Source organism: Nerophis lumbriciformis, linkage group LG02, assembly GCF_033978685.3.
Source record: "Nerophis lumbriciformis linkage group LG02, RoL_Nlum_v2.1, whole genome shotgun sequence".
Taxonomy (NCBI): domain Eukaryota; kingdom Metazoa; phylum Chordata; class Actinopteri; order Syngnathiformes; family Syngnathidae; genus Nerophis; species Nerophis lumbriciformis.
Window position 1 is genome coordinate 41,452,344 of NC_084549.2, and position 144,179 is coordinate 41,596,522.

Genomic DNA, 144,179 nt, shown 5'->3' on the forward strand with positions numbered 1-144,179 from the left:
TCTGCAGAGACTCCTCCCACCCCCACCAAGGACTGTTTTCACCGCTGGACTCTAGAAAGAGGTTCCGCAGCCTCCGTAGCAGAACCTCCAGGTTCTGTAACAGCTTCTTCCCTCAGGCTGTAAGACTCTTGAACGCATCATAATAATCCCCTCAATTCCCCCCAAAAATGGATTAACTGGCTGGAATATAAAGACAATATAACATACATCCATAAACGTGAATGCATATGAAAAAGTGCTATATATTTATCTGTACAGTAATCTATTTATTTATATCTGCACCTTATTGCTCTTTTATCCTGCACTACCATGAGCAAATGCAACAAAATTTCGTTCTTATCTGTACTGTAAAGTTCAAATTTGAATGACAATAAAAAGTAAGTCTAAGTCTAAGTCTAAGACCCACAAATACTGGCTGAGTAACAACAATATGAACGTTGCATGGAAATTTCTCTGCCAGTTTCTGCATCCCACAGGGATTCTTCTTTTGTGTTTCTGCACCTGCGGTTCCCACACAAGGTTGCAACATTGTTTGTCAACACTGTCTGCTCTCATTTTCCCACACATTTGACCCTCTGATGTTCTGTGTACCTACACTCTGTCCTCCCCCTGCCTAGGCCTGCTGTGTGTGTGTGTGTGTGTGTGTGTGTGTGTGTGTGTGTGTGTGTGTGTGTGTGTGTGTGTGTGTGTGGTACATAGAACATCAATTTCCACACTTCTATTAGCCCCGGGTCCAGTGGACCCGGACATCTTATATGTAATAGCAGTGACGTGCGGTGAGGTTGATGGCTGGTGAGGCACTGACTTCATCACAGTCAGATTTACAAACATATGAACCCTAAAGAGTATCTTATTCACCATTTGATTGGCAGCAGTTAACGGGTTATGTTTAAAAGCTCATACCAGCATTCTTCCCTGCTTGGCACTCAGCATCAAGGGTTGGAATTGGGGGTTAAATCACCAAAAATGATTCCCGGGTGCGGCGCCGCTGCTGCCCACTGCTCCCCTCACCTCCCAGGGGGTGAACAAGGGGATGGGTCAAATGCAGAGGACAAATTTCACCACACCTAGTGTGTGTGTGACTATCATTGGTACTTTAACTTAACTTTAACTTTACACATACAAACTGTAGCACACAAAAAAGCACATTTAATAAAAAAAACGTTATTATGGTCTTACCTTTACTTGCAAGATTGAATCTATTTAAAAAAGTGTAACCGAGGGTTTATAAATGTCGCCTATACTGTAGGAAACTACAAAATAACAAACACGGAGGCTCCAGTTTACACGAGGACCACTTTATTTACCTTCTTTCAAAAACTTCCGCTCAACTGTGTCATCACTTCCGCTCTTAGCGCCTTCAAAATAAGAGCTCAAGGCATATACTGTATAACAGCGCATAACAGGAACTTAACATCACAAAGAGGAAAGCCCATAAAAATAGGTTACAAAAGTTATTTAATAAGAAGCCAAAAAGTGCAAAAACAATAATGTTCGTGATGGAGGAGTTGTGAATTAGGTACACCTGCAGTCTGCAGGTGTATCTAATGTTGTGTCCCTGCAGTCATTCACAGCTCCTCCAACACCAACATTATTGTTTTTGCACTTTTTGGCTTCTTATGAAATAACTTTTTTAAATAGATTCAATCTTGCACGTGGAAAGTTTAAGTGTGGGCTTTAGTTGATATAACAATTCTACGGCGGGGGTGCAGGAGGCGGGGCTACTCGAGCCTCAGCCAGTGCGTCTTTTGCAGCCGTTTTATGATCGCTCAGCACAAGAAATACGTTACACACATACAGTTGTTGACAAAATACACTGTACATTATATACCACAGCTAACTAAACTATGGAAATGTATAATATAATTCATACAGCAATACGGTCTCACTGCACAGCAGGCCAGCAGTTAGCCGAGTCCGTCCATGTTGAGGCACTGAGTGACGTGCCTCAACTGGCTGCTGTTCACCGCACCGTCTCTTCTCAGTATTTGAACGGCAAATGTGAAAATTCAGCGATTTTGAATAAAAATAATCTAAAACTGGTGAAGTTAAATGGAAAATAACTTTATAGTATAATCACTGCATACATATAACAATTTAATTTTTTTTTTTTCTTTTTACATTTTTTTTCTTTCCATGATGACAGGTGAGGCGAGGCCTCACCTGCCTCTAGTGACTGCACGTCACTGTGTAATAGAAATGTGTAGGGGTGGTGTATGGTGTGTGTTCATAAAATATGTATTCTGATATATGTTCTTCACAGAAAATGAGTCAAAGCCAGTGAGTCTGTTTGAAAAATTAATTAATTGTATAATTTTTCTTTTAATAAAAATCAAAAACGGGTCCCACAAACCCGAACACTACACAAGGGTTAAAGGTTTTCAGGCGATGGACAGAAATTTGGAAATTAACACAGGTTTTGCTAAAAATGAGCAAGTGTTCAACAACTGTGGAAATTGCAATCATTCAATAGAAGTCCACTTCCAGTTCATTTGTACACGCAGAGCAAGATGTCGACACTTAAAGCTGGTAAATACAATTACTACATGAGTTCACAGTATGTGATGTTTTCCGAGGTTAACTTCACATAAACTCTAGGAGTTAGAGGGGTCATGATTTTTATTCTACATTTAAAACATTTTCTTGTGGTCTACATAACATGTAATGGTGGTTCTTTGGTGAAAAATGTGCATAGATTGTTTTACAGACCTATTTATAAGCCACTTTTTTGCTCTCTTTTAAAATGGTTCATTTTGAGAGGTAGAGTTGGTAGATGCTCCTTACACGGAAATGTTTTGTAGTTTTTTAATCTCTCTCGCTTTTTCATGTGCACTATGGACTTTGGTGACCGCCTCCAGCCATCTGTTTTGAGTGACTTTCAGGAAGGAGGCCAAGATGTTGGCGGACGAGAGAGAGGAACGAAATCCGGCTCACGTCCAGGTTGGATCAATACGCTGGCTAAGGTTAAACTTCTACTGAGTCCGTAACTTTGTGATGCTATTGGACGTGTGCATGTGTATATTGACAATGAAAGGCTTTTCTGTTTTATATAATGTAAATATTTCTGCTGCACAGATGTTTTCAAGTTGCAATCAATACAGGTTGATTGATTGATTGAAACTTGTATTAGCAGATTGCACAGTGAAGTACATATTCCGTACAATTGACCACTAAATGGTAACACCCGAATAAGTTTTTCAACTTGTTTAAGTCGGGGTCCACTTAAATCGATTCATGATACAGATATATACTATCATCATAATACAGTCATCACACAAGATAATCATCAGAGTATATACATTGAATTATTTACATTATTTACAATCCGGAGTGCGGAGGAGGGTTAGGTTTGGTTGTTATCAGTCACCAACAATTGCATCATCAGAGAAATGGACATTGGAACAGTGTAGAACTGACTTGGTAGGATATGTACAGCAAGTAGTGGACATAGAGAGAGAGATCAGAAAGCATAAGAATAAGTATCTACATTTGATTATTTACATTTGATTATTTACAATCCGGGGAGGTAGGATGTGGAAGGGAGGGTGTTAGTTTAGGGTTGAAGTTGCCTGGAGGTGTTCTTTTAGTGCGGTTTTGAAGGAGGATAGAGATGCCCTTTCTTTTACACCTGTTGGGAGTGCATTCCAAACTGATGTGGCATAGTAAGAGAATGAGTTAAGACCTTTATTAGATCGGAATCTGGGTTTAACGTGGTTAGTGGAGCTCCCCCTGGTGTTGTGGTTATGGCGGTCATTTACGTTAAGGAAGTAGTTTGACATGTACTTCGGTATCAGGGAGGTGTAGCGGATTTTATAGACTAGGCTCAGTGCAAGTTGTTTTACTCTGTTCTCCACCCTGAGCCAGCCCACTTCAGGTTCAATACCAGCTATGGAGTAAGTTAAGCTAGGAGCTACTTAGCGAACGTAATACCGGCTTGTATTACTAACTTGTTCGTTGCCAAACACAGCAGGCAGTGATCTAATTGAAAGTAGTTTTTAAGAAAATATTTTTTTATTTTGCCGCAGGACGGTGATGTTATTGTATTACATTAGAGAGCTAAGCTAGCTACACAATAACTTGAGACAACAGTGCGAAGGCATCTTTCACACATTTGAGCTTGACGGAGAGAGCCCCCAAACCTGCAGTGATCAAATGCCAAGACTCCACCACCTAATGTTTTCCTCAGCGGGTTCAGCACATCTTTCAGCGGTTCCCCACCTCACCTGGCCCCCACCATACATGAGAAGCTAGTGACATCCATCCTTGACCGAGTAAACGCACATAAAGCCTAGCTAAGAGGAAGGGTGCTAAAAACGTTGCTCCACTCAGCTAAGTGGGCCTCTCACCAAGCTTTTCCAGTGGTTAGTGGACTCTGAATGTGCACCTGACTACTGGAAAGAATCAAACATTATCCCGATTCCAAAAAAGACGTGCAAATCACCTGAATGATTTTATACCTGTTCTTTTAACATATGCACTCTGTAAATGCCGGGAGATGGTTGTTTGCCCATCTCTCCAACATGGTGCAGAGAGGCTGGAGCTATTTCAGTTTGCCAATAAGGCCAAATGTGGAGTGGAGAATGCATGCTTGTGTCTTTTGAATAATGTTGGTAAGCAGCTGGACTCCGCACACCCTCACACCAGGATTTTATTTACGGACTTTTCCTCAGCTTTTAACAGTGTCCATACAAGCATTTCAATGAACTGACTGGTAGAACTCCATGTGCATCAATTTTATGGATTTGGAGATTAGCAAATGTTTGTAAATGTCTCTAAATCCAGAGTGTTTTTAAAGACTGGACTTTCCCAGAATGTGTTTTATCCCTCATTGTCTTGTCTGTATGCACCAACATCATCAGGTGCAGCAGAGACGGAATGACTATTTTTAAAATATGCAGATGATATGGCTCTGGTAGCACATGTGACTGACACTACTGCAATGTCTGACCACCAGCAGGCAGTCAACAACCTTTAAGGAAAGCTCCCTGGTGCTCAATGTCAAGAAGACCAAAGAGCTGTGCTGTGGTACCAGAAGAACGCTTGTCTCACTGCAGTTTCCACTTTTCCAGCCCATCAGCATTAATGGTCAGCTGGTAGAGGTGCAGTTCTTAGCGCTTCCACCAGCTAAAGAAACTCCGGTCTTTCAGCATCAGTAAGGACGCTCTGGCCCTGGTCTACATAGTGGTACAACTCACTTACCATTAAACTTAAAACAAAACTTTCCCTCATAATAAAACAGACCAGTCAAATATTTGGATTCCCCAGATCTCCCTAACAGATCTCTACACTCTGGGAAAGCCACCTCCATCATTCAGGACTCATCATTCTGGTTGCTTCTATCAGGCCGCCTCTTTAAACTTGCATTCCTATTGCCACCATCATTTTAGACAAAAATAGATCTGCACTGTCGCATCATCTTTTATATTTTACAATTTGTGTCTGTTTTATGGTTTTGTTTTTCATCTCTTGTAAGTTTGTCTTAGAGCCTGTTAAAGATGAATAAGACAATAAAGGTTTATCTATCTAACTTGTTTTTACTTACTGTTTCATTGTCTCCTCCATTGCTAGAAATAGTAGTCACCAACTCCGCCATTAAAATAAGCTTCAGGGAAAATCCATCTTTATACTGCTGCAGGTTCATGAAGCAGGAATCTTCCAAGTGTTTTGCACACACGTAGAGACTTCTTCATTCTTCACATTTGAAGGCATGAAACAAATGTAAGCCGACATTTCTTACTTCTTTAATTGAGACTGGAGGTTTCATCAGTGTCCTGAGTTAGTAAAACAACCAATAACAGCATTTTCGTTTTTCGAGTGGTATCTTAGGCATTTTGTCGTCTAAACCAGTGGTCCCCAACCACTGGGCCGCGGCCCAGTACCGGTCCGTGGATCGATTGGTACCGGGCCGCACAAGAAATTCAATTTTTTTTTTTTTTTTTAAACCTTATTTTTCTTTTCTTTTTTTTATTAAATCAACATAAAATACACAAGATGCACTTACAATTAGTGCACCAACCCAAATAACTTCCCTCCCTCATTTACACTTATTCACACTCATTCGCAAAAAAGGGTTGTTTCTTTCTGTTAGTAATATTCTGGTTCCTACATTATATATCAATATAGCTCAATACAGTCCGCCGGGATACAGTCCGTAAAGTTAAAAAGTTAAAGTTAAAGTACCAATGATTGTCACACACACACTAGGTGTGGCGAAATTATTCTCTGCATTTGACCCATCACCCTTGATCACCCCCTGGGAGGTGAGGGGAGCAGTGGGCAGCAGCGGTGGCTGCGCCCGGGAATCATTTTGGTGATTTAACCCCCAATTCCAACCCTTGATGCTGAGTGCCAAGCAGGGAGGTAATGGGTCCCATTTTTTTATAGTCTTTGGTATGACTCGGCCGGGATTTGAACTCCCAACCTACCGATCTCAGGACGGACACTCTAACCACTAGGCCACTGAGTAGGCTAAGTAGCACACATGATTGTATTTCTTTATGACAAAAACAATTAAATAAAAATAAAAATACTATACCCCCCCCCCCCCCCCCCAAAAAAATAAATGTATTTGTAAATGTTATATCCAAACCTAAATGTTAATTTTTAATTTAATGTTAAATCTAAACATAAATGTTTAATTTACATCCATCCATCCATCCATTTTCTACCGCTTATTCCCTTTTGGGGTCGCGGGGGGCGCTGGAGCCTATCTCAGCTACAATCGGGCGGAAGGCGGGGTACACCCTGGACAAGTCGCCACCTCATCGCAGGGCCAATTAATTTACATGTAAATGTTAATTGTAAATGTTAAATCTAAACCTAAATAATACATTTAAATATAAATCTTAAATCTAAATGTTAAATGCAAATTTAAATACAAATCTAAATGTTGAATCTAACTCTAAACCTCAAATCTAAATCTTAAATCTAAATGTTGAATCTAAACCTAAATGTTAAATCTACTTGTCAAACGCGAAAGTGAAGCTATTCAGTGTTTGAGCATCTCGTCTTTATGCAACACACCATGCACACTCACAAGTTTGGAGTTAACATTTTTAACAATATGCTACTTTATTGGCTTTATTTGTCATTAATCATCTGTCATGTTTCCCTCTTCCGCAGTACGAAAGATGTCGGCGTGCCGTGCACTGAGGCAGAGATGTGGGCGTGGCTTTGTAGCTTAGAGGCCTTGGATTGGTGTAAAATTGACATTATTTATCTTTACACTTGGTGAGAGATTTACCGCTCGCATGTAGATTTTAGATTTAGATTCAACAGTTAGGTTTAGAATTATTATTTAAATTTAGATTTGCCATTTAGGTTTAGATTTTACATTTAACACTCAGATTTAGATTTAACATTTAGGTTTAGGTTAAACATTCAGATATAGATTTAACATTTAGATTGCCATATTTATTATTGAAGTCACAAAGTGCATTATTTTTATTAACATGCCTCAAAACAGCAGCTTGGAATTTGGGACATGCTCTCCCTGAGAGCATGAGGAGGTTGAGGTGGGCGGGGTTGAGGTGGGGGCGGGGGGCAGGGGGTGGCGGGGGGTGTATATTGTAGCGTCCCGGAAGAGTTAGTGCTGCAAGGGGTTCTGGGTATTTGTTCTGCTGTGTTTATGTTGTGTTACGATGTTCTCCTACGATGTTTTCCCGAAATGTGTTTGTCATTCTTGTTTGGTGTGGGTTCACAGTGTGGCGCATATTTGTAACAGTGTTCATCAATCAATCAATCAATGTTTATTTATATAGCCCTAAATCACAAGTGTCTCAAAGGGCTGCACAAGCCACAACGACATATTTGTAACAGTGTTAAAGTTGTTTATACGGCCACCCTCAGTGTGACATGTATGGCTGTTGATCAAGTATGCCTTGCATTCCACTTGTGTGTGTGAAAAGCCGTAGATATTATGTGATTGGGCCGGCACGCAAAGGCAGTGCCTTTAAGGCACGCCCCCAATATTGTTGTCTGGGTGGAAATCGGGAGAAATTTGGGAGAATGGTTGCCCTGGGAGATTTTCGGGAGGGACACTGAAATTCGGGAGTCTCCCGGGAAAATCGGGAGGGTTGGCCAGTATGACTGGGAGACGCAACTGCTCTGTACTTCTCCCTACGTCCGTGTACCCCTCCGTACAGCGGCGTTTTAAAAAGTCATACATTTTACTTTTTGAAACCGATACCGATTATTTCCGATATTACATTTTAAAGCATTTATCGGCCGATAATATCGGCAGTCCGATATTATCGGACATCTCTATCTTCAACTATTTCCTGCATGTTCTAAGATTACTCGATTGGTAGTTACTATGACCTGGCTTATCTTGCACGTTTAATGTCCACATCTGGGAAACGACTAAATAAGAATACATGTTTAATTAGGAGCACAATTCTGACAGTGGCCTAGTGGTTAGAGTGTCCGCCCTGAGGTCGGTAGGTCGTGAGTTCAAAACCCCGGCCGAGTCATACCAAAGACTATAAAAATGGGACCCATTAACTCCCTGCTTGGCACTCAGCATCAAGGGTTGGAATTGGGGGTTAAATCACCAAATGATTCCTGCGCGTGGCCACTGCTGCTGCTCACTGCTCCCCTGTGGGTATGGGTCAAATGCAAAGGATAATTTCACCGCACCTATAGTGTGTGTGTGTAACAATCATTGGTACTTTAACTTTACTTTAACACAAGGCTGCAACAGTAAAAAGCCGTTTGATTAGCAGTAATTTTAAGTTATAATTACAATTTAGTGTATAATATGATGGATGGATGGTGTAACATTCAGTTTTTTGGGGTGGATAACCAAATAAGTTATAAAATTAAAGCCCCTGTGACATCATTACAGGGCTTTAAGATAGGGTCAAGTTGTTGGGGCCACTTGTCATAATCAAACCTGACCTTTATGATATCGAGCAATGTAAGCTTTACCGTGACCAATATGGACATACTGATGGTTCAACATTTTAATCGAAAAAAGCCCTGTGAGGCTGAATCTATTTTTAGGTGCCTGCGGTCACATACCTGCAGCAAATATTGCGTGCCATCTTTGGCTGTCTTGCTTAAGTCAATGCAGTATATGATGAAGTCATATACATGGCTTGACTTAAAAATGATTACCAATTCCTGATTAGATGTGTGACAGTCCAGCGGTCACATAAACTGCCCAAATCCTTACAGTACTGCACTGTACTCAAGAACAAACAATACAAGAAATTAAAAATGGATCCCTTGATATCCGATCCATTTGGACTTGAATGTTTAGTGGACTGTGTTTTCACAGCGATGTACTTTGCACAACCATCTAACTTGAATGACTTTATACACCAGTACGTATCAGAGCTGACGGACTCCATAGGATGTCACAAAGAAGGGAATGCCCAATACATTTTTAATCACTTCCAAGAACAATGGGGTAAGATATATGTAATATGTATTTTTCAGCTTCTTTAAGTAATACGTGTAAGTCAATTACTTCATTCAGGCAACTTCAACTACAGTATTTCTAATAACAATGGGAAAAAATGCAGTATGTATTTTGTTCAAGGTCATACCAATACAGATAATTAACTGGTTCTTAACACCGATACCAATGACCACTAAGCTATTATACCCACTTTTTTTTAAATATAGATTTACAGTAGGAAAGGGATTCATATGGCCCAATCCTAGCTGGATCTCACGTGAGATAAGAGGGGGTAATCATTTTGCAATGCAGTCTGCTGAAAATGATGGAAAGTGCCACTCTACATAACAACTGATGCTATGCTCAAAGTTGGAATTGCCACAAAAACACAATTTTAGATATTCAACATTCTGCCATCTGGCGACTAAAGTGGATCGTGCACGCCCCCATTTGTCACATTTCATGTGTCAGGTAAACCGTGCCGAATGGGTCCGTATGAATCCCTTTCCTACTGTAACTAATTTGTCTACACCAGGGGTGTCAAACTCATTTTAGATCGGTGGCCACATGGAGGGCCGGGCTGGTAAAATCCCGGCACGATAACTTAAAAATAAAGACAACTTCAGCTTGTTTTCTTTGCTGAAATATCGAACAAGCACATTCTGAAAATGTACAACTCATAATGTTGTTAAGGTTTTTTTTACACTTACATTAATAATAACGGTTAATAGTATTTTATCTTTATTTGTCGTTATTTATACTTTCTGAATAGGTTATGTGATAATGTTCATCAGTCAACTCATTGGTGTTCATTTTCAATCTATCAAAATGAAATTACAGGATGTTATTTATGTAGTTTGCTCATTTTCCTCGACTGGTGCACTAACGTGGTTTATTTATTTTTTTACATATCTACAATTGCTATTGCGACATCTAGTGGACACTTTTAGAACAGCAATTTCTTTCATTCAAAAATTTCCGCTAATTTTTATACTTGGCAAACTCATCCTGCGGGCCGGATAAAACCTGCCGTACGTGGGGCAGTATAGCTCGGTTGGTAGATTGGCCGTGCCAGCAACTTGAGGGTTCCAGGTTTGATCCCCGCTTCCGCCATCCTAATCACTGCCGTTGTGTCGTTGGGCAAGACACTTTACCCACCTGCTCACAGTGCCACCCACACTGGTGTAAATGTAACTAAGATATTGGGTTTCACTATGTAAACGCGCTTTGAGTCACTAGAGAAAAGCGCTATATAAATATAATTCACTTCACATTTGACACCCCTGGTCTACATCTTTCTTTGCGGCAGCTTCTTTAACAGCTCATGCATCTTTGTAGGCTTTCAAAACTCTGTCGTAGCAATGCTGACGTTTCGTGTGGCTGCTCAGGTTTGATGTGTTGGAAGCACAATGTTTTTGCCCCTCCCCGCAGAATGTTTGGAAATGCTTTGGTGCAAATAGCATGCAAAATATCTTCCTCTGTGAAGAACAACAGTGAAGAAGTCCCACACGTTCGGCGCCATGTTTGTTTACAGCAAACTCAGGAAGTTTACGACAGGCCACAGTAGGGAAGGGATTCATATTCATATGGGTGATTATCCCGTGACGGGGAGAGGCGGGGTTCATCATTTGGCGATGCAGTCTGCCGAAAATGATGGAAAGTGCCACTACATAGCAACTGATGCTGTAGTCAAAGTTGTAATTGCCACAAAACACATTTTAAGATATTTAACACTCTACTGCCGTCTGGCGGCTAAAGAGGATAGTGCACGCCTGAATGCCTCATGTTTCATGTGTCAGGTAAACCACGATGAATGTGGCCATATGAATCCCCTTCCTTTTGTAAACGACCCGAGGCAGGGTAGGAGAGCTTGATTTGCGCAACCTAACCTATCCGCAGCACAGTACGGGTAGTCCAGTCTCATTGGGCCGATTTTGTTTTTAACTGAGATATTTTCTAATGTTATCAGATTTATCACAATGACATCACATTCAGGGATGGGCACTGTAACCTAAACCTAGTTCCATAATGTCAACAGTGCCAACGTAAACAGTACTCTAAACTCACTGAAAAAAGGAGCTTTCTTTCGGTGCCTTAGTTATCATTTAATCAATGTCAGTGATTCTCAATCTGTTGGCTCCATCGAGCGGTACGCCAAATAGCGTATTTTTCGGACTATAAATCGCAGTTTTTTTCATAGTTTGGCCGGGGGTGCGACTAATACTCAGGAGCGACTTATGTGTGAAATTATTAACACATTACCGTAAAATATCAAATAATATTATTTAGCTCATTCACATAAGAGACTAGACGTATAAGATTTCATGGGATTTAGCGATTAGGAGTGACAGATTGTTTGGTAAAGGTATAGCATGTTCTATATGTTATAGTTATTTGAATGACTCTTACCATAATATGTTACGTTAACATACCAGGCACGTTCTCAGTTGGTTATTTATGCGTCATATAACGTACACTTATTCAGCCTGTTGTTCACTATTCTTTATTTATTTTAAATTGCCTTTCAAATGTCTATTCTTGGTGTTGGGTTTTATCAAATACATTTCCCCAAAAAATGCGACTTATATATGTTTTTTTCCTTCTTTATTATGCATTTTCGGCCGGTGCGACTTATACTCCGGAGCAACTTATAGTCCGAAAAATACGATAATCTTTTGATTAAAGTACAGTGTTTTATTTTTTTATATTCAAACCAAGTGTTACTGTTCACGCTGTGTGTTATGTAACAGTGGTCGGAAATATTAAATATACTTGTTGAGTAACACCTCTGCCTTGTTTTTAATAAATACTTAGGCCTACTGCGCTACTGTATTTTAATGTTGGTCATTATGGTGGTACTTGGAGAGCCAAGTGTTTTCGGAAGTGGTACTTTGTGAAAAAAGTTTGAAAATCACTGATAAATAAAATATTCAAATTACTAGTTTGTTCACCTTAAATGTCATAAAAGTCCATAAAAATACAAAGGCATTGTTGTTTTTGCAAAAAAGTTATACAATGTTTTTAAGTACAGCTTTTGGCACCGTGCAAGCACTGGCTTGTATTATAACCGATAATAGTATCTGTTCAATGCCTATCTTAAGTTACAATTCGTCATATCGGCCTGAAAATTATCTGTCCCGACATGTATCGTGCACCCCTAGTTCTGTAGTAGGGATGTGACAATATGAACATTTAATATCACGGTTATCATCATTATTGCAGTATTGTTGAATGTGGTCAAAAAGTAATTTTTACACACACCAAAAATAATTTTACCAAGTTATTTAAAAAAATTAAATAAATAGACACACAGTATTTTGCATGTTTTGTGTTTCTAATGCTCCACTGACAATGTTTTAGTCTTAGTATTTTATCTGTTGTAATAGCTTTACTTTTGTTGTTTTAATTATTGGTTTGTAATGTATTACTTTAAGATGTATTTGAATGAAAAGTGCCTAATAAATAATATCTAGTAATATTACTAATTCTAGAGGGCAATGTGTCCTACTTTGTGCAGCAGTCCTTGAACAATGCGTAAAAACACTGTGTCTCTTCCTTTGGGTAAAGATCACTTGAGAGACACTCAGAGAAAACTGCTTTTATGTTCAGTGTGCACAATTTAATTTCTTAGTTGCTCAGACAGTAATGTGTTCATACAAGTTTAGATCATGGGGTATAGGTATTGTTTTTTTTTAGTGGGGAAAGACATTAATGTCTCTTGTTTTCATGTTTGTATTTAAACTAGTGAGCTGGCGCCAGTCAGTCTGTGAGTTTATCAAATTGCAGTTATCAGTCACGGTTTTCCGATCATTTTCATTTAAAACAATAATACGGGAATTTTACAGTGGTTATCATTACTGACGTTTACATTCCTATACTGTACAGTAATAGTATAGAACATATATTTATTACATACTTTGAATCACTGCTTGATTGCCATAGAGTAAATGTATTGCAATGTTAGACAAAATGATATTTTTAAATATATGCTTGTTTATCTCTTTTTGTCTATGGTTCTCTACAGAGACAAACTTTCTGGATAATAAAGACAGCCAAACATGGATTTCCAGCCCAAGCATGGACTTTGTCCCATCATTGCAAAACATATCTGAGGAAGACATAGAAGGCCTTTTACGCAGGCTCTACAAGGATTTGGCTTTGGCAAATGCTTTACCAAAAGAAGTGATACATAAACGAAGACGGAAGCGCAGAACAACTCATGCGCATTTACCACAACGGTGCTTCTGCGACGCCAGCACAGAGACAGACCTATTGTCGTTAGAATGGATTTTAAGTGAAGATGAGAGTTTCGGACTGAGTGATGACAGTGAGACAATGACAGATATAAGCCAGGGCTTTTTGCCACCATTACTGGTTGAGACAATGCCAGATATAAAAGAGTACTCTTTTCCAACAGTTCCAGTTCACCCAATGCCAGACATGAGTCAGTGCTTTTTGCCACCAATCCCAGTTATTCCAGAAACACCTTTAGATATTAAATCGGCAACAGACAATGCTGATGTTACTCAGGCACAAGTTTCACAAAAGATTGTTCTCCCACCAAATCCAACAAAGAATGTCGAGAGTGATCAAGTAAATACTGATGAAAGACAAGTTATTCCACTTCAACATGCAAGCAAAACAGAGAAGGCAGGCAGCAAGGCTCCAAAGCAAACCCCCCTGCTGAACAAACACGATAAAAAACCTGGTCCAGAGAAGGCCAAGTCTATGAGCAGAACAACACTACTAGTGCCTGATAAACCGGGGGCAACGCCATTTACACCAAAGAAAGCCGCCCCCAAAAACCGTCTTAAACCAATTGAGTCCAAGAACCCTCGGGTTGCCCAACGTCAAAAACCTGGAATACCTGAACTACAGCCCTCTCAAAAAACACAGGAACCCAAAAAACCAAGGGTGAGTCCTTACCAGGTATCTACATCTAAAAGACCTGAAAAAACAGAAGCGCAAAATAGGCTAACAATTTTGGAGCCCAACAGTGTGTCACCTGGGATCACATCAGGACCAAAGAGGCCAAAAACATTGGGAATCACGTCGACGTTACCTGAGGTGAGGAGGACATGGTTGAGTCTTCGTCGCATATATGGACACGACAAGCCAAAAGTCCCGGCGACAAGCGTCAAACCAAAACAGCCTTGGAGAAATCCTCTCAGCGATCCTCCAAGAAGGGAAGGACCACCTCGCGTGTACTGGATAGAGAGGGAAAGAGCAAGGCCTGTGCAAAACAGACCAAGTTGGAAAGTTCCTGGCAAACTCTTGCTTTGACACAAAATACAGCAGACGGCGTTATCAGTCACACAAACCCAACTTTTGTATCATCAACATGCCACACAACAGAAGAATGTTTTAATCCTTTGTTGATTACATGCCTATTTGTATAGTATTTTTCACTTTGTACACGTTGAGCAGTTTGTAATATTACATGCTTTTGAGTTGGAATGGTGGTTTAGTGACTGGCTGGCGACTGATTAGAACCCACTACTAACACCTATGTCAGTTGTCATCTCAACCCACGGACAAGGCGATGACGGACTGAAGCTCCATAGTGTTGCAACAAGATACAGAGGCAGCGACACGGTGAACCGCTCTGCCTAGCCGTGTAAGATCCCCACAGGGGAATTAGTAACGCTGGCAGCAGGATGTGTCTTAAGAGCTCTTTTTTGTGCACGGTCTGGCTGCTAGTTATGTTCTTGTGCCTACAGGAATTCCAGTGTCGAGATGGCTACTACCAGAGGGTTGGACAGGCTGGAAGTCTGCGGACACAAGACCTGCTGCAATGACTGCCCACAAGGAATGATGGCGGACTCCTCACCATTCTCCTTATTTTGATCAATGATAAAACTATTTTATGGACTCTTTGTCTGCTTGGAACCGTTATTTTAATAGTCGCGCTAAAATTATTTTTTTAAATTAAAACATTAATTTTCATAATGTGGAAATAATTTTCCCGCCACTAATATTGTAGTCTTTATAAATAAACTGCTCTTGTGCTCAACTACCAACACCCAAAGACATCCAAGGCTTTGGAGACACTTTCTCACATGCAATTTTAATTAAGGCTCCTTAGAAGTAGGTCTTTTGGGAGTTGTTGGCCAAATCTGGTTTCCACTGAGAAATGAAAAGAAAATGATTTCCGTCTACATTTAATGTTTTCCACTACTCCACAAAGTTTAATTGGAATTGGTTGTGCAGTTTTTGCATAATCCCGCTGGAATCACGAACCAGCAATCAGCAGAAAATGCTGTATCCCATGCCTTTGCATGTGTACCTAAAGTACACCCAGGCTGCCAAAGATAAAGGACCAGGGGAGCAAGAATGGAATATATCAGAAACATAAATGACAAAAGGTAAAAAATTGGGCTTGGCGCAGTTATACCATGCAAGGGTATTAGAACTCCTAAAAAATTGTTACTAAACATCTAAGCTTTTGATTCTCTACAGATGCTCTGGCTTCTGGCATTAAGATTTTACTTGTACTTTGTTTAGAATTACATTGCGTGTGAGCTGTGAGTCTTTGTGTGGAATTTGCATGTTCTCCCCATGACTGAGTGGGTTCTCTCTGGGTACTAATCTCACCTCCAAAGACATGCACCTGGGGATAGGCTGACAAAATGGATGGATATCCATCCATCCATAAGCAGTTTGCGTTGGTATCTGGATCAACAATCATGCATTGAGACAGCTGGATGTTGTATACATACTGTAATATGTTGCTCGAGGACATTTAACCACCAATCAGCACTTTACATTCCATTCTTCTTATTCATCAGCCACATAGCTCTCGACCGAGTAAGTTGTCAAGTTGTCAGATATCAACACCAGGTGTCACCTGCTCTTAGCAGGTTTGCGAACATGAGCCTCCACTTCTCGAGATCTTGAGCCACTGATGCGTTTCTAATATTTCTGTTGGGTCCAGTCTTTGATGTTGTCAGTGTACGTTGTTGTTGGTCTACCTCTCCCATATGTACCATTCAACTTTCCCTCTCGTAAGTTTCTGAAGGTTTGTTTCCTCTAGATGGGCAGTAACAAGCTACATTACATTTTCCAGTAGCTTGGCTTAGCTACTTTTAGACCCACGTAGCTAGGTAGCTTACATCAAAGCTACAAGCTGCAAGGAGAGAAAATGGACAGTTAATCCAGGCCCCCAAAAAATATGGAGAAAAAACAAAGACTTGAATGAATGACAACATCCATAAATACGGAGAAAAATCATGATGATTGATTGGTGTTCGTATGATGATTCACAATTGGCTAAGTTTAGGGCGAAACATTACGAACTGGCCAATCAGGCAAGATAAGGCGGGCCATCGAAACTTGTAAGCAAAATCATAACAAACACGTACTCATGTGCAGTGTTGGGTTAGTTACTGAACATCAGTAACTAGTTAGTTACTTTATTTCAAAAGTAACTCAGTTACTAACTCAGTTACTTACACCAAAAAGTAATGCGTTACTGTGAAAAGTAACTATTTTGTTACTTTTTTTTCCTTTTCTTTTTTAAGGCCCCCATTAATGCCCTTTTAGCCTTCATCTCAGTACTGTTATTGCACTGGAGAATAATACAATCTGTTGATCAACTTGACATGCATTCGCATCACTGAACTCTGCTAAGCAATGTGGTCTACATACAACACACAAAGACAAAAATATGTTTCAAAGGGCTAATTTATTTCAGGCCAGAACAAATTGACAAAACTATTTTAAATAGCTGCAACATAACATACATAAGTAACAAACAGCATAATAACAACATGTCACAACATAGCTGTAAACCTGGAACCCAAGGAAGGCACACATGACATACAAGAAATTCTGAAATAAAATCATGTCTGAAGCCCAGAACACTCTACACATTTCCCCAGTTTTCGTTTAGAGAAAAGGAAAGATTGGCCAGGCCCACTAGGATCCCTTTTTATGTTTGTGAACTTTATAGTCTATACATTTAGAGTGATGTGAAGTCTAGAATGAAAGTATTTAAGAGAATTGACAGTGTGTGTGTACATTCAGTGCTGAATGATGAACAGAGGCAGAGTTTAGAGTGTTTTCTTTAGCTTGCTTTCCATGTTTATGTACTCACTGTCCACTGTCCAGGTACGTGGAAAATGTTTTCCGTGCCATTTGCTGTTTGACGTCGGTATCATGCTAATTAGCTGCCTGAAAGCGGGCGACTCCACTGTAGAAATAGCCTGCGTGTCTTCTAGCACATATGCTGCAATGGCTCTATCAATGTTGTCCTGGCTAGCAGTCCCTCCGTTAAAATCCTTAAATGGTGGTGGTGGAGGTGAAGTGGCATCGGAGTCTGTGTCTCTCTTTACTAGCTTCGTCGAAGCATGTTGCTTTTGTAGCTGTCTCAGCAGATTTTAATTGCTGTTTTGGGCAGTAGATAGGATCTTTGATCCAAGACACAACTTACATTGAACTAAAATGTTATTTTCTTTGTGCTCGACAAAAGAAAAGTAGTGAGAATATCTCCATGTTAAGAAACTCGACTGCAGCTCCACCATGATGTCTTGTTAGTAAACACTAGGGGTGCAACGGATCAAAAAACTCACGGTTCGGATCGTTTTTCGGATCAGAGTCACGGATCGGATAATTTTTCGGATGAGCAAAAAGAACAAAAAGACAAGACAAATAAACAGAAATGTTGTCTTTTTGTTTAGTAACACCTTTAAATTATTAAATTAAAATATATAAAATCAACTTAAAGTGCACAAGGCATAATATCTTCTTTTAAACATAATTAATGAAAAACAGTGCAACATAAAAAGGCATTTCTCCTTTCTTTAAACTTGGACCAATGACCATTAATAAAAAACAACTTAGTGCAAGTGCAACATAACAAGGCACATCATCTTCCTTGAAACAGGTAGTGAAAGCCTGACAACTGGAGTGATGCTGCTGTCTACCACACTTGGAGCCATGGATTGTAGAATCCTTGTTTTCAGAGGCAGGATCATTGACACAGATGGTGAAATTTCAGTGCTCAGTGGAGATGTAACAGTTTTGAGGGGTTTAAGCACCTGGAGGACCTCCTCTGCCACTCTCACATCATCATCAGACAGGGTGATGATGTCTTTGACATTTGTCTTCAGGGTCTTGTGGGTCATTGCAGAGTATATACCGTATTTTTCGGACTATAAGTCGCAGTTTTTTTCATAGTTTGGCCGGGGGTGTGACTTATACTCAGGAGCGACTTATGTGTGAAATTATTAACACATTACCGTAAAATATCAAATAATATTATTTAGCTCATTCACGTAAGAGACTAGACGTATAAGATTTCATCGGATTTAGCGATTAGGAGTGACAGATTGTTTGGTAAACGTATAGCATGTTCTATATGTTATAGTTATTTGAATGACTCTTACCATAATGTTACGTTAACATACCAGGCACGTTCTCAGATGGTTATTTATGTGTCATATAACGTTCACTTATACAGCCTGTTCACTATTCTTTATTTATTTTAAATTGCCTTTCAAATGTCTATTCTTGGTGTTGGGTTTTATCAAATAAATTTCCCCAAAAAATGCGGCTTAGCGTCAGTGCGACTTATATATGTTTTTTTCCTTCTTTATTATGCATTTTCGGCCGGTGCGACTTATACTCCGGAGCGACTTATACTCCGAAAAATACGGTAGCTGCCTGCTGCTCCAACATATCATAAGTGGAGTTCCACCTCGTTGGGACATCATGTATGAGCTTATGAGTAGGCAGCTTTAGCATTTCTTGCTTTGTCTTTAGCACATGAGCAGCTATTGTGCTTGGGTGGAAGTAGGAAACCTCCTTCCTGATCCTCCCAAGGAGGCGCTCCATCCTATTGACTGAGATGTGATGCCAAATTCACTACATGTGCAAAGCACCTATCTGTGGTCCCAGTCCTGCCTCATTTACTGCAATTATTAGATTTGTGACATTATCACTTGTGACTGGGATATATTTAACTTCCATTCCTACACTGCTTGTGTCAGTACCTATGCAAGGTGACTCTCGTGGAGGGGGCGTGTCTTCTCATCTCCCAGTCTGCTGTGATGAAGTGAGCGCTTATCGTCACACAGTTCCCCTGGACGTCCACCCGTCTGTCGTGAGCGCAACAGATGATGCTCAGGATAATTCATCCACAACTTTTTTCTTCTCCTGGCACAATCTTATCGCTGAAGTGGATGTGCGACTTTCAGCATGTGTTTAAAAACTTTGTTTTGTACACCCGAGTCTGCACCTATAAACACACCGATTAAATGGCGCAGGGCGTTCAAGCTCCTCCGTTACTGCGCTCGCCATGACCATGCTGTGTGTGGACTGAACGTGCAAACAACTTTTTTTTTTTCATATATCAAACCGCGGATGCCGAACCGAAGATATTGATCCGATCGGATCACGGATCAATGTTGATCCGTTACACCACTAGTAAACACAGACCCCCCCCCCCCCCCCCCCCCCCCCTGTCCCCACACCCACACCCAGACACAGAGAGAACGCGCCTCTTTTCTTCTCTCCCTTGTGACGCAAGAAGATTCAGAAGGACAACACTGCAACTCGCCAATAAAACACACTCAGATCTTCTGTTTCTAGCCGATAGTACATACAAAATAACGTATAATAACGCAGTAACGCATCATGTAGTAACGGTAACTGAGTTACTGAATATAAAAAAGAATGCGTTAGACTACTAGTTACTAGTTGTAACGCGTTAGTCCCAACACTGCTCATGTCACATGACGACGAAGGAGTCAGAGACAGAGGGACGCTTCAAGCTGACAACTTAAAAAAACAACATAAAAATATACTTGAAAAAGGCAGAGGAATTCTCTCCCGCAGATTAGATTTTCCCTTTAGTGATGAAGGTGACGTGCAGGAAACCCATATTTGGCCATATTTAGACAAATGTATGCGTTTGGAGAAAACAATGCCCAAAACCTTAGATTTTTACTCTGTAAACCAAAATAATAACTGCTCTCTTCATCTAAGACGTCAAACACAATTTAAAGGGGAACATTATCACAATTTCAGAAGGGTTAAAACCATTAAAAATCAGTTCCCAGTGGCTTATTTTATTTTTTGATTTTTTTTTTTAAATTTTACCCATCACGCAATATCCCTAAAAAAAGCTTCAAAGTGCCTGATTGTAACCATCGTTATATACACCCGTCCGTTTTCCTGTGACGTCACATAGTGATGCCGATACAAACAAACATGGCGGATAAAACAGCAAGTTTATAGCGACATTAGCTCGGATTCAGACTCGGATTTCAGCGGCTTAAGCGATTCAACAGATTACGAATGTATTGAAACGGATGGTTGTAGTGTGGAGGCAGGTAGCGAAAACGAAATTGAAGAAGAAACTGAAGCTATTGAGCCATATCGGTTTGAACCGTATGCAAGCAAAACCGACGAAAACGACACGACAGCCAGCGACACGGGAGAAAGCGAGGACGAATTCGGCAATCGCCTTCTAACCAACGATTGGTATGTGTTTGTTTGGCATTAAAGGAAACTAACAACTATGAACTAGGTTTACAGCATATGAAATACATTTGGCAACAACATGCACTTTGAGAGTGCAGACAGCCCAGTTTTCATCAATTAATATATTCTGTAGACATACCCTCATCCGCACTCTTTTCCTGGGGGTCTGGCGGCAGATTTCTTTGACTTTGTCGTTGGAAATGCATCTGCTTTGAGTGTCGCAGGATATCCACACATTCTTGCCATCTCTGTCTTAGCATAGCTTTCATCGGTAAAGTGTGCGGAACAAACGTCCAATTTCTTGCCACTTTCGCATCTTTGGGCCACTGGTGCAACTTGAATCCGTCCCTGTTCGTGTTGTTACACCCTCCGACAACACACCGACGAGGCATGATGTCTCCAAGGTACGGAAAACAGTCGAAAAAATGGAAAATAACAGAACTGATTTGACTCGGTGTTTGTAATGTGTTTGAGAAAATGGCGGATTGCTTCCCGATGTGACGTCACGTGACGTCATCGCTCCGAGAGCGAATAATAGAAAGGCGCTTAATTTCGCCAAAATTCACCCATTTAGAGTTCGGAAATCGGTTAAAAAAATATACGGTCTTTTTTCTGCATCATCAAGGTATATATTGACGCTTACATAGGTCTGGTGATAATGTTCCCCTTTAAGGAACACACATTAAGGTGAGTTGAGTTCATGAAAAGTTTTACTGCACAAAACCATTGCTGACTGTTCCCAAACAACACGCAAGTCATTTTTTTTTTTTTGTCAAGATATAGGTAGATGCTGGCTTTTTACTGTATGTAGAGAAAATGAATAACATTATAGGAGTGGGCCTAAGAAAAGGCAAACTAAATAAATACATACAGTGAGGTGCGGGGACCCCTGGAGGTAGTTGTAGGGTGTTCCCAGCTAAATGACAGATAGTTAATTGTAATGGACACATATTGGGTCTATTTGTACACTCTCAGTTACATTAATATTGATATTATACATGTGGGCCCATAGATATAAATGCTGTTAAATGTAGCAAGCTACTTTTGCTGTGTATCTTGTAGTGTAGCTTGTTACAATTCTCCGGGGATAGCTTCCCCTGTAGTTTAGCTACATTTAATCGAGAGTAACTTGTAGTTTAGCTTACTCCATGTTCTAAGTAGCTTGCCCATCAATGACACTTAACAATATGACTAAATAAGGCGTACTTTCTTCTCTTTATAATGACAAGTAGTAGTCTCAAGATGTTTAAGTTTTTTTTAGAAAATCTTAATTTCTTCATGAAATTCTTAACATTCTTCTGTAAATCCACACTTCAAATGCCTCTAACCTGACCTTTGTTACCTTTGTAAGTGTCCATGTTTCTGCACCACATAGTAGTGTTGACTATGCATAGCATTTCATAATGCGTTATCTCAAACTGATGTTAATGTTTCTTGGTGTTAAGATTTGAATACATGTTTTGGAAATACCGATTCTTTTTATTTTTGTGTCACATTTTCCATCTTCTGTTGTCATGTATGCCAAATATATTATGATGTTGGTTTGATGTATTGTGCTCTATTTTATATTAATGTTCATATTTGGTAGTGGAATTTTCCTGTTCACTACCGTTCCTTTTGTTTTTATTATGTTTATTTACATTACGTATAGTTTTCATTTCTCATTTACTGCTGTTACTACGTCTTGTAGGTCCGAATTGTTTCCTGTGATCAAAATTGCATCATCAGCATATCTTAGATTATTTATGTTTCCCCCGATATTCACATCTTTCATATCTTCGATTTCTACGAAAATCCTTCCTGTGTATAAATTGGATTAATTAGGTGACAGAACAAAGCTTTGACATACTGATTTTTTAATCTGGGATTCTGTTGTTACTCCATGCTGGGTTCCTACTGCAACTGTCTGTTCCCAGTATAACTTAAGTTTGTATTTGAAGATCTTTATTGTCCGTTAAATGCTTTGGTGTAATAAATAAAACGGATATAAGCGTCTTTTTGTACTTTTATTATTATTATTATTATTATTTTGTACTATTCATTAGTTTTGTAATGTGGCTCATTAGGCTTATCGCTCTGAAATCTATACAATGCTGGGCTTTAGGGGTTCTTTGGAAGAGTTACACTAAATGACTGCTTTATCTCTACTGGTATTATTCCACTGTTGTCAGACATCATATGAGGATAATCTAAATAGAAGTACAATATTTAAGGTTTGGTGTCCCACATCGACCAGCACTTTTCAGAGTAACTTCCACAACATAGAGGACTGCACATGGTGGGTGAGTTTTATTTTTCCGCCACAAGAGGGCAGTCCTGCTTTAGTCTTATACAAAACCCTAACTCAAGCACATCCACTTACTACATTGTACCTCAAGCAGTAATAAATACACATACTGTACACATTCAACTTTTCATTAAGACTTGTTTCAGTCAAAATTATTTGGGAAAACATCCTGAAAACGTTTGCTGATAATGAAGAAGGATTGCTCCTTTGTTTTTTTTTGTTTTTTTAAAGATTCTTAACTGATACATTTATTTCATCCAGGAACTCTCAACCGTGTCACCCCGGTCACCACATTTTGAATTTTTTTTAAGATTTCAACTCACTTTCACGAAATTCAAATAAAGCAATTATTGTTTTGTTTTTTATAGCCAATGCCATCATTTTAATTATATGCATTAAAAGAATGAATAAAGTAAAAATAAATATCAAAATTGAACTAATAAAGGACAACCAATCTGATATTTGACTTTGACTTATATATCAGTGCAATAACAATAGCAATAACTTAAAATACTACTTTAGCCAAAATCCAAAGGGGAAGAAAAATAAATAAGTCATCAGCATGTTATGATCCGTTGCCCGGATCATAGTTTATTTACGTTTTCAGCACATCTGTTTTGTGTCTCCTTGGTTGCTATGGTTTTCCATTGTGTTCACCTGCCTTTGATTAGCGTTCTGGACGCTCACCTGTTCCAGGGCACTAATCAGAGAGCTATTTAGTCCTGCCTTTTCGCCTCAATCAGTCTGGTGCTTTTGTTTGCTTTCAAGCAACGAGTTACAACGTCTACCCTTTGTTTTCCTGAGCTAAGCTTCGCCCTGTTCTTGTGCTTAGCTTTTCCTGTTGGCTATCCCGTTAGCTTCCCGTGCTATACGCATGCTTGTTTTGTTTATTTTGTATTTTGTATGTTTTCAAGAAGAATAAATGATTCTTCTTACCGGCAAGCTGCTTCCTGGAAAGACGACCTCCGGCATCAACATGCCTCGACGCCGTTACACAGCATTAAACAATAAATACGACTTTTTGTACAATGTCAATTTTTTTTCTGATACTAACACTTCCTGGCAGTGTTCTGGCTCCATAAGGCTCCTCCAGTAAGTCTTTAATGGTCATAAATGATTTTGCTTGTTTTGTTCTTTAAACCACCTTGTGTCTTTTGCATTTATTCCTAGCCAACAAATAGTTTGTGCTCGTTTCTTACATTTCTCTATGCCAAAGTGCCCCTCATGAAGTTGTTTAAGCATTTCTAACCTCAGTGACTGTGGGATAACAACTTGATTCCTCTGGAGCAAGAGTCCATTGATTGAATGTTGTAGAATTGCTGGCAATCACCCCTTGGCCATCTTTCTTTGATATTCCTGATGACTCTTTGTAAACAAAGGTCTCTCTCTGTTTCAGCTGCGATATGCCTGGACGTTATATTTGATACAAGTACAGATACATTCATAGATGAGGTTTACATGCAGATTTACATCAGTCTCTGTAGAGCGTATGCTAGGAGCATCACTATATTTTCTAGCCCCTGACAGAGCATCTGCCAGGACAATGTGCTTACCAGGTGTGTAGATGAGGTCGTAATCATAGCGTTTTAGCTTCATCATAAGTCTTTTGATTCTTTGAGACATTTCGCTGAGATGTTTCTTGATTATTGCAATCTATGGTTTGTGGTCTGTGTCTGCCACAAATGTAGGAAGGCCATAGACGTAACTGGCCATACATTTTGATTTGTTCATATTGACACTCCGCTGCCGTCATTGTTCTTGATGTATACGCGACTGGTCGCCAACCTTCACCTTCTGACTGCAACAACACCACTCCAAATCCATCCTTTTAGGAGTCAGTGGATATTTTCATCTTTTTTGATGGATCAAAGTATTCAATCACTGGCTCTGTCGTTAATGCTGTTTTTAGCTGAGTCCATTTCTTTTCATGATATTCTGGCCACTTGAAATCACATCTGTCCAGCAATAGTTGTTTCAGGTGCATAGTTTTTGAAGACAGATTTGGAATTAATTTCCCAATTCAGTTTATCATTCCTAAAACCCTCAAGACTCCTTTTTTATCTTTTGGTCTGGGTATTTCTTGTATTAATCTTATTTATTTCCTTGTCTGGTTCCACTCCAGCAGCTGTGAGCTTGTCTCCAAGGAACGTGATTGCAGTGACACCAAACTGACACTTTGCTTTATTGAGCTTCAATCCATACGTTTGTGTGCTTTGCAATACTTTGAACAGTCTTTCATTATTTTGATCAAGTGTAGAGCCCCAGACAACAATGTCATCCACATAAACTAGGACAATTCCCTCTCTAATATGCTCCATTGCTCTATGAAAGACCTCAGATTCCAAAAGGCATCCTCAAAAAGCCATAACGGCCAAATGGAGTATTAAATGTGCAGTATTTTGTGCTTTCTTCAAGTAGTGTAATTTGCCAAAATCCTTGAGATGCATCCAGTCTACTGAAGAATTTCGCACCTGCCATTTCACTTATAATTTCCTCTCCAGTCGGAATCTGATAATACTCTCTTTTAATGTTGGCATTTAAGTCTTTAGGATCAATGCACACACCACGATCACTATTGAGTTCACCCATTCTGTGGGTTCTATTGGTTTTATAACTCCTAATTAGGGATGTCCGATAATGGCTTTTTGCCGATATCCGATATTCCGATATTGTCCAACTCTTTAATTACCAATATCAACCGATTCCGATATCAACCGATATATACAGTCATGGAATTAACACATTATTATGCCTAATTTGGACAACCAGGTATGGTGAAGATAAGGTACTTTTTAAAAAAAATTATAAAATAAAATAAGATAAATAAATTAAAAACATTTTCTTGAATAAAAAAGAAAGTAAAACAATATAAAAACAGTTACATAGAAACTAGTAATTAATGAAAATGAGTCAAATTAACTGTTAAAGGTTAGTACTATTAGTGGACCAGCAGCACGCACAATCATGTGTGCTTACGGACTGTATCCCTTGCAGACTGTATTGATATATATTGATATATAATGTAGGAACCAGAATATTAATAACAGAAAGAAACAACCCTTTTGTGTGAATGAGTGTAAATGGGGGAGGAAGGTTTTTTGTGTTGGTGCACTAATTGTAAGTGTATCTTGTATTTTTTATGTTGATTTAATAAAAAAAATAAAAAATAAAAATAAAAAAATAAAAATGATACCGATAATAAAAAAACTGATACCGATAATTTCCATTTTAACGCATTTATCGGCCAATAATATCGGCATGCCGATATTATCGGACATCTCTACTCCTAATGATGTCATCTGATCTAGTTCCTGTTTCAGCTTTTCTCTTAACGGTACTGGAACTCGTCGTGGCGGATGAATAACAGGTTGCGCATTCTTTTTTAGTTAAAACTTATAAATTAATGTTAACACACCAAACTCTTTAAATATGCCAGGGTACTGGTTCACAATCACTTTCACGTGGTAAGATGTATTTCTGTTAATGTTATACACCCTCTTCAGCAGGCCTAGTTTTTCACACACTTGGTCTCTTAGTAAGGATTCATGCCTCTCTAGAACTACAGCAAACATGAGGTATTGCACCTTTCCTTTTACTTCAATTTTGAGCTTGCTTCTCCTCAGAGTCTTTATGAGTTGACCTTTGTAAGCCTTCAGTAGTTAATGATTGGGTTACATTTGTGGTTTTATTTTCCATTCACTTGGATTGGCTCCATCCACTTATCTTGCTCAACTACGTTCACACTGTGTTTGTCTTGTTCCTTTATTCCCAGAATGATCTTCTGTCCCCATACCCACAAAGAATGTGTCACTCTTCCACTGCTTGTTCACATTCGCCTGTCATTTTCACCTTTGAAAAACATTGTTTTGCAAAATGATGTTGTCCTTTACACTTTTTGCAGATTTGTCCATAGGCTTGACACTGCCTCTGAGCATGTTTTGTTCCACATCTTTTGCAGTTAAATGCTCCTGAATTATTTTGGTATTTCATGAAAGGGACAAGCGGTAGAAAATGGATGGATATTGTTTTGCTGTATTGTGCGCCTAGACATCGCTGCAACTGCTGCACTTTCTTTATCCAGGTCGCTCCCGCACACGATTTCACCAAAGGTTCTGACGTGCTGCAGGGCTAATTCATTAGCCTGGCAAATTTTGACTGTCGCTGGTAACTTTAGTTCTGCTTCCGCAGCAGCCTCTTCCTCACCTTCTTGTCCGTAACTCCAAAAACAATTTGGTCACGGATCATCGATTCTTGCAGCTCTCCAAAATTACAGGTTTTTTAGCTTTCAGTTTTACATCAGTCACAAAAGCCTCAAAACTTTCAGCTGCTTGCTGTATACGTGAGCGGAACGCATATCTTTCAAAAGTTGAAGTTTTCTTCGGCGAGCAATGTTCATCAAATTTTCGGATGATGGTGTCAAATGCATTCCTACCTTTGCCGTCAGCAAACACAAAGGTATTGTATACCTCCACAGCCTGATGTCCAGCCACGGTGAGCAGCAGTGGTATTTTCCTTGCCTTAGGTTTGTCATCCAGTCCAGCCGCTTGTAAATACAGCATGAAGCGCTGTTTAAAGGTGCGCCACTCACAGTCAACGTTACCAGTCTAATTTACAGCGTCAGGCGGCTTTACACTTTCCATGACTTCAAGTAGTTCACTCCTGGTACCATGTTATGTTTCCCGTGAAAACATATGTAGGACAACGATCTGATTATTCACAAAACGTCTTTAATGCCGTCAGGTAGGACATCAGCTAATGGCAGACATCTGGTGGTTTGTTCTTCGCTATATTTGTACTAAAACAGTCACCCACACACATAATCCTAGCATGTGGCTCCATTGTGTACAACAATTATCACCACAGTGGCGACTTGTCCAGGGTGTACCCCGCCTTCCGCCCGAGTGCAGCTGGGATAGGCTCCAGCACCCCCTGTCATCCCGAAATGGACTAGCGGTAGAAAATTGACGGATGGCTAGTGGATGGCTAGACTTTATCAAATTGATTTATTTAATGTTTGGCGCAGCCAGACCAGAGCAGGAGGGGATAGAAAGAAGTAAAATTAAAGAAGACAGATGGCAAAATTGCGATTGGATAAGACAGAGAGACGACAACAACAAAGAACCAAAAAAAACAGAACAACATCAGCAAATACAATATGTACAAATATAAATTATAGGAAAGAACCAATAAATGAAGTAGATAGTAATAATACAGAAATGACGATGACCATTGTATCATTACAAATGGAGCACTAAAAACATTGATAGAAATAACACTATTGATAATGAATAATAATAATAATGACCTCTGTTATCAACATTACAATCGCTTAAAATGCAACAATAAATAAATGTAATGAATGAACTTCAATTACCAAAGAAAGCAGATAAAGAAGGGGACAATAAAGCATAGCTAACTAAATATGTTTGTAGAGTGAATGTGCATGTGGATGTACCGTGTGTGTGTATGTACAGTACATGTGTATAAATGCGCGTATATATGAATGAATGGATGTCTGTATGTATGTTTGTGTCATGTCTGTGATCATGTTTTGCTTGGTTTTTGGACACTTTTTAGTTCCTGGTTTCACTCCCTTGCTTTGTCACCATAGCAACCATTAGTTTCACCTGGTTCACATCCTCATGTCACACACCTGTCTCACGTTTTCACATTTTGAGTCACGCATCTGCTGTCACTAATCATGTCACTATTATTTAAGCTTCCAGTTGCCAGGCTGTCTTTCTGGCGACATCACTCTCTACACACCCTTGCTGATGATCCATGCTGCTCTTTTTCATGCTCTTTTCTTGTTACAAGTAAGTTTTCTTTATTCAGGCCATTGTTTGCAAGTTTTGTTTTATGTTCATAGTTCTGCCTTCGTGCGAGTGTTTTATTTTCATAGCCACGTTTTGTACCTCCGCTGTGAGCGCCTTTTGTTTGTTCCTTTTGAGTGTTAAAATTAAAAGATGTCACTACCTTCACGCCTTGCCCGCGCCAACTTTCCTTTGCGTTCCGGGAAAACAAACCCCAAGATCTACGTATTGACAGAATGTCACCAGCAAAAACGTTTTTCGGCAAGAAGGTTGGACGAAGTGGACAAGTGTGACGAGGGAGCGTGGGAGGTCCTGCGCGCGATGGAGGAAGAGACACTGCGTTATTACTCCATGGAGCGCAGAGACCTGATGTGGGGGCCAGATGGTAAACTGCCATTGAGCTCCATTTGATCCGAGGACGACGCTGCGTCACCGCAGTCCCGGAAGCGCCGCTCCAGACCAAGGACGTCAGGGAAGGCGCGCGGACAGCACGCGGCACTCCCGCAGGCTCCTCCCGCTCCGGGCGGAAGCAGGCTGCTGCCAGCCCCGCAGCTCAAGGATGACATCACAGATCAAGGTTTGTTTTTTTTAACTCTTTTTCTTTTGATCACCTGCCCCCAGCAAAAGACTCTAATCCCATGACCATGATAAAGCATTATCAAAACATGTTCCTGAACATTAGATCCTGTCAATCCAAGCCACCCAAGTTTCATGCCCCGCCCCCCAGGACTCAAGCCACGCCCAAGTCACAATTTTTTTTTTTCACCCACTCAATCCCAGGTAGAAAAAATACATTTTGGACAATTTAATGGGGAGGATTCTGCCCCCCTCCTGACATCCCTCCACCCAGGCCAAAAGACAGTTACAGACTGCGGGGAGCGCGTCTGGTATCCGCTCCTTGAGGGGGGAGCTAGGGCTGGGAGCTGTTCAGGTGGGGTCGCACAGCGTCATGCCAAGCCACAGCCTCTAGCACGGCCGCCACCACCAATTCTTCGGCCTGCCAAGCCACAGCCGCCAGCCCGGCCGCCGCCACCGGTCTTTCGGCCTGCTAAGCCGCAACCTCCGGTCCGGCCACCACCACCAGTCTTTCGGCCTGCCAAGCCACAACCCCGAGCTAGGCCACCTCCACCTGCACCACGGATAGCTGCACCACGGCTAGCACCTGTCGCTGCTCCAAGGCTAGCACCACGGCTAGCACCAGCGCCAAGGCTAACACCTACGCCACGGCTCGCTCCACGCCCTGCTCCAAGGTTAGCAACATGCCTAGCAGCACCACGCCAAGCTCCACCATGCCAAGTTCCTCCAGTAGCAGCTCCACGGCAAGTGCCTCCAGTCGCAGCTCCACGACGCCAAGTGCCGCCAGTCGCAGCTCCACGACGCCAAGTGCCGCCAGTCGCAGCTCCACGACGCCAAGTGCCGCCAGTCGCAGCTCCACGACGCCAAGTGCCGCCAGTCGCAGCTCCATGCCAAGATCAAGACCCTCCATGCCAAGACCAAGACCCGCCATGCCAAGACCAAGACCCGCCATGCCAAGACCAAGACCAAGACCCGCCACGCCAAGCTTTGCCGCCTGACGCGCCACGCCAAGCTTCACCATGCCACAACCCATCACGCCAAGCTTCGCCGCCTGCCACGACGACGACAACGCCCCCACCTCCTCGTCGGCCATGGATGTGGCCCTTCCCGGGTCGCCCACCTCGTCAAGTACAGCGGTGGTCTACGCGTCGCCGCCACCTGATTCTGCCCCGGTGGATTCGGGGACACGTGGTCTGGCGACCCACCGCCAAGTCCCCCTCCCACCCTCCCATGACTCTTGATCATTGTTTTTTTTTGTTGGGTGTTTTTGGACATTTGGGATCTGTCCGTAAGGGGGGTTAAATCTGTCATGTCTGTGATCATGTTTTGTTTAGTTATGTTTTTCTTGGTTTTTGGACACTTTTTAGTTCCTGGTTTCACTCCCTTGCTTTGTCACCATAGCAACCATTAGTTTCACCTGGTTCACATCCTCATGTCACGCACCTGTCCCACGTTTTCACATTTTGAGTCACGCACCTGCTGTCACTAATCATGTCACTATTATTTAAGCTTCCAGTTGCCAGGCAGTCTTTCTGGCGACATCACTCTCTACACACCCTTGTTGATGATCCATGCTGCTCTTTTTCATGCTCTTTTCTTGTTCCAAGTAAGTTTTCTTTATTCAGGCCATAGTTTGCAAGTTTTGTTTTATGTTCATAGTTCTGCCTTCGTGCAAGTGTTTTATTTTCATAGCCACGTTCTGTACCTCCGCTGTGAGCGCCTTTTGTTTGTTCCTTTTGAGTGTTAAAATTAAAAGATGTCACTACCTTCACGCCATGTCCGGTCCAAGTTCAATTGCATCTCGGGAAAACAACCACTCCATAGTCCAAGTCTTGACAGTTTGCATGTACAATATGTTTGTCTCCCAGTATGTGCGGGCGCCAAAGTATGGCCCCAGCCACCCAGAAAGCCCAACCAAAGGAAGAGAAGCGATCAACTCATTTGCCAAGCAACTTCTTGCAAACAGCTGATTCACGGATTCACAAAAGGACCACAACTGTTCTATTAAGCATGGAACCACAAAACACTGGCAAGTCACAGGAGCATACAGCTTCCTGTCTAGACCCATCATGTATGAAGAGCTCTCCACTGCCATCAGACAACTGAAGAGTGGGAAAGCCCAGGTGCCACACAACAGGTGCCCTAATCATCTCTGGCCCGCCTAGACCCAATAATTGACCGCCAACTATCCAATCAACAAGCAGGTTTCCGCCCGTGGATGCAGCACCTTCCACCAGATTGTGAAGCTGACCAATGACATCAAAGGTTTTGAAAAACGCCAAACAGAGAGCGTCGTAATGGTGGACCTCACCAAGGCCTATGACGGTCTGGCATCTGAAGCTTCTTCAGACTATCCAGATCACCATCAAATATGGTTCCTATGCACCATTCTCTTGAACCGCATCTTCATTTAAAGACAAGCGACGAAAAGGCCAGCCGACCAAGTTTCAGTATTTGCCACCATGCTCTTTAACCACTAGATCAGCGACCTGACGTACACGACAGCAAAGCAACACAAATACGCAGATGATCTCGCCCTCCTACAACCGGTCAGAAGCTTGATGACTGTAGAAGAGACACTAACCTCAGACACGGCACAAATGGATGCGTATCCAAGAACCTGGAGTCTAAAATTGGCTCCAACGCCTGCCTTACCATTGCCCATTTTCTTGCCACTCAGCATCTCTCGTAGACTCCAACTTCAATGCCCCAAGCATGGAGAACCAACTGACAGAAGCCTCCTCGACCTGCCCAATTCTCAATTAAACAAAACACACATTTACAACCAGAAGCAGACCTCTCTGGCAAGGATTGGGCATCATTGAATTTGCTATGTACAGGGGTTGGCCGCTTCAAAGCCAACATGCATTGCTAGGGCCTGCGCCCCTCTGCCCATGTGGTGCTGTGAAACAAGCTGCTCACTATATCATGCATTTTTCTCGCCCCACTGACATGGACCTCGAAAACCCGAACCCGACACCATGGACTGGCTTCAGCAGCTTGGCGACACTATTTGTTTAGCCGTCTCATACAGAAGGTGTTATTTATAGAATCAGTTCACATACACTTACAGCACATGTTGGTACAGCATCCTCACACCATTATTGCCACCTGAAGTTTATGCATATTGCTTTTTTGTATTGACGCTTTAAGTGGGCTGTATAAATATAGAAGAAGAAGTAGATTTCTATTGTCACATGTACATTTGTATAATACAATTTCCTTTAAAAACAGATTTTTAACGGGTACTGAACACTTAGACACTTACAATTTACAAACAAGCATGTTGGCTAGTGCATATTGCATACAATGCTTCCTGTAAAATGTCTCTAGCATCTGACACGTCAGACGACATGTAGTAACTATTTAAACTTGTCACCATCTTTGGGGATGTTGCCTGACAAAGATTTGTGAGAGAAAATTTTCTGTCATCTCTACTCCTGACAATCATGATATCACTCTTTTTTGCATTAAACAGTATTTGATGTTACTGTCTTACATGTAATATATTAGTATATATACTCTATTTTTATTCCTCAGCTTCGGCCGTCCTAGAAACATCCGTGGTGTCCTTGAGCAAGACACTGTCATGAGCCGTGGTCGGATCATGTTTTGTCTTATCGGTTTGTTTTGGACTCCTTTTAGTTCCTGGTTATGCACTCTCTGAGTTTAGTCACCATGGTTACTTATGATTTTCACCTGCTTGTTCGCGCACCTTTTGCTCATCAGAGACTACTATTTAAGCCTGTCATTTTCAGTTGGTCGTCCTGGCGACATTGCTTCTGTTACCCTTGCTTCCCATGTTACCTGATGATACATCTGAAATCCATGCCATAGTTCCCTGCATTCCAAGTAAGTTTTTGTTTATTGTCCATAGTTTTGCCTTTGTGGTAGTTTTGTTTCTTAGCCAAGTTTATCTCCACCTTGAGCGCGCCTTGTGTTTGTACCCCTTTTGTAATTTAGTGTTAAAATAAATAATGTCCTTACTTTCACGCCATGTCCGATCCAACCTTTCTTGCATCTCGGGAAGACAAACCCCCCCAAAGTCCACGCCATGACAGAATGTCGCCAGCAGAAAGAAGTTTTCCAGCAAGGAAGTTGGACGAGGGAGGAAATGCTGCGCTATTCCTCCGTGGAGCGCAGAAATCTAATGTGGGGGCCAAATGGAAAATGTATTCCATTAAACTCCGTGTGGCCCCACGACGTTGGCGCGTCGCTCCATTCCCGGAAGCGCCGGCAAAAGCGAAAGCCATCAGGAAGGGCTTCTCCGAGCCGGCAGGACTCTGATGTTCTGTGTACCAACACTCTGTCCTCCTCCTGTCTAGGCCTGTAGTGTGTGTGTGTGTGTGTGTGTGTGTGTGTGTGTGGTACACAGAACATCAATTTCCACACTTCTATTAGCCCCGGGTCCAGTGGACCCGGACATCTTATATGTAATAGAAATGTGTAGGGGGGGTGTATGGTGTGTGGTCATTAAATATGTATTCTGATATATGTTCTTCACAGAAAATGAGCCAAAGTCAGTGAGTCTCAGTTTGAAAAATTAATTAATTGTATTATTTTTATTTTAACAGACCCGAAAACCACACAAGGGTCCGTCCACTTCTCGTATCTTTGCGTGTCGAAATGAAGTTTGTAAAAGTATTAAACATTAATAAACTAGATATAGTATAAAGATTACGGCAGAGCAAAAACACTGTAAAATAGTACTACTGATCAATGTTCTGCAGCACAAAGATGGCTCACAAAAGTTCCTGCAGGTCGAAAGTTCCTTATGTTTTTATTTCTCTCAGTTGTCGAGTTTATTGTAATAGAAATACACATGAAATAAGAAATAAACAGGTCATCCTCGCATACTTCGTAATGGCGGTCGTGTGTTTGACAAATACGTTTTAGGAATGCTCCCAACTGTGTTCAACCAATTAGCGTTCCAGGAACCTTCCAAAAGTCTCTCTTGGTTCTTGGCAAAGGCGGTCGCACTCCCTCCCCTCTCCGTGTCTGCCTTGCTTGTCTCTTTGTCTCGTCCTGTCTTGTTTAAAGGGGAACTTTACTTTTTGGGGAATTTGGCCTATCATTCACAATCATTATGAAAGACATGACGACGGATGGATTTTTTTTTTTTTTATGCATTCTAAATATTAAATGAATTTGATTAAATGTCCGCTTACAGAGGAACCTATGGAAGCTGTTCAATTCTGCCTATAGAGCCCCTAAAAAAACATTCAAACACCCCCATTAAGGTTTTAGATACATGATGTAAGTATATATGTAATGTAATAACGGGTACATTTAGAATAACATTTGATATTTACGTATTTTGATCATTTTAAGCATTAATTTCAACAGCGCATCACAACATTTACTTTTTTCCCTTTCTTCATCAATGATTTCTGCTCACTGCAGACTTTATGAGAGCCAACAAACATAATAAAACATCACTTAGTGTACAAGGTCTGCTGTCAATAGGATTCTGACTGCCGGGATGTTCATATATTGCCATTTAGGTGAAGAATGTCTCATAATCCTCGCGAAGAAACAAGGTTGGTGAACAAGCGCTTTTCGTGTTCTCACCAGTTCCAGGTCCTAAATGGCGGTCATTGTGTCCCAATTTGTCGGAATATATTCCCACCCATTTACTTTCCAGGTAAGAGGCGTGATTTATGATTTACAATAAACTTACAGGGAGCAAAGAAGCAAGGAAACAGCAGACCACTCGATGATGTAAACATAGGGACACACGGAGGTGATCACTGCGCCGCTAAAAATAGTTTGTCTGTGTTAGTGCTTAAAATAACAATATCAGCAAATCACTGAATGTAAATTGAGTATTGTTGGCGCTTTTTGAATGGTTATTTATCTGATTTTTTTGGACGGAATAGAGGAGCTCCCATTGGCTCCGCTGTAAGCAGACTTTTATTTACGTTTGTTTAATATTTAGAATTTAATTTTTTTTTAAACATTTGTCACCATGTCTTTCATAATGATTGTGAACGATAGGCAAAATTCCCAAAAAAGTGTCAATACTTTCTTGTTGCCACTTTTTGCAATGCTCTCCAAAATATAAACAATGGAATTTATCAACTTGCCACTCAACAAATTTGACAAGATCTCGAGTTCAGGGAAACCTGTCGGTCCTGTCGGAACGGTTATTGATGTACACACGACGGACTCTTAGGAGAAGAGGAGTGCCGCGTGCCTGGCGACCCCTTCAGTCGAGGACGTTGACAATATCTGCCTATTTGGAACCAGGATAACAGGACATCTGCTGATTGGAGTAAGCGTTGCCCTGATGTATTGACAAATTGGAAGATGCTGGCAGCCATTCAAATTACCCCAACGCTGCCACAAATGATTGGAGGATGTGGGCAGAATTGGGGACACTCAGACTTTTTGTGATTTTAGATAACATCGGACTGTCTGCCCTGCAGTAGAATTTGAGGACCAGAAATAAACAATTAAGATTTAAAAGTTTAAATCTATTTTTCTTGCTCAAACACAACCATTCTAATCTTGATTGTTTTCTCTGGCTGCGATCTGGCAAGGTCGTTGTTTCAAGATTCCCCTCGAGGACAGTGCAACGAAAATGAAACAAACTGTCAACAACACCTGGAAAGATAAACTCTGTTCCTCCCCTAGCCCCACCCCACGCATTTTCCACCGCTTCAACCCATGTGGTATGTCGGACAACAGAGCAGCGTCCCTTGTGGCTGGCAGCTTTGGGCCGGATGCCTGCCTCCTCCCTACCTGTTGCAAGTCTTGTGGTTTTTGTGTCAACATTTGTATATGGGCATATCGGCTATCATGTTTTTTCTCGGCACCAGTCTGTGCCCCCTACCCCATAGAAGCCCAGACTGAGATCAACTGTTTTTCACTCATCCTCCCCCAGTGTCTACCTTTTTCCCACATTTTACAGGGTGCCGTAAGTGGCGACCCATCACCTTTCCTGTTCTGTTCCTGTACAAAGTTTGTCTAACTTTGGCACCTTCACTTCACTTGCTGTAGCGAATCTGTGCTTCCCGCCAGGCAGAGTTTTCGTCAAATAGGATAACAAGTTATCCTGTAGCTGGGATCACAATCTGTGGTCAGGAAAAATTCAGTTATTAGTCAAAACTGTGGTACCAAGAGCAGAGCTCTTCATTGATTGCGTCCTCTCCCAGAAACAGGAAGTCATCACTTTCTAACACTGCTGTGACCAGGACAGAAGGTGAAAATAGGGAAAATATGTCCTGGGAAAACAGGGCGTTTGGTTACCTTACCCAATACGCGAAATGCCTCTGTCTGTGTCATGACACACCTGGTTACATTGCGTTTTTTGTATTTTACTGATGTTTTGTATGTTTGCAATGTGATAGTGGTGTTAATGGTGGATTCAGTTGGTTAAGTCCTCACTGAAGGTCTGGGTACAAAGTGCACGGCCCACTACTGTTCATGTTTAATACAAGAACACCCTTTTTTACGGACATGATGGCAGGCCGTCGTCACGTTGGGACATTGCTGGTAACACAATCAGAGGCGCATCTTAGGCAATGCACACATACAGATAACTTACAAGCAGACACAGTGTGGAGACAGAAGAGAGAGAATGGACGCATTTTGTCTGAAAAGCTAACAATAAATGTGAAACTATAAACACTAGAGCGCCTCTTGCAAATGAATGTCCATTTGCAGTCGGCTGTGTTTTAGCTAGTTCTAAATCATTAATTGTCTTTTCTCTGTTGCGACAAATAAACTATGTTTACTGCAAGTATCTTTCCTCCAGGGGGAGGAACAGCTAAACATACTTTATTACACACCGTAAGAGGATAAAATAACTAACCGCGGAAGCTCTCCTGAATGTGAACAAATGCCACGGGTGGATCTACACAGACTTCGACTGTAAAGATACCAAGTCCAAGAGCCGTATGGAGTCAATAATACAATGATTACATCCATATTTTTTATTATGACAAAACCTTTTGTCATTATTTATTGTTTAGAAATCCAGGAAATATGTCACTGGACACAGAAGGACTTTAATCATGACCAACGTATGCCCTGTAACTACTTGGTATTGGATTGATACCAAAATGTGTTGTATCATCCAAAACTTATGTAAAGTATCCAAACAACAGCAGAATAAGTGATTATTAAATTTGACTAGAAGTGTAGAAATAACATATTAAACATGAAAACGACGAGATGTTAACAATAAATGAATAACTAGATTAATAATCAGTTTTCTACTGCTTGTCCCTCATAACTTTGACAAAATAATATGACAAAATGTTATGTTACTCGTAAGGTCAGCAGCCAAATTAAGAGCCTGTACCTGCTTACTTACTTATTACTAAAAGAGAAGTTGTTGTTGTTCAGTATGTTATTTAATGCCAACTTTGTTCTTTGATTGCAATAAGTAACATATTTTAATGAATCATAATATTGTCTGTTAAAATAAAGCCAATAATTACATTTTTGTGGTCTCCTTTATTTTGAAAAGTATCGAAGGGTATCAAAATATATATTGGTACCGGTAACGGTACCAAAATATTGGTATTGAGACAATCCTAGTCTACAGCACCAAGAAGGCTTTGGACATGACCCTGAATTAAGTGAACCCATGTGACTCTGATGGAGAAGACATAGCCATTAAGCTGAGTTCAGACTCTGAAATTTCTTCTGGTAAGATTTCCTCAACATCCTATTTTCATTTGCTGATTATAGCAGTTGTGTTTAGGGACAAGATTAACACAATCCTAAATCAATACAAATGAGACATACTTGATATTTTGTTTTAAATAATTCAAATGATATATTTTGCACAGATTTTAAAACTTGTTAGATATTTTCATTGCTGTCATCATTTGGATATTTCACTGCTCATTTCTCAAAAATATGATCGCCTGCCAGAAAAAGAGACTTCACCACCACCAGACAAGAGAGATCAATGAGAGACACACAAAGCCAACGGAGAAGGCAAAAGACGTCACAGTGTGGTGTGAAGAACAGGTCTGGAAGCCTCTCCATCACAGCCCAATTATATCTTACATCACAGATGGAGAGCCAACTGCTTTGGTCAGAAGAACCGTGTCGAGTTGCTTAGAGACATTCCTTGGTTTCGTCACTCTTGTCATGCTTCGAAAACATTGAGGAGTGGACTGTTCAGCATGGACGCCAGACACAGCATGACAATTGGTCCATGGCTCTCCCTGAACTAATATAATTTATTGCCATCCACATTCTGCGGGGGGTGGTCAAACTTCTATCGCTGTGTGACCCATGGTCTGCAAAACTGGGACAGCCACTGATCATTAGCATTATGGCCCGAAACCGCTTCAAAGACATCATGCGACACCTACGCTTCGATGACAAGGACAGGCGCAGTGAACGAATTGAGACTGACAGGTTTGGTGCAGTCTCTGATGGTTGGGGGTCTTTTGTTAATAAATGCATCGCATCCTACAAACCAGGCAGGCACATCACCGTTGACGAGCAACTTTTTCCAAGAAAGACTCGCTGCTGTTTGCTGCAGTCCATTGCGATGAAACAAGTTCTGTGTGCAATATCGTACCATATCATGGCAAAAACCCCAGTCGTCCCACAAGGGATAGACTGTCAAAAATGTGATGATAAAGCTTATGGAACCATTCATGGACAAAGGAAGAACCGTTACCACAGTTAACTTATTTACATCATTGTCACTTGCGCAACGATTGGAAGTTGGGAAGACCACCCTCCTTGGCACAGTCAACAAAATTTGCCAGGAGCTTCCAGAATCTGCGAAAGAGACTTTGAACTGCAAGTAATTCAGCACTCAGATGTTTTCAACTTCTGGTACCACACTGACGGTTTATGGGCCCAAACTGAGGAAGACCAATCTGCATCTTCAGCAGTATGTATAGCGTGCTGGAGACTGAGCATACCTGGGAAAAAAAGCCAAACACAGTCACTGACTAGAGCAGCAGGAAGTGCGGTGTGGATGTAATGGAAACAATTCAATTGACAATGCAGCGCTGAATGCACATGTGCTTTCTTAGGGATCCACTTGGGTCAAAGAGAGACGGGTGGACTTCCGGATGAAGCTTGCCAACGAGCTTGTTCAGTCATATGTGGGAGCCAAGAAGGCAAACAAGAGCAACTTTCTTAAGCAACAACCTCCCACATCTGGCCAAGCGAAAAGGGCAAAGTGCCAGGTGAACTGTCGGTGCAAGAACAATCACGCCACTGTGCGCTGTGTTGATTGCTACAAATACACATGTGGCAAATGCAGAAAGGAGATGGCGTGGCACTACAAAGTCTCTTCAGAAAACGTAGAGCACAGGTGTCAAACTTAAGGCCTGGGAGCCACATCTAGCACGCCACATCATTTCATGAGACCCGCGAAAGCCTGGAACTAATATGTGTCAATAAAGTATCTTATCTTTTGTCAATGTATTCGTTCTTTCCATTTTGACAGAAAAAAAGACATCTACTGCATGCAAGTGCATATTTTTTTAACTGTAGTATTATATAATAATGCAACAAATATTATGAAATCATACAATTAAATGATAAATAAATAAATGGGTTGTACTTGTATAGCGCTTTTCTACCTTCAAGGTACTCAAAGCGCTTTGACACTACTTCCACATTTACCCATTCACACACACATTCACACACTGATGGAGGGAGCTGCCATGCAAGGCGCTAACCAGCACCCATCAGGAGCAAGGGTGAAGTGTCTTGCTCAGGACACAACGGACATGACGAGGTTGGTACTAGGTGGGGATTGAACCAGCGACCCTCGGGTCGCGCACGGCCATTCTTCCACTGCGCCACGCCGTCCCAATTAAAAAAAATTTAATATAAAATAAATACTAAATATTGCCTAACTTAAGATTTTGGAAAAAGCTGTTTATCAAATTGTACACTGAAAAAATTAAAAAAAGATTTCACAGTAAAAATAATTGGCAGCTCAGTTGCCAGAATTTAATTGTAAAAACACAGTGGTACCGTTTTTCCATTTACAGTAATGTGCTGTAAAAAACATTGTAAACTTCACAGTAAAATTCTGCCGATTGAGCTGTCAGTTTCTTTTTTTACCACAAATTCTACAAAGTTTTTTTTTATGGTGTATGTAAAAAAAAAACCAAATGATTAGGCAACAGTGTAATAATATATAATATCATGAACAATCCTTTACAGTAAAATGTGATTTACCGTTACAAGTGGCCCTTCTAGGGCAGCCATAACTGCGAAGTGGCCCCTCAATGAAAACGAGTTTCACACCACTGGTGTAGAGGGTTGAATGTCGAATGTGGTGATCTGAACAAGTGAGCTAAATGTAAGAAATACATCTGCTAGAAAAGCGTGACTGAACTTTTACATTCGGCACTCCATACACAAACAGATGGAAACAATGCTCCAAGACAGTGACACATACAAAGTATTGACAAAAGACCCCACAGAGGAAAAGAAAAGGACTTTGAAGACATTACTCAAGCCACTGCTAGAATCCAACAATATAACACAGGGAAACTACAACCATTTAATACCCATAGCCAACGTCCCCGTTCCCCCCGTGTATATGGAACTCTAACCCTAACCCAAGAAAAACACACCATTATGACCAATAGTTGACAGCATAGGATCACCCACATACAACTTAACAAAAGCTGTGGTTGAAATCATCAGCCCACTCCTCTGTAACACAAAACACCACTGCAAAAACTCCCTACAGCTGGCACAGGAATTAAAAAAAGATAACTCTTAAAAAGAATGAAACATTCATATCTCATGATGTCACCTCATTATTCACACAAAACCCTGAAGATGTAACCCTTTATATTGTCACGGAAATAATTAAATTAAACAGAAACCTCGAGACAAGCACAAACTTGACAATAAATGGCATCGCCACTTAACTGTATTTTGTCCCCGAATCAATAAATTTCCGTACAACACAGTGATATAGACAGAAGAAAACGTTTCACCATAGGAGAGCCACTATACTCTGTCATGAACAATTTTTTTCATGGAGGACTTAAAGAAAGACGCCATTAAAACTGCACCCCTGCAAATAAACCAATTGTTTGGTAGCGTTATGTAGACCAAGGGTCCCCAACATTTTTTGCACCACGGACCAGTTTAATGCAATCGTTTATAAATTATTTAATGTTTCTGTGCGGCCTAGTAGCAAATGTGTCACGGACCGGTACACGTGAATAAGATCCCGAGGTACTTGAACTCCTCCACTTGGGGAAAAATCTCCTACCCAACCTAGAGATGGCACTTCACCCTTTTACGAGCAAGAACCATGGACTCGGATGTGTAGGTGCTGATTCTCATCCCAGTCACTTCACACTTGGCTGCGAACCGATCCAGTGAGAGCTGAAGATCCTGGCCAAATTAAGTCATCAGGACCACATCATCTGCAAAAAGCAGGCACCTGATCCTACAGCCACCAAACCGGATCACCTCAACGCTCTGACTGTGCCTAGAAATTCTGTCCACAAAAGTTATGGACATAATTGGTGACAAAGGGCAAGCCTGGCGGAGTCCAACCGCCACTGGCAATGGATCCGACTTACTGCCGGCAATGTGGACCAAGCTCTCACACTGATCTTAAAGGGAGCGGACCGCCACAATCAGACGGTCCGATACCCCATACTCTCTGAGCATTCCCCACAGGACTTCCCAAGGGACACAGTCGAAGGCCTTCTCCAAGTCCACAAAGCACATGTAGACTGGTTGGGCAAACTCCCATGCACCCTCAAGAACCCTGCCAAAAGTGGATGGATGGCATAAGAAACACAAAACATGCAAAATTGCTTGTATTCTGTGACTTCTTCACGGAAGTGAAAAACAGTGGTAGTCAACCAAGCCAAGATGGCTGTTGAGCAGCAATCAGCACACAAACTCTCTGAGTACGCAATGGGTCTAGATTGTCCTGTAGAAAGCAGATACGATAAACAAAATCTAACTATGCAATGGACTATATCCCTACTTTATCAAAAAAGGTTTGTCTAGTGATATTTAGGATTATCTGTCAGTGGAGTTCCCAGACATGGTGAACTATCTGGTGCTCCAGACATCATTCTGCACGGCAAAACATACGTAAACTTGGAAAAGCATGGAGGTCTACAACGTCTTTGTGTGTGGCTGGGTCAAAGACATTGGTATCTAGACTCTCTTGGATAAATATGCATCGTCTTTGCTTAAGTAATTGCATTTCATGATTTAACTTCACGTCTAATACGTAAATGGGAAATAATAAACATTAAAATTATATTAAACAAACATTTAACGAAGTGCCATCCATCCATCCATTTTCTACCGCTTGTCCCTCTCGTTGTCGCAGGGGGGCTGGAGCCTATCCCAGCTGCACTCGGGCAGAAGGCGGGGTACACCCTGGACAAGTCATCACCACATCGCAGAGCCCCTTTAACGAAGCGATCACTGCAAACTTGCACGTTCTTCAACTCTGCTCCCTTGGTCTGGAGTGCGTGCCACTTTTCTTGTTTTTTGTAAAATGGTGCACTCTTCTGCCCTTCTTGATTACCTCTCAAGGAACTCTTAAGAAATCTTTATCCTTTTTGCGATTTGAACAATTTGTACAGCCGAAAACAATGCAAAGCGTAGGGCATTTTTCTTCAAACAAGGCTAAATGGCACCTCATACCCCATTGAGAACAGACACTAGCTTGACCTCCACACATATTTAATGAGCCGGACGTGAGCTGCACGTGACGTCATGTAAAAATTGCGGGGTTTTCTAAAATTGTAGGTTCTTTTTTTTAACTAGGTCAAAAGATTTCAGTGTGTGTAAAAGTACTTTTTGAGCACATTTAACCATACCGCGATTAAAATGATAACCATTATAATTTTGGTCACAATAACCAATAAATGAAATTTGCATATTATTACATCCCTACTACTAAGACAGGGGTGTCAAACGTACGGCCCAGGTTTTATCCGGCCCACAGGATGAGTTTGCTAAGTATAATAATGTGTCGACATTTTTGAATGAAAGAAACCACTGTTTTAAATGTGTCCACTAGATGTCACAATAGCAATTATTTGTATCTTTGTAGATTTTGCTACATATGCAAAAAAATACAAATAAACCACATGATGTTAGTGCACCATCCATCCATCCATTTTCTACTGCTTATTCCCTTCGGAGTCGCGGGGGGCGCTGGAGCCTATCTCACCAGTCAAGGAAAATTAGCAAACTACATAAATAACATCCTGTAATTCGATTTTTATATTATTTTTTCATCTTGATATATTGAAAATTAACACCATGGAGTTGACTGATGAACATTATCACATAATGTATTCAGAGTATAAATAAGTAAGAATAAATAACGACAAATAAAGATAGAATACTATTAACCGCAACATGTAAGTGTAAAAAAACCCCCACCCCATTATGATTTGTACATTTTCAGAATTTGCTTGTTCTATTTTTAAACCAAGAAAACAATCTGAAGTTGTCTTTATTGTTAAGTTATCATGCCGTGGTTTTACCAGTCTGGCCCACTAGGGAGTGGATTTTTCTCCATGTGGCCCCCAATCTAAAATGAGCTTGACACCCCTGTACTAAGACTATCAGTGAAGCATAAGAAACACAAAACAAGCAAAATAGAGAGTCGCGTTATTATAATAAAATATTTGTCCAAAATATTTCAGTGTGTATAAGTACTTTTTTGAGCATATTTAACAATACCACAACAATAATAACAACCAGGATAATTTTGTGACATGTAATGTTCATATAATAACATCCTAGTTCTAACCAAACATTTCGCTTTAAGGACTCCTCTTCCTCCTATCCAGGAGATCGCAAAAAGCCGCTGCCTGACCAGGGCTCAGAAAATCTGCAAAGACTCCTCCCACCCCCACCAAGGACTGTTTTCACTGCTGGACTCTACAAAGAGGTTCCGAGGCCTCCGAAGCAGAACCTCCAGGTTCTTCCCTCAGGCCGTAAGACTCTTGAACACATCATAATTAAATTATCCCCTCAACTCCCCCCAAAATGGTTTAACTCGCTGGAATAAAAAAGACAATATAACATACATCCATAAACGTGGAAGCATGTGAAAAAGTGCAATATATTTATCTGTACAGTAACCTATTTATTTATTTATATATGCGCCTTATTGGTTTTTTTTTACCCTGCACTACCATGAGCTTATATGTAACGAAATTTCGTTTTTATTTGTACTGTAATGTTCAAATTTGAATGACAATAAAAAGGAAGTCTAAGTCTAAAATGTTTGGTTGTATGCACATGCTGAATATTTTGCAAAGTCGACGTTCTTACCTGGGTGACGTCATTGTCACTGCATCGCGCATCAGGCTCAGGTCTCCATGAGGACCATCGCAACGCTCCACGTTTCCAAATAGCTGCCAACGACCCAGGCGATCCTCGGCTCTCTGTTCATTGGTAGCCTGAGACGTCCGTCACTGGGAGACAACTCGGGGGCCTTTCCCTATCCGCGTTGCCAGTCGGAAGTGGAAATGATTCCCTCGTACTCCATTGGACCGTCGCGCCGTCAGTCGAGCTGCCGAAGTGCTCGCAGCGCTCCCCGGCTCTCGGAGGTCTGAGAGCGCCGTCATATTGGCTGCTAGTGCTAGCTCGGCGGAGAAGAAACCGCCTGCTCCCGTGAAGAATGGGAGTTAGTTGCTTGAATTTTATTCGGCCTTTTAAATGATTTGAACTGGAACCATACCATGCTTTGAAGAACTCGGGATGACACCTTCTGGTATCGTCGGAACTTCTGCGCTTTCGTCGACACGGTGGCCAAGCCTAAAGGATACATGCCTGCTTCCTTTCAATAGCCCTTTTTTTGCAGACAAAGAGGGCTGTTGAATAGGGCTCTCAAAACGGCACAAGGGTAAGACACATTTCGAGAACCACGCCATTACGTAACAAGCATGTTGAGTCTATCCAAAGCAGCCACAGCCACTCGCGTGTGTTTGCCTTATTTCTGTCCCATTTTGTCTAGATTTTATAACGCAAGCTAACACGCTAAGCTCCGTGGCTAGCTAACACGCTAGCTCACAAGCTAGCAAGCAGTATGTGGAATGCTAACGGTTAGCATCTTTGGACATTCTTTTCACACTCGTCTTCCAACTTACCGCAAACATTTAGTCACAGCTGTTTTCATATATATTTTACGGAGAATTCCGTGTCCGTTTGGCCAAATAGTTAATAGTTTTGTAGACGTTAAACGTTTAGCAAGGGAGCTATCTTGGCTGGGATCAAGGAAAAAAGGAAGAGGTTCTGCAGAAATGATAACGCTATTATTCCAGCTATAATTAGTTCCTTTATAACAATGTATCGTCATTGACACACTTCACACGTATTAAACTGTAGCTACACAACAAGCCTGTGATAAGATTAATTTTAAATCATACTGTTTTGTACTCGTCAAATCAGCAATGTCTCCCATCTAGTCCAAATCGTTTGTGTTGCAAACATTTTAGTTTTTAAGTTATTCTAATATAATTTTTGGACCACTGACGTCATCCAGCCTTCCCCCTCTTGCCCAAATAAGCCCAGACTTGTTCCATTCGTTTGTGCTACATTTGTGCACCAGCAATGTTTGCAGCACAACCGTATTGGACACGTTTGGGTAGATTTGGACATTGTTGTGGGGTTGGTCTTCAATAGTAAAACTTAGATACCATCCATCCATCCATTTTCTACCGCTAGTCCCTTTTTGAGGTTGTGGGGTGTGTTGGAGCCTATCTCAGCTGCATTCGGGCGGAAGGCGGGGTACACCCGGGACAAGTCGCCACCTCATCACAGGGCGAACACAGATGGACAGACAACATTCATATAAAACCTAAAACGTTAATAACTAAAAGACTATTTAGAAAAAAAAGTTGCAGCACCAAAAAGCACAAACAATTGGGATAATGATTTTGACCGGGGTGGGAGTTATGAATCATAATTTGCTAACTTATAAATTATAGTTAAAAGACATGCACCTGGGGATAGGTTGATTGGCAACACTAAATTGGCCCTAGTTTGTGAATGTGAATGTTGTCTGTCTATCTGTGTTGGCCCTGCGATGAGGTGGCGACTTGTCCAGGGTGTACCCCGCCTTCCGCCCCAATGCAGCTGAGATAGGCTCCAGCACCCCACGCGACCCCGAAAGGGACAAAGCGGTAGAAAATGGATGGATGGACACCAGGGGTGTCAAACTCATTTTAGTTCGGGGTCCACATGGAGAAAAATCTACTCCCAAGTGGGGTGGACTGGTAAAATCACGGCAGGACAACTTAAAAATAAAGACAACTTCAGATAGTTTTCTTTGTTTAAAAAAAAGAACAAGCACATTCTGAAAATGTAAAAATCATAATGTTGTTGTTTTTAGTATCCTATATTTATTTGTCGTTATTTATATTTTCTGAATAAATAATGTAATAATGTTTATCAGTCAGCTCATTGGTGTTAATTTTTAATCTATCAAGATAAAAACATATCAAAATCTAATTATTTGTTGCTTGGTACTTGACACATGCCAACCGTTTTAGATAATTTTACAGCCGTAAAATTATTTATTAATTATTTGTTATTTATGTAGTTTACTCATTTTCCTCGACATATGTACCAACATCATGTGGTTTATTTTGTACATATGTTGCATCATCTACAAAGAATTGCTATTGCAACAGCCAGTGGACACTTTTAGAACAGCTGTTTCTTTCATTCAAAAATGTCAGGTTAATTGGTATACTTATTATTTATTTCAGGTTAATTTTTATACTTGGCAAACTCATCCCGCGGGCCGGATAAAACCTGTTCGCGGGCCTGATCCAGCCCTTGGGCCGTACATTTGACACCCTTGAGTTAGACCAACATTGGCACATGGTGGGAGAGATTTGGACAAGGTGTATGGGGGGGCAACTTCACACAGGTTTACAAATATCTTTGATTTGAATGACATCATTCAGCAACTGGAATTGTTTCCAAATTAAGGCTGCACAATTATTATTTTCTAAGAATTGAGATTGTGATTCTATAGTATATTTTCACACACAAGAATTTAAATGTTAATATCCTTAGGCTCTTCTCCAATTGTCGTTACTGGTTTTATGGCGGACATCCGATAAACATTGCATTGGGACACCGCTAATCTTAACCATGTACATGCTGACATTTTTATTTATATTTCTACACTATTAAAAAAACACAGTGAAGTACAAAAAAGTAACGTTTGCTACATCTCAATGGCATTGTTTCATTCGTTCTTCTGCATAACAATTAAATGCAGCATTGATACGTAAATGAATAAATCAACATTGACAGCACAATTTGTCACCTATGAATATCACTACATTGTGTATGAAGGACTGCAGCAGCTCTGTGTAGCAGAAATAGGCTAATTCTACTTTCTGGCAGGCCAACACACCCATTCTCCTGGGATCAAACTGATCTCTGAAACAACGCTAAGCAAAGCATGATTAAGCTAGAATCACTCTCCACTAAGAAACATAGGGAATAAGATACTAGCTCTGTCTGATGCACTTTGTTCTCATGACTTCTAGGCCTGGGCCAATACCAAATTTAGCTTGACGATATATTGCCCAACAATTGATTGCAGATAAACAATAATATCGTCATGATTTTTATGAGACCAAATTAACCATTAATTTGATAATACATAATAAAAATGTATGTATATCCTCTCAAATGCAATAAACTTGTATTTCTCATTAAGGCTGGCCGATATGGCCTTTTTTTAATATCTCAAACAAAAATGTACACTCATTTCGACTATCCATACACCCATTAACAACTCATAGATACAAACATTTTATATTGCGATTGACTTTACAAAATAGTGCGATGGGACTCGAGCTACAAAAAACAATGAAAACATTAATCCTAATTCATATAAACATGCAGTCTAATTCCAATTCTAAGACATTTTTTCTCAAGTTAACAAGCTGCATCACAAACAAAGCCCATTTTACTTCAGGGCTCACAGTGCATTGCCTTTTGCATGATGGCCAACCATTTTCTTTTCAATTTCACCTCACTGGCCAAGGCAGCAGAAACAGCTCACCCTGGCCCATTTGTCAACTTGTGGGAGAAGCAATTGCTTTAATTGACTTGTCTCAATTACATGTATGAAATTAAAATGCAGACTTAAAGCATTGCTGCCCTCACAGAACATTAGGTAACATTCAAAGAACGTATATGTAACGTTTCGGGAACCTAAAAAAATGCTTGTAGTAGGGCTGGACAATAATCAAATTTTAATTTCGATTTCGATTGTGGGTCTGACTGCGCTAACAAAATAAAGGTTTTAAAAAAGCACCTTACACAAGCATAATGTACTTAAAGCACTTATTGATATATTGACACATTTATTATGCTTTAACCTAAAATACTGGTCAAAATTGTCCAAAGATGTATTGTACCAATAAATGTGAGGTTTTTTGCATTTAATTAACAAACATTGTATTACATTTTTTTTCACACATTAAGCACACACTTTATGATGATAAAAGATAAAAACAGCCGAATTAAAAATAAATTAAAGGAAAAATGTAATTATAATGTTTTATATTATTTAAATGTATTATTATTATTTTACTTGTTGTGGTTTATTCGTTACTAATTTATACCTAGGTTCTTTAAAACTATGTTTAAAGTTGCGTTTTGGTGGTATAACTGTGTAATCGTGATTGCCATAATTGTCCAGCCCTACATTTTGCACCAATATAGAAGTAAAAAGCAACCAAATGCACCCTTTAGGTAACATTAATTGCCTCAATAGGCTATCATAATCACAACACAAATGGTTTGCTGGTTTAGGTCTAAAAACAGCTGTGTAAACGTGATCACAGATCCTTCTGAGACAGCAAAAACAACAACAACAAATCTTACGGTACAATAAACATACCGTATGTATCTTATTGCAATCGAAGAACAATTTTGTCCTTAAATAAAATAGTGAACATACTATACAACTTGTCTTTTGGTGTTAAGTAAGCGAACATCCATCCATCCATTTTCTACCGCTTATTACCTTCGGGGTCGCGGGGGGCGCTGGAGCCTATCTCAGCTACAATCGGGCGGAAGGCGGCGTACACCCTGGACAAGTCGCCACCTCATCAACCAAAGGATCCTAATTTGCCTGCTGACGTATGCAGTAAATATCTCATAGTAGTTAACACTAGATAGGCTATTGTACTTGGTATCATTACAGTGGATGTCAGGTGCAGATCCACCCATGGCATTTGTTTACATTCAGGCGCGCTAGCTTTTGTTAGCGCTGATGCCAGTGAGCTGTTGTATCCTCCTACGGGGTGTAGTGAAGCATGTTTAGCTATTCCTCGTCCTGCAGGGATGAAAATGGTAAGACACTTACTTTATTTGTCGCCATGGAGGCGAAGTTTAGTTACTTAGAAGCAGTGTTGGGTTAGTTACTGAAAAACAGTAACTAGTTACAGTTACTAGTTACTTTATTTCAAAAGTAACTCAGTTACTAACTCAGTTACTTACATCAAAAAGTAATGCATTACTGTGAAAAGTAACTATTTAGTTACTTCTTCTACTTTTTTTTTTTAAAGCTCCCATTAATGCCCTTTTAGCCTTCATTTCAGTACTGTTATTGCACTGGAGAATAATACAATCTGTTGATCAACTTGACATACATTTGCATCACTGAACTCTGCTAAGCAATGTGCTCTACATACAACACACAAATACAAAGATATGTTTCAAAGGGCCAATTTATTTCAGGCCAGAACAAATTGACAAAACTATTTTAAATAGCTGCAACATAACATACATAAGTAACAAACAGCATAATAACACTAACACTAACCACGTTAAACCCAGATTCCGAACTAATAAAGGTCTTAACTCATTCTCTTTCTATGCCACTTCAATATGGAATGCACTCCCAACAGGTGTAAAAGAAAGGGCATCTCTATCCTCCTTCAAAACCGCACTAAAAGAACACCTCCAGGCAACTACAACCCTAAACTAACACCCTCCCTTCCACATAATACCTCTTCGGATTGTAAATAATCAAATATAGACACTTTTTCTTATACTTTCTGATCTCTCTCTCTGTGTCCACTACTTGCTGTACATATCCTACCAAGTCAGTCCTACACTGTTCCAATGTCCATTTCTCTGATGATGCAATTGTTGATGACTGAAGTGTTGATACCAACCAAACCTAACCCCCCCCCCTCCATATCGCACACCCCGGATTGTAAATAATGTAAATAATTCAATGTATATACCCTGATGATTATCTTGTGTGATGACTGTATTATGATGATAGTATATATTTGATAGTATATATCTGTATCTGGACCCCGACTTAAACAAGTTAAAAAACTTATTTGGGTGTTACCATTTAGTGGTCAATTGTACGGAATATGTACTGTACTGTGCAATCTACTAATAAAAGTTTCAATCAATCAATCAATCAATCAACAACATAGCTGTAAAGCTGGCTTCACCTAAGGAAGGCACACGTGACATACACAGAGCCTAACCAGGCAGATTTGAATTGTTGTTTTGGGCAGTAGACGGGATCTTTGATCCAAGACACAACTTACATTTAACTAAAATGTTCTTTTCTTTGTGCTCCACAAAAGAAAAGAAGTGAGAATATCTCATACTTGCCAACCCTCCCGAATTTCACTGCCTCTCCCTGGGACAACCATTCTCCAAATTTCTGCCGATTTCCAGCCGGACTTAAGGCACGCCCCCTCCCGGTCTGTGCGGATCTGAGTGGGGACAGCCTGTCGTCACGTCCGCTTGGCCAACCAAAAAGTAACCACAGAACACTATACCGTATAGTCGTATAGTGTTCTGTGGTTACTTTTTTGTTGGCCAACGGTTGTATTGCGCACCCCCCTCCCCTCCCCTCCCCTCCCCTTCCCACACTCAGACACACAGTCACACGCACACACAGAGAGCGCAGAGGAAGAATCAGAAGCACGTCTCTGCTTCGCTGGAATAAAACACACTCAGATCCTCAGTTTCTAGCCGGTACTACATAAAAAATAACGTAAAATAACGCAGTAACGCATCATGTAGTAACGGTAACTGAGTTACTGCATATAAAAAATAACGCGTTAGATTACTAGTTACCGCCGAAACTAACGGCGTTACAGTCCCAACACTGCTTAGAAGTAGCTAAAACACTGTCGACTGCGGATGGATGTTCGCTGCTAGCTAGCCATGTCTTAAAGCACCTCTTCCTGAGGGCGTTTCAGTATTATAGCTTCACCTTTATCGTCAGTTTTTAGGCCAAAATCCGTCCGTTCTCCCTTTTCTGTCTACACACTGTGTCTGCTTGTAAGTACTCCGTGATTGTGTACTACCGAACATGCTCCTCTGCTAGTAAAACCAGCAATGTCACGACGTGGCGTCATGCCCGGGAACCAGTACTTTTCAAACAGAGTATAGTACCATTTTTGATTCATTAGTACTGCGATACTATACTAGTAACAGTATACCGTACAGCCATAGTGTGTATATATGTACATGTATGTATATGTAAATGTGTATATGTTCGTGGACGACGTGGCTTGGTTGGTAGAGCGACTGTGCCAGCAACTTGAGGGTTCGAGTTTCGATCCCCGCTTCACCATCATAGTCACTGCCGTTGTGTTCATGGGCAAGACAATTAACCACCCGCTCCCAGTGCCCCACACAATAGTTTAAATGTAGCTTTTATAATTTTTTATTTAACTAGGAAAAAATACCATTGACATTAAACACCTCTTTTTCAAGGGAGTCCTGGCCAAGAGGCAGCAAGGTTGCAACAAAATTACATTCATATTACACATTAAAATGAAAGGATGGACATCGAGTAAAACAGCTACAGATAACTGAGGCTGCTTCAAAGCTTAAAGGAGTAGATAATGGGTTTCACTATGTAAAGCGCTTTGAGTCGCTAGAGAAAAGCTCTATATAAATATATTCACTTCACTTCAAATGTGTATATATGAAAATGTGTGTATATGAATATGTGTGTATATATGTATATATACAGTACAGGTCAAAAGTTTGGACACACCTTCTCATTTAAATGCGTTTTCTTTATTTTCATGACTATTTACATTGTAGATTGTCACTGAAGGCATCAAAACTATGACACCTGTGAAGTGAAAACCCTTTCAGGTGACTACCTCTTGAAGCTCATCAAGATAATGCCAAGAGTGTGCAAAGGGTGGCTATTTTGAAGAAACTAGAATATAAACCATGTTTTCAGTTATTTCACCTTTTTTTGTTAAGTACATAACTCCACATGTGTTCATTCATAGTTTCGATGCCTTCAGTGACAATCTACAATGTAAATAGTCATGAATAAAATAAAGAAAACGCATTGTGTGTGTGTGTGTGTGTGTGTGTGTGTGTGTGTGTGTGTGTGTGTGTGTGTGTGTGTGTGTGTGTGTGTGTGTGTGTGTGTGTGTGTGTGTGTGTGTGTGTGTGTGTGTGTGTGTGTGTGTAATATAATACATTGTAGCCCCCAGAAGAAATAAAGACAAAGTCTGACGCTATTTTTAACTTTTATTATCTCATTATAACAAACATCAGGTTTTACCTCCAGTGCACACAATTTCATCTCTGTAGAGTTTGTGCTTCCCCGGACACACAACACTACTTCCTCATTTTCAGCCAATCACCTTTTAGGCACGGACGGTGTGTTTGCGAACACGGGAAAAACTGAAATCAAATCCAAACTACACAAACATAAAACATTAACATTATCTGGTCTTTACAGTATTAATTGATATATTGCCTATTATTTGTACACTATTGACAAGTGATGTACCGAAAACCTGACCACAGAAAAAAGACTTTGATTACAGAAAGGATTAATCTCAGTTTATGTTTGTTTCTCTTAGGACACAATTGCATGTTACGGTGTCTTGAAGTGAATGGGCTCCTTGTGTACACTGGCCCAGATGAGAACTAATGAAGGATTGAGCTGTGTTGTTTTCTTACACCAGATTTTCACTTGATGCAAAACTGCACACGGCAAACTGTGCGCGCTCTCTGTTTTTATTCAAGTCAACGTGTCCGTTACCACCGCCTGCGAAACTTCAACGGCATTCCAGCGCTAAATATACGCAGAGCTTCCGAATTTGTCGGACGACGCAACAAATTTGTTAAATTCAGCTAAAAAAATAGCTGCTTTTTTTGGACAGAATGTCATGCACATACCCAAAAAAATTATCCGGTTTACTTTCTAAATAAAATACTCAGGTTTTCAAGGCGCATCCTATTGTACACTTTGAAATGTCTTATTGGGCGGTGACAGACATGAAGTCAACTTGTCAAAGGTTTTCAGACATAATTTCACCTTGTTGACACAAATGGAGGTTAAAAATTAAAGAATAATATGCAGGCATATCCCAGACAGCAATATGGAGATATGGGGGCCTGTGTCAAATACCAGCTGATACGTGTACCGGGAAATCAGGGGAGTGGATGTACTGTTGTATTGTTGCTTGCTACTAAAACTAAGTCGTTTATCAAGGCAAAACTGTCGTCGTTTTTGCCTTCTATCACCCGTTATTAATAGTAAAACTGATTTTATGTGCTTCTGCTCCTCTGGAAGGACATAATACGTTGTTTGCAGTTTGCTTCACTAGCCCTGGATGGATAACACATTTTGCTTGACGATATATTGACCTACAAATTATTGCCCATAAACGATATTATTGCCATTATGTTTATGAGGCCAAATTAACCATTGATGTAATGATGATACATAACAATAATGCGTGTATATCCATTCCAATGCAATAAACTTGTATTTCTCGTGTATTTTAACATTGTTATTGGAATGTAAACTTTTAAATCTCCAAGTTGTATAAAAAAACAATAACAATTAAATATACTTTGTCTTTGAGCAAAATATTTCACTTGAATAAAAATCACAACCAAAAGCAATAAAATATGTTTACATGGATGTGGGAGGCTCAAATATCCACAACCAAAACAATAAATAAAATGGCTAAACAAAGTATTAACAAACACTGTTGCACTTGAATATTAAACATGCAGGCAGAGGTAGAGTTATAAATTACTTAACTTACAATCAAGTTAGGACCTTATTTATCAAAAGTGCAGCGTAACAATACAAACACTACTTTATAAGAAGATGCATTAACAGGTCATATGCAAAAAAAAAAGCCTAAATCTGGCAGATTCCAAGTGAGGAACACCGACATTAGATGACAACATTAAAAATGTCTGTCAAACTTTAACTCTGTTAACTTTAACTTACCGGTAACTTAAACGTTTTCAGTAATTTTAGAAATGCTAGATTTATAACAGTATTAGTTGGCAGCATGTTTTTGGCAATGTATTTCACTTCTGTTATGATAGTGAAACTGAAGCTTCGAGTATTGTCCGATACTCTATCAGCATGAACCTTACATACTTTAATGACTTATTTGGTAGTGTGGAATTTTTGAAAAGGCTTGATCAAGTGATGCTTCTCCAACATTAAACTATAATCAGAAGGTCTGAGAAAAAACTGACCAACTTGTTATTAATCAATGGGAACCATAAAAATAAAATAAATAATATTAATATTCTACAATAGCTTAAATATTGAAACCCGTCATTACTCACCAGCAACAAGGGCTGGTCATAGGGATGGACTTACATCTTAAAGTCCATAATGTGATAGAAATGTTGCAACTAGGGGTGTGACGGTTTTGTAGATACCGCGGTATTTTGGTTTCAAAGTCTTTACAATAATACCGTGACGCCTGACTGTATCAAACTAAAAGTTAGTGTTTAGTTTTTTCCGATGCTTTAGCATTGGCCCGGTCTGAAAATAAACTACATCTCTCAGAATCCTATGTGCAATGCGGGGCAAAGGTGGGGGCGTGGAACGCCGTAAGCAGGAAGTAAAGTGTGTTTGTAGTCGATACGAGGAATTGTTTTTTTGGACATTTCCTGAAAAATGTCATCAAAATCTATCCATAACTATTTGAGTTATGTCGCTAACAGACAGACAAACAAACCCTGGCGAAAACATAACCTCTTTGGTGGAGGTAAGAAAGTCTGCGTTCTGCAAAGCAATATTTTCGTCACAAGCATTTCCAAGGCGGCGCAGAGCAAGCTGCTTACGTCGCAATGCACCGAGAGAAATCCCACAAAAAACTGTGCATTGCGGGAAATAGGAGTCAGCTGAAAAACGGCGTCATGAACCGTTTGTCTCTCTCGATGTCTCTGTAGCCTGCCCAGCTGCACTCCGACGAAAGGCAGAGTACACCCTGGACAAATCGCCACCATGTATACCGTCACCCAGAAAATATATTTTAGGCCAGCGAAGCCAAACATCAGTTTGTGAGTTATTTACATTATTAAAAGTTAAATTGTTAGTTCACTTTTCTGAGAAACAGAATTGTCCAAACTGATATTAGCATGTCTACTGTGGAGGACACTGCTTCTCAGAAAGTAAACGTTTAAAGACCCTAAAGTGAACATTGTTTTTCACTTTAAATAGTTGTTTGAAACAGTGGGAGTCCTTGCACAATTATGTGCACTTAATGTGTTTGTAGTAGGGATGTACCGATCCGATATTTGGATCGGATCGGCCGCTGATATTTGCCAAAAAATGCGTATCGGCAAGGCATGGGAAAATGCCGATCCAGATCCAGTTTTAAAAAAAACTCCGGTCAACGCACCGATTTAAATAATACATTCCACTTTTCTGCTGCTCCCTAACTTCCGTTCCGCATTTTCCAGCACACCTTCAACACATCCACAGGTCTGTGGATTCTCACGCAGTTGCTTTTAGCTGCTGGCATTACACGACAGCAGTGTCTCCTTCTCACAGACAGCAAGCGCAGCTTCTACACACGTCACATACTGTCACGTCATACGTCACATACTGTCACGTCATACGTCACATACGTATACGTCCTCCCCGAGCAGAGAGGTAGCAGCATGGCTAACGTTAGCTGTGATGCTAGCGCAGCCGTGTGACGTTCCCTCTAAGGTGCGTGTTTGTGCACTTGCGCACTGCCAAAGCGTCCTCTGCGCATAGCAATTATATGCCACGCACAAAATCAAATAAAAAAATAAGCGCATAACAATTTTCAACACACGGACACGACAGAGAAAACAGTTTTCGTCATACACTGCAAGTTATCTCCATTCAGTGCCACACGTCCACACCATCAAAATGCCGAGGCAAAAATTTCCACATCAACACCGTATGAAAAAAATAGTGATTTTTTTAGTTGTGATTTTCTTCTCTGCATGAAAGTTTAAAAGTAGCATATATTAATGCAGTATGAAGAAGAATGTTTTAATGTAGACATGCAAGCCTTGAAAGAAAATTTTGAAAATCAAGACTACATTTCCTGCAAATGGGTGCATTTCTACCCTATATTTTAACTTTAGATTTATTCTCATATCAAACTCTTTTGGCTGTCTTTTTGACACTTACATCCGGCGCCCCCCTCCACACCCGGATTATAAATAATGTAAATAATTCAATGTGATTATCTTGTGTTATAACTGTATTATGATGATAGTATATATCTGATAGTATATATCTGTATCATGAATCAATTTAAGTGGACCCCGACTTAAACACGTTGAAAAACTTATTGGGGTGTTACCATTTAGTGGTCAATTGTACGGAATATGTACTTCACTGTGCAACCTACTAATAAAAGTCAATCAATGAATCAAAACACATAGAATCATCATACTGCTGTGATTATGTGCATCAAGTGTTCATTCAAGGCTAAGGCAAAATATCGAGATATATATCGTGTATCCCAATATGGCCTTAAAATATCGCAATATTAAAAAAAAAGCCATATCGCCCAGCCCTAGTTCAATGATGCCATTTCTGTTTGTCATGTATAATTTTGTCTATTTTGTGTTTATCCTTGAATAAACAGGCCAGTTTCTTGTTACCAACCATTGTGTATTATTCAAACTCCCCTAATTCAGCTGGCTAGTTGTTATCAAGAGTACTAAAACCCTTTTCAACATGAATCTGACAACTAAGTAGACTAAATAGCTTTAAACTTTAATACATGCTCGGATAGGCCAGTATCTGTCAGTATCGGTATCGGATCGGAAGTGCAAAAACAATATCGGTATCGGATCGGAAGTGCAAAAACCTGGATCGGGACATCCCTAGTTTGTAGTAATACATATAATACAATTATTTGCACTTAAACATTTGTTTGTAGTAATAAGTATGATTAGAACATTTTAGTATTATGTTTGTGTTCAATTACAGTAAGTGTGTTTATCCTAAACATTACTGCCACTTCATTTTACACACTAACATTTTTAAGCCTTGTTTTTTTTTTTTTTTTTTTACATATTCCACAATAATATCGTACCGTGGCCTTAAAACAGTGATATCGCACCGTGCGATTTGATTCGTTACATCCCTAATTGCAACCTTTTGTAATAACAATATATATTATAATATCTAATTGGGCATATACGTACATTATGATAAAACCATTACAAAACTGTTTACAGGTTACAAAGGCTATTCCTGAAGTGCCATTTTTGTTATATATGGCCGTGTTTATTCAATAAAAAGTTACTTAAAAAAAATCAACGGCTCTCCCTTTGGCTGTTGAAATATGTTTACGGCAACATACAGTATGTAATTTCCGGTTTTCAGATGTTTAAGCTCAGTAATAGTTCTATCATTTTTTTTTAAGATGCTTTAATAATGTACTTGCCTGTTCGGATGAGCCAGGTTCTACACTGATTTTAGTTTTACACGTTTTAATTTGGTGTAAATAACACATGATTTTAGAGCATCCGTTACGATGACAAACGTCTTTGAATTTCACTGTATTTTTGTTAATTTACTGGCCATTTAACAAAATACTTCTATTTAAACTCTGAATAATGGTCATTGTAACATTTTTTTCTTAGTCCTCTGGGCAGATTCAGTGCTTATGCATTTTTGAAGTATCACTGTTCATGGTAGTGGAATGTCAGTGTTACAGTGGACAAAAAGTCAAATGTATTTCAGTGTGGTCACATGGTTGTCATCTGAATCTAAAAATGGTTTATCAAGCTAATAAGTCTTGAAAAACTATACTCATTGTCATACGGGAGTTCATACACAATGTCAATCTTCAGTCACTTGTGTCTACTTCGCACCAAAAGCATAGAATGTTAGTGTGAGCACACTGATCCACACTAACGTTCGGCCCACTTCCCCACCTCTGGCACGATTGGAAGAGGTGGGCCACGGCACAACACAATTGCTTGCACATCCACAAGCGTATATTAGCTGTGTCACAGAATGGCTTTAATCTAAATTCCTAATGATACAACACAATTTACCAATAGAAATCAAACGGGTAAGATAAGTTGGTTTTGCATAATAGGGCACCTTTAATGACAAGTGAAAATAAATAACCGTAACAACTTGACATAAGACTAGAAATTATTTTAAAAGTCAGGGAATTTGCAGTAACACAACCGAACAGAAGCTATGGTATAAGCAAAAGGGCCCAAGCGCGCATGTTTATTGTGAACGCAGTAGAGTAGGGCAGACGAAGTTGCAATCATGCCTTAGTCTAATGTTAATATGCCCTAAGACGGGTCGGCAACCCGCGGCTCTTGAGCACCGCCCTAGTGGCTCTCTGGAGCTTTTTCAAAAATGTATGAAAAATGGAAAAAGATGAGGGGAAAAAATATATTTTTTGTTTTAATATGGTTTCTGTAGGAGGAAAAACATTACACAAACCTCCCTAATTGTTATAAAGCACACTGTTTGTATTAAACATGCTTCACTGATGACGAGCGCCGTTTTGTCTTACTAATTTTGGCGGTCCTTGAACTCACGGTAGTTTGTTTACATGCATAACTTTCTCCGACTTTCTAGGACGTCTTTTATGCCACTTCTTTTTCTGTCTCATTTTGTCCACCAAACTTTTAAGGTTGTGCATGAATGCACAAAGGTGAGTTTTGTTGATGTTATTGACTTGTGTGGAGTGCGAATCAGACATATTTGGTCACTGCATGACTGCAAGCTAATCGATGCTAACATGCTATTTAGGCTAGCTATATGTACATATTTAGGGATGTCCGATAATGGCTTTTTGCCGATATCCGATATTCCGATATTGTCCAACTCTTAATTACCGATACCGATATCAACCAATACCGATATATACAGTCGTGGAATTAACACATTATTATGCCTAATTTGGACAACCAGGTATGGTGAAGACAAGGTCCTTTTTAAAAAAAAAAATTAATAAAATAAGATAAATAAATTAAAAACATTTTCTTGAATAAAAAAGAAAGTAAAACAATATAAAAACAGTTACATAGAAACTAGTAATTAATGAAAATGAGTAAAATTATCTGTTAAAGGTTAGTACTATTAGTGGACCAGCAGCACGCACAATCATGTGTGCTTACGGACTGTATCCCTTGCAGACTGTATTGATATACATTGATATATAATGTAGGAACCAGAATATTAATAACAGAAAGAAAAAACCCTTTTGTGTGAATGAGTGTGAATGGGGGAGGAAGGTTTTTTGGGTTGGTGCACTAATTGTAAGTGTATCTTGTGTTTTTTATGTTGATTTAATAAAAAATAAAATAAAAACCGATACCGATAATAAAAAAACGATATCGATAATTTTCGATATTACATTTTAAAGCATTTATCGGCCTGCCGATATTATCGGCCCGGACATCTCTTTACATATTGCATCATTATGCCTCATTTGTAGCTATATTTGAGGTGATTTAGTTTCCTTTAAGTCCTCTTAATTCAGTTTATATCTCATGACACACTATATGTATGTAATATGACTTTTAATTTTTTGCGGCTCCAGACAGATTTGTTTTTGTATTTTTGGTCCAATATGGCTCCTTCAACATTTTGGGTTGCCGACCCCTGCCCTAAGATAACAGTTTAGTTTGCCATTGTACAGTTAAAATGTATTACCTTTGTTCTGTGTAGTGTAGTCTTTAGTAGGAGTGCAACAGGAAATGGATGTGTATTTATTTCCGTATGCAACATTGAGTGAGAGAAAGAAGTGTCCCTTGCATCACGCTTAAACACCGTAAACAAATATATTTGCAGCCCAGCCTTTGGGTGGGAGTTATTGCTAGGAATGGTCCCAAGGAGAAGCCAGAGCTTGAAAACCCTCTTCCATCATAATTCTCCTGTTTGGGAACATGTTGCCTTCTTGGTGAAAAGTGCAAATGGACATGTAACATGCAGCACGGCGAGTTACATGTTAGGTAATTTAATCAAATTAACAAAACAAGACTGGACATGAGGCCATAAACTTTGTGGAAATATATTCACAGGACTAATTCTCTAACTTAAAGGGGAAAATTATCACAATTTCAGAAGGGTTAAAACCATTAAAAATCAGTTCCCAGTGGCTTATTTTATTTTTCGAAGTTTTTTTCAAAATTTTACCCATCACGCAATATCCCTAAAAAAAAGCTTCAAAGTGCCTGATTTTAACCATCGTCCATTTTCCTGTGACGTCGCACAGTGATGCCAATGCAAACAAACATGGCGCATAGAACAGCAAAGTATAGCGACATTAGCTCGGATTCAGACTCGGATTTCGGCGGCTTAAGCGATTCAACAGATTACGCATGTATTGAAACGGATGGTTGTAGTGTGGAGGCAGGTAGCGAAAACGAAATTGAAGAAGAAACTGAAGCTATTGAGCCATATCGGTTTGAACCGTATGCAAGCGAAACCGACGAAAACGACACGACAGCCAGCGACACGGGAGAAAGCGAGGACGAATTCGGCGATCGCCTTCTAACCAACGATTGGTATGTGTTTGTTTGGCATTAAAGGAAAATAACAACTATGAACTAGGTTTACAGCATATGAAATACATTTGGCAACAGCATGCACTTTGAGATTGCAGACAGCCCAGTTTTCATCAATTAATATATTCTGTAGACATACCCTTATCCGCTCTCTTTTCCTGAAAGCTGATCTGTCCAGTCCAGTTGGAAATGCATCTGCTTTGAGTGTCGCAGGATATCCACACATTCTTGCCATCTCTGTCGTAGCATAGCTTTCGTTGGTAAAGTGTGCGGAACAAACGTCCAATTTCTTGCCACTTTCGCATCTTTGGGCCACTGGTGCAACTTGAATCCGTCCCTGTTCGTGTTGTTACACCCTCCGACAACACACCGACGAGGCATGATGTCTCCAAGGTACGGAAAACAGTCGAAAAAACGGAAAAATAACAGAGCTTATTTGACTCAGTGTTTGTAATGTGTTTGAGAAAATGGCGAAATGCTTCCCGATGTGACGTCACAACGTGGAAAAAATATATGGTCTTGTTTCTGCAACATCAAGGTATATATTGACGCTTACATAGGTCTGGTGATAATGTTCCCCTTTAAGAATATGAGTAGCTCACACTTCCTCATAATTTCTGTAACATCGAGGGAGAAATTATATAAACTAGCTTGAAAAAATCCTGAACTATAAGCAAGGTTGCCAAGATACATGTGACGATGAGGGCTTGGTCACAATGACATCATTGTATAATTTTCTATGACGACACTAAATTGGCCCTAGTGTGTGAATGTGAGTGTGAATGTTGTCTGTCTATCTGTGTTGGCCCTGCGATGAGGTGGCGACTCTTCCAGGGTGTACCCCGCCTTCCGCCCGATTGTAGCTGAGATAGGCTCCAGCGCCCCCCGCGACCCCAAGAGGGAATAAGCGGTAGAAAATAGATGGATGGATGGATGTTCTAGAACGTTACATTACATTTTCAATGATAATGTCAGTACATTTCCTAAGAAAAGTAAAATTTCTGTGGTATATTAAATTGGATTGCCCCCCCGCGACCCCGAAGGGAATAAGCGGTGAAAATTGGATGGATGGATATGATTTTTTTTTTAAAGGTTAAAAAAAATGTATATCAATCAATCAATCAATCAATGTTTATTTATATAGCCCTAAATCACAAGTGTCTCAAAGGGCTGCACAAGCCACAACGACATCCTCGGTATAGCCCACATAAGGGCAAGGAAAAACTCACCCCAGTGGGACGTCGATGTGAATGACTATGAGAAACCTTGGAGAGGACCGCATATGTGGGTAACCCCCCCCCTCTAGGGAGACCGAATGCAATGGATGTCGAGTGGGTCTAACATAATATTGTGAGAGTCCAGTCCATAGTGGATCCAGCATAACAGTAAGAGTCCAGTCCACAGTGGGGTCAGCAGGAAACCATCCCGAGCGGAGACGGGTCAGCAGCGCAGAGATGTTCCCAACCAATATACAGGCGAGCGGTCCACCCCGGGTCCCGACCCCGGACAGCCAGCACCCCATCCATGGCCACCGGATCTGTGTGTCTTCCCCTCCACAAGGGATAGGGGGCAGCAGAGGAGAAAAGAAAAGAAACGGCAGATCAACTGGTCTAAAAAAAGGGGGGCTATTCAAAGGCTAGAGTATACAAATGAGTTTTAAGATGGGACTTAAATGTTTCTACTGAGGTAGCATCTCTAATTGTTACCGGGAGGGCATTCCATAGTGCTGGAGCCCGAATAGAAAACGCTCTACAGCCCGCAGACTTTTTTTGGGCTCTGGGAATCACTAATAAGCCGGAGTTCTTTGAACGCAGATTTCTTGCCGGGACATATGGTACAATACAATCGGTAAGATAGGCTGGAGCTAGACCGTGTAGTATTTTATACGTAAGTAGTAAAACCTTAAAGTCGCATCTTAAGTGCACAGGAAGCCAGTGCAGGTGAGCCAGTATAGGCGTAATATGATCAAACTTTCTTGTTCTTGTCAAAAGTCTAGCAGCCGCATTTTGTACCAACTGTAATTTTTTAATGCTAGACATAGGGAGACCCGAAAATAATACGTTACAGTAATCGAGACGAGACGTAACGAACGCATGAATAATGATCTCAGCGTCGCTAGTGGACAAAATGGAACGAATTTTAGCGATATTACGGAGATGAAAGAAGGCCGTTTTAGTAACACTCTTAATGTGTGACTCAAAGGAGAGAGTTGGGTCGAAGATAATACCCAGATTCTTTACTGAGTCGCTTTGTGTAATTGTTTGGTTGTCAAATGTTAAGGTGGTATTATCAAATAAATGTCGGTGTTTAGCAGGACCGATAATCAGCATTTCCGTTTTCTTAGTGTTGAGTTGCAAGAAGTTAGCAGACATCCATTGTTTAATTTCATTAAGACACGCCTCCAGCTGACTACAATCCGGCGTGTTGGTCAGCTTTAGGGGCATGTAGAGTTGGGTGTCATCAGCATAGCAATGAAAGCTAACACCGTATTTGCGTATGATGTCGCCTAGCGGCAGCATGTAAATACTAAAGAGTGCAGGGCCAAGAACCGAACCTTGGGGGACTCCGCACGTTACCTTAACATAGTCCGAGGTCACATTGTTATGGGAGACGCATTGCATCCTGTCAGTAAGATAGGAGTTAAACCACGACAAGGCTAAGTCTGACATACCAATACGTGTTTTGATACGCTCTAATAAAATATTATGATCGACGGTATCGAAAGCAGCGCTAAGATCAAGAAGCAGCAACATAGATGACGCATCAGAATCCATCGTTAGCAGTAGATCATTAGTCATTTTTGCGAGGGCTGTCTCCGTAGAGTGATTTGCCCTGAAACCGGATTGAAAAGGTTCACAGAGATTGTTAGACACCAAGTGTTCATTTAGCTGCTGTGCGACAATTTTTTCGAGGATTTTCGAGATAAACGGAAGGTGGGACACCGGCCGGTAGTTTACCATGAGGTCAGGATCGAGGTTAGGTCTTTTGAGCAAAGGATGAATAACCGCTTTTTTGAATGCTAGTGGAACAGTGCCAGAGGAGAGTGATAAGTTTATAATATTTAGCACTGATGGACCTAATAATACAAAAAGCTCCTTAATAAGTTTCCCAGGAAATGGGTCAAGTAAACATGTTGTTTGTTTTGTCCCATTGACACATCTTAACAATTCCTCTAATGTTATTTCATCAAAGAGAGAGAAACTATTTTGGAGGGCGGTATCCTTCGTAGATACAGTCGTATCTGTGTTAATAGAACCCAGTTGTAGCTGCGATGCATTGTCTTTAATCTCCTTTCTAATGAGTTCAATTTTCTTATTAAAGAAATTCATAAAATCATCTGCTGAGTGGGTGGAGCTACTGGGAGGAGTCCCTTGTTGGGTTAGCGATGCTACTGTACTAAACAAAAATTTCGGATCATTTTTGTTGAGGTGGATGAGATTTGAGTAATATTTAGCTTTAGCTAGGGTAAGCATGTGTTTATAAGTTGTTAAACTATCACTCCATGCTTGATGGAAAACCTCAAGTTTAGTAGCGCGCCATTTGCGTTCCAGCTTTCTACATGATAATTTATGGGCTCTAGTTTCTTCTGTAAACCATGGGGTGCGCCTTTTAGGGGCTCTTTTAAGCTTTAGCGGTGCTATACTATCAATGGTGTCGCGCAGGGCGTCGTTAAAGTTGTTAGTGAGGTTATCAATAGAGCCGACATAGTTTGGGAATGGTGCCATTACCGAAGGCAGTAGGCCAGCAAGAGTCATCGTTGTGGCAGCATTAATGTTGCGGCTGCTATAGTAGTTATTATTATTAGTTTGTTGACAATGAGTCAGAACTTCGAATTTTATAAGGTAATGATCGGACATTACTTTAGTATACGGGAGTATCGTAACTTTGGAGGTGGTGACACCCCTGACCAGCACTAGATCTATCGTATTTCCGTTGCGATGCGTAGGTTCATTTATTATTTGTGTAAGACCACAGCTATCAATTATAGTCTGGAGCGCCATGCACTGAGGGTCCGATGGGGTATTCATATGGATATTAAAGTCCCCCATTATGATTATATTGTCGGCGTGCGTCACTAAATCAGCAACGAACTCTGAAAATTCACTGATGAAGTCCGAATTGGGTCCTGGGGGGCGGTAGATAACAGCCAGGTGGAGAGGCAGCGGTGTGACAAACCTCATAGTAAGCATCTCAAACGAGTTATATTTATTATTTAGGTTCGGGGTAAGATTAAAGTTTTTATTGTGGATGAGTGCAACTCCCCCACCCCTTTTAATGGGACGGGCAATATGCGCTCCCGCATAGCCAGGAGGAGACGCCTCACCCAGCGCAAAGAAATCGTCTGGTTTGAGCCAGGTCTCGGCGAGACCAATAACGTCAAGATTATTGTCTCTAATGACCTCATTAACTAATAACGTTTTGGAAGATAATGATCTTATGTTTAAGAAGCCCATATTATAGGTAGTGGGCTGTTTTGAGGAGTTTTTGTTGAAATTATCCGTAGTAGCAATATTAATAATGTTGTGTTTATTATGTGTAGTGCAATTTAAATAATTACGACCATATCTAGGAATTGATATGACGGGAATTTTCCGATTGTTTGCTTGATGCTGTGATAAACCGAACGCATCATAACTTGCCACCTCAGTAGAGTGCATGTCTACTTCTGACACAGAAAAAACATTTTTTGAGTTGTGTATTGTTCTAAAATAGTTGCTATGTGTGCAGGTATTATCCAGCCTGGCGCTGGCTAGTTCTATTTTAACTAACTTCTCACCCGGACTAGCGCTTCTTTGAGGATTAGCCTTTCGCTTTGTTGTTAGCCCCGCTCGGCATCCCCGCTTCTGCTTCCGCTCACACCGCTTACGTGTCTTCCGTTGACGGTCCACGCTGGTACTTAACTCCGCTGCTTTGGAGGCCGCTGGATGTAGCCAGCGAAGAATCCCCATGCTAGCGAGGAGGTCGAAAGTACCCGCATCTTTCAGCCTATAACGGCCCGATCTATCCACATCCAGAATCGTCTGTCGGTCGTATCTGATCACGAAGTGTCCACGCTGTGAGCCAGCCATGAAATAGACAGAATTGACGGATATTTTTGCCAAATCGCTCTACACTTCCAAGAGCGTCTGCAAGCCGCTGCCATCAGGGCGCCGCCATCTTCATACTGTACATTTGAAAGAAAATCTGTTTTATGGATTAGTAATAATATCATCCATCCTTTTTTTTGCTGCTTGTAGTATTAACATATATTTTTATATTATATCGTTTTGCTATATTTTCAATTATTGCTACTTATTGTAGAATGTACTTTGTTGGGATTTTTTCATTTTTGGTGCGTCACTAGTCTGTAGTTCGCATATAATAGGCTATATATACGTTCATATTTGAACGGCCTGCTGGTGTTAATGTTTTATGCTGTGGGGTTTTGATTGGATGTTAATTTTTTCCATCATCTGTGAACGCACCGTCCGTGCCTGAAAGCAGATTGGCAGAGAGTGGTGTTGTTTGTCTGGGAAGCACGGAGACAAAAGTGTTTGTACGGGAGGAGAAACTTGTTGGAATTGGGTCGGTTGTTGTTATATAATTGGCAATTAAAGTTAAAAATAGCGCCAGACTGTGTGTGGCTTCTGGAGACTACATTATATTATTTCAATTTGTTTCCACATAAAAAAAAGTTACTTTCAAGGTGTGGCAGCTAGGATTTTTGCACTATCCGGCCGCCACAATAATTTACATTAAGAGGAAACCCTGCTATAAGTGCTGTGAAGGAGCTCAGAATTATTAATAATTTATTTTCATTTATGCAGTGTTGCAGAGTTCCTCACAAGGAAGCATTATATTAAACTTGATAACATGAGGAGCTGACTGTCAGAATTTATGGCACAATGATTAAAGTTGTGTTTTACTTTGTAGCTAGTTGTATATATACCGGTAAATGGTGGGTTGAAGTGGCAGCTGGTTGCATCAGCTGTACACTCCTTTATGTCTATGTCCTTTGATGTTTCCTTCTTGTTTACATGTGTTTTTATTTTTTGTGTGCTTTTTGTATCTATAATAATAACAAAATCAATATAAATAACAATAAAATTAAGTTTTAGCGTTTTAATTTTTTACATTTCGTTTTTTACCTATTGTACTTATTTTAGCACCACCGGAGTGTGCTTTTTGTGTCAAATAAAATTGTATAAAAATGTTTTTTAATTAAATGAAAAAATCCTCACATTGTTGAATGCAATACATCTCAACAATTTTGACCAGTATTTTAGGTCAAAGCATAATAATTTTGTAATTGTATCAATAATTACTTTAGGTACATTGTGCTTGTGTAGAGTACTTTTTAGAAATTCTTTATTTTGTTGTTTTGTCTATTTTGTCAGACCGGATGTGGCGCACCACGCTATTATTGTGAAGGGGGCAAGTGTGCTGTGCCATTGTTCTCAGATTGACAAGTACAGAGGCTGTTAAGAAGAAATAAAAGGAGAGAGCCTCTAAGAATGCGACCGCTGTTCTGTTTGCCCATTATTCTTACATTGATGATGTCGTTCACAAAAACACAAGCAGATGAGATGTGTTGTGGGTGTATGGATTGTTCTTGATAGCCTAAGCTTTGTAGTTAAGTTGCTGTTTCGAATGACCGTCTCGACAATTGTTAGTTTAGCGCAGGGCGACTGAGTGTGTCGGGGATGAATAAGCAGTACAGGACACATTATTTTCCTAAATAAATGTTTCCTCTCCTCACAATGACAACATTTCACTCACCTTTATGTCAATTTCCCTGATATTCTGCGTTTAACAGCGGGTTCCGTTTTATTGGCCAATTATGTGACTCTGTCCATGGCTACGTTAGCACGAAAATCATATGGCCTTTGTTTTTTTTGTTGAGTTTAGTGATTATTGATTAGGTAAAATAGCAACCATATTGCAATCCCAAACATCTGGTAGACATGCTCTTTTTTTCACTCATTCGCTCCTTATCCGTTTCACCGTCACCAGCTCAGGAATTTGCATGCACATTAATAATTTTTTTTCCGATTATTATATTTTCATAATCGTGAGAAGCCATAATCGAAATCGAAACCAAAATGTTAATTGTCCAGCCCTATTGCAACTACATAATTTCCCTGTTGTGGGATGAATAGTCTATCCTATCTTATCCTTAACGTTTTTTTTTGTTTTTTTGTTTTTAAGTAGTTCAAATCTAGTGTAATGCAAGCGTTAATTACATTTTTTTTATTGATTTAACTGCGATTTGCGCTGGAAATGAAAATGTTTGCGGAAAGTTTCCCTTATTGTGAATTGCAAATGTTGACAGGTATGTTTGGAAGCGAAAGACAAACAAAAAACACTTATCAATAAGGGCAAACATGTTGAGTTTATTTAAATGTATTGTTCATTTAATTTATTTATTATCAGCCCTGGCCTAGCTTACCACTTGCTTAATGCTAACATACAATGACAGATTGTATTGACAGGCGAACCGCAATTGTTTTAGACTTGTACACACTTTTCACAAATAAGGTTTTAATGGACCAAATTTGATATAAAACATGAAATGTATTTGTATTTATAGACATACAGTATATTCACCAAACTCTGTGAAAACAAATATTGACTGCCAACCTTGTGCGACTAGGCCTGTCTGATGCTCTGCACTGTCCTCGATTGGCCTGCCAACTCCCCTGACCTGAACCTCATAGAGAATTTGTGGGGTATTGTGAAGAAGAAGCTGAGAGACACCAAACCCAATAATGCAAATGAGCTAAAGGCCGCTATTGAAGCTTCCTGGGCATCCATAACACCTCAGCAATGCCACAGGCTAATTGCCTCCAAGCCACGCCGCATTGATGCAGTAATCCGTGCAAAAGGATTCCCAACCAAGTACTGAGTGCATTAATTGACATTTTCAAATGTTTGATTTTGTTTTGCTGTTATAAATATTTTGTTTTTACTTGGTCTGAGGAAATATTCAAATTTTTTGAAATAGGATTTTTGAATTTTCTTAAGCTGTATGCCATAATCAGCAATATTTAAATAATAAAAGGCTTGCAATATTTCAGTTGTGTAATGAATCCAGAATGTATGACATTTTAGTTTTTTTAATTGCATTACAGAAAATAAAGAATTGAACTGAGACAGTCCTGTAAATTGAAACGGATTAGCAAATCATTGAATTACACAACGTGCCAACTTCACTGGTTTTGGGTTTTGTAGAAAATAAGAATAACACTGGAGAGAAGTCTGTTCCCCTGGTCCTTAGCTCTCCTAAATATGATCCCTTAATAATTCAGTTGTATAATCCTGCCATAAGTAACCTCTGATGGCCATATTGTTGTTGTTTTACTGCGGTGTGCTCTTATAAATGGGAGTTTTTGATGGAAATTATTTTTTAAATTGATTAGTTTTGGAAAAAAGTACTATATTCCAACTGAGCCCAACATTTTCCCACAATCCTACTAAAAGTTGGGCTACTTCCAACCGTATTAATCAGTAGATGGAATAAAGAGCAACAATTAAAACCTCTTGTTGAATTTATGAAGAACATCCGAAGACCTGTGTGAAATGTTAAGTTAGGACATTATCACGTCGCAGTGGGTTCTGGCCACAAATTTATGGCTAAACTTGAGCTGTTGAGAGTAAGGTGTACAGTATAAACAAGTGAAACTCAATATGTATCTTGCAAAAGTCTATTCATGTCATCAATTTAACTTCAAATATGAAATTACTATGTGATATAAACTCATTACATGCAAAGTGAGATATGCTAAGCCTTTGTTTGTTATAATTTTGATGGCTCATGATCAATTTCTAAGATTTTCAATTCAAGGTTTTTTATAAGATGTAAGCCATAATCATCAACATTATATCAAAGAAAGCTTTAAATGTTTTGAGTTGCATGTAATGAGCCTGTGTCATTTATTGGTTTCACCTTGTAATTCTAATTGCTGGAATAAACAAACCTTGCACAATATTCAATTATTTGAGTTTTTACTTTACAATATGTTTAGGCTTTGGTTATACTAGTAAGAATTATTTACAGGAAAAGTAAATAGATGACCCCACAGTTACTCCTCAATCTAACACAAACCCCCTTTTTGTGCCTGCCCAAATATGCCACAGTGCAAAAAACATGGCATAGTTGAACTTTCTGTTCACCTGCATACATACAGGAAGGGGTCATTTACACATGCCCGCCTGCTGCAGTTTCAAGGAAGGTTGTGGTCAGGTCTAGACTAGCTCTGTATTACAGTACATACCAGCAGATCAGTTGTGAGCAGATCCTGGGTCATTTATAGCTGTGGCCTTGTGTCCCTGCATGTCTGCCTGGCAACTCTTAACTCTACCGCTCCAACACCTCAAAGTCTACCACTGCACAACACCAGTTTGGAAGGTATACATCTTTTTAACAAATGTTTTTCTTTCTTTGCAGGTCCCCAGGGCTCTTGTTGAAAACAAATACGGCAATATGTGGAGCAACCTGAAAAGCAAATGCCAAACTTTCTTTCACAACAGCTCGGGATCTACTGAAGGCAGGAGTGAGGAAGATGCCGTCCACTGTGTACTGGATCTCAGCCATGGGAGTGCGTCAGGTGCGACTCAAGCATCTGAATTCTCCAGTTCATCAAGTAGCCTCCTTCCAGTACCAATGGTAACAGTAGGACGTCGTCATCACAACTGTGTCTCAGACACACCTCAGATAGTAGAGATCACTATCGATAAAGAATCAGAGGATGTAGGTGCGGGACTAGGGGTTGTCCCTTTGGCTCGCAGAGACTCTTATTCACGTCATGCTCCTTGGGGGGGCAAGAAAAAACACTCGTGTTCCACAAAAACTCAGAGTTCATTAGAGGTTGATAGGCGGTCCGGGCGCTTGCGAGGAAGTGGAAACCGCAGAGACAGACGTTGTGGAGCTTGTTCTATTCAGGAGATGAGCGACTCTTTGTCTGGAGGACGCAGTTTGAATGGTCGATCATTACGCCAGCGACTCAGTGACACTGTAGGCCTTTGCTTACCACTACCTGCGCACAGGCGCTCTTCTAAGAACGCTGTTAATTCCAAACGGAAAATTCACCTGACTGAGCTTATGCTGGAGACCTGCCCCTTCCCACCTGGTTCAGACCTTGCCCACAAGTGGCACTTAATCAAGCAACACACAGCACCAGTCAGTCCACATTCCTCCACAGCTCTGTTGGAATCCTTTGATTCAGTGCACCCCTCTCCTGAGGATGAGGAAGAACGTCTGCGTGAACGCCGTAGACTTAGCATCGAGGAAGGTGTGGACCCACCACCTAATGCACAGATCCACACCCTTGAGGCTTCTGTGCCAGGCTCGTCTGTGTACAAACTGGGACCAAAGATGGCTCCTGGCATCGGGGAAGCCTCTGGTGAGGGCCGAGCTTCAGGAACTGGTAGCTCTCTGGGAGCCTCAACATCGGGGGCTTGTGGGCAGGTGTCAGGGGCTACAGCTTCAGCTCAGGACACTGATTCCGAGGAGGACTCAACAACCCTCTGTCTACAAGCCAGAAGACCAAAACAAAGGCATGCCTCCGGGGAAGGTCACCTGAGCAGACAGCAGCCCGGGTCCTGGAAGGTTCACACCCAAATAGACTACATCCACTGTCTGGTGCCAGATTTATTGCAGATCACAGCCCTGCCCTGCTACTGGGGTGTAATGGACCGCTACGAAGCCGAGTCACTTTTGGATGGGCGTCCTGAGGGCACTTTCCTGCTACGTGACTCCGCTCAGGAGGACTACCTTTTCTCTGTCAGCTTCCGCCGTTACAACCGCTCACTGCATGCCCGCATTGAGCAGTGGAACCACAACTTCAGTTTTGACGCACACGATCCTTGTGTTTTTCACTCTTCCACTGTCACAGGACTGCTGGAGCACTACAAGGATCCAAGCGCCTGTATGTTTTTTGAACCTTTGCTTACAGCGCCTCTCCATCGGACCTTTCCCTTTAGTCTGCAGCACTTTGCACGAGCTGCCATCTGCCGCTGGACCACTTACGATGGGATAGGCTCTCTGCCGCTGCCCCCCGCCTTGCAGGACTTTCTCAAGGAGTATCACTATAAACAGAAAGTACGAGTCCGCTGGCTGGAACGGGAGCCACCGCTAAAGGTCAAATAAGGTTCTCTGTCCAAAGCCTATAAAAACTATGGAGGAAGATTACAGAACGTGATGAATGGCTCATTAAAACCTGTACTGACGGACGTACTGATTTCATCTTTCCACGGGAGGTCGGAATTCTAATGTAACAACATATACAAGATTCATTCTAATCTTTATTTTAGTTATTACTTACTGAAAAGCATATAATTATATTCTGTGTAGTGCTGCGTGGCAAGCACAAATTAATGAATTCAGTGATATATAAAAATGAATATATACACTATATAAATATTTTAGATGAGGGCTGGGAGGAGTGGCACAAATCTCAAATGTTTTGTGTTATTTACCCCGTGCTTTGCCCTAAACGTCTGCCTGATCCCAAAACATCACCCTGCCTGTAGACCTGCATGCATGCCTCCCTCTCCATCCCAATCAGTTCAAATAGCTAGTTAAACCCACATACTGTAGCTACTTTGTACAGGTCACTTTTAATGCACTCAATTGTTATTCTTGTCAAAACACATCGGGGAGCACCTTTCCAAGAGGGTTTTAAGGTGCATTGTTGTGAACGCATCAGGAAGTCCTACTGGTGTATTGCAGTCCAAGCTTGTCTCATGGATAAAGCTACATAAGCCACATTCTTTGCCACCTCTTTGCACATGAGCATTAGCTAAACTAGAGACAGGGAAGGATTCTGTGAGGGTCCACAGAGTTCAGTAGATCAGGGAAATTGTGCTTTTAAAAGATTATAGATTGAACACATGTTTCTCCAAAAACAGTGATGGTGAATGATAAATAATAAACCAGCTTATTGTGTCCTACATTGTAAGGCAAACTTGTCAACTTTATTCTCATTGTATTGATTGACTTTGGCTTTTACTGCAAGCACACATACAGTACATTTCTTCTTGGTTGAAACTGGACTGTCTTACAGAAATCTTTCATTTCGATTATGACTTCATGCTTTACAGACACTTTGAACATTTTAGAGCGGAAACTGGGTCACATTTCAAGAAGTTTTAGAAGAAAATCAATGAACATTTAATGGATTTGCATAATGTTTCCATCAAACTTCCATTTTGTTGCAAGCCTCAAATGTGCCAGCATTTGAGGTGCTGGCACAATGGTGCTGATGTCCTTTACGTTCAACTGTCAGAAGACACCCACTCAACATAAAATCAATTCTTGTATAACCTATGTGCCTTTTGTAGTTAACTGTTTATCTAGTTTCTTTAGTGATATAAACCTAGACCAAGTGGTGCTGATCACATTCTGATGCCGTCAAATCAGACAGAAATCTTAAATAACAAAGAGGTGTGTGAGCGCCAAGCTTTTTTTCCTTGTTGGAGCACATAAGATCTTTGTAAACGATGTCTGTTTACCGGTGCTGCTTGGATAAGCTATAAAAAATGAATTGAGGGTTGCACTGCCAAGGTTATGGTTTCACTCACATCTGGCAATGTCACGCCAAAATTACTTGGGCATTCCTCATTGATTGAAAAGCATCCTTTGGAACAAAACATATTTTCAAATATTGGCCTTGAAAGTGACATGCACTTTCATTGTTGTCTAGTATGCATTGCTTTCTCCAGTTACACTTGTGGGGCAGCAAAGAAACACTTTGTGGGTCCAATACAAGCTCTTCTGTAGCATATATTTGTGATTTTCAATCCCTAAATTCTGCTTTTGTCTGGCAAAACTGAACCTAATGAGAAGACAAAGTTCAACAGAACAATTTCCCTTGTGGATCTATGAAGTTTGTCAGGTTGCCTCTACACTAAGACGGCTAAGGGTATACGGGATACAACCCACCTAACCTTATTCCTGTCCACACACACACACACACACAATGCCATCGTTTAAGCTTTGGTTTAAGACCCCTCCATCCCCCGCCCGCCGGCACAATGCGACCTAGTAGGCATGCACGGAAAATGGCAGACGCGCATATATTACGTCATAGTCACCACAGAAGTGTATCCTTATAACATTGAAGCTGTTAGACTAGCCCTATTGTAGTGAATCACACTTGAGTCATCATCATCAACAATTAATCAGTTGTTTAATGGACATGTGGAAGTAAACAATGTGATAAAGAACATTTTACATCAATCGATCTAGGGATCGAGATATCTGGTCAGGACACTCCTCAGTCTTTTACCTTCACCTTCATTGTCCATTCTTGCAATCCTGCCTGTGCCTGGAGGCTGAAATTTGCGGTCGTACTCAACGGCCACAACCACTGACTTCGTTTAGTACACAGTAGTTATGGAGTACAAAACAAGCATACCCAAGTCTCGTCGGCAAAGTCATAGAAAGCACAAGCTATCTTTTTTATCACATCCACGGGACAAAGTTTTTCGCTAAGTAGAATCACAACTGACCTGGACATTGGAAAGTTCTCTTGCCCTTCCTCTGGCACAACACACTCGTTGACTAACATATCCCACCAGGCAGCCGTTCTTCCAGGCCTTATCCAAAACCACCGCTCAACATTGCTATGTTGCAGTCTGAGATATGATGTATCTGAAATAGCTGCAATTGCGCGTTTCCTTCTCTTAGGGTATTCGTGTGTGATTTCTACAAGCGCCTGTACATGTAGAAGGAGAAACATGGGCATGTCTGGATGATTCACCTCCATCTTTCTATTGGTTACCTCCGAGTAGAAACCGGTTGTTATGAAGCTGGTTGTGACGCGTTCTTTCTGACGCCACTTCCTCTCTGAACTCCGTTTATAAATTATCAATGAGTCCATACAGAGCTAAGTGCCGGAGATTTAAGGAATAGACGGCGCACTTAACCGTGTAAAAAATTATCCAAGGAGGGGAACCTTAAACGATGGGTTAGTGTGGCTGACACGGGGTTTAGGCTAAATAATTATTCGTTTAAGGGGTTATCCGGCCTAATATAGACAGGGCCTAAATCTAAGTGTCAGGAAAGATGTTCTTGCTAAAAACCGCCCTAGCTATCAGTGCTGTAATAAAATCATCAGCATTAACTTGAAATTTCAATGTTTCACATCACTGTTTGAAAATGTATTGACTTGAATGATAAGCTTTGTGTTACTTAATACTGGCAATGGCAAGAAGAAATCCTAACGGTGCTTAATTTCTTAAAGTTAATATTTTGTCAGCGGCAGATTATTGCATTTGTCATCAGTGAGGAGAAATTACATTGTTTTTGTCTGCCATTGTAGAAGAGTCTGTGACCAAAGTCAACTACATTTGTGTCAACTAGTAAGCAAAGGGTGCTGTCGGGATTATGCAAAATCCCCTTCAAAGTCTTTTTCAGCATTCTTCAGTATTCACAAGTAGACTATTCTTTTTTTTTTTTTGGTAAATACACTTGATATTACTAATCAGGAAACACCATATTTTCTGCTAAAACCTACACCCAAGTACAATGATGCTTTTACAACTTGTTTGGCTTCATTTGTGTACATTTAATATGAAAATGTCTCAAATTCTTAACCAATATTTAGTTTTCTCCACTCTTCTGTGAAGTATATCAGAATATACGTAACATTTTTGCTTAAAAATGTCATTATTTAAAAAAAAACTGCAAGAGTGGCTATATTCCATCCATCCATTTGCTACCGCTTGTCCCTTTGTCAGAAATAAAAAGCCCTGCATTTATATTGTGTCAGAATTGAAATGACCTCTGTACTCTCTCTGCTTCTTACTCCTTATCAATAGAATCACTATTTGCAGTGTTTATTAGTAGTGCTTACTGAACAGATTAGCGTTGCCATTTGAATGAAAAAGGTTGTTTTAGTTATTCCAGTACTCAAATTATTCAACCTCCATAATAAATTGCACTGTACAAACTTGTGATTAAAAAAACAAAACTCAAACAGATGTTGAGCTATTTAGATAGGTGTTCTTGGTTTATTTCCAACTACTGCAAGGATATAAATTGCAAAAAACATTTGTAACAAGGGTTGAATAATTTGGAGTTATACTGTACATCTCCATGTTTTCAAGTGTGAGCTGTAGAGGACCTGACCTCACTGGTGTTCAAGTCTCAGGGTAAGGTGTCGACTGAAGTTAAGGAGCTAGTGAAAGTAATGGCTGTGATCCAGAGTGCTTCTGACCATTCAGACCACAGTCTTTTCCCTTGTTTAGCCATGGGAAATGTCTGCAGAAATTCGCATTTTTAAACATTCATTTCCACGTCAAAATGTAAATTCCGCGTTTTTTTAAATGAAATATTGTATCATGCAAGGATTGGAGTCGAAGGAGTGTCAAAATATGGAGTGAACTTCATTTTCTCATCAGCAATCAAGCACTATCTAATACATCCGTGACTTCTCTGCGCAACTCACAACACCCCGTGCAAACCCGTCCAACCAGAACTCTTAACAACAGTTTTGTGGGTTAATAATGTAAACCCACTACAATATAAAAAATAGGATGCAAACAAAATGTGTTGAACGCTCGCCTCAGCCGCAGGTACTCGCTGTTCCTCTTGCCTAAACGCCGCACTGGATTTCAGGACAGGGGCGCCTGAACAAGCTCGCTGGTTAGCATCATCTAGCTATCTTACTTGTCGCCGCCGTTTGCTCTACGAGCCACAACGTTTACTTTGCTGCTAATCATATTTGGATGATTACTATCCGAACACTGTTACTTCTTAACCAGTTGTAGTTCTAGAGCAGTGGTTCTCAACCTTTTTTCAGTGATGTACCCCCTGTGAACATTTTTTTAATTCAAGTACCCCCTAATCAGAGCAAAGCATTTTTGGTTGAAAAAAAAGAGATCAAGAAGTAAAATACAGCACTATGTCATCAGTTTCTGATTTATTAAATTGTATAACAGTTCAAAATATTGCTCATTTGTTGTGGTCTTTCTTGAACTATTTGGAAAAAAAGATATAAAAATAACTAAAAACCAGGGATGTCCTATATTATCGGCCGATAAATGCGTTAAAATGTAATATCGGAAATTATCGGTATCGTTTTTTTTATTATCGGTATCGTTTTGTTTTTTTGTTTTATTATTAAATCAACATAAAAAACACAAGACACACTTACAATTAGTGCACCAACCCCAAAAAACTTCCTCCCCCATTTACACTCATTCACAGAAAAGGGTTGTTTCTTTCTGTTATTAATATTCTGGTTCCTACATTGTATATCAATATATATCAATACAGTCTGCAAGGGATACAGTCCGTAAGCACACATGATTGTGCGTGCTGCTGGTTCACTAATAGTACTAACCTTTAACAGTTAATTTTACTAATTTTCATTAATTACTAGTTTCTATGTAATTGTTTTTGTATTGTTATACTTTCTTTTTTATTCAAGAAAATGTTTTTAATTTATTTATCTTATTTTATTAATTTTTTTAAAAAAGTACCTTATCTTCACCATACCTGGTTGTCCAAATTAGGCATAATAATGTGTTAATTCCACGACTGCATATATCTGTTGATATCGGTATCGGTAATTAAGGAGTTGGACAATATCGGATATCGGCAAAAAGCCATTATCGGACATCCCTACTAAAAACTTGTTGAAAAATAAACAAGTGATTCAATTATAAATAAAGATTTCTACACATAGAAGTAATCATCAACTTAAAGTGCCCTCTTTGGGGATTGTAATAGAGATCCATCTGGATTCATGAACTTAATTCTAAACATTTCTTCACAAAAAAATAAATCTTTAACATCAATATGTATGGAACATGTCCACAAAAAAATCTAGCTGTCAAAACTGAATATTACATTGTTGCATTTCTTTTCACAGTTCTTTTTGACAGACATTTAAAAAAAATCTCACGTACCCCTTGGCATACCTTCAAGTACCCCCAGGGGTACGCATACCCCCATTTGAGAACCACTGTTCTAGAGCATGTATCAATAGCCAGCGAGAAAATATATTTTTGACGTGACTGCTGTAAACAGACGTCACAACACTGGAAGTGTACTACCCGAGGGGGCATGGCTGCAGGATGGAGTTGCCAACATTTTCTGGGTTTTTAACATGCATGTTATAAAACTTGGGCAGCACGGTGGAAGAGGGGTTAGTGCATCTGCCTCACAATACGAAGGTCCTGAGTAGTCTTGGGTTCAATCCCGGGCTCGGGATCTTTCTGTGTGGAGTTTGCCTGTTCTCCCCGTGACTGCGTGGGTTCCCTCCGGGTACTCCGGCTTCCTCCCACCTCCAAAGACATGCACCTGGGGATAGGTTGATTGGCAACACTAAATTGGCCCTAGTGTGTGAATGTGAGTGTGAATGTTGTCTGTCTATCTGTGTTGGCCCTGCGATGAGTTGGCGACTTGTCCAGGGTGTACCCCGCCTTCCGCCCGATTGTAGCTGAGATAGGCTCCAGCGACCCCAAGAGGGAATAAGCGGTAGAAAATAGATGGATGGATGGATGTTCTAGAACGTTACATTACATTTTCAATGATAATGTCAGTACATTTCCTAAGAAAAGTAAAATTTCTGTGGTATATTAAATTGGATTGTCAAAAAGCCAACCAAAATATTGAAAAGAGGTTGGTAGATGAGAACCAATCTAAAAGTGAAATATAGTGTAAAAATGTACCCAATTGCTGGAAACGTAGTCTCGATTTTCAAGATGTTCTTTGGGGGCTTGCTTGGGAGCACTTCGGCAGATAGAAGTGTTCCTCTTTTTTTTTGTCAGTTGTCAGTTTTTTTTCTCAAAGGGTGCTCACATGCTTGCCTGTTAAATGAATAGCACTTTGTGTATTTGTGGAATACAGTATAACTGCTGAGTAGAATCAACCCTCCGTGATTTCGCGAATTGTTCACGACCTTGCAACTTTGTCCAATCTTTGTAACTCCCCTCACATTTGGGCCAGTCATCAAATTGTATGACAATAGACAATAAAAATCAGGGATCTTAAAACGTGATTCGCACTTGAGTTTAATGTGTAAATGACACGTTTTGTTAATTTGTTGAAATCCTGTGCTTTTTGGGGTTAAGGTTACATAGAACACTTAAACCATTGACAAAAATTCTTAGAACCATAAGCTGATGCAATGTCATTAAGCCTCAAAACACTGCATTTTTGTGAAAAAACTGATGCGGACTTGGACAATACTGGTTTTAGGACAGTGATGCCTGGATCAACAGGTTCAAATAATTGCTACAAAACAGTATTAGGGGGTTTGAAAGGAATCGTCAAAGTCCTGTACTTTTTTTTTTTTTTTTTTTTTTTTCAAGCCAATTAGTAAAGATACTCTGTAATGAGAGAGCCATGATTACTCAAAGTAGCATTTTTCCAACTAAAGAATATACCAAGAACAGCTTATGTTACTAAGAGTGGTTTAACACAACTTTGCATACACAAGCCAGTCCCAGACATGCAACAGTCAATTTGCAGTCAAGTTATTATGATGGTAATTAGTCGCTGAACTTTGGCAAATCGATATCTTAGCTGACAACAAACATAACGTGTGTGTGTGTGTGTGTGTGTGTGTGTGTGTGTGTGTGTGTGTGTGTGTGTGTGTTTTGTGGGGCGTACTTAGGCAGGATGCAATGCTTAAAAACATTCAAAAAGTTAGTGCGTAAAGTTTTCAGTCACTTTAAATATATAGAGAATTATATGACTGATATTCTAAATATATAATTTAAGACTAAGAAAAATATATAATTTTCTCTGTGTAAAATTTAGAATTTATTAGTATTTCCATAACATTTTGGGTTTAATACTGACAAACTTCAAATGACTGTTTTAAAGTTTAGGACGGTTTTTTTTGAGGACCCTTCATTGTCAAACTGAATTAAAATGGAAAGCTAGGCGTCATGTTATAATACCTACTGACTGCACTGTACTTGTAGTGTAAAGCAAGACTTGGGAAAACCTTATTTAGATTCAAGCAACAAAAGCTGCGTGATTGCAGTTTTGAGTCACACCTTTCTGCCGACTCAGCGTTTGAGTGTTGACTGTGAGGGTCAATGGCTCGTATGAACACTCTCTGTCCCACTCCTTTTTACACTCGGGCAGGCCCAGTCCAGGAAAGGCCTCCCAAATATTTGGAAGTATTCACATATAAAACAAATGGCACTCAAGAAAAATAAACCATTGTTGTAATGTACTGTGTAGTAAATTACTACAGTCATGGAACCTAACAAGACACAATTGATTAACTCAGGAAAAGAGATTTTCCATAGTTCTAGTAAATTCTTTTAGACATCTGTTGTAAATTCTGTATGCATTTTGACACCGTCCTTACATGCAATGGAGTGTATTGTTTGCGATCCTGCCACTTTACTGCTGTATGTCCATGACAGTGCAGCAAAATGATGGCAACTAAAGATCTTCCCATCGCCCAGAGTGACTCATTCTGATCCCTTTAAATGTAGGACTGTGGCCGCCACAAGGTGACCAATCACAAGAATATCGATTTTTATATTTCTCCTGCTTACCTACATTTTTTTTTTCAGCCAGGTATGATTTATAGCGTGTAAATGGCATAATAATCATGTTCATGTTTCACTGTTCTGTGTGTTTGTTTCATCAGTCATAAACAGCAAAAAAAACAAAACTGTTTTTCAATGTAACATGTTCATTTGAAAGATGCGATACATATGTAGCTGTCACTCTTGGTGCTTGGTTTCTGCTTCATTGTCTTAATATTCCAATAAAAGTGTAAAACCACACTGACATGAAATGAAGAAATAGTATTTTCATTTGAATTATTGTGTAGAATAAATTTAGGACTGAGCACCTGATTTGTTCACCCATCACAACTGACTGCATTACGCACACTTGCAAAATGTAATGAGATTAAATACAATAACCATAATAATCTGCCTTTAAAACGATTACAGTGGGTTGTTTGAGGAGTAGAAATGTCATCATTTTTGGCCCACTTTCAGCGGTTTAGAATAACCATAGCAGTGCAAGTTTACACACAAACATAGAGGAAGGGTGTGTACATATAGTTCTTAAAAAAGAGCCTATAGAATATTGAAAAAACTCAGACTATTGCTTTTATGTTTTTAACCAGTTGCCAAGTAGCCAAATGCCAATCATAACAAAAACTAGCAATTTTATATATTTCTATTTAAGATGTTTTTTGTTTTTTTGTAAATGTTTTAAGTGTTTTGTCAAACCAAATGCAACAACACTGTAAAAAAAAAAAAAAGGTGATAAAACGCAAATTTTCAAGTTAACATGATGCAACAAGATTTTTGCGTTTTCTCAACTTTTGACTACTGCTGGCCAGACACTGTTTTGGTAGTTAAACATAGTGAAACCTTATTTCTGAGTCTGACTAACTCGAAAACTATAATTAGTCCAACAAAATATACCAAAACAGTGTAAAACAGCAGTAGTCAAAAGTTGAGAAAACGCAAAAATCTTGTTGCATCATGTTAACTTGAAAATTTGCATTTTCTCAACTTTTTTTTTTTTTTTTTACATTGAATGTGTTTTTATAATTTTACATTGCATTGTAATTTGGAGTTTATTTAAAGTGGAGCTGCGCTTTTTTTAAATTGTATTTTGTCGACCAGTCACAATCCCTATGTGACACAAAAACACATCTTTTTGCGTACCATATAGTAAAAAATGGCAGCTAACAATGCAGGTAATCACAATAAAGCCCATGAAAAACTAACATTTTAGTTACAATGCATTCTTAAAGTATTCACAGCGCTTCACATTTTCCACATTCTGTTATGTTATAGCCTTAATGGAATAAATTAATTGTTTCCCCCTCAAACTTCTACAGGCCATAATGACCATGTTAAAATTTATTTTTTAATTGAACATTTTTTTTCAAACAAAAAAAGTCATGTACATATGTATTCACAGCCTTTGCTTTAATACTTTGTTGATGCACCTTTGGCAGCAATTACAGCCTCAAGTCTTTTTGAATACGATGCCACAAGTTTGGCACACCTATCTTTGGCCAGTTTGCTCCATTCCTCTTTGCAGCACCTCTCAAGCTCCATCAGGTTGGATGGGAAGCATCAGTGCACCGCCGTTTTCAAATCTCTCCAGAGATGTTCTCGGATTCAAGTCTGGGCTCTGGCTTCGCCACTCAAGGACATTTACAGAGTTGTCCTGAGGCCATTCATTTGATATCTTAGCTCTGTGCTTCGGGCCGTTGTTCTGCTGAAAAGATTAGCCGTTGCCCCAGTCTGAGTCCAAAAGCACTCTGGAGCAGGTTTTCATTCAGCATGTACATTGCTGCATTCATATTTCCCTCTACCCTGACTGGTGATGATGCTGCCACCACTATGCTTCACTGTAGTGATGGTATTGTCCAGGTGATGGACGGTACCAGGTTTTCTCCAAACATGTCTGGCATTCACGCCAAAGAGTTCAATATTTGTTTCATCAGACCAGAGAATTTTGTTCCTCATGGTCTGAGAGTCTTTCAGGTGCATTTTAGAAAACTTTTTTTATTATTAAAAGTTGGCTTCCGTATAACCATTATACCATACAGACCTAATTGGTGGATTGCTGCAGAAATGGTTGTCCTTCTGGAAGGTTCTCCTCTCTCCACAGAGGAATACTGTAGCTCTGACAGAGTGACCATCGGGTTGTTGGTCACCTCCCTGACTAGACTAAGAGGAATGCAGCAATGTACAGAGACATAGTGGATGAAAACCAACGCTTTGCATCCAACCTGATGGAGCTTGAGAGGTGCTGCAAAGAGGAAAGGGCAAAAACTGAATGGGCGAAACTGCCCAAAGATAGGTGTGCCAAGTTTGTGGCATCGTATTCAAAAAGACCTGAGGCTGTAATTGCTGCCAAAGGTGCATTAACAAAGTATTGAGCCAATGCTGTGAATACTTATGCACATAGGGTTTTTAGATTTATATTTGTAATACATTTGCTAAAGTTAAAAAAAAAAATAACATTGTCATTATGAGGTATTGTCAGGACAAAAATGAATTTACTCCATTTTGGAATAAGGCTTTAACTTAAAATGTGTAAAAAGCAAAGCGCCGTGAATACTTTCCGGATGCACTGTACATGCTGCAAGTATATATGTAATGTATTAACAGGCACATTCACAATAACATGTAATAGTTATGTATGTTGGTCATTTTAAGCACATTGATTTCACAGAGCGCATTGCAACGTTCACTATTTCTTTCAACAATGCCTACCACTAATGATGGCAGACTGCAGGAGAGACACTAAGGACTACGGTACTTTGGGACAAAAGATGATCCCGAAACTTACATTTGTGAGCCTGAATACACGAAGGATGAGCTACAAGTTTTAGAAGCTGAACTAAAAACTTATTCAGCGGTAGTGAAAAACTAAGCATCATGTAGCAGTATAACTAAGTGCTAAACAAAAAATACAACCTACAAACATAATAAAAACAACCATATATTAAATCTCTCTTATATAGCTTCGTTTTGGGATTGGATTGTTCACGGTGTCTGCCTGTAATGGGCATATTCTTAAGGGTATTATAAATGTTTTAATACTTTTTATAAAAAAAATGTAAACCTTGCGTGCACCTGTATGTTTCTACTCCTACAAGCTGCTGGAAATGTGAATTTATATTGGAGATCAATGAAATATATGTCTCTCTGTCTGTTTGTCTACTTACAGTACAATGTCTGCTCTCACTAGGATACCAAGCGATGGGATGTTTATATCTTTCAGCACAAGCCTTGTGTTCCCTGTTAATATGATGAATTCACCATAATCCTCACTCAAGTAAAACAATGCTGGGATGGAACAGGCATATTGTCGCCTCTTCCAAGCAACATCTTCCGGTCGAAAGTACATTTCAAAGTTGACTAACTTCTCATTCTATGGTTACAACTTTCTACTATACAAGGGAGAGGTATAACTCCCATGAGATTCAGCAGAAGCCAGAAGTTCATTAGCTTGCTAACCTCTCGCTAGTGGTCGAACAAACAATACTAAAAAATATTTCCGTGGTGTTAGCTCCTACAATAACAATGTTGCTACGGCATGTAATGTTATTTTTAGTCATTTACTAATCTAAATTTTAGCATGAATAATTATATTTTTATATTCTAGTTGATGCGATGAGGTGGCGACTTGTCCAGGGTGTACCCCGCCTTCCGCCCGATTGTAGCTGAGATAGGCTCCAGCGCCCCCCGCGACCCCAAAAGGGAATAAGCGGTAGAAAATGGATGGATGGATGGATATTCTAGTTGAAAAATGTTAAAAATTAGAAAATAAGTATTTAAATGAGATAGTTTTGGTTTTTGGTTTTCCCCACATAGAAAATCTTGTTTAAAGATTCTGCAACATCTCGAAGATGCTTAAATTGAGATTTGCAAGTTGATTAATGCTTGTTTTTAGACTAAAATAATTATTTCTATCTTAAAACTCTTGCCTATTTCTAGATATACAGATCTTATCAAGTAAAATTATCGGTCCATGCAGCTAGTTAAGTTTACTAGTTTTTAGTATTTTCGTCCGAAAATCAATTTTCTTTGTCTTATATTTTGAAACACTTTTTTTTTTGCAGTGTGGCAAGCTACTAAAACTTGTTTTTTTTTTAAAAGCAGCCGATTCAACAGGGGTGCCCAAACTTTTTGCCTCCAAGGGCCAGAGTGAAAATGGACTGCGGGCTAAACCGCAATTTTCAGAATCAGAATCAGAAATACTTTAATAATCCCCAAGGGGAAATTACGATTTTCAGCACAATCCCATTCAAGAGCTGACAAACATAACAGCGAGACAGAACAGGATCGCTGACGGGTCTGCCAACTTCCGTACAAAAAAGGTGAGAAACAGGTAAATGCTGGGGGGAATGAGAAAAAAAAAATTCAGTCTAAGCCTGGGCCCCTGGAGAGGGGGTCCAGACTGAAGCCAAGAAAACAAAAACCTCATAGCTATAGCACACATAAACATGTGTGTAAGAGGGAAACATTAAAGACATTAAAAGAGCAGAGCTGATGCAACCAGCCACTTCTACACACAGCCACAAAAGTAAAACAACAACAAAAAACATGTACACTGTGGTGGCCTCCACGCCATCGTCTGCTGGGGTGGGGGAAGCATGGCAAAAGACAGGAGCAGACCCAACAAAGCAACCAAGAGATCCAACTCCACACTCGGCCACCCACCAACTCTCGGCCAGTGTCCAGTCCGCATGGATGAGCGAGGATACGTCCAAGGAGACCGAGGTGTCCGATAACTGCTCATTCAGCCAAGACACTGTGAAGCTTGTCCGTCGCGGCGCTTATCGCCAGCTCTGCAGCCCTGTCTCTTCATCCGCATCTCCTCCAGTCTCTCCAAACAGACTCTGGTGTGGCAGAGACCCAGCAGCTGGTCCCCATGGCCAAAAGGCTCCTAGGAGGCAGATCCAGAAGTTCACAAAAAAGCACCGCAGACGGCACAAAAGTGCCACCACTTGTCGCACAGTCCCAAAGGGTCCCGAACCAAAAGGCAAAAAAACCCACATGACACAAGAGCACAGAGTTCCTGCCACCAGCAGCCACTACAGCGGAGCCATCTTGGGAAAAAGCATTTTAAGCATGAAACACAAATAGCTAAATATAAAATAATAAAGTTCCTTTAATTAGTGCAAATATCATTGCTAAATGGCTAGTTAGCCTAGCGGACATGCACTCAATCATTGTGTGGGCTTACAAGAGGTCAGTGTGAATATGTAATACATCTGGAAGGCCAACTTTTAGTAGGCCGAACAAAAACATTTGCAGGCCCCACTTTGGGCGCCCTTGTAGTCCAACCAAAATGTCAATATGAACTAGGATTGCCAACCATTCCTAAAAAAACCTGAGTCATCACATTTTTAGAAACAAAGTTATGCGTCCCGTGATAAACTGAAAAGGGACGCACTTTGTTCTGTATTACCGCGAGATTAAAAAACAGACTCAAGATGTCAATTGACAGCAGCTTGTCAGAGGCCACATGACATACATCGTACATACATTATTACCACATGGCCCGTCTGAAGGGCTCAGAATTCTTGCTGGTTTGAACAGGATCAAATATTTATATTATACAGGGTGATTCAAAAAGAATGCGCCAAAATCAACACTCGATATTTCAAAACTGAAAAACAATAGAAAACCTAGCTTGAACACACATGTTGTACATAACTTTAAGTATTTATTTCGTGTTTTACGAGTGCTCAATATGGCCACCACCGGCAGCACGGACAACATCAACAAACAAACATCCCAGAACAAGCTACTCAGATTACTTCTAGACCTCCACCCCAGATCACACCTCACTCCTACCCACTTCTCCAAAGTGGGCTGGCTCAGGGTGGAGGACAGAGTAAAACAACTTGCACTGAGCCTAGTCTATAAAATCCGCTACACCTCCCTGATACCGAAGTACATGTCAAACTACTTCCTTAACGTAAATGACTGCCATAACCACAACACCAGGGGGAGCTCCACTAACCACGTCAAACCCAGATTCCGATCTAACAAAAGGTCTTAACTCATTCTCTTTCTATGCCACATCAATGTGGAATGCGCTCCCAACAGGTGTAAAAGAAAGGGCATCTCTTTTCTCGTTCAAAACCGCAATTAAAGTACACCTCAAGGCAACTTTGGAGCTCTTGCTTGTCTGACGAGGAAGCTACCAGTCGCTGTCACGTCCATGAGGTGAGTCTTAGTAGACTAAATGTTAGAATAATTATGTATATATTATCACACAACTCTTATGCTTAAGGGCCGTTGCTATAGTTATTATCAATTGTGCTGAAATTGTATTTTTCTTTGTCCGTGCAAAGCTGGCAATCCAAAAGATTGCAAGCCAGTCTCGCATCAATGTCTGTGTCCAGGAACGGCCTGCTGACTGCCAAGGCCGAACACCGTTGTGACGCAGACAGAGCAGCGACAAGGCGATATCACAACTGTCAGCACATTTGCATTTTTGTATAATCATATATTGTGTCTAACTGCCGCTGTCGAGATTACCCCCTTCCCTCAGCGACAGCTTCAGCGATGTAACCAGGGACCTCCCAAATAAATAGAGGAAGCACGTGGGCTGGACTTTTAGAACGTAGTTCGGATCTGTAACTAGAGTAGAGCCTAAAAAACGTGTCTCCTCAATTGAGCCAAATTTAACTCTGTCTCTGCATGTTTCCTTGCTTCTAGTCTGTTTAATAGATGTCATCAGTGTTTGAATCTGACACTTACTATTAATGTTAATGGCATTTAATAGTTATATCTAACCTACTTAGAGTTGATAAACCTTGTCAAATGATATGCAACCATGTGTTAATCACAAAGGCTGATTACAAAAATAAATGCACTGCTCATGAAAAACAAATGAAATATACATTTACATACAATTATGCAGTGCTAAAATAAACACATTCCAACTAAATTAATAATAAATAATACAAAAATATATTTTTTTAAAGATAAAATGTCAATAAAATTTAATTGCATATGAAAAGTCTATTTCACCACTTTAGTCAAAATGATTGCTCTTACGAAACTTTTCGAAGACCTTAGCTGCAAATTTCTTCTTTTTGTTTGATATTTATATTTCTGCAAAAAGTGGTGGAAAAATGCATTACAACTGTGTACCGATGCAACCTTTACAAACCACAGCTGAGAAACATATATTTTTTGGCGCCGAACAATGGTCCCTGGCCCTATAGTTAAACACTGGTCTACATAACGTGAAATGATGGTGCTTTGGTCCAAATGTTGCATCTTCAAGTCACTTTCTGACTGTCAATTCAGAATGAGCTGTTTTGTGGGCGGGCTTATTTACGTGCCAAAGTCCTGTCCAGCTACTCAGGCAAATCAAATTGTTGATGTAGATGCACGTATCTGCTGTACGGATTTACTTTACAAAAGAGAAGTGTGGGATACTTCTCTTGTTGCCTTATTTGTAATTGACTTTATTAAATGGATTTATATTATTGTTTGGCGCAGCCGGGTCAGAGCAAGAGGGGATAGAAAGAGGAAAAAAAGGAAGACCGAGGGAGAAATTGCAGAAACAAGAGGGAGATAAGGCAGAGAGACAACAGCAATAACAATAACAAACACAACAACAACAACAACAGAACAGCTTTAGCAAATACAATATGTACAAATATAATGCGAAAAGTGGTAGCAGAGAAGTAGTTAGTGAAGTAAATAATAATAACACAGAAATGACAATGAACATTATTACACTACAAATGGAGCAATACATATACCAATAGTAATAGCGCTATTGATAATGAATAATAACTATACAATTGTTTCAAATGTAACAATACATATATGTATTGATAACTTGAAATACAAAAGAAAGCAGATCAACGGAGGGGAAGAAAGAGAAGCGAACTATATTAACCTTGTAGATTGTTATAGTAACAATAGGTTAAGCTCTGTCAGTGTGCCGTGTGTTACCCATTTTCCCCTAGGGCAACAACGTTATTATATGTTTGATGAAACGTGGTCATATACATAACTGTATGCATGCATATGTGCTTGTATACATTATGTACAGTATGTGTGTGTATATGTATGTTTCTACAGTGAATGTGCATGTGTATGTGGAGCGTATGTACCAATGTGTGGGTAAGTACCAATGTGTGCGCGTATGTATGTATTAATGAATGAATATACATATGTGTTTATATATGTATGAATAATTGCGTGTATGTGAGTATGTATGTGTATTTGTATGTACAATATATTTGTCTCCCAGTGTGTGCGAGAGCCAAAGGGCCCCAGCCACCCAGAGAGCCCAACCCAAAACAGCAGGTGCGGTACCCAGGGAATAAGCGACCACCAGCCCTATGCATCCAGGCTGGCCAGTGACAGGAACTCCAGAGCTGGCTACATCGTGCCGCCCGGCAGGGCCGGCGGCATGCCATAGACAGACGCGCCCAGCAGAGGACAAGGCAGGGGACAGCCAGCCCCCAAGCCAGCGAGAGACCACACCCCACCCGGGCAAAAAAACGGGACTCCCCACAGCCGGATGGGAAGCACCGCCCCTCCCCACCAGCAACCGGGCCCCCACGAGCCCCACCCCCCCAAAAGAACTTGGCGGGGGCCCCCCCAGGCTGCCCCACCCAAGTCAGCCGCCGCAGGAACGCCCAGCACGGGGCTACGGGAACGACTCACCCCACCTGCAGGGACCGCAACGATGGAGATTGAACATCCAGCAACTGCCCTGACGGATCCTCCCCCTGAGGAAAGACAACTACAAAAAAAGAGATCACAGACAGGCTGACACACAAGGTCACTACCCCAGCAGTTGGCCGACTTGCAGCACTGCAGAGTCTGCAGCGCACCGAGCTGCCATGATAGATGCAGGGACTTTGACGGTGTGTCCACCCGGTTGGCTATGTTGTACTTTTTAGCGCTTCCATATCGAATCTATTGAAAAATATAAGTTACAACGACACACTACTTTGTATTAGAAATAGCAACAGCGAAGGATTTTAGCATGCACATGCATGTATGAGCCAGTCTGCCCCAAAACAAGAGGATAGAGAGAAAAAATGACCTTATTAGGCTCTTTTCCACCAAAAGTTCAGGAATTTTAAGTTGCTGGACCCTCTAGTTCCTGGAACTAAAGGTTCTGTAGAAGTTTGGTTTGTGTTTCCACCGCATTTCACAGTTCAGGATAGTTTAAACATTTCAGGCTGATGACGTATGAAGGAGTGCCATCCATCTATCCATTTTCTACCGCTTGTCCCTTTTGGGGTCACGGGGGGTGCTGGAGTATCTCAGCTGCATTCAAGCGGAAGGCGAGGTACAACCTGGACAAGTCGCCACCTCATCACAGATAGACAGACAACATTCACACTCACATTCACACACTAGGGACCATTTAGTGTTGCCAGTCAACCTATCCCCAGGTGCATGCATACTTGCCAACCCTCCCAATTTTTCCGGAAGACTCCCGAATTTCAGTGCCCTTCCCGAAAATCTCCTGGGGCAACCATTCTCCCGAATTTCTCCCGATTTTCACCCGGACAACAATATTGAGGGCGTGCCGTGATGGCACTGCCTTTAGCGTCCTGTACAACCTGTCGTCGCGTCCGCTTTTTCTCCGTACAAACAGCGTGCCGGCCCAGACACATGTTGTATGCAGCTTCTACAGATCCACGTTAATGAATGCAAGACATACTTGATCAACGGCCATGCAGGTCACACTGAGGATGGCCGTATAAACAACTTTAACACTGTTACAAATATGCGCGACACTGTGAACCCACACCAAACAAGAATGACAAACACATTTCGGGAGAACATCCGCACTGTAACACAACATTAACACAACAGAACAAATACCCAGAATCCCTTGCAGCCCTAACTCTTCCGGGCTACAATATACACCCCGCTACCACCAAACACCGCCCCCCTACCCCGCCCACCTCAACCCCCCCATCTCCCGAATTCGGAGGTCTCAAGGTTGGCAAGTATGGGTGCATGTATTGTGTGAGGAAGCCGGAGTAGCCAGAGGGAACCCATGCAGTCACTCCTTGTAAATACTTTTGTAAATACTTCTTGTAGCTTTGCGCACCAAAATGAAGTCTGTAAAAAAATAATAAAGAACATTAAGTGTATATAGTTGAAAGACTATGGCTGATTAAAAACACTGCAAGATAGTTGCACTGATCAGGCTTCAACACAAAGATGCCCCACAAAAGTTGCTGCAAGTCAAAATTTCTTTTGTTTTTTTTCTCTCGATTGTAAAATATTTGTTGTTATAGAATTACACGAAAATGGGAAATAAACCAATTGTCCTGGCTTTCTCCGTAATGGCGGTCGTGTGTTCGAAAAATAAGTTTTAGGAATGCCCCAAACTGAGTTCAACCAATTAATAATCGACAGCACAGCCCACCCCCTGGAACGTTCCAGGGACCTTCCGAAAGTCCCACAGAACTAAAAATAGTTTGTGAAGAACTAAACCTAGCAACTTTGGACGACAACTGAATAAAAATGGCACACTTGCGCAAAGCCCTTCAGGTAAACTTTTACCATATATGGAAATATCCACTGACGTAATAAGGCAAAATAGGTCAGTGAAGTTTCAAAGTCCAAACGGCTCGTTTGGAGCAATCATGGAAGTAGGCAAGATTGTTATATAATATCTCCACCATCTTCTTTCTTTTAAGAACTGCTTTTACATTTTCTGGACTTATGGGGATCCCAAATACACACAAACAGGTATTGACAAGTAAGACAAGTTGGTTTTGCATAATAGGACGGAATTAACTCTCCTTTCTTGTTATCATGATAATATTTATGTCTTGTCCTCAAAACACGAGTTGTGTGTCTTTAGTGGACACTGAATATTTATTTTTGTAGGTTAAGTGGACAGAAGTATGCTAAAGATTCTGATAGTTTTGTGATTTTGCAGGGAAACATTTTTTTTACTGAACAATGTGTTCCCCATGTATTGCTCCAAAACATCAGCGAGTCAGGTTTGAGTTGAATGGTACAAATATTATTTTGCACAAGTAAAAAAGATAAGAAGCCGGTGTTCTGGCGAGTGGTGCTCCCTATTGGAATTCGTGAAACCCATACATTTGCGCATGTGTATGAATTCAAGGAATACGGAAATTAAATTGCATTCTCACAATCGTTAACACTAAATAACTCTATATTTTTGTATTTATTATAATGGACATGTTTCATACCACAAACGGTCAAATGTGTGATTTATTGGGTTATAAATATTTTGTTTGCAAAACCAAAACACTCCAAATAAAACCATAACCTAATAAATCGTACATTAGATAATATTTCGTAGTGTGTAACATGTATATTAAATAAGAACCACAAAAATATAGCGTATAACAATTGTACTCATACGGAAAATTGAAAGCAAGTTGATTAAATCATGGTTAGCTGAGTTTTGTGTGTAAGAAGGAGAGATCTGAGCTCAACTCATTTATTCTTCACACACCTTTGGGATAAACTAGAACAGGAATGATTAGGGATGCTCACAGAAACATGGTTCCACAATGGCACCGGTGCTGATTTATACAGTAGTAACAGGACCAAGAAAAGAAGAAGCTATATTTAATTTATAAGCTTCATTCCGGCGCTAAGTGAATGCTCAGCAGTCAACTTGTGCAAATAACATTCTTGTAAGTAATCTAGCGTCCCAACAGAAGCACACTGTGTCTGAGGCTCTTTTTAAACTATATTGTCGACCTTTACTTGACAACAAGAGCCCTCATAACACAGTTATCATTGCAGCCCTGGCCGAGCCACTAGACTCCAACAGTCACAACCAAACACTTACCGGTAGTCATTATGCACAAATGACGGTTATGGCAAGGGAAGTGCATTCAGGAAAACCCGCGATTTTGGGAATCAAACATTACAAGTCAAGTAAGTTGTCTTTTGCACATTTTCTGTGTTCTGTATTGATGCAAGAATTATGCCAATTGTTTGTGTTTTTTCATTTTTTAATGTATCACTGAGTTATCATTTAATTTACAGTACAGGCCAAAAGTTTGGACACACCTTCTCATTCAATGCGTTTTCTTTATTTTCATGACTATTTACATTGTAGATTGTCACTGAAGGCATGCAAACTATTAATGAACACATGTGGAGTTATGTACTTCACAAAAAAAGATGAAAAATCTGAAAACATGTTTTATATTCTAGTTTCTTCAAAATAGATTACTGCTTTGCACACCCTGGGCATTCTCTCGATGAGCTTCAAGAGGTAGTCACCTGAAATGGTTTCCAATCCACAGATATACCTTATCAGGGTTGATTAGTGGAACTTCTTGCTTTATCAATGGAGTTAGGACCATCAGTTGTGTTGTGAATGAGAAGGCGTGTCCAAACTTTTGGCCTGTACTGTATATAGTCAAAACATTTAAATTAGATGAATTGTGATTTTGAATTTTAATTAATCACAGGTTTTAACATTTAAATTCGCTTATAAAAGACCCAAATATTTGGACAAAAATTAAATGTTATTGTCAGAATGTCATACATTAACATTTTGTTAATGTACTTGAATGCACGTCATTTATTTGCTTAAAACTCGGTGTGGAGGTTGCCCTCCAGGGTGTTCAGGGTTATAATACAATTTTATTTTTGTAGTTCAGCGGGTTGCTTTTCAGCAATTGTATTTTTGTCCGTGTCCGTCACGCTCTCGCTCTCACTCTAGCTCCCCTCCATCTCCAACAACGTTTCTCCTCCCGGTTGCTGCTTATACAGAGCGACAGGTGATTAGATAACAAGGCTCAGGTGGGCCATCTACGCACATGTCGCTGACTTCGAGGCCGGTCCTGGCACACCACGCTTCGCTGCAGGCCCGCAGGCCACGCCCCCCTCCACACTTGGAAACAGTGTTATCAAAAGTTCTGTCAGGGTGCTTTTTTTTAAGTGAAATTTGCCAGCAAACAAAACAATCAGAGTCTCCTCACACATATTTGCACTGACATATGCATTGATCTGATCACTGACTGTGTAACTTTCAGGTAACCATCCACATGTAAGGTTAAGGATCATGTACCGTTAAAATAAAATGTGTGATTAATCTGCGTATGTTTTTGTGATTTATCTCATGAGTTAACTTGCTATTTTTGACAGGCCTAATTTAAATTACTAGTCTGTTCAAATTGAATATCACAAAATTCCATTAAAGTATAAAGAAATAAAAATGTATTTTTACAAAACATTGCATATTTTAAGTACTAGTGTTCTGTTGATGTATTCTCCCCTTTGATTTCACAAAAACGCAAATATTTCAAATATTTGCCTCGTACAAAATATTCATCAAAAGCAGCTGCCTTAAGTCGTGTTTTTAAATGGTGTTTCTTTCATGGTATCTTCTGACCAGCAACTGTGTAGACAAATACAGTGTGAGAAAGTTTCCCAGCAGGCAGAGGACATTAAACAACATTGAGGTCCTGACGTTGAGCAACTTAAACGTAACTTTGAAACAACGTGCTTTTTGACGACGTTTATTCAATGTCAGGTTGACGTTGATTAGCCCTTTGAAATTTGGTCATTTCCCAACCAACAACGTGGATCCAACGGTCAACGTTCAATTACAAATGCAACTATTTTGCAACGTTGTTTCTAAGTCAGTTTTAAAGGACAAGTATGTATAATCAATGTCTTGTGCCTGCTGGGTTGCATTGACGCAAACAATGGTAGCTTTCTTTTTTTATTTAATCTCCGTTTTAGACTACTGGTAGCATTTTTCGTGGAAGCAGCAGAATTCGACAGAAAACCGGCACCGCTTTTATAGTACCAGTTTGTTACTAGTTTCGGTTCAAATGTGAACAATACCCATCTCTAGAAATGATAGCTACAACATGTTCGATGTTTGGTTACTTTTATACTTGCCACACCTTCCAATACTAATGTCCATGTAAACTGTCCACGTTCGGACCTTCACAGTCTCCGAGGGAGTGCGGACGCCAGTTCAGTTTCTGACCCAAAAGAAAGCTGAGCCCCGCCATCCAAAGACTCTGTCAGAAGCAGCTGTACAGACAGACACTGCCTGGCAGCCTGGAACGCCACACTTGAAATGAAGTATAAATAGCATGTGGGTTATCAGTTTCAAGTTAGCCAACCAAGGATTATGAATAATTGATGCACACCCACGAGGGTGAGGGCGGGAGGCTTTCCAGGAGGTCAAAAGAAAACAAGACGACCTCCCTCTGTGTGCACGATACTCCTGAACCATCACCTCTAAATCTTTAGCAAGGCCCCATTAAAAACCTAGCAATGGCAGAGAAGAAGACCAAAATGAAGCTCGTGTGAGTTCAGCAGACCCACCAGATTTCATCTCCCCATAACGCAAGCAGCCTTTCTGAGACGTCTCCTTATCGCCCTCACCAACAGTACACAGCTCTATCTCTACTTGGCACATTGGGCTGCAATAAACAGTCGTTTTGGCAGCAGCATCAAAAGGCCTGCTAAAAGTGAGAACTATCACGTTGCTTTAGATAAGCTTTTTCGGTCCGAGCCAAGACTGTTATGCTTTATGCCATTTGCTTATCTGACTTCACGGTGGACTTTTTACAGCATCCGAAATGTAAATACCTCAGTCTGCATGTCTCTTCCACCCTTACCTTACTGTAACATGTTCTCTACTGCAGTGTTTTTCAACCTTTTTTGAGCCAAGGCACATTTTCTGCGTTGACAAAATGCGGAGGTACACCACCAGCAGAAATCATTAAAAAACGAAACTCAGTTGACAGTAAAAAGTCGTTGTCGCGATTGTTGGATATGACTTTAAAGCATAACCAAGCATGCATCACTATAGCTCTTGTCTCAAATCACATCACACCCTGACTTATTTGGACTTTTTTACTGTTTTCCTGTGTGTATTGTTTTACTTCTTGTCTTGCGCTCCTATTTTGGTGGCTTTTTCTCTTTTTTTGGTATTTTCCTGTAGCAGTTTCATGTGTTCCTTTGAGCGATATTTCCCGCATCTACTTTGTTTTAGCAATCAAGAATATTTCAGTTGTTTTTATCCTTCTTTGTGTGGACATTGTTGATCGTCATGTCATGTTCGGTTGTACATTGTGGACACCGTCTTCGCTCCACAGTAAGTCTTTGCTGTCGTCCAGCATTTTGTTTTTGTTTTCTTTGTAGCCAGTTCAGTTTTAGTTTCGTTCTGCATAGCCATCCCTAAGCTCCAATGCCTTTTCTTAGGGGCACTCCCCTTTTGTTTATTTTTGGTTTAAGCATTAGATACCTTTTTACCTGCACTCTGCCTCCTGCTGTTTCCGACATCTACAAAGCAATTAGCTACCTGCTGCCACCTACTGATATGGAAGAGTATTACACGGTTACTCTGCCGAGCTCTAGACAGCACCAACACTCAACAACAACACATCATTTGCAGACTATAATTACTGGTTTGGAAAAATAGGTGAAATTAGATCATCTCCCACGGCACACCAGACTGTATCTCACGGCACACTAGTGTGCCGCGGCACAGTGGTTGAAAAACACTGCTCTACTGACACCTTGTAATCTGTTGTTGTTTTGTTGTCACATTAAGACAAATATACAGCAAAGGGAAATGTCACTGAGCATCTCCCACCATGCCTTGCTGTATCATCAAATCTCTTCTTTTTTCTTCTTTTTTGGTAAAAAGAGAGGTATTGTTTCCCAACCAAACACAACAAACAAAGACGGTCTTTGTGTTGCTGTCATGAGGAGGCATGTGTGCAGTAGTCAGCGTGCATTTTTGCAATAGTGGAAGTCCAGAGATGATATAAGAGTGTTTGTTACATTAAATTAGTGTTGTCCCGATACCAATATTTTGGTACCGGTATCAGTACCAAAATTATTTTGATACTTTTTGGTACTTTTCGGTACTTTTCTAAATAAAGGGGACCACAAAAAATTGCATTGTTTGCTTTATTTTAACAGAAAATCTTACGGCACATTAAACATATGTTTGTTATTGCAAGTTTGTCCTTAAATAAAATTTTCTATTCTATTATTTTGTCAAAATTATTAAGGACAAGCGGTAGAAAATTAATTATTAATCTACTTGTTCATTTACTGTTAATATCTGCTTACTTTCTCTTTTAACATGTTCTATGTACACTTCTGTTAAAATGTAATAATCACTTATTCTTCTGTTGTTTCATACTTTACATTAGTTTTGGATGATACCACAAATTTGGGTATCAATCCGATAGCAAGTCGTTACAGGATCATACATTGGTCATATTCAAAGTACCGGCGGATCAGTACTTTTCAGAGGCGGTATAGTCCCGAAAATGAGTACTATACTAATACCAGTATACCGTACAACCCTAAATTAAATAGATAGATGGATATAAATACTTAATAATACTCCTGGGGAAATTCAGGTACAGTATCTCCCAGAGCTCAAGCAAAAAAATATGTGCACATTGCACATAAAAAGAATGAGAATACAAACATGCATGTCTAGACTACAGAGTCTTATAGATGATCAGGGGCCGGTGCTGTTCAAACATTCTAATCCTAAAGTGCAGGCATTACACATTACGTAATGCAAAAAAAGCTCACTTGTGAACAAATGAGGTATTTTATTTTTCTCGCCCCAAGCCTGCGCACTGATCTGAGAACATATCCACACCACGTGGCTCTTTGAGTCTTATCGGCAAACTGCAGCCCTCCTGTCAAAAAGGAGACAACAGGGACAAGGAGCATTGAGACGCTGCTTCTGCTTTTCCCAGCGCTGGAAAGCCTCCAAGTCTGTGGTGCACAGCCTCGTGAGCGTTGACCTCCTGCTGACCTTAACATTGATTTGCTGGCAATAATCATTTTATTCACATTTCATTGTTGATTTCTATTTGCTTCATGAAAGTAATCGAGTCCCAGGCGCTGGTTTCTGAAGTTGTACCTCAATTTACGAGCTGGACCGATCTCAAATCAGCCCCACCCGATGAAATTAATTAAAATCAATTAAATCCGTGATTGCCGCCCAACCCAAAACTCCCCCACAATTCTAACATGTAACATGCCTTTCAAAAGAAAACAAACTTTTAGATAAGAACTTAGACTTAGACTTAGACAAACTTTATTGATCCACAAGGGAAATTGTTCCACACAGTAGCTGAGTTTCAAAGGATGGAAAGGGTAAGGATGGAAAGGATAATGCAGGTATAAAGTAGACTAACAATGTACCATAGTAGCAATATAAAATATAACATGTATGTAATATTTACATATTATATGTACAGTATATAATATATACTGATATATTTTATTATTATATCATATCACATTTTTATATAATATATGCAATATATAACAAATCCCAATTACCATGTACAATATTACAGTATATGTAACAGCTGCAGCACAAAAAAAAGGGCAGCATAAAATAGAGCAGAAAATGTACATTATAAACAAAGAGAGGTAGCTAACATAGAAGCGGTCAGGTAATAGACAAATATCATCCATTGCTGTATGGCGAGTGATTATACAGCTGGATATTAATTAATACAGATATTGCTTGAAAACAATAGAATAGAATGTACTACAAACAACTGCATCGTTCCTCATTAATTTAATTGGGACCGGAGTTGACTGTGATAAACTAATTTCTATGGAAAAGGATTGTTATTAATAAATCAAATATTTGCATCCAAGAAAATAAATAACTGTTTACAACCTTCTTTCTTAAATCGACATACAGTATCGCCACCTTTACACTCGTTTCACCCAACATAGTAATCTTGAGTATGTTTTGCTAAAGATCACACTACTCACCGTTAGCTCGGAGGTGCCTCCAAGCGTCATTTCTATGGCCGTCGCCCAGGCCACTGAAATGTGGACACAACATGGAAATACTTCATCCATCTGTCCAACTGTTGTCGTTTAAAATTGCTCACCTCAAAGTCTCATCAATGTGAGATGTGTTTTTGATGAGGCCTGAGTTTAAGGCGGGGGTCAGCAACACGCGGCTCTCTAGCGTCGCCCTAGTGGCTCCCTGGACGTCTTTTAGAGATGTGTGAAAATGGAAAAAGATGAAGAAAAAAATATATTTTTAGTTTTAATATATTTTCTGTAGGAGAACAAATATGACACAAACCTTCCTAATTGTTAGAAATCCCACTGTTTATATTATACATGCTTCATTAATGAGAGTATTTGGCGAGCGTAGTTTTGTCCTACTAAATTCAGCAATCCTTGAACTCATTGTACCGGTAGTTTATTTACTTGTACAACTTTCTCCGATGCTGCCACAGAAAGACGTATTTTATGCCACTTCTTCTTTGTCTCAATTTGTCCACCAAACTTTTTATTCTGTGCGTAAAAGGTGAGCTTTGTTGATATTATTGACTTGTGTGGAGTGTTAATCAGGCATATTTGATGACAGCAAGCTAATTGATGATTGATTTAGGCTAGCTGTACGTACATATTGCATCATTATGCCTTGTTTGTAGGTATATTTGAGCTAATTTAATTTTCTTAATGTCCTCTGTGTATTGAATTTATATTTGCATGTCTCATGACACATTATCTGTATGTAATATTGGCTGCATTTCTGATAGTTGTTTGCGTGCCATGTTGTTTCAGACCACAGCAAACGTTACCCAGCTCGCAAAGATTGTAATAAATCTATTAGAAGAAGACGTTTCCTTAAACTTGGACACACACTTTTATACCTTTGGTCATTCTGAGCAAGTAATTTCCAGAAGTTATCTCATCCTGTGAAAAGTTTTTCTGATGATTTCCAATGTTGCAAAAATGTGTAGAATACAAATACAGCATTTCTGTCAACAAATATTTGCGTCAGCCTTTGATAGTAGGCTAATATAGCTAAAATAGACACTTACATCATGTGTTGCCTTCATTATAAGACTTATACAAGGCTTGCCCGTGATGAGCAACCTGCCTTCATAAGCGTCCTGAGATCCAGTGCCAGAACGTAGCTACTCGTACACGTACAGTAAGCCCATTACGTCTCCAGCCTTCTCGCATGTGCATATCCTCTCTCTGTGTTCCCTCCCCGTTGTGTTCATTGTGTCCCATGTTGTTTTGTTCTCCAGCTTCCCGTCGCCCTTCCTCATTGTCGAGATGTGTGTCTCGTCTTCCCGGATCCCCTCTGGACTTCCTCTTGCCTCTCTTGCTTCGCTCCAGTCCTTGACCTTCCGCCCGTCTTCGGACTTCCAAGCCTGCCTTTCCCTCTTTGGACTTTCGCCTCGATTTCAACACCCGCTGGTAACCACTCACATATAATTGCCACACATAGTCACACGTCATCTATTTGGATTACGCACACACCTCACTTACATTTCAAACTGTTAATAAATACGCTGACAGCTAACAACGTCACTGTCTCACTGCCGTCTCCTTCTCCCGCTGTACCGTCACACGAGTCACAAAAAAGGATGTTATTATTTGCAACAATATTCGGCCGTTTGGGACTTGGGACAAGAGAGATCCGACATGTAATTGTAAATAAACAAAACTGTTGAATAACTATTTAAGTTAACAACATGCTGGTGTTTATCTCTATTTTCATGTTGAGAGTTCACAAATGTTTGTAAACATACCGTGCCTGAAAGATGATTCACGTAGAATGAGAAGTTTTGTGTGTTAGAGAAAAAGACGTGTGTGCATGAGAAAGAATATGTGTCGGAATTTAACATGTTAGCACAAGATTTGTAATAAAAGTTAAGTGTCGTGCTTTCACTTTGTGATTTCTTCTGGAAGCAACAACAACACAATAAGCTGAAAAACACACATTCAGTCATTATTTTCAGAGCGCACCGAGATATTAAGTACACAATATCAGTTTTCATGCTAATGTTTAATCACTGTTGCTTTATTTCAGGCACAACGTTTGCTCGCCTGTGTTCACGGACCCTCCCTGCCAAAACCTGACCAATCACAGCTCTGCGTTCTGCGACGCGAACCTAGGATTTTTGGGAGATGCGCGGGAGGCTATGCAGGTGGAGGAGCCTGCGGTACCCGACAGGGGCTTACACTACACGTGAACAAACGGTGGAGTGTGCGCATGTGAACATTAAAATAAACATCTGCAGAAGGGACATAGATATCCTGGCTGTGAGCCTACGTCTCTACTACCTGCCCATTGAGTTCAGCCATGCCATCATTATCATTGTTTACATCCCCCGCATGCTGATGCGGAGGCTGCGTGTGACATCATTCACTGTGCTACTGCTGAACTACAAACACATCACCCAGAAGCTTGCGTGTTATCTCCGTCGATTTTAACCACGTGACCCATGGACAAAACCCTGGCTGCCTTCCACCAGTATGTGGACTGTAACACCAGGGGGAATAGGACTTCAGACCTAATGTAGGCAAACGTCAATAATGCATACAGCGCCTCCCCCTGTCTGCACTGGTAAGGGCTCAAACCTCACCATACACCAAAAGTGAGGAGACTACCCAAGACGACACCTTTATTCAGGAAGTGCTCTCCTGATACCGAATATGCTCTGATAGAATGCTTTAAGACCACAGACTGGGATACATTACGGCGGTCTCAGAATGACAACATGGAAGAGATGGTCGCTTGCACTGTAGACTATGTAAACTTGGATGTTCCAAGATATGGATTCGAACCCAGTGCCCCTTATTGGGAGGTACTAGTGTTAACCTGGGTCCTTTCACACTAAAACATATTGGGTTAAAATATAACCCAATTTTAACCCAACTGCTGGTTCAGAAAAGGACGAACCCCTTATTTGAGTTATTTTAACTCAACATTTTGGGTAAATTTTTTCAGCCAAACTTTTGCGTTGAATTATTTAAACAAAAAGTTGAGTTATGATAACTTAATGTTGGGTTATTCCCCACCAAACTATTGGGTTGAATTATTTAACCCAGAAGTTGAGTTATGCTAAATCAATGTTGGGTGATTGTAAATAATATTAATGAGATTAATCCATATTAAAATTCCCTTTTAATAAAAAAAAAAAGCCTTTTACCCAAAAATGCGTTACTCATTGAAAAACAACCCAAAAATGGTTCATAATTTTGGAAAACCCAGATATGGAGTTAAAATAATACCCTTATAACCCAAAAAATGGATTGCTATTCATAAAAAAACTCAAAAATGTAACCCAACACTAGCAATTCATAAATTGGGTTATCAATATAACCCAGTATTTTTTAGTGTGTGATTGGATGTTGATGTTCCAGTAAAAACTATATGCTGCTTTGCCAACAACAAACCCATCAATCCATTTTCTACCGCTTATTCCCTTTGGGGTTGCGGGGGGCGCTGGAGCCTATCTCAGCTACAATCGGGCAGAAGGCGGGTTACACCCTGGACAAGTCGCCACCTCATCGCAGCCAACAACAAACCCTGGATAACAACTGACATCAAAAATCTTCGGATCCTGAAGAAGAAGGCCTTCAAAGATGCTGACACAATGGAGCTTGAGCATGTACAGACAAAACAACTAAAAGTCCAGGAAGGAAAAGGGGAGATATAGAAGAAAAATAGAACACGTGATGCAGAAGAACAAGATAAAGTTAACTTTAACTTTAACTTTAAGATGAGGGAGGTGTGGCAGGGGATGAAGACCATCACTGGCTGCAGATCATGACTTGTATGTCCTTTGTGTTCTTGAATATTTCCCTCTTGTTTTTCACAGTTCCCACCAAGATGGTGCTGCTGTGGATGGCCGCCACGGTACTGTGCTCTCTCGCAGTCATGTTTTTCTTTGTTTCTTGCAGTGAACAAAGAGAGCATAGTCTCCCAAGTCAAATTCCTTGTGTGTTAAACATACTCGGCCAATAAAGATGATTCTAAATCTGATCTGATTCCGATTATTGACTATATTTTAGATTCTGATTTACATTTCGACAGTCACATCAAATCAGTAACAAAATCGGCCTACTCTCACCTCAAAAATGTAACAAGACTTAGAGGGCTCATGTCAGCTCAAGACTTAGAAAACTTGTACATGCCTTTATTACCAGTAGGCTAGACTATTGTAATGGTCTCCTTGCAGGTCTTCCCAAAAAAACTGTCAGGCAGCTACAGCTTGTTCAGAACGCTGCTGCTAGAGTTCTAACAAAGACCAAAAAATGTGAGCACATTACACCAATTCTTAAATCCTTACATTGGCTCCCTGTACATCAGAGAATTGATTTCAAAATCCTCCTGCTCACATATAAATCACTACATGGTCTAGGGCCGAAGTATATCACTGATATGCTCCCACTATATAAGCCCTCTAGATCACTAAGATCTTCTGAGACCAATCTGTTAGCGGTTCCCAGAGTAAACTCGAATCAAGGGAGAGCATCATTCAGTCACTATGCAACAAATAGCCGGAATAAACTTCCTGAAGATGTCAGACTTTCCCCAACTCTGACTACTTTTAAAACTAGACTGAAAACTTTTATGTTCACCTTAGCTTTCAGCTAAATCTTTTAATCTTTTAACTTTTAATGTCCGCACTGTTTTTATTTTTGTTGTCTGCATTTTAATTGTGCTTTTATTTTCTTTCATTTCACTTTGTTGTCTGTGAAGCACTTTGAGTCTGCCTTGTGTATGAAAAGTGCTATACAAATAAAGCTACCTTGCCTTGCCTTGCCTAGTTTGGAGTGATATGTTGCCATATTTGGTCAGTGCAGAAATTCAAGCTAGTCAATGCGAGCATGCTATTCATGTATGGTATGTCTAAATTTTCATCATTATGCCTCGTTTGTAGGTATATTTGAGCTTATTTGAGTTCATCGTTACACTTTATAGTTGTGTGTGATATTGGTTGCAATTCTGATGGCATGTTATTACTGACCGCAGCAAACGTTTGCCCAAAATAGTAATAAACGTTCCTTTAACTTGGACACACACATCTATACCTTTTGCTACTCTAACTAGTCATTTCCAGGATATATCTCACTCCTCTGAGAACCTCTCTTTTTTACTTATGTAAGACAAGAACTTGTTTAAATGTTCTATTCATTCTAAATCACAAATCAACGCTAGCAAAGGTCAGCTAACAATGGAGGTAAATGGATTTACTCTATTACGCCTATAAAGTGCTCTAAAAAATATCCAAAAGCCTCCATCACCTTTTTGTATAGTACATGCTGTAAGTATACATGTAATGTAGTAACAGGCACATTCATAATAACATGTAATATTTACGTATTTTGATCATTTTAGGCATACGGTGACATATTCATTTTTAACAATTTTCAACAACAGCAACACTACTACTCATGGTAGACATCGTGAGAGACAACAAAGATTACTTTGGTACAAATGATGATCAAGAACCTTATTTTTTTGAGCCTGAATATAAGGAGGATGATCCACAAGTTATAGAAGCTGTTTGCTAAACAGATCCACCTCCGATGAAACACTAAACATCATGCAGCAGTATTGCTAAGTGCTGAACAACATATATGAACTATAAATATAATAAAACTTTTTGTACAACGTCTGCTCTCACTAGGATACCGATTGATGGGATGTTCATATCTTCCTGTTTAGATAAAGAATTAATAATAATTCTCACGTAGGTTAAAAAAAAAGATGCCGCAAGCAAGTGTCTCTGCATGCCTTTTTTCGCCATATCTGGGTATAAATTGGATGTCAAAGTTGACCAACTTTCAGGTTTTTGGCCACAACCTTATACTGTCCAGGTGGGAGGCATGATTTATCATTTAAATTTACTTTTACCAACTCGGAGGCGATGCAGCAGCTCAACGGCTCAATAGCTTGTCTGTGTTAGCACTATTAATAACAATATTATTAATACTTGGTTAATAATCAGGTCACAACATGCAAATGGAGTATTGTTGGCGGATTTGGATGTTTTTTCGAGGGCTTTATGGGCGCATTAGTGTACTCCCATTTGTTGCACTTTTAGCCACCTCGTACTTGCTGTGTTTTACAAATTAGAATGCATTAAAAAAAACTTAAGTGTTCTTGTCTTACTTAGGGATTGTGAATGGTAGGGAACAATTCCATAAGAAATGCATCGCCCCTTTAAGGTATTCGCAAATTGAGGTACCACTGTAATGTAAAATGTATCCAACTTGTGTGCTGGTGTACTACAGTATATACCTGCATTATCCTTTCCATCCTTACACTTTCCATCCTTTGTAACTGAGCTACTGTGTGGAACAATTTCCCTTGTGGATCATTAAAGTTTGTCTAAACCCCTGCCATTCACATTGGTTACATTCTCTGTACAAAAATTGGTGAGTTATTGATACACCCATAAAAATGTCTATTTTTTTGACACACAGCTCTCGCCGCCCCCTCCAAACCCTTCTAATAGCTTAAACATTGATCTTCTCAATTTTTTAATAAACATTTGCAATGAAAGTGACTGTTGGAATTTTTATTTGATTAGAATCCGCTCCGAAACCTTATCGATTTGATTGCCATTTCACTCTTCTGGGAAGCTAACAAGCTAAAGCTGAATGCACTCTACAGGTTTAATCCCTTAATATGCCTAACACACAATAAACACATGTTAAATGCTAAAATGTGTAGATAGGATTGTCCCGATACCAATAATTTAGTAAACATGTATTTCGATACTTTTCCAAATAAAGGAAACTACGAAAAATTTCAATATTGGCTTTATTTTAACAGAACATCTTACTCTACATTAAACAATCACAGTCCAAGAACACTTTTACAAGGTCAAAATATAAATTAAAAGGCATTGAAATGGCATCGACCCTGAAGGGAACGTTTTCCCTTTGCTCCTCCTCCTCGTCTGCACCGGACCGAATAGCAGGACAGGTGTAACAACTACATTATTATCTGTCACTTCTTACTTGGACATTGACTTGTGCAGATCTGAATGCTTATTATTTAAATGTTTATCTAAGTTTGAAGCAAAGGTGCTAATACTAATCACCACATTTGGCGGGGCGTGTTTTAAAGCAGCTGTTGTGAGAGTAGCGTACGTGTGTGTGTGCTCCTTTAAGAATGCTAATGAGTGACGTGAGTAAGTGAGTGCGCAAGTAAGGAGAGGTAGCGCTAGCATGTGCAGGAGTGTTAATAGCATGGTGGATGTCTGGTTGGGCCCTGTGGAAATGACAAATAAAGTGACCAAGTTGTAACTAATCGACGGCCTCGTCATTCCGACAAAAGAGCGGAGCTTTACGGACCCATTGTAAAGTGAAGGGTGTTAAACCCGACAATACGTCGGCCCTGGAGGGAACGTCTCCCCTGCTCTCTTCAACAACGGTCTGGGAGCCGACAAGCAGAAAAAGTGTAAAACAGTACTTGCAACGCAGCGCCTGCCTGTTTAGAGCGTCACCTTTATTGTTACTTTTGAAGCCCAATACCTCCATATTACGCTTCAGGCACCCTCTTTATTAACCAGTAGAATTACAGTTTTCTGCCATTTTTCCTCTCCAAGATGTCATTGCTTGCATGCACTTTGTGTGTGCATTTTGACACACCCAACATCTTGCACATTGTCTCTGTAGTCACCGCCACAAAGCGGCACTCAGATGAAAGAATGGTACTGGTACTTTTCAAAGGTGGTATAGTACTGATTTCAATTGATTAGTACCGCTATACCGCACAACCCTAGTAGATAGTCACAACTAATGAATGATAATGATGATCCATGATCGATAGAATGGATGTGATTGGAGTCACAGTTTATTCAGCCTTTTAATAACCTTGATTATAATCCCTACTGCTTGCCTGTTGAAATTCCAGTACGATTTACGATCATATCTTCACATTGGCCTAATAGCAAGAAGTCAGCCATGGAAGTAGAATTGTCTCACATCAACTTATATATATCAATATGATATTAATAAATATGCATATATTGATAAATATACAAATACAAATGTGACATACAAAATCATCAAGAATTTGTATAAATAAACGTGTATTTGTAAATATATTTTTGAGATCTGAATATAAATATGCTTGATTTTGTATATGTATTTGTATTGAATTTGCATAGGTGGATCGCTTTTTTGCTTTTGTGTCGATGAGACATTCCTACCACAAACCAGATGCACAAATAAATGTGACCTACACACTCCCCTGAACAACCAGCAGAGGGCACTGCAGCCAGAGCGTGCAGACATAGTCAGACACTGGCGAACCAATCAGAGGCACACTAGGGAGGGTCATATGATGATTAATATATGATGATGATTTGACACACATTGCACTGATAAGAGATCAATCAATCAATCAATCAATCAATCAATGTTTATTTATATAGCCCTAAATCACAAAAGTCTCAAAGGGCTGCTCAGTATCTACATCAGGACAAGGTCATTAAACGGTATTGATACAATAAAATAAGCAGCTAGCGCGGTCTTTCAGATTAACTAGATAAATCAGCATTAGCTAATACAACGCTAACGTTAGCTAGCTCAGGCCCGTTGTGCGTTCTCTCTGTAAAAACGTGGATTGTTTTTGTGCAGAGAACTCTGGGCATTTTGCATATAATGCATATAATGCTCTGGCTGCAGTGTCCTCTGCTGGTTGTTCAGGGGAGTGTGCATTTATTTATTTATTTGTGCATCTGCTTTGTGGGAGGAATGTCTCATCGATACAAAAGCAAAAAAGCGATCCACATATGCAAATTCAATACAAATACAAAATCAAGCATACTTATATTCAAATCTCAAAAATATATGAACAAATACGCGTTTATTTATTTATTTATTTGTATATCACATTTGTATTTGTATATTTATTAATATATGCGTATGTACGTTTGTATTAATATCATATTGATACATATAAGTTGATGTGAGACAATTCTACTTCCATAGTCAGCAGGCATTACTTTGTTTCCACAGAGTTTGGGGAATATATAGTTGTTAGTGTGATGAGGTGGCGACTTCTCCAGGGTGTACCCCGCCTTCTGCCCGAATGCAGCTGAGATAGGCTCCAGCGACCCCAAAAGAGACAAGCGGTAGAAAATGGATGGATGAATGGAGTACTTATCTAAATTATGCTGTTTGATGTCAAGTCTTCCACAGAGAAATCTAATTAGTGACATGCCTGTACAAAGTTATGATGCTAATTCAGTAAGCCCTTTATGGGATATTCCCTGAAATGTCAGCATCAAGCTCATGGAGTAAGTGCTGACTTTTTTCTATAAGTTGAATTGCTTGTTCAAATATTATACCATGCTTTAATAATTGTTGTTATTATTATTTCAAACAATGCGTTTTCCTTTAGGTGCTTCAATTTAACAGGGACAGCGGCAAAAGGGGGTCTCGCCCAGGGTGCAATGAAGGCGAGAAATGTCACTGCTCTTTTGAATGTTCTTCTCGTATTTGATGAGGCTGCTCCTTCCTTTAGATTAAAGGCCTACTGAAATGCGATTTTCTTATTCAAACGAGGATAGCAGGTCCATTCTATGTGTCATACTTGATCATTTCGCAATATTGCCATATTTTTGCTGAAAGGATTTAGTAGAGAACATCGACGATAAAGTTCGCAACTTTTGGTCGCTGATAAAAAAGCCTTGCCTGCACCGGAAGTAGCAGACGATATGCGCGTGACATCACAGGTTGTGGAGCTCCTCACATCCGCACATTGTTTGCAATCATGGCCACCAGCAGCGAGAGCGATTCGGACCGATAAAGCGACGATTTCTCCATTAATTTGAGCGATGATGAAAGATTCGTGGATGAGGAAAGTGAGAGTGAAGGACTAGAGGGCAGTGGGAGCGATTCAGATAGGGAAGATGCTGTGAGAGGCGGGTGGGACCTGATATTCAGCTGGAAATGACTAAAAGAGTAAATAAACACAAGACATATATATACTCTATTAGCCACAACACAACCAGGCTTATATTTGATATGCCACAAATTAATCCCGCATAACAAACACCTCCCTCCTTCCGTCCATATAACCCGCCAATACAACTCAAACACCTGCACAACACACTCAATCCCACAGCCCAAAGTACCGTTCACCTCCCCAAAGTTCATACAGCACATATATTTCCCCAAAGTCCCCAAAGTTACGTACGTGACATGCACATAGCGGCACGCACGTACGGGCAAGCGATCAAATGTTTGGAAGCCGCAGCTGCATGCGTACTCACGGTACCGAGTCTGCGTATCCAACTCAAAGTCCTCCTGGTAAGAGTCTCTGTTGTCCCAGTTCTCCACAGGCCAATGGTAAAGCTTGACTGTCATCTTTCGGGAATGTAAACAATGAAACACCGGCTGTGTTATCCGGCACAACAGTCAGGGGGTGCATTCTACGGCGGGGGTGCGTTATCCGGCACAACACCTGCCGCAATACACCGCTTCCCACCTACAGCTTTCTTCTTTGCTGTCTCCATTGTTCATCGAACAAACTGCAAAAGATTCACCAATACAGATGTCCAGAATACTGTGGAATTTTGCGATGAAAACAGACAACTTAATAGCTGACCACCATGCTGTCCCAAAATGTCCTCCACAATCCGTGACGTCACACGCAGACGTCATCATACCGAGACGTTTTCAGCAGGATATTTCGCGCGAAATTTAAAATTGCACTTTAATAAGCTAACTTGGCCGTATTGGCATGTGTTGCAATGTTAAGATTTCATCATTGATGTATAAACTATCAGACTGTGTGGTCGGTAGTAGTGGGTTTCAGTAGGCCTTTAAGTGTTGCAATGAAACCGCAAAAAGCTCAAGAAAATACACAGTCAAACACAATCCGCTGTCGTAATTTTTGTAGGTATTTATCGCAAAAAATATTGATGACCTACAAATAGCCACCACCCATATATGTCAGAGAGCTTTCTAGGGTCTTCTACTGACCAACCTTAGGTGGCCATCAGTACATTCATATGCTTTGGAAGTAATAGCGTGTATTGGATGTGTTCCAGAACGTTCCTCTTTTAGTTCGAGCTTTACCGCCTACATTCTTAGACCTCCCACCTGTTCAACATCTGCCTGCCAAGGAAAGGATTAGGATCTGTTTCAAATAGAACGTCTGACAGTCAGTCTGCCTCCCTTCAATCTAAAGCTCTTCCACACTTTTGTTGTGTCACATTTTCTCCGTCTTTCAGCTCCACAGAAATGAAGACAAGTCAAGTTCAGCTCACAGCTTCTCAATCTCTTCCCCTTTTTGTCATACAGTTGTTGCATCGTCACATCTCATCCTTTTCAGTCATACATTCATTTGAGCTAATGTGTTTTATTCAGAAAATAACTAGGTAAGATTGCAAGCTCTCTCTCTGGCTCAGTCGCTCAAACACATCCTTGTGTCCTTCTCCTCCAGTCTAGTATATCATTGCCGCTTGGCTGGCCTCTGCATAAACCCACAGTCTGCCCAGCAGCCCTGCTTACTCTCACCCTTTGCTTCCCCGTTGCTGAAACCAGCCCCAGGAAAGTTCTTCTCACTCGGAGGCCCTGGCACCGGGACCTGAATCCATACATGTGTTTATGGAGCTCTGACAAAGTCCTTCCTCCTCACTCCCTCTCTTGAGTTGCAAACCTGACATGTAAGCATTATATTTAATCCGTCATTCCCCGTGCAGTCAGCGGCCTTGCGGTGGAGCGGCTACGGGTCTTGGAGCGGCTACGGGTCTTGGAGCTAAAGCTGCGCCCTCTGTGGTGACAAAGTTTAGTTCGTGGACTTTGGCTAAAATGATAATTTGGTTGGTTGAAGTTTATTTCGAACACGCATACAGTTACAACATGATACATTACATATTTTACATATTTTAATTTTTCTTTGCAACATGTCTGAAAAGGAGTAGGACGAAGCAAGGCTCATTGAATCCTACCTCTTTACACTTCATAGCAATTACTAACACATATGTTCACTTCCTATTAAAATTAACGTCAATCGACTTGTCCAGAGTACACTTCCTTCTGCCCAAGTGCAGCTGGGATAGGCTCCAGCCCTCTGCAACCCTAAGAGGAACAAGCGGTAGAAAATGGATGGATGGATGGCCTTCTAAATACAAAACCCAGAATACAATGATTTGCAAATTATTTTCAACTTATATTCAATTAAATACACTGCAAAGACAAGATATTTAATGTTGGAACTGAGAAACTTAATTTATTTTTGGAAATAATCATTAAAGGGGAACATTATCACCAGACCTATGTAAGCGTCAATATATACCTTGATGTTGCAGAAAAAAGACCATATATTTTTTTAACCGATTTCCGAACTCTAAATGGGTGAATTTTGGCGAATTAAACGCCTTTCTAATATTCGCTCTCGGAGCGATGACGTCACAACGTGACGTCACATCGAGGAGCAATCCGCCATTTTCTCAAACACCGAATCAAATCAGCTCTGTTATTTTCCGTTTTTTCGACTGTTTTCCGTACTTTGGAGACATCATTCCTCGTCGGTGTGTTGTCGGAGGGTGTAACAACACGAACAGGGACGGATTCAAGTTGCACCAGTGGCCCAAAGATGCGAAAGTGGCAAGAAATTGGACGTTTGTTCCGCACACTTTACTGACGAAAGCTATGCTACGACAGAGATGGCAAGAATGTGTGGATATCCTGCGACACTCAAAGCAGATGCATTTCCAACGATAAAGTCAAAGAAATCTTCCGCCAGATCCCCATTGAATCTGCCGGAGTGTGTGAGCAATTCAGGGACAAAGGACCTCACTAGCACGGCAAGGAATGGCGGCAGTTTGTTCCCACAGACGAGCGAGCTAAACCCCCTGGATGTCTTGGCTCACACCGTCCCTTAAACTGGACAGATCAGCTTTCAGGAAAAGAGCGCGGATGAGGGTATGTCTGCACTCTCAAAGTGCATGTTGTTGCCAAATGTATTTCATATGCTGTAAACCTAGTTCATAGTTGTTAGTTTCCTTTAATGCCAAACAAACACATACCAATCGTTGGTTAGAAGGCGATCGCCGAATTCGTCCTCGCTTTCTCCCGTGTCGCTGGCTGTCGTGTCGTTTTCGTCGGTTTCGCTTGCATACGGTTCAAACCGATATGGCTCAATAGCTTCAGTTTCTTCTTCAATTTCGTTTTCGCAATCTGCCTCCACACTACAACCATCCGTTTCAATACATTCGTAATCTGTTGAATCGCTTAAGCCGCTGAAATCCGAGTCTGAATCCGAGCTAATGTCGCTATAGCTTGCTGTTCTTTCCGCCATGTTTGTTTGTGTTGGCTTCACTGTGTGACGTCACAGGAAAATGGACGGGTGTTTATAACGATGGTTAAAATCAGGCACTTTGAAGCTTTTATTAGGGATATTGCGTGATGGGTAAAATAAAAAAAAAACTTCGAAAAATATAATAAGCCACTGGGAACTGATTTTTAATGGTTTTAACCATTCTGAAATTGTGATAATGTTCCCCTTTAACTTGGAATTTAATGGCAGCAACACATTGCAACAAAGTTGGCACTGTGTCACATGGCCTTTCCTTTTAGCAACACTCAGTAAACATTTGGGAACTGAGGCGACTAATTTTTCAAGCTTTTCAAGTGAAATTATTTCCCATTCTTGCTTGATGTACAGCTTAAGTTGTTCAACAGTCCGGGGTCTTCGTTGTTGTGTTTTACACTTCATAATGGGCCACACATTTTCAATGGGAGACAGGTCTGGACTACAGGCAGGCCGGTCTAGTACCTGCACTCTTTTACTACGAAGTCACGTAGTTGTAACACATGCAGAATGTGCCTTGGCATTGTCTTGCTGAAATAAGCAGGGGCGTCCATGAAAAAGACGTTGCTTGGATGGCAACATATGTTGCTCCAAAACCTGTATGTACCTTTCAGCATTAATGATGCCTTCACAGATGTGTAAGTTACCCATGCCTTGGGCATTAATACACCCCCATACCATCACAGATGCTGGCTTTTGAACTTTACGCCTATAACAGTCCGGATGGTTCTTTTCCTCTTTGGTCCGCAGGACACGACATCCACAGTTTCCAAACACAATTTGAAATGTGGACTCGTCAGACCACAGAACACTTTTCCACTTTGCATCAGTCCATCTTAGATGAGCTCGGGCCCAGCGAAGCCGGCGGCATTCTGGCTGTTGTTGATAAATGGCTTTCGCTTTGCATAGTAGAGTTTTAACTTGCACTTACAGATGTAACCACAAATTGTAGTTACTGACAGTGGTTTTCTGAAGTGTTCCTGAGCCCATGTGGTGATATCCTTTACACGCTGATGTCGTTTTTTGATGCAGTACTGCCTGAGGAATCGAAGGTCATGGGCATTCAATGTTGGTTTTCGGCTTTGCCGCTTACGTGCGGTGATTTCTACAAATTATCTCAATCTTTTGGTGATATTACGGACGTAGATGGTGAAATTCCTAAATTCCTTGCAATAGTTCGTTGAGAAATGTTGTTCTTAAACTGTTCGACAATTTGCTCACGTATGTGTTCACAAAGTGGTGACCCTCGCTCCATCCTTGTTTGTGAATGACTGAGCATTTCATAGAAGCTGCTTTTATACCCAATCATGGCACCCACCTGTTCCCAATTAGCCTGTTCACCAGTGGGATGTTCCAATTAAGTGTTTGATGAGTATTCCTCAACTTTTTAAGTCTTTTTTGCCACGTGTGCCAGCTTGTTTGAAACATGTTGCTAGCATGAAATTCCAAATGAGCTAATATTTGCAAAAAAATAACAAAGTTCACCAGTCCGAACGTTAAATATCATGTTTTTGCAGTCTATTCAATTGAATATAGGTTGAAAAAGATTTGTAAATCATTTTATTCTGTTTTTATTTACGATTTACTTCACTGGTTTTGGGTTTTGTACAACAGTTTTGTAAATAGTTAAGTCAGTTATGGTTCACTTATTGAAATTAATAATATATTATTTTCAATTAGTTCAAGATGGCTGTCATAATTTTTCCTCCTTGTACTTTGTTAACACTTGTAGTTTTTTAAACTGGATCATATTAGTACATTGTTTGACTTCTTTGCTTAAACCATTTCACAATTGAATTCTGCATACTGATATAATGTTCTTAGAGTATATATATATTCAATATATATATAGGGATGTCCCACGCGTCCCACCGGAAAACATGACTATTGTTGCATCGTTGCACCCCCAGTGTACAATGAAAAATAAGTTAACAAAGCTTATGAATATTTAAAAAAGATTTATGACAAAAACTTTCTGACTTGTCAATAAAAATAAAAAAACAAAACCACAACCGTTGATGAAAGAAGAACGCGAATGAGAAGAAAAATACATTATACAGACAATTCAATTCAAGACAATTCAATTTATCAATGTATTCAATCAATGCAATCTACTAATAAAAGTCTCAATCAATCAATCAATTCATAAAACTAAGAACCAAACAAGAAAAACACAAATATAAAGGTATTAAAATAAACTAAGACTCTAAGAGAGTGTAAAAAAATAATATTACGATAAAATACTAACAAAAAAATACATGAAAGCAACATGGGACATCCTACACACTATTATAAAGAAAGGTGCAGGTAAAAAAAAAGCTAACTTCCCTCAACACTTTTAAATTGGAAATGACAGAAAGGACAACATGGAGGGAATAGCTATGGAACTATTTTGTAAATATCAGACCAAAATCTGAGGATTTCAGTGACAAATTAAATACAAATCTTAATTCAGTGTTCCTAATTTATGTGACAATAGAAAAAATAATAGACATTGTAAACAAAACTAAACCTAAAACATCCACTAATTAGAACAGATTCGATATAAAAATCATAATAAAGGTCATCAAAGAAATATCAGAACCATTAAAATACATCAGTAATATATCATTCCAAACCAGAAAATTTCCAGATACAATGAAAAAAGCCAGAGTAATACCACTCTACAAGACAGGAGACAAATATCAATTCAGAAACTACACACCAGTTTCATTACACCTATCTATCCATCCATCCATCCATCCATCTTTCACCGCTTGTCCCTTACAGGGTCGCGGGGGTGGCTGGAGCCTATCCCAGCTGCATTCGGGTGGAAAGCGGCGTACACCCTGGACAAGTCGCCACCTCATCGCAGGGCCAACACAGATAGACAACATTCACACTCACGTTCACACACTAGGGTCAATTTAGTGTTGCCAATCAACCTATCCCCAGGTGCATGTCTTTGGAGGTGGGAGGAAGCCGGAGTACCCGGAGGGAACCCACGCAGTCACGGGAGAACATGCAATCTCAACACAGAAAGACCCCGAGCCCGGGATTGAACCCTGGACCTTCTTATTGTGAGGCACACGTAGTAACCCGTGTTCCACCGTGCTGCCTTCATTACTCCCACAATTCTCCAAAATGTTTACTAAATGAATCAACAACAGATTAAATGTAATTATAAAGAAAAGGATAAAGTGAAAACATCTAAACAACAATGGCATTGGTTGAAAGAACACAAGAAATGACCAATGAGATAGATAATAAACAGTGTACAGCTGCAGTATTTATTTACGAAAGCATTTGACATAATCAATCACAATATCTTAATAGACAAACTAGAACGATACGGAATCAGGGTAGCAGTTGTGGACTGGATGACAAGCTACTTAACTAACAGAAAGCAATATGAAAAGAATAGGAGAATACGTCAGAGTGCTTTGATACTGTTTGTGTACCCCAGTGGTCAGTTCTTGGTCCAAAACTATTCAATATATTTATTAACATTAACAAGACCTCAAGTTAATACTATTTGCAGATGACACCATTGCATTCTGCCCAGGAGAAAACACACAGGAAGTGCAAGTAGAAATGAACAATTTAAAGAAATTGTGTCATAAAAAAAAAATCCTTTGTCAGGCTTGTCCCTGACAGTTTGGTTATGTTTTAGTTTTTCCTCTGTGTTTGTCTTGATTTCCTGTCAGCGCTTTTATTTTGGTTATTTCCTGCTTTTCTCCCCGAGTGCTGTTTTCCCTCAGCTGTGGCTGATTGGCACCTGGCCACACCTGGTGTCAATCAGCCAGCTGCTATTTAAACCTGCCTTGCCATCCAGTCTGGGCTGGAGTATCGTTGTCGTTGTAGCTGTAAGCTGTAACCTGTTACCTGTAGCTGTGTGCAGCTTGCTGTCTTTTTGTTCCTAGTTCCTGTTTGCTGGTTCCTGTTTCCCGTTTTCCAGTTTGGCTGTTCCTGGTTTCTGGTTTGTGTTTTTTCTTAATTTTATGAACATTAAATCATGTTTTCCTGCACCAAGCCTGCCTTCTCTGCATCTTGGGGTTCGTCACCAACACCACGTGACAGAATACTCCAGCCTACACACATCAATAGGGACTGGAGGTCGGCTGTAACGGCTGACCTCCTAATTTTAACTACACAGTAGACACTCTGGGGGCCTTGTACACATGCATGGGGGGTTTGGGGTTCAGCGCACCCCTCATTGCCTCGTCGGCCGGCGGGGACTGCGGTCTGGTGGCCTGCCAGGCTTTTATTCATTTATTATTGTTATATATATTTTTTTATTTTTAATGTATTTATTATTTTTATTTTTATTATTTACTTATTTTTATTTTATTTTATTTTTTAAATTTTATTTTTTATTTTATTTTATTTTTTTATTTTTTATTTTTTTAATCTTATTATTTATTTGTGTGTGGCGTCGCGCGGGTCTCACTTCCTGTTGGATGGGGTCCGTGCCCGTGTGGCCCGACCTTGCGCTGTGGGGTCTCTGTTGGTGACTTGGTGTGGTGGCGGCGCAGCCCCCGTGTCTGGTCTGGATGCTGTGTCTCGGTTGTTTGGGCGGTGGGGTGTTTGTGCGGGTTTGGGTTGGGGTGGGGGGCCTTTTGGTTGGGGGGGTTGTTGGTGTCTCTTGTTTGCGTGTTGGCGTTCGGGCTGACCGGCGGGCTGGCGCCGGCTGGTCTCCGTGGCCCTGGTGGCGTGTGGTTGCTGGTCGCAGTTTTTTTTTGATCGCTTTGATTTGATTGGCTGGTGCTGGCTGTCTGGGGTTATTGCGGCTGCTGTTTCTGCTGCCGTTTGTTTGTGGTGTGGGCGCCCGTGGCTGCTGGGTCTGGTGCAGGGGTGTGGCTGATGTTGTGACTGGTGGCAGCGCGCGCGCGTGATGGCTGTCGGGGCTGACGAACTGTGTATATGTATGTATATGTGTGTGTATGTATGTATGTTTATATATGTGTATGTGTACATATGTGTATGTATATGTATATATGTGTATGTGTGGGTATGTATACATGTATGTGTGTATGTGTATGTATATATGTATGTATGTATGTATATTTCTGGGGGTACGCTCTGGGCCTGCCTGTCAGACGGGGGTCGACGCCTCAGGCTACTGCATCCGAACTGCGTGTCTGGAGCTTCTGGGTCCCGCTGTCCATCCCTTCCGGGTGCCCGTCTTGGTTGGGGCCTGTTGGGCCTAGTCCCTGCGTCTATTGTGGTAGCTTGGTGCTGCAAGGTATTCCGAGGTGCTGCGAGTCGGCCAGTTGCTGGGGTAGTGACCTTGTTTGTCAGCATGTCTGTGATCTTCTTTTAATTCTTTTTTTTTTTAAATTAATTAATTATTTTTTAATATATTTTATTAATATTATTTTTAAATCGGCGGGGCGGTTGCTGGTTGTTCCATCTCCATCGTTGGGGTCCCTGCGGGTGGGGTGGGTGGTTCCCGTGGCTCTGTGCCTGGGTGGTCCTGCGGCGGCCGGTTTGGGTGGGGTGGCCGGGGGCTGGCCTCGCCGCGCTCTCCGGGGGTGGGGGGTGGGCTCGTGGGGGCCCGGTTGCCGGTGGGGCGGGGGCGGTCTTCCCGTCCGGTTGCGGGGAGTCTCTGGGTCCCTCGGGCGGGGCGTCTCGCCTTTCTGCCCGTGTGGGGTGTGGTCTCTCGCTGGCTTGGGGTCTGGCTGTCCCCTGCTTTTCTCGTGCCCTGTCCTCTGCCGGGTGCGTCTGTCTGCGGCCTGCTGCTGGCCCTTGTGGGCGGTACGGTGGGTCGGGCTCTGGGGTTCCTGTCGCTGGCCGGCTTGGCTGCGTGGGGGCGGTGGTCCCTGGTTCCCTGGGCACCACGCCTCCTGTTTGTGGGTTGGGCTCTCGGGGGTGATGGGGCCGTGCTCTGGCTCCCACGCACTCTGGGAGTCGAATGTATTGTACATGCAAATTCACATATGCTCACATACGTACATAGGTACCTACGCTCCCACATACATACACAAATACAGTACATATTTACCTACCTAATGTTCGTACATCCACACGCACATTCAATATACAAACATACACATACACATACTGTACATATACATTCACTGTACAAACACATATACACATTCTGTACATATACATTCATTGTACAAACACATATACACATTCTGTACATATACAAGTACATATGCATACTTACACTCATGCACATAATCACGTTTCATCAAACATATATTAACGTTGTTGCCCTAGGGTAAACTGGGTGTAACACATGGCACACTGACAAAGCTTAACCTATTGTGACTATAACAATCTACAAGGTTAATGTAGGTTGCTTCTCTTTCTCCCCCTCCATTTTTCTGCATTCTTTCGTATCTCAAGTTATCATTACGTATATGTATTGTTGCATTTAAACAACTGTATTGTTGATAATAAAGGTAAATTATTGGTATTGTTCATTATCAATAGCGCTATTTCTATTGGTATTTGTATTGATCCATTTGTAGTGTAATAATGCTCATTGTCATTTCTGTATTATTTTTTATTTTTCGCTAACTGCTTATTTGCTATTACTTTTACCATCATATTTGTACATGTCATATTTGCTGATGTTGCTCTATTGTTGTTGTTGTTGTTGTTTGCTGTTGTTGTTTTTGTCTCTCTGTCTAATCCCCCTCTTGTCCCCACAATTTCCCCCTCTGTCTTCTTTTTTTTTCTCTTTCTATCCCCTCCTGCTCCGGCCCGGCTGCACTAAATGATAATATAAATACATTTAATAAAGTCAAATACAAATAAGGCAACAAGAGAAGTATCCTACACTTCTCTTTTGTAAAGTAAATCTGAACAGCCGACATGGGCATCTACATCAACTATATGATTTGCCTGAGAAGCTGGACAGGACATTAAAAAAAAAAAAAAAAAAAAGAATACTCCAGCCTAATACGAACCCCGCAAGATTTCAATGGCGGAGAGGCTGGACGGGATTGTAGCGCTAATGGCTAAATTGAAGAAGAGTTTGGCCGCATTTCAAGCCCTCTCCCACCCATCCCTTTCGTCTGTGGGCCTATCTGGGGACGTTTGGGATCCGTCCCTTGAGGGACTGCAACAGACGCCACCATGCGGTCCGGTGGGCCAGCAGACGCCACCATGCTCTCCAGTGGGCCAGCAGAGGGCGCCACCATGCTCTCCGGTGGGCCAGCAGAGGCCGCCACCATCCTCTCCGGTGGGCCAGCAGAGGGCGCCACCATCCTCTCCGGTGGGCCAGCAGAGGGCGCCACCATCCTCTCGTCGGCCACAGATGTGGTCGTTCCATGGGCGACCGCCTTGCCAATTGCGGCTGCGTTCAACTTGCCGTCGCCACCTGACTCTTCCCCGCTGGTTGCGGGGACACTTGGCCTGGCGGCCCACCGCCTTGTCCTCCCTCCACCCTCCCGTGACTTTGGACTGTTTTTTTGAGGAGGGGTTTTCTAGAAAGTCTGGTATCCGTTATGGGAAGGGGGGCTACTGTCAGGCGTGTCCCTGACAGTTTGGTTATGTTTTAGTTTTTCTTAAACTGTTCAACAATTTGCTCACGCATTTTTTGACAAAGTGGTGACCCTCGCCCCATCCTTGTTTGTGAATGACTGAGCATTTCATGGAATCTATTTTTATACCCAATCATGGCACCCACCTGTTCCCAATTTGCGTGTTCACCTGTGGGATGTTCCAAATAAGTGTTTGATGAGCATTCCTCAACTTTATCAGTATTTATTGCCACCTTTCCCAACTTCTTTGTCATGTGTTGCTGGCATCAAATTCTAAAGTTAATGATTTGCAAAAAATAAAAATGTTTATCAGTTTGAACATCAAATATGTTGTCTTTGTAGCATATTCAACTGAATATGGGTTTAAAATGATTTGCAAATCATTGTATTCCATTTATATTTACATCTAACACAATTTCCCAACTCATATGGAAACGGGGTTTGTAGATAATAAAATGAGCTGGAAACCACACATTAAGCACACACATAACAAAGTGTAAAGAAATATTTCAATATTGAATAAAGCAAAAGAACTCCTGAATTAAAAGTCACTCCATACTCTATACCAGGGGTCTCAAACTCGCGGCCCGCGATACGATATTTTGTGGCTCACACCTTATTATGAAAGTTTATGAGTGTGCCTCACAATAAGAAGGTTCGGGGTTCAATCCCGAGCTCGGGGTCATTCTCTGTGGAGTTTGCATGTTCTCCCCGTGACTGCGTGGGTTCTCTTCGGGAACTGCGGCTTCCTCCCACCTCCAAAGACATGCACCTGGGGATAAGTTGATTGGCAACACTAAATTGGCCCTAATGTGTGAATATGAGTGTGAATGTTGTCTGTCTATCTGTGTTGGCCCTGTGATGAGGTGGTGACTTGTCCAGGGTGTACCCCGCCTAACGCCCGAATGCAGCTGAGATAGGCTCCAGCACCCCCCACTACCCCGAGAGGGACAAGCGGTAGAAAATGCATGGATGGATGAAAGTTACAGCAGCGTTGCCATGGAGTTTTCTTCCTTGCCTGGCTGGCTGCCTCGTTTCTATTGGGCACACGCAGACATTCATCCCAGCCTCCCAGGGCGCTGCTTTCACAACCCTTCCACAAAAAAAGTGTTTAACATTGCTGCCCAGCGCGACATTACATGTGTACCGTATATGTCTTTCTCTGACAAAAGTAATCATAGCGATGCATACGCGGCGAGAGAAAAGAAAAGTACGGAACTCAATGTAGTCTGCAGTCACACAGTGACACCTGTCACTAGGAAAAAACAGTCCCCGGTAACCGTACCAATTATAGGGTCGTACCGTTAATTGTCATTATTTTGTATTTGTATTACGCTATTTGCATTGTATTTGCATTGCCTCACACGATGAACATTACAGTACAGTATTTCTTTGTGTTTCTATCGAGAGGAACAAGCGGTAGAAAATGGATAGATAGATGGACTACGTTTACAACAACAACAGCACAATTTCACATAATTTATCCAGAATGTATCAATAACGACAAATAAAGATAGAATACTATTAACCGCAACATGTAAGTGTAAAAATACATATATATATATATATATATATATATATATATATATATATATATATATATTATGATTTGTAAATTTTCAGAATATGCTTGTTCTATTTTTAAACAAAGAAAACAATCTGAAGTTGAAGGAGTGCAATCTCCTTTTTGCACTCGCTATCCCAGTAAGTACTTTGTACCCTCTACAAATGCCATAGTGTTCATATCATCATGAAAGACATCAACATAGAGAGCAAAAACAAAGGAGACTGCTACTGGGCTATTATCCGCCGACCGCCGTGCTGCTTTTGCAAGAAAAAGAAGCGGAAATGACGTACATTACGGAATTACGTTCTCTTAACATGACAGTGACACCAAGTGGAATTAAAAAATATTCCACAAACATTTACTATTTTATTGTTAATTCTTAATTAGTTTTTCATTTACTTTGTATTAAAAACTAAAATAAAGACATTTGAGAAGATTCAATTATTTTTAACAAAGCTTTTCTTCTGGAACACCGGATACGGCCCAGCCTCACCCAGACTCTGCTTCCAGCGGCCCTTGGGTAAAGTGAGTCTGAGACCCCCTGCTCTCTACTGTTCACTTGTGTTCCCACACCTGAGTTCCTGTGTGGAGATATGGGGAAATAATTGTAACAGAGCACTTGACTCGCTAAGAGTACTGCAGAAAAGATCAGTCAGAATAATACATCAGCCTGGTTATAGAGAACATACAAATACCTTGTTTATTAATTCTCAGATATTGAAGGTAACAGATTTTGTATGTTACAGTCCCCGTGCCGTTTGTCAAGTCTTATAAGGGACGCATAACATATGCTATGGACTTACAGGTTCTTATTGAACAGCTTATTTGACAAAAACATTAAAGTACAAATGATATTGGCAGCATACTCTGGGGCGTGATCATCAACTGTGCTGAAGTGAGAGTGAGAGTGAGAGAGAGGGATTAAACTATGCAATGGATCATTTAAACCAGGGGTGTCAAACGTACGGCCCGCGGGCCGGATCAGGCCTGCCAACAGGTTCCATCCGGCCTGCGGAATGAGTTTGCTAAGTACAAGTACAAAAACGAGCCAACATTTCTAAATGAAAGAAACTGCTGTTGTAAATGTGTCCACTAGATGTCACAATAGCAATTTATTGTATCTTTGTAGATGTAAAAAAAATAAACCACGTTAGTACACCAGTTGAGGAAAATGAGCAAACTACATGAATAACATCCTGTAATTAGATTTTGATATCATTTTTTTATCTTGATAGATTGAAATTGAACACCAATGAGTTGACTGATGAACATTGTCACATAATTTATTCAGAAAGTATAAATAACGACAAATAAAGATAGAATACTATTAACCGCAACATGTAAGTGTAAAAAAACAACAACAATATGATTTGTACATTTTCAGAATGTGCTGGTTCTTTTTTTTAAACAAAGAAAACAATCTGAAATTGTCTTTATTTTTAAGTTATCGTGCCATGATTTTACCAGTCCGGCCCATTTGGGAGTGGATTTGTCTCCATGTGGCCCCCGATCTAAAATGAGTTTGACACCCCTGATTTATACAGTGTACTAATTAAGAAACAGTACAAGCAGATGGTGCTCATCAAGTACACAAAAGAAGTGTTGGTGTCTGATATTGCTTGTTATGTTTCAAGGGTAGAAACAAATGGGCTGTGCTTTATCTTAATCTTTTGAACAACAGTATGTTATTTCTTATCTCTCCATATGCTCTGACCCTCAGTCTACACTCCATCTCTCTCTTTACCCAACTGGTCGAGACAGACGGCCACCCTCCAAAGCCAGCGTTCTGTCCAAGGTTTCTTCCCACATAGGGTTTTTTTCCCTTGCCTCTGTTGCCAAGTCACCAAGCGCTTGCTCCTTCTGTCTTTCCTTTCCTATATCTCTCTTTAGACTGCTGTTTTAGACACAGGGGTGGGGCCAGACAAGCTCTGCTCCTTCCCACTCCTTTTGGACGGATGATCACTTGAGCAAAAATACGTATGTGCTTGTGAAGTTTTTTAACATCCTTCCTTCCATTTTCTACCACTTTGGACTCTATACCGGCTGCACTTGGACAGGAGGTGGGGTACACCCTGGACAAGTCACCACCTCATCTCGGGGCCAACACAGATAGACAGACAAGCTGTTCCAAAAAAAAATATATATTTTTTATATTTTTAAACTGAAAACTATTTGTGAACTCACCTTTATTTGAGAAGTATACTCCTTTACACTACTTTGTTTCAAAAAGTCCTCCTTATTTCTTTTAGTTTGAAAAGTCTCTCAGCTGCTCAGTTGTGTTACACTTCCCAGCCTACGTACATGTGCTTCCTTGTACAAACCCCAAAACCAGTGAAGTTGGCACGTTGTGTGAATCGTAAATAAAAATAGAATACAATGACTTGCAAATTCTTTTCAACCTATATTCAATTGAATAGACTGCAAAGACAAGATACTTAACGTTCGAACTGGAAAGCTTTGTTATTTTTTGCAAATATTAGCTCATTTGGAATTTGATGCCTGCAACATGTTTCAAAAAAGCTTGCACAAGCGGCAAAAAGACTGAGAAAGTTGAGAAATGTTCATCAAACACTTATTTGGAACATCCCACAGGTGAACAGACTATTTGGGAACAGGCGGGTGCCATGCTTGATGCTTGGGTATAAAAGCAGCTACCATGAAATGCAGTCATTCATAAACAAGGATGGGGCGAGGGTCACCACTTTGTGAACAAATGTGTGAGCAAATTCTTCAACAGTTTAAGAACAACATTTCTCAACGAGCTATTGCAAGGAATTTAGGATTTCACCATCTACGGTCCGTAATATCATCAAAAGGTTCAGAGAATCTGTAGAAATCACTGCACTTAACATTGAATGCTTGTCACGTTGGATCCCTCAGGTGGTAGTGCATCAGTGTGTAAACGATATCACCACATGGGCTCAGGAACACCTCAGAAAACCACTGTCTAATTACAGTTCATCGCTACATCTGTAAGTGCAAGTTAAAACTCTACTATGCAAAGCGAAAGCCATTTATCAACAACACGTCGCCAGCTTCGCAGGGCCGAGCTCATCTAAGATGAACTGATGCAAAGTGGAAAAGTGTTCTGTGGTCTGACGTTTTCAAATTTCAAATTGGTTTTGGAAACTGTGAACGTCGTGTCCTCCGGAACAAAGAGGAAAAGAACCATCTGGATTGTTACAGGCACAAAGTTCAAAATCCAGCATCTGTGATGGTATGGGGGTGTATTAGTGCCCAAGACATGGGTAACTTACACATCTTTGAAGGCACCATTAATGCTGAAAGGTACATACAGGTTTTGGAGCAACATACGTTACCGTGGACGCCCCTGCTTATTTCAGCACGACAATGCCAAGCCACGTAAGTAAAAAGAGTGCGAGTACTACACTGGCCTGCCTGTAGTCCAGACCTGTCCCCCATTGAAAATAAAGCCTAAAATACCACAACGGAGACCCCGGACTGTTGAACAAAAAATTCCACCTGAAAAGCATCAAAAATTGGTCTCCTCAGTAGGGATGATATTCGAAAACCGGTTCTCCCGATTGTTTGATAAGAAAATAACCGATTCCGTGGATTCCAATCCCTTTTTGAGAAATGGTTCCCGTTATCGAAGTCACTATAGTAAAGAAAAATATTTGGTTCTTTATTCGAATCCTTGGGAGCGAATCCCGTGTCACAGGAAATGTACTGTGGCACGTCACAGGAAATGACGTAGCTCAGCCATTCGGCGGCAGATACAGAAGCAGCAACAACAATGGACCGGAAAAAACGCTCCAAGGCATGGCTTCACTTTACTAAGAAATACGACGAGGAAACGGCTATCTGCAATTATTGCCAGGCTTCGCTTTCCTGTAAGGGGAGCAGTACAACAAACATGTTGAAACATGTTCAGGCCGTACATAACCTGAAGGTTAGAGAAACGTGTTGTGTCTTCGACACGTGGAGAAGCAGCGACAGAGATGACGAAGCACGCCCCTCTTTCTCTGCTTCAACCTGCAGTCCCAGTGATAGTGCCGGTGAGTAACTAACGTTAACTGTTGCCGGTTAATTTCCATATCTGCTCACTTGTAACCTTTAGGCTAAAATAACATTACGTCTTATGTCAACCAATACTGCAGTAATGTTAGCTAGACTAACGTTACCTAAGCATAGTCAGTGGCTAACGGTAACGTTAACGTTAGCCTTTTTGTATGTGTCTGATAACGTTAACGGTATCTTGTAGCCTACACCACTACAGAGTTTGCAGGTCTGTCTAATAAACTAGTGCTTGCAAGATGTGAATTGAGATAATGTTAACGTTATCCTATTTCAGATGATGACATTCATGACAGCCAGAGTGACCGGGGCAGTGTTTGCTCTGTAGCACAGAGCGTTAACCCATTTACCATGGTGAGGTATAACCATTTACCATGGCGAGGTATAACACAGAGCAAGATGAGTGAGGAGGAGAGTAACAACATTACTCGCAAGCTAACGAGAATGATGGTGAAAAATCTCCTCCCCTTCAACTTGGTGAACACAGACGAATACAAGTAGTTTAATAATTGTATTTTGCTGACATGTAATGGAGCAAAAAGTAAACAACACCATTACTCTGAGATTTGTTTCAAATGTAAATTGCTGTACAATACAAATTAATGCAGGATTTTCCCTGCATTTATTTTTCTTAGGTGGCCCACTTAAAGGGGCACTAACAGTCAATATTTTTTTATTTTTTTATTTTTTTGGGTAACAACAGTCAATATTTATTTATTTATTTTATTTACTGTTTTTTCTTAAAAAAATAAAAGTGAACTTTTGTTAAACCAAGTATTGTGTGTTTTTTTCCATATACAACAACCTATCTGGATTCGATAAGAGAATTCGATAACGGCATCGAAATCGATAATTTCTTAACAAACATCTTCCCTACTCCTCAGTTCCCAAACGTTTACCGAGTGTTGTTAAAAGGAAAGGCCATGTAACACAGTGGTAAAAATGCCCCTGTGCCAACTTTTTTTGCAATGTGTTACTGCCATTAAATTCTAAGTTAAAGATCATTTGCAAAAAAAAAACAAGTTTCTCAGTTCGAACATTAAACATCTTGTCTTTGCAGTCTATACAATTGAATATAAGTTGAAAATGATTTGCAAATTATTGTATTCCGTTTTTATTTACGAATTACATAACGTGCCAACTTCACTGGTTTTGGGTTTTGTATTTAAAGAGTGGGTTTCTTCATTTTACCTTTGCATGACATTACAAATAATAAAAAAAATAGTGCAATGTGTGAAGTCATAGCTTCTTTTCTGGGTAACATGATGCATGTTTGTCACACATCTTCAAAAAGGGAGTATTTTCTTTAGGTTTCATTTTATTTTATTATCCTGTGGTCAACTCTTCCAACTGCAAACCACACCGTTAAAACAGTTTTTTCTGTTTTGGTGAAAATTGGCGGTGGCAGAATTAGGTTCAAGAGAAGCTGTGGTTTTATTTCTCATTCACCCAAAAACGACCACAAAGAACAGAAATGTTTCATTCTGCAGCAGCAAGGACTGGTGGAAGAGTTGAATCACCGTCCATGTTGTGAAATATCTGATTCCCTGTGACTTGTGCAATGTGTCATCATCACTGAGCACCGCTTATTCCACCTGAACTCACTAAAGTTGGGGGTAGTTCACATTAATTGTGTTCATTTTGACATAGTTTTCCATGCAACATTGTCTGCCAACGACCACACATATAGCTCTGCAGTCTGAATGTTGTTATGCATGTTTCTGCCTTGTTTATTTACTGGGTGGTTATTGTCCACAAGTTCCCTTTTGCCAAACATTCTGGATGGTGGAATGATGTCATGTGGCCATGAAGCACATGTGTGCGGGGACTATTTGGATGCTTTATTATGAAACCTTTGTAGGATGCATACTTTTACTTTCAACAAACCTATAATCAACATTTTAAGACTCTTTTTTTTTTAAATGTCATCTTGCTTGGGCACTCCCCAAAGCATTGAGTCATTGAGCAACTTGATTTCTGATTGCCGATTTCTGATTGTTGGCTAATGTGTTCTAGAACATTTGCGCCTTGTAATTGGATAACTTCTAAAACATTCTGTAACAAGGTTTCATCAAATAAGTCTGATGCCGATTCAGATAACTTAATTTTTCTCAAGACCTGTCAGTACATGGACTATGGCGTGTTTGTTTTCCCGAGATGCAAGAGAACCTGGACCGGACATGGCTTGAAGGTAAAGACATGATTTAATTTTACTATAAAAAAGGAACAAAGGTTGCAAACAAAAGGCGCGCACAAGGGCGGATGTACAAACTTGGCTATGAACAAAACTAACACTTTGACAAAAAAAATATGAACATGAAACCAAAAAGACACTTACTATGACGTGAAACGATCAGCATGAACTATGGTAGCAGAAGTAGCATGGCATGAAGTGAGCAGAGTTATGATAATGTCGCCAGGCCGACTGCCTGGCAACTGAAAGCTTAAATAATAATGACCTGATTACAACAGGTGCGTGTGTCCAAATGAGTCCGGTGCGTGAGTCCAAATGCATGACAGGTGAAACCAATGAGTAGTCATGGAAACAAAAACAATGGAGCGTAAACAGAAACTAAAGAGTCCAATAACTAAACTAAACAAAACATGATCCAAAAAGACATGACAAGACCATTACCAAACACTTATTTATAACCATTATTTCTTTACTTTTAGATTTATAGGGGAACTTTACTTTTTTGGAATTTACATATACATAAGCCGCACCCTCTAAATTTTAGAATAAAAAAAACAGATTTCCATTTATTAGCCGCACCGGACTATAAGCCGCAGATATATACATTGCAAAATTGGTTATTTACGCAGTAAGATTCTGTAAATGTTTATTTACATACCTGAACTGTTTCCTAACGGTGCCTGTCACATGGCAGTAAAACGGCTGAGCAAACAAAACTGACGTCATCCTTGTGGACCCACTACCTGGGGAAGCTAGCTCTGCAGTCAGCTAAACAGAATCAATATCTCCACAGTGACATTTTAGTGAATTTAGTAAGGAATTTGTGAAACTGAAACAAAACAAAAAGTATGCCATTTTAAAAAGTTGTACTAACATGACTTGTCCAGGGTGTACCCCGCCTTGCAGCTGAGATATGCTCCAGCACCCTCCGCGACCCCGAATGGGACAAGCGGTAGAGAATGGATGGATGGATGGACACAGACACTCGTAAACGTATTCGCATAGTAGCTAAGGCTAACGAGACGAGCTGCTAATAGCACATACAAATGTAAATGACAAAACTCCTAAACACATCACACATTGGTCAGTTCAGTAAGTATGTGAAGTGAAGGGAATTATTTTTATATAGCACTTTTTCTCAAGTGACTCAAAGCGCTTTACATTGTGAAAGCCCAATATCTAAATTAGATTTTTTTTAAACCAGTGTGGGTGGCACTGGGAGCAGGTGGGTAAAGTGTCTTGCCCAAGGACACAACGGCAGTGACTAATATGGTGGAAACAGGGATATTTCTGTGTGGAGTTTGCATGTCCTCCCCGTGACTGCGTGGGTTCCCTCCGGGTACTCCGGCTTCCTCCCACTTCCAAAGACATGCACCTGGGGATAGGTTGATTGGCAACACTAAATTGGCCCTAGTGTGTGGATGTGAGTGTGAATGTTGTCTGTCTATCTGTGTTGGCCCTGCGATGAGGTGGCTACTTGTCCAGGGTGTACGCCGCCTTCCGCCCGATTGTAGCTGAGATAGGCTCCAGCGCCCCCCGCTATCCCAAAGGGAATAAGCGGTAGAAAATGGATGGATAGACTATACAGTGTACAGTAGTTAGCATGCAAAAATATGATGGAAATATCAATATACTAATTGTATTAGGTGTATGTGTATGCTAACAGAATGTGTATTTAGCTTTAAAAATATTTAAATCCTTCTGCGGCTGTGGATCTGTACTACTCTTCTGGAAAGTATTTGCTGGTGGAATAGAGTTTATGAGGTCAAAGGTCACTGATGACTCTGTTTTAGTTCATCCCGAATGTGTTTGATTGAGTGTAACAAGACGTTTAACTGCACTCTATATGGGCAACCTCAGACCTGCTGGTGGCTAAATGCTGCCACCATTTATTTTGTTGCGAGATCACCTCCCACCTGCAGCTGCTGTCCGCCACACTGCTTGAATGCACACAGACATTTTGTTCCATGTTTAACGTATATTTGTAGAGGGAGCTGTATAGTCTACTGTCCAAACTTTGCCTGCATGTGAGGTCTTTATACAATTGCATTGCTTCGCTAAAGTGATTCAAACGGATGGAATTATTTGTGTAAAGATATCAAGCTTGACAGTGCTGAACGAGACCCAAAGTCAAATCATTCCGTCGCGGTTGTCTCGTCAAGAACATTTTAAGAACACGCCGTGCTTGTGTGTGAGTATGTTGGAGTCTGGACTTTTGCTCCTACGACAGGAAATGACTGAACTCTGCACAGTGGCTAAAAATAATGGTTGTTGTTCAGAGAGAATTGTGCCAGGGTGGCAGTGGAGAACAGCAAATATTATTGCAATTAAAAACCTCAAAAGGACCTCATTTACAACACCAGGCAACATGATGGAATCACCAGTCTTGGAGGATATTTGTTCAGTTTTTTTTATTTTGTAGAACAAAAAGCAGATAACAGACATTACACAAAATTATAGTCCTTTCAAATTTAAGAGAACTACATGAAAACGAGAATATAAATCGTAATTGTCAGTAGAGCATACTTGCCAACCCTCCCGATTTTCCCGAGAGACTCCCAAATATCTCCCGGGGTAACCATTCTTCTGAATTTCTCCCGATTTCCACCCGGCCAACAATATTGGGGGCGTGTCTTAAAGACACTGTCTTTAGCGTCCTCTACAACCTGTCGTCACGTTTGCTGATCTAGTCACTCAATACATGCGGCTTTTACACACACGAGTGAATGCAAGTTGTTGTCTTGCGCTCCTATTTTGTTGTTAATTGTCATGTCATGTACATTGTGGACGCCTTCTGCTGCTCCACACGCTGTAAGTCTTTGCTGTTGTCCAGCATTCTGTTTTTATTTATTTTACATAGCCTTCCCTATGCTTCAATGCCTTTTCTTAGCGGCACTTGCCTTTTGTTTATTTTTGGTTTAAGCATTAGATACCTTTTTACCTGCACACTGCCTACCGCTGTCGTCTGCATATTGTGATCACAACAAACCATGTTCCCGACATCTACAAAGCAATTACCTACATGCTGCCACCTACCAATATGGAAGAGTATTACACGGCTACTCTGCCGATCTCTAGACAGCACAGACACTAAACAACGGCACATTTGCGGATTATAATTACTGGTTTGCAAAAAATATTTTTAACCCAATTAGGTGAAATTACATAATCTCCCAAGGCACACCAGACAATATCTCACGGTACACTAGTGTGTCGCGGCACAGTGGTTGAAAAACACTGATCTGGACGGCCTTACTGACAACAACTTGGAATCTGATTGTGTCCGTTCACTTACAGTGCACGGACGTCCGCATTGTTGATTCTAAAGGTCTCTAGCAGGTTTCGTACAGCATGGCAACATAAGCTAGCTGAATTCTGATTGGATAAAAACTCTAACCTAAAAACAACAGCACTGGAAGGAGCATAATATGACATGAAGAGATTATGAATACTTTTAGATATTTAGAGAAAATAAATTAAAAAATACTTTTATCTTTAATTATGATCATGATTTCTGGTTATGTTAGGCCAGCAGAGAAGGCTTTGCTGGCCCTGACGGCATACCTGCCAACCCTCCTGAATTTTCCGGGAGACTCACGAAATTCAGCGCCTCTCCCGAAAACCTCCCGGGACAAATATTCTCCCGAAAATCTCCCGATTTTCAGCCGGAGCTGGAGGCCACGCCCCCTCCAGCTCCATGCGGACCTGAGTGAGGACAGCCTTTTTTCACTACGGGAGGACAACAGGGTGACAAGAACTAAATCATCCAGACTAGAGATACATTGTATTATTATGTTTATCTTACCTAAAAATAAATAGATATTTATTAATTAAAAAAAAAAAAAAAAACTAAATACATTTTTACTATATTTTGCTAAAAACATCAAAATTAATTGTATTTTTATTTTTATTTTTTCTGACTCCTTATTACATCCAGCCATAGAATTTTACATTAAAATAAACATATTTGAAATAATTACCGTATTTTCCGCACCATAAGCCGCCCTGGGTTATAAGCCGCGCCTTCAATGAACGGCATATTTCAAAACTTTGTCCACCTATAAGCCGCCCCGTGTTATAAGCCGCATCTAACTGCGCTAAAGGGAATGTCAAAAAAACAGTCAGATAGGTCAGTCAAACTTTAATAATATATTAAAAACCAGCGTTCTAACAACTCTGTTCACTCCCAAAATGTACGGTAATGTGCAAATGTGCAATCAATAAGCATCAATAACTTAATGTTGCTCGAACGTTAATGTCACAACACACAAAATAAACATAACGCTCACTTTCTGAAGTTATTCTTCATTCATAAATCCCTCGAATTCTTCTCCTTCGGTGTCCGAATTAAAAAGTTGGGCGAATACGGGATCCAAAATGGCCGGCTCCGTCTCGTCGCAGTTCTGTGAATCCTGCCTTCCGGAAAGCTCGGACCACAGTTGTGACCGAAATATCCACCCAGGCATTTACGATCCACTGGCAGATGTTGGCGTATGTCGTCCGGCGCTGTCTCCCTGTCTTAGTGAAGGTGTGTTCGCCTTCGGTCATCCATTGTTCCCACGCCGTTCGCAGTCGTGCTTTAAATGCCCTGTTGACACCAATATCGAGCGGTTGGAGTTCTTTGGTTAAATATTGCCTTAAGTTTAAATTCTGCGTTATACGCGTGTCGCTTAGTAGGAGCCATTTTGTGGTCTTTACAGATGTAAACACACAAATGAAATGAAACGCAATATCCGGGGGCTTCTTCTTCTATGGGGGCGGGTGGTTGCTTGCAGTAGAAGAAGAAGCGCTTCCTCTTCTATGGGGGCGGGTGCTTACCTTGGCGGTTACCTACTCAGTGGCCTAGTGGTTAGAGTGTCCGTCCTGAGATCGGTAGGTTGGGAGTTCAAATCCCGGCCGAGTCATACCAAAGACTATAAAAATGGGACCCATTACCTCCCTGCTTGGCACTCAGCATCAAAGGTTGGAATTGGGGGTTAAATCACCAAAATGATTCCCGGGCGCAGCCACCGCTGCTGCCCACTGCTCCCCTCACCTCCCAGGGGGTGATCAAGGGTGATGGGTCAAATGCAGAGAATAATTTCGCCACACCTAGTGTGTGTGTGACAATCATTGGTACTTTAACTTTAACTTTAACTTTAACTTTACCATAGAAGAAGAAGCGCTTCCTCTTCTACGGGGAAAAAAGATGGCGGCTGTTTACCGTAGTTGCGAGACCGAAACTTTATGAAAATAAATATTTATATTAATCCATATATAAGGCGCACCGGGTTATAAGCCGCACTGTCAGCTTTTGTGAAAATGTGTGGTTTTTAGGTGCGGCTTATAGTGCGGAAAATACGGTAATTTTAAATTATCATAATAATTCATTTAAAATGACCATATTTAATTATTAAAATAATTGCTTGTTTATCAACAACTTTAGAATTTTATTCACTACATTTTGAAGCTCTCAGAAGCCAAGTTATGTTCTATTCCTTAATATTTATTTATGCAAGTTTGAAGTATCAATTATCCAAACACAGTTTTGTTTGCATATTTTCAGGATGTAGATATATATATATATATATATATATATATATATATATATATATATATGAAATACTTGACTTGGTGAATTCTAGCTGTCAATATACTCCTCCCGTCTTAACCACGCCCCCAACCACGCCCCGCCCCACCCCCGACCACGCCCCCACCTCCCGAAATCGGAGGTCTCAAGGTTGGCAAGTATGCCTGACGGCACACCACTGCATTTAAGAACACACATTAAGGTGAGTTCAGTTCAAAGTTTTACTGCACATAACAGCTATTACCAACTGTTCCCAAACAACAAACAAATCATTGTTTATATGTCGAGCTGTAGTCATTTATGTGTCATGTCTGTTATCTGCTTTCTTTCTACACAAGTGAACATCCTCCTAGAATGGTTGTATAAGAAAAGTCCAGGCGGCTGCCGGAGAAGTAGAAGTCGTAGAGGAAATGGCGAGGTGAAAAACGGGGGTGGGGGTGATGGTGTGTTCTGGGTGAGATGATCATGCAGTTACGCCACAGTTCTTGGGCGTTTACATCCACAAACTAAAGACAGGAGAACGGGATGTAACTTTTGGAACACAAACTGATACCAATGCCACTCCAGTTCACCTCCCTTTTTCTAACACACACACACACACACACACACACACACACACACACACACACACACACACACACACACACACACACACACACACACACACACACACACACACACACACACACACACACACACACACACTCACTGGCACTCAACACCGCCAAGCTAAGAATGGAGCACTCCTTCAACTCAGCTCACGCAATGTGGTGTGCTGAAATTTCCTGCTATAAAAAGTGATTGGGAAGATACCCATTAAAATGTGTGAGGAAAGAGGCCAGCGCTTGCCAACTGACTGCTTACACACGGAATGAGAACGCAGAGAAGAAGAGAAGGCTGAGGGGAGTATGGAAAGGGGGAGTACAGAAGAGGAAAGTTAAAGAAAGGGAAGAGAAGAGAGGAGGGGAATACTCTCCTTGCTGACCACTGGCTGAAATGCCACCCATTTTCCAGGGAACAAAGCACTTTGGCTTCATTTGCATTCCTTCTTTCTTCAAACTCTGTTTTCACTTAGCACTAGGCAGTACTCCCTCGAACTCTTGACTTTCCCAAACCGAAAAGCTATTTCCTGATTCACTCCCTCTCTCATATAATTATGCTTCGAGGCAGTTCTTTTTTTAAGTCTTTCTCTTACAGCACTGCCAGTACGGTACTTGGGCTGACATCACAGCCTCAGTGGGGCAGCCTGATATGTTCTCAAAAGGTCAGAGGTCACGACTACTCCCAATTTTCACTCGTACTTAAAGTACCAGAAGAGTGGGAAAACAAGTCGCCTCTATATTGAAGCTATTATCATATATATCTGATGTATGACACCAACAGATTTACATAGTTTGCGAGTAAATAGATGTGATCAAAATAGTATCAATCTCACAGAGATAATGAGCTATCCATACACTTGGGTAAAACGGAATCCATCCTATTTGGGTCCCACATCAACCTTAAGAAAGTCAATGACTTCACTATAAAAGTGGGTGACATTGTTATCACCAGGAAAGATGAGGTCACCTACCTAGGTTCCATTCTAGAGGCTAATCTTTCCTGTGATAAAATGGCAACCAAGGTAATCAAAAAGGTCAACCAACGAACGAGATTTCTCTATAGAATCTCCTCTCTGGTCAACAAAAGCACCATGAGGATTCTGGCGGGAACTGTCGTTCAACCCTTTTTCGATTACGCATGCACCTCCTGGTACCCTAGCACCTCCAAAACCCTCAAATCTAGACTCCAAACATCCCAGAACAAGCTAGTCAGATTACTTCTAGACCTCCACCCCAGATCACACCTCACTCCTACCCACTTCTCCAAAGTGGGCTGGCTCAGGGTGGAGGACAGAGTAAAACAACTTGCACTGAGCCTAGTCTATAAAATCCGCTACACCTCCCTGATACCGAAGTACATGTCAAACTACTTCCTTAATGACCGCCATAACCACAACACCAGGGGGAGCTCCACTAACCACGTTAAACCCAGATTCCGAACTAACAAAGGTCTTAACTCATTCTCTTTCTATGGCACATCAATGTGGAATGCGCTCCCAACAGGTATAAAAGAAAGTGCATCTCTATCCTCCTTCAAAACCGCAATAAAAGTTCACCTCCAGGCAGCTACAACCCTAAACTAACACCCTCCCTGGATTGTTAATAATCAAATGTAAACAATCAAATGCAGATACTTTTTCTTATGCCTTCTGATCTCTCTCTCTCTCTCTCTCTCTCTCTCTCTCTCTCTCTCTCTCTCTCTCTCTCTCTCTCTCTCTCTCTCTCTCTCTCTCTCTCTCTCTCTCTCTCTCTCTCTCTCTCTCTCTCTCTCTCTCTCTCTCTCTCTCTCTCTCTCTCTCTCTCTCTCTCTCTCTCTCTCTCTCTCTCTCTCTCTCTCTCTCTCTCTCTCTCTCTCTCTCTCTCTCTCTCTCTCTCCCCAAGTCAGACCTACACTGTTCCAATATCCATTTCTCTGTTCTCAATTGTTGATGACTGATGATAACAACCAAACCTCCTAATATCCAGATGAGAGACATGATTTTATAATTTAGAATAACTTTGACGAGCACAGACGCAATGATGGCTGGAGCAGCAGAATATCGCGGCCAGCTCACAGTAAAGCAGCAGAGGGATACTGAGCTGTGTGATCAATGCGGCGCTAAAAAAATAGTTTGTCTGCATTAAGCACTTATAATAACAACATCGCTAATATTTGGTTAATATTCAGGTCATGATATGTATATAGAGTATTGTTGGCGGGTTTTGGATGATTATTTAGAGTATTCTGTGGGCGAAATAGAGAGTCTCCATTGACTCTATTGTTAGCGGTTATTACTTAGACTGAATAAAAAAAGAAAAACATGTGTTCATGTCTTATATAGGGCTTGTGAATGATAGACAGCACTTTCTAATGTTTGCGTATTTCCAGTATGACTGATCCAGTGACGTGCGGTGAGGTTGATGGCTGGTGAGGCACTGACTTCATCACAGTCAGATTTACAAACATATGAACCCTAAAAAGTATCTTATTCACCATTTGATTGGCAGCAGTTAACAGGTTATGTTTAAAAGCTCATACCAGCATTCTTCCCTGCTTGGCACTCAGCATCAAGGGTTGGAATTGGGGGTTAAATCACCAAAAATGATTCCCGGGCGCGGCACCGCTGCTGCCCACTGCTCTCCTCACCTCCCAGGGGGTGAGCAAGGGGATGGGTCAAATGCAGAGGACAAATTTCACCACACCTAGTGTGTGTGACAATCATTGGTACTTTAACTTTACACATACAAACTGTAGCACACACAAAAGCACCTTTAATAAAAAAAACGTTATTATGGTCTTACCTTTACTTATAAATGAAGTCCATGCGCCACTCCTTTTGAACAAAAGCATCGATAACTTGTTTATAGAAGTCTTCCTTATCTTTCTTCAGTATTAAAAGTCTATCTGTCTCGATGGAGATCTTCTTTTAATTATTACCTCCTGCTTCGATTGAAAGTCCAGTTTAGAAAACTGTTTAATTTTAGATATGTAATCCTCCATGTTAAAAGTTCAGGCGAGAGGAAACAATAAACGATTGCTGCTAACTGTTGCTGCTTGTTGTCACTTCTTCTGCAGCCGAGTAGTCGCAAGAATGATCTCTGGGATCACTACCGCCCTCTACCACCAGGAGGCGGGATTACTGCGAGCCTCACCCAGTGCGTATTTGCAGCCGTTTTATGATTGCTCAGCACAAGAAATACGTTACACACATACAGTTGTTGACAAAATACACTGTACATTATATACCTCAGCTAACTAAACTATGGAAATGTATAATATAATTCATATAGCAATACGGTCTCACTGCACAGCAGGCCAGCAGTTAGCCGAGTCATTGCGCAATCCATGGCGAGGCTCAACTGGCTGGTGACTCACCGCAAGTCTCTTCTCAGTATTTGAACGGCAAATATAAAAATTCAGCGATTTTGAATAAAAATAATTTAAAACTGGTGAAGTTAAATGGAAAATAACTTTATAGTATAATCACTGGATACATATAACAATTTAATTAATTTTTTTCTTTTTACATTCTTTTTCTTTCCATGATGGCACGTGAGGCCCCGCCTCACCTGCCTCCCCTGACTGCACGTCACTGGACTGATCTGATAATATGGTCAGAGTGTAGAAGTGTTACTATAGTGACGTCAATCTACGGAAATGACCGAAGACGTTCAAAGCGGAATATTTAAAATGGTTGACCAAATTTGTGGAATTTCGAGGTTTAAATGGTGCTTTTACATACTTAGCGGATTGTAAATGTGATTGGATATGGTTTAATGTATACAATGAAACACAATAAAGCATATAAAGTCAATTTGTTTTTCCACTCTACTAGTTTTTTAAAGTCCTGTTTGAGCAACATTCACATAGAGACAGTTTAGTGAAAGACATGAGATACTGAAACTGTCACACGGTAAATGCCATTGTTGAATGTTTATTATACTAGTGCTGTCAAACGATTAAAAATCACATTGGGCCCCATTCAGCAATAAATTCCTAACTTTTCCTCTTAGCTTTCTTCCGAAGTGATTTACTAAGAGGAGTCCATTCAAATTAATGACGTGTTCTTAAACAGCCCTATTGTTCCCACCTGCTGTTCTTAAGTTGCTGAATGCCAAATGGTTAGCACGTGCATGTCTATCATAATTTGCATATAAACGTGCACTTATTTCCCCAATATGCATATGTAAACACCCTTAATTCCATAATTTGCAGAGGTAAACGCCCTTAATTCCCCATATAAGGGCACAATTCCAGTGGAAGAGCCGAACATCAAACACACGGAGAAAATACAAACAGATTACAGAAGAGAAATTCGTATTATGCCGCGGGGGTGTAATACATAATGTCAAAACGTAAGTTTAAGAAAGGGGGGACAGCTGAGGTAGCCTAAAGCGTTCAAATAAATATTCGTCACTTCGGGCAAATAGGTCTACATGGTCGTGAAATATGCACTCCGTCCCCAGGGCAGGATCTGCGGCATCTTGCAGTAGCAGCAAAAGCATTGCCATTGTGTGAGTTGAGTCTTTTAAAGAGTCACCGATCACTAAATCAACGCCCCGGTAATTGATGATTGTGTGTGTGTGTGTGTGTGTGTGTGTGTGTGGTATTTTGAAATGTGTCGTCACCAATCACTAAATCAACGCCCTGGTAATTGATGATTGTGTGTGCGTACGGTATTTTGAAATGTCTATATATTGCTCATTTTGCTATATGTCTGTCTTATCTATCTATCCATCTATATCTATATATGTTCAGTTTTTTCCGTATTGGCCCTCTGAATAGCGGTCGTCACTCAGCATGAAAGGAATTACTCGCTGTGCACTCTTTGGTTGTTTTATTTAGTACTATTGCAGAAACAGCAGCAGCAGCAGGTAATAACCTAAAAGTAAACATGAACATAACAAAACAACGTATCTATCTTGAATCATCATAATGTAAATAATAGACATGAATTCATCAACTGAACCATAATGTTGTCAACCATGACATGACATATTATCAATCACTGTGATTTTATCCTAACTTATTAATTTTAGCATTACATTTTATTATCACCATTAATTTATGTAATATAATGTTTTAAATGTGATCAGAATTATTTATAATGTCATTATGGTTCATGGACAAACATACTAAAAAGACATAAAACACCGGCGCTCTGTTTGAGGCACACATTACACATATGATCAAAACTACATTAAAGAACTACAAATCCCATCAGCCAAACCAGGAAGTAAAGTGCCGGTATTTTTACCTCAAACCTTAGCACTCTCAAATGCAGCCGGACACACGCAACGTCACAACAATCTAATCCAACAGATTTCAATCCGCACATTACTGTGGTTGTACCCTTTAATTTAATAATTTTGCCAACGTCGTTCAAAAACTAAACAGTGAGTGTTTGCCCTGGTTGTGAAGCAGCAAGTTAGCCGTATAACAAGCGCTGCGGACATAGCGGACATGCAACAAACAGAAAAGCAAGGAAGCGGGCAAGCATGGAATTTAAACAATAATTCAGCTGATCTAACAAAGAAAAGCGTATATAACAAAATGAGCTTACCAGTGGGGTATGCTGGTGACGAAGCACGCTGTTTTTTTTACAAACAAAACAATGACGCCATTTTTAAAGCTACCTACATGGTCACCTGTCAGTGGTAGCCCCGCCCATCTTAAAGTCCCAGGTAAATCCGCCATAAATACATATACACATAACAAATACACATGGTAAATCCAACTATATATATATATATATATATATATATATATATATATATATATATATATATATATATATATATATATATTTATGATATTAATTTAACATTAGACAGTAGAAGCAAGGCAACTTGTCACACTTAAGAACAAATAGGCCACCCCTAAGAGTGCTCTGGAGCAGTGTTTTTCTACCTTTTTTGAGCTAAGGCACATTTTTTGAGTTGAAAAAATCCGGAGGCACACCACCAGCAGATCTCATTAAAAAACGAAACTCAGTTGCCAGTAAAAAGTTGTTGTTGCAATTATTGGATATGACTTTAAACCATAACCAAGCATGCATCACTGTAGCTCTTGTCTCAAAGTAGGTGTACTGTCACCACCTGTCATATCACGCCCCGACTTATTTTGAGTTTTAGTTCTTGTCTTGCGCTCCTATTTTGGTGGCTTTTTCTCTATTTTCGGTATTTTCCTGTAGCAGTTTCATGTCTTCCTTTAAGCGATATTTCCCGCATCTACTTTGTTTTAGCAATCAAGAATATTTCAGTTGTTTTTATCCTTCTTTGTGGGGACATTGTTGATTGTAATGTCATGTTCGGATGTACATTGTGGACGCCGTCTTTGCTCCACAGTAAGTCTTTGCTGTCGTCCAGCATTCTGTTTTTGTTTACTTTGCAGCCAGTTCAGTTTTAGTTTCGTTCTGCATAGCCATCCCTAAGCTTCAATGCTTTTTCTTAGGGGCACTCGCCTTTTGTTTATTTTTGGTTTAAGCATTAGATACCTTTTTACCTGCACACTGCCTTCCACTGTTTTCGACATCTACAAAGCAATTAGCTACCGGCTGCCACCTACTGATATGGAAGAGTATTACGCGGTTATTCTGCCGAGCTCAAGACAGCACCGACACTCAACAACAACACATAATTTGCAGACTATAATTACTGGTTTGCAAAAATATATATATTTAACCCAAATAGGTAAATTTAGATAATCTCCCACGGCACACCAGACTGTATCTCACGGCACACTAATGTGCCGCGGCACAGTGGTTGAAAAACACTGCTCTGGAGCACTCGTAGATTTTGTTCTTACCTACGAACAAATCCCAGTGAAGAAAACATTGATGAATACAAAAATCTCCTTAACAACTTCGTAAGCGGGCCTAAGAACAAAATTTGTTCTTAAGAACGGTTGCTGAATGGGGCCCATTGTGTCTATTGTTAAATCATAATAATACTTGCGCTTAATCGCAGATAGATAGAATTTTTTTATTTTTTTATTTTTTTTACTTAATAAATGTACCTAAGACTCATGGATGTAATTTTTGGGCCTTTCAAAAAGGAGTTTTTGTACCCTGCACTTTCTATGTTGCTATTGAATGGAGACATTAGCTCGAGGTGGAATATGTCCCTTTAGACCGCCCACAACCTCATTGATTGGCTTTCTGGGGCTTTCTATTTGTCACCTTGACAATGATTGACAGCACACAGCAGTTGACCAATCAGTAGTCAAATGCGAGATAAAAGCAAGTTGGCCTCCACACGGTAGGACAAAAAAATCCAAACAAGAGGAGTCTAGTGCTCAACTAAAAAGTAGTTATGATGTTGACTGAGACTTTGGAACAATAATGTAAATTGCAGATACATTTTTCATGATTGATAGTGCAATGGCTTAAGTATCAGAATTATGTTCCAGCAGACATGGTTCAATTTCCAGCCAGGACATTCGAGGTAAACAGTAAACTAAATTATGAAAACATAAAGTATTTCAATCTGTTAAATTTCGTACAAAAATGAATTATTGATATTTTTTCCCCCATTCATATTACTCCAAAACATGTATCTAACCCCTTCAAACCCTGCTCCCAGTTGGGCCGAGTTGTGTCCCTGCCACTTCTGAAATATTGTCCCTGCTTAGAAAGATAATTTTCATGGTTTTAATATCAACATAAAACTAGACAATGTGTTTGCATTGTGCAAAAGTTTGTGTACAGAGGAGCCAGGTGAAGAATCACTATCACAGAAGCTGTCTACATTAGGTGCTCTTCCCACCACGGCCAACACAAAGCACCCCCGCAGCCCTGGCCCATACAATGCCTGATGCGTAGGGTTCCTTCGGAGGAACGCGAGAAAGTAAAAAGGATAAAACTCATACAAAAAGGAATAACTATAATTAAGAATTAAGGACAAAATATCAGCAAAAATAACATGTAAATAATAAGTATATCTACAGCAAATGTATAATAAATATTTAGAACAAAATGCAATCTAGTGTAAATAAGAAGAATACAATTAATAAATGGTATGGTTCTTTCAGATGTTACCTGTTTAATTTTGCGTCAATTTTCACTTTAAGTGTGAGTGAAGAATGCACTACTGACCTGATAAGTCCGAAAGAGAAAGAGACATTATGTTACGCCTAGGTCGCATTCGTTCTCCCAAGATGCAGCAGGAACTCCGGAGGCAAGGTGCAGGTAAGACAGTGATTTATTGTCCATAAATCAGTCAACTACCAACAAACAAAACAAAGCAAGCGTGCCGATAGCACGGGGAGCTAAGGTGAAACTTAGCACAGGAATCGAAAGCATGGCTGACAAACGTAATGTTGCACAAAGCAAACAAGACAGCCAGACCGAGTGTGGCAAAAGGCAGGAATAAATAGCTCTCTGATCAGGGCCCGGGAGCAGATGAGCGTCCCGAACACTAATCAGAAGCAGGTGAAAATAATCAGCACCCATGACAACCATGAAACACAACTGAAGGGGTGCTGAAACAGAACTGAAGGGAGTCTAAAACTAAAACAAAACATTGCTCAAAAAAGTTAATTATGTCCTGTTATTCACATACTCTTTCAAATGTCCTTGTAATCGGACAATATTTTCGGTATATTTAGATGGAATCATTACCTGACATGTTTCGACTGTCATCTGCAGTTTTCTTCTGAAGGGTCACCTGACCACTGTGACATGTTGCCTATCAGCTGTTCTTATAGGTGTGGCCAACCAGGCAGACTTGTCAAGTCTACCTGGGCAATGTTTTTTTTGTTTATTTCTTTGAATACAGTGTACAATGCTACATTTTTATTTGTTCATGTACCTAACACTCATGGAAGTTTCAAGTTTGCACTTTATTGATCAGATTGATTTGCATTACTATTTAATGATTATGATTTATTAGAGTTCATTTATGTGCATGCAATGTGCAAAGCTACATTTTATTTACATAATTACTTTAATCAAGAAGTATTGCCTCCCATAGGAATATCTTAATATTGTTCTTTGAAAATGATTTGCACAAAAAGCACAACTTATATCTGGTCTAAAAATAGCATTACACAAATTAGAATTTTGCTGAGAGTAAGATGCTGTCTATGGTGTCATTTCAAACTACTAGATGTTTTTTTTTTTTTTTTTGTCTTTTTTTAAAGCAAACGTTTTTTAAATCACCTCTGTCATTTGTATTCATTGGTTTCTATCAAAAAAAAGTTGGGGAAAAAAATTGGAAAAAATGGTGAATCAATTTTTTGTGAAAATTGTCTTGTCTTGTCTGAAGAATTACTTGCCATGGCTTTGGACCTAAAACTTCTATAATGTCCCGCTTTCTTTGTACATTTATGCTCACTATTTTTCTAGCTTGTGGCTCCACAGTAACTGAACGGCATTACATTTCCTCAATCTACGTAACGGGCCGAGGGTGTTTAAAAAATGATCGCCTTTAAAAGACATTATAGTTAACGTGTTATTATCGCGTAATAGGGGAACTGCACTTTTTTTGGAATTTTCGTTCACAGTCATTATGTCATTCATATATATATTATTTATATATATATATATATATATATATATATATATATATATATAGATATATATATATATATATATATATATATATAGATATATATATATATATATATATATATATATATATATATATATATATATATATATATATATGTATATAGATATAGATATATTTTTAATGCATTCTAACTTGCAAAGAAACGTTAATAAAAGTGTACTTACAGCGGAGCCAATGGGAGCTCCTCTATTTCGCCCATAAAATCCAATAAGTAACCATTCAAAAACCGCCAAGAATATCTTATTTACATTTCATGACTTGAAAATTAACAACATTTTTGTGATATTGTTGTTATAAGCGCTAATGCCGATTCACTATTTATAGAGGCGCTGTGATCCCTTCGGTGGTGAGTCCCTATATTTACATCATTGAGTGGTCGGCTGTTTTCTCATTTCCCTACTCTCTGGAAGTGTATTGTAGATCATACGTCATGCCTCTCACCTGGACAGAAGAGGTTGAAGGAGGTATTCCAACAAGTTGGTACACATTGACAGCCATTTAGGGCCCGGAAATGGCGAGAACGACAAAAAAAGACGCTTGAAAACCAACAATTCTCATTTAACCTGATCAGGCTTGAAAGGTGCTGCAAAGAGGAATGTGCAAAACTGTGGCATTGTATTAAAAAAGACTTAAGACAGTAATTGCTGCCAAAGGTGCATCAACAAAGTATTGAACGAAAGCTGTGAATACTTGTGTACATTGCGATTTTGTTTAGATGTATTTTATTTTATTTTTAAATAAATTTGCAACATTTTAAAAAAATATATTTTTTTAACATTGTGATTATGGGGTATTGTCCGTAGAATTTTGAGGACAACATTTATTTTTTCCATTTTGAAATAAGGATGTAACATAAGAAATTGTTGGAAAAAGTGACGCCCTGTGAATACTTTCCCGATGCACTGTAATTAGGATCCCTTTGCACAACTTGCAACATTTAAAGAAATTTGGTACAACAAATTTATCAATTTAACTTTGAATGAATTTGTTTTGAGAACAATTGCTGAAAGAGCCCTAATGTCCTTCCTAATGGACTCCTCAGAGATTCATTGATAGACAGAGGCAGAACTTACTGCTGAGAGGTTGTGTGTCACTCACAGTCAGAAGATAAGCCGAGGGCCGGCGGTGGATCAGTTTGCAACTGCGGAGGTTGTGTGAGACTGTGAGTGAAATGCAAGACAGCAAAACTTTTCACTTGATCATTTGTTGAAACATTCCAATCCAATCCAATCTGTAAAACTCTGTGCATGCAT

The 144,179-nt window shown here is 40.2% G+C and overlaps 1 protein-coding gene and 1 long non-coding RNA gene across 2 annotated transcripts; one reads left to right on the forward strand and one right to left on the reverse strand.

Annotated features, from left to right (window-relative positions):
* Positions 1 to 15,862: 15,862 nt before the first annotated feature.
* Positions 15,863 to 45,803, reverse strand: LOC133607920 (uncharacterized). The gene is made up of 4 exons (XR_009815464.1): positions 45,664 to 45,803; positions 45,255 to 45,365; positions 44,846 to 45,179; positions 15,863 to 16,529 (listed from the first exon to the last, which is right to left on the reverse strand). It is a non-coding gene; the product is annotated as an uncharacterized lncRNA (long non-coding RNA).
* Positions 44,948 to 73,307, forward strand: socs5b (suppressor of cytokine signaling 5b). The gene is made up of 2 exons (XM_061962762.1): positions 44,948 to 45,419; positions 70,782 to 73,307. The coding sequence occupies exon 2, from the start codon at positions 70,818 to 70,820 to the stop codon at positions 72,480 to 72,482; it is 1,665 nt and encodes a 554-aa protein (XP_061818746.1). The 5' UTR covers positions 44,948 to 45,419; positions 70,782 to 70,817; the 3' UTR covers positions 72,483 to 73,307.
* Positions 73,308 to 144,179: the final 70,872 nt, after the last annotated feature.

Coding starts and splice junctions, on each gene's coding strand:
- socs5b (XM_061962762.1), top strand. CDS start 70,818: ATGTGGAGCAACCTGAAAAGCAAATGCCAAACTTTCTTTCACAACAGC.